Genomic DNA, 144,179 nt, shown 5'->3' with positions numbered 1-144,179 from the left:
TTGCAGTGAGCCGAGATCTTGCCACAGCACTCCAGCCTGGGCGGCAGAGTGAGACTCCAGCTCAAAAAAAAAGGCCATAGGTATCTCAAGATTATCTGTACTTTATTTTTAAGACTCACCAAGTGATGCGTTAGTTTTTTTCTACAGAATATTTGCCACCCCAATATATGGACTATGATCCTTTTGTTTACCGTTTACCATTTCCCAATGTCACCCTTAAATCTCCTATGGTGCCTACACATTATCTTTGCACATAAGAGGTTCTCTGCAAATATTAGTTGCAGTGGAAGAATCCATTGTATCACTTTAGGTGAGAAAAGACAATTAAAAGGGCCAGGTGTGGAAGCTCACGCCTGTAATCCCAAGACTTTGGGAAGCTGAGGCAGGTGTATCACCTGAGGTCAGGAGTTTGAGACCAGCCTGAACAACATGGCCAAACCCCATCTCTACTAAAAGTACAGAATTAGCCGGGCATGGTGGCACATGCCTGTAATCCCAGCTACTCAGGAGGTTGAGGCGGGAGAATTGCTTGAATGCAGGAGGTGAAGGTTGCAGTTTGCTGAGATTATGCCATTGCACTCCAGCCCAGGCAACAAGAGCAAAACTCTATCTCAAAAAACAAAACAAAACAAAAACAAAAACAATTAAAGATAGCAACCATTGTGTATGATAGGGAAAAAAAGAAGTGTAATAGGAGGGCTTTGGATGGGAAGCCCAGGCCACAGGGCTCTCCTGACAGTCCTGGGTCAAGCCTCCTGGCTGTCGCTGGATTGTTTGCTTTCCTGTTTTAATGCTGATCTGCCAACTGCACAGAACTCTCACATTCTGAGGGTACCCCAGGTTTGGTCCTTCAAGCATGGGCTTCCCCTGTATGACATATTTCTGTTGCTGAATTTATATTATTCTTATGTTTTGGGTCTGGACCTAACAATAATAAATCAGACCCACATATATCGGGAGCCAGGATTCTCCCTCCAGTGAAAATCCTTCCAAAGGCTCTAGAAGTCAGTGGCTCTTCTCTGCCCTCAAGATCAGGCTGTTAGGACCTCAGTGCCTAGAGTCTGTTGAAAAACAGGCTATCTCCTGGGCCAAGTGCTGCCCGGAAGACTCTCCTCTTACTCAAAAACCTTTTCCTCTGGTTATTTCCTGCCTTTCACTGTAATTGTCTCCCTGGCAGAGAAACCACCTGCCCTAATTCTCTGGGGGCTGAACATAGCCAACTGACCTCAGGTTTTCCATTTAACTACTTCATGCCTACCCTATATGATTTGTGATAGAGAGAGGTTATGTAACTTGCCCAAGTTCTTACCCCTAACAAATAGCAAAGATCAAAATCCATACTCTAGTCCATTATGCTAGATAGACCGGGTAGTCTGTGTCTTCTGACTCTTACAAAGCATTGGCAACTGACTGTTGAATCAATTATAAATCACCTAACTTTACTATCCTGTGACCTATCTCTCTCTCGCTTTTTCTCAAGGAATTCATGAAATGCTATGCTAAATGTCATTAGTTCTTTATGAAATGTACAGTGACTCCATTAAAGAAAAAAGTATGTTTAATTTGTGGAGCAAGTATTTCTTGAATACCTACTTTGTCTACCATAATTTATTCCTAATAAAACCATGTGGGATCCTAGTAATAAATTCTTCCTCTTTTAGTAATTCAAAAACTATTCCCTCAACATGCTGTTCCAGAATTTAGCTCAAGATGTACATTGAAGTAACTAAGCTGTAGTTTGTAGATTCCAACATCTTCACCTTTTAGAGAATCAGACTATTTATGCATCCACAGGATGGCCTCCTTGATGCCTCAGAGTGATAACCAAAGTAGTTTACTCCCTCATTTTTTTTTTCTGTTCTTTTAGATATGGGGTCTCACTGTGTTGCCCGGACTGGAATACAGTGGCTATTCATGGAGGTAATCGTGATGCACTACAGCTTTAAACTCTGGATTCAAGCCATCCTCCTGCCTCAGCCTCTTGAGTAACGGGGGCTATAAGCACACTCAATCATGCCCAGCTGTTCACTTTTTTTTTTTTTTTTTTTTTTGAGACGGAGTTTTACTCTGTTGCCCAGGCTGGAGTGCTGTGGCACAATCTTGGCTCACTGCAATCTCCGCCTCCCAGGTTCAAGCGATTCTCCTGCCTCAGCCTCCCAAGTAGCTGGGACCACAGGCATACGCCACCAAGCCTGGGTAATTTTTTTTGTATTTTTAGTAGAGATGGGTTTTCACCATGTCGCCCAGGCTGGTCTCGAACTCCTGACCTTAGGTGATCTGCCTGCCTCAGCCTCCCAAAGTGCTGGGGTTACAGGCGTGAACCACTGCGCCTGGCGCACTCCCACTTTTATTTATTTATTTATTTTTATTTATTTATTTATTTATTTATTTATTTTTTGAGCTAGAATTTTGCACTTTCACCCAGGCTGGAGTGAAGTGGTGCAATCTCAGCTCACTGCAACCTCCACCCGCTGGGTTCAAGTGATTCTCCTGCCTCAGCCTCCCGAGTAGCTGGGATTATAGGCACCTGATACCACGCCTGGCTAATTTTTGTATTTTTAGTAGAAACAGGGTTTCGCCATGTTGGCCAAGCTAGTCTTGAACTCCTGACCCCAGGCCTCCCAAAGTGCTGGGGTTACAGGCATGAGCCACCATGCCAGGCGCGCTCCCACATTTTTAACTTCTTTCTATTGCACCAGAAAATCTAATGCAGAGTACAACTTTATTCATACTCTGACTTTTATTTTTATTTTTATTTATTTTTATTTTTTATTTATTTATTTTTTTTTGAGACGGAGTCTCGCTCTGTTGCCCAGGCTGGAGTGCAGTGGCCGGATCTCAGCTCACTGCAAGCTCTGCCTCCTGGGTTTACGCCATTCTCCTGCCTCAGCCTCCCGAGTAGCTGGGACCACAGACGCCCGCCACCTCGCCCGGCTAGTTTTTTTTGTATTTTTTAGTAGAAACGGGGTTTCACCATGTTAGCCAGGATGGTCTCGATCTCCTGACCTCGTGATCCGCCTGTCTCGGCCTCCCAAAGTGCTGGGATTACAGACTTGAGCCACCGCGCCCTGCCTCTTGACTTTTATTTTTAATGGTAATGTCTCATCTGTAGCTGTTTCTGAGGAAGGTATACAGCGTGCCTTCTTCTCCTAGGGTCTGCCCAAATGGGAATCTCCCTGATGCCAGGAAGGTCTTACTTCTAGATCTGGGATTTATGTGTTTCATTGTGTAAAATCAACCTCATTGTATGTATCTGAGCAGAGGGTCCTTCATAGACTCACTGCCTTTAGCATTTTTCTGGTTAGGACTACATGCATCTGTCTTGTAGCAATGTTGTGATTATCTATTGCGGCGTAACAAATCACCCCAAAACTTATTGTATTAAAATAACAGTTTATAATTGTCTCTCATGGTTCCATAGGTTGACCGGGAAGTTCTTTTTATTTTTTCTTTTTATTTATTTATTTTGAGACGGAGTCTTGCTCTGTCACCCGTTCTGGAGTGCATTGGCACGATCTCGGCTCACTGCAACCTCCGCCTCCCAGATTCAAGCGATTCTCCTGCCTCAGCCTCCTGAGTAGCTGGGATTACAGGCACCTGCCACCAGGCCCAGCTAATTTTTGTACTTTTAGTAGAGATGGGGTTTCACCTGGTTGCTTTCAAACTCCTGACCTCAGGTGATTCCCCCTGCCTCGGCCTCCCAAAGTGCTGGGATTTATAGGCGTGAGCCACAGAGCAAGGCCCAGAAGTTCTTATTTAGGGTCTTTGGACTTGTTGCAGTCAACGTCTACACAAAGAGCCAGGGTTGCTTTGTGACATGTAACCTGTGCAGTCACATAAGGCCCCTTGCTTAGAAGGGGCCTCATGCTTGGTTTAATGCTGTGCTGCTGCTGTCTTGAATCCTTAATACTTTTAGTTATTTGGTTGTTGTTGCTTGGTTTTGTTTTTAATTTAAATGTTTAAAAATAATTATTACCTGGGAGCAGGGACATGGGCATGGCCTGCAGTGGCCTCACCCACTCCCATCCAATCTTATTTTTTGAACATGGAGCCCCAAATTTTTTTGTTTTGCACTGGGCCCTGCAAGTTATGGAGCTAGTTCTTGCTGAGGCTGCAGTCATCTGAAGGCTTGGCTGGACTGTACATCCAAGATACCTCACTCACAGGCTGGCAGCACGTGATGCTGGCTGTCGATGCAGAGTTACACTAAGGCTGTCACCTGCAGTCCCCACACCTAACTTCTCTGTTTGGCCTGAGCTTCTCAAAGCGAGTATCTCAAAAGCAAGTGTCCCAAGAGATCCAAGCATGAACATACTTCCTATTACTCTACTTCAAGAGACCCAGAGCATCCCTTGCAACACATTCTATTGGTCAAGCAAGAGATTAAGAGCAGCATAGATTCAAGCAAGAGATTAAGAGCAGCAGAGACTTCACCTCTTTTATTTATTTATTTATTTATTTATTTATTTATTTATTTTTAATTTTTTTGAGGCGGAGTCTTGCTCTGTTGCCCAGGCTGGAGTGCTATGGCATGATCTCAGCTCACTACAACCTCCACTTTGCAGGTTCAAGTGATTCTTCTGCCTCAGCCTCCTGAGCAGCTGGGATTATAGGTGCCTTCCACCACGCCTGGCTAATTTTTGCATTTTTAGTAGAGACAGGGTTTCACCATGTTGGCCAGGCTGGTCTCAAACTCCTGACCTCAGGTGATCCACCCACCCTGGCCTCCCAAAGTGCTGGGATTACAGGCGTGAGTCACTGCACAGGGCCTCTTTTTTTTTTAATTGACAAATAAAAACTATATGTTTTAATCACATACAAACATGTTGTTTTGAAATAGGTATACACAGAGGTAAGGTTAAATTGAGCTAATTAATATATGTATTGCCTCACATACTTATAGACTCCACCTCTGAATGGGGGAGTTGCAAGATCACATTGCAGAAGAGCATGTGGGCTGAGACATATCTGTGTTCATCTTTGGAAAATACATTCTGCTGCAGGGATATTTGGAGCACATCATTGCTTTGATTGGGTGCTCTGCCTCTTTCAGGTTTCCCTGCAAGCCCTACCCTATTGGTAGGCGTTCATTACCATGTGTGAATGAATAAGACAGCTTCAGTGTATCAGCCCTATCTTTTGACTTATTTCTAGTAGGATTAAAGATAGGTCTTCAAATCAAGTATGTGCCTATGAGAAGTGTGCTTAAGGAGGACTCTGATCTCAATGTAGTGTCAGGGGGTACTAAAACAAATGGCTCTTTGAGCCCTTGTTACAGGTTCATGTTCAGTAAAAATATTGAGCTTTTCTAGATTACACTGCTAAATCTTCAAGATTTCAGCTCTGAGACCTTATAGTGGAGATAAAAGAAAAGAAAGTTTGGAGTTTGATAATCCTAGAGATAAATCTCAGTTTTACCATTTACTAGGTAGGTAAGAGCCTCTGAGAGCCTCCATTTCCTTATTTATAAAGTAGGATTAATGATACTCCCATATGGGCCATTGTGATGATTAAGTAGGAATAGTGGGCTGGACGTGGTGTCTCATGCCTGTAATCCCAGCACTTTGGGAGGCTGAGGCAGACGGATCACTTGAGGTCAGGAGTTTGAGACCAGTCTGGCCAATGTGGTAAAACCCCATCCCTATTAAAAACACAAAAATTAGCCAGGTGTGATGGCACATGCCTGTAATCCCAGCTACTCGGGAGGCAGACGCAGGAAAATCCCTTGAACCCAGTAGGCGGAGGTTACAGTGAGCCGAGATCGTGTCATTTCACTCCAGCCTGGGCAACAAGAGCAAAACTCAGTCTCAAAAAAAAAAAAAAAAAAAAGTAGAATAATGTATCAGGTGCTCAAAAGATAATAGGTGCTATGATATTAATAAGTATACCACTTGTTCTTGATTCTTGATTTCTAGGGCAAAAGAAACCTAAAAGGGACTGTACACGGGAAATACAAGTGAAGGCAAGGAAAGAGAACTGTACAAGGTAAGTACAGTTCGTTTTAGGTTTATTTTGCCCTGGAAATTCATGGTCAAGTTATCAAACACATCCAGATTCTCTGGGGAGACTTATGAGCATAGACATAATGAAAATAAACTCACACCGACATAGTCTAGAAGCCTCTATACTAGGAGCTATAATATGAGGCATTGATTTCCACCCATAAATGTTGAGAGTTGGCAAAGCTAGTAGTAGTGGTAACTAACACATGCTGAGCGGGGTATTTAAATGTGTTAGTAACTTTTGACTTGATTCTCACCACAACTCTGTGAGGTGGGTACTGTTTTATTCTTAATTTTAAAGCTGAAGAAATAGTAGTTTGGTGAGAATAAGCAATTTGTACAAAATCGCCAAGGTGGTTTAAGTAGCGGGCCAGGATCCAAACTGAGGTCTCTCTGGCCCCTGGGCCTGTGCTTTCTCCATCCTCAGATACGGCTTTCCAAAATCTGAAGGCCTCTCCATCCTGAGATATGGCCTTCAGATTTTTGAATCCTCTGCATGTAACCTGAAATCCCAGGTTCTTGCTTAGTGACTGATTTGGGTGCTTAAGGCCCTAATATTTTACCATTAACTCTGGCTGTAGGACCTCATTGGCACAAAGTTCCTGAAACTATCCAATTTTCAGGCTGTTGGTGCGAATTTCCCTGGAGAGTTACCTAGTGGTGAGTCAGTCCCTCCAGCCTATGTCTGGGTAGCTTTCAGCAAAGCCTCTGACATTTGGCATTTTTCCTGGCAGGCAGCCAAGTGACTGAGTTTTTTTTTTTTTTTTTTTTTTTTTTCTGTTTCACTTTCACCCTTAACCGTTTTCCTCTCAAACAAAAAGGAACTCAAGGATTTTACCAGTGCATTTTAAAAAGTTGTTTGTGAGGGAAAGTTTGTAGCTGGAGGGAAAGGAGGGAAAAAGATGATTGAGAGAAAGGTGGAAACAGGCTCTTGAAATTGTTCACAGAATTTAGAACGCTCTTGAGCTAGAAAGGTTCTGTCTAATTTAGAAAGCTACTTAGATTCCTCAAAAGAGAGGTGTTCTCTAAGTATAAATATATGATCAGACACTCTGCAGGAGCTGTGGAGAATCCCTAAAGTTATTGTTTGCGTTGTCCCCAACATTTCCTTTTAGCAAACATTTACAATGGCCTTGTCTTTCCTAATGTTGAATTCCCAACCTTGTGGAAAAGTAGCAGAAGTGGTTTAAATTTGGATACTTTCTCTTCCTGCTTCTACTCATTTGGAAAAGGTGCTGGCAGCTATTCATAAACCACTGACATGATCATTTGGATCTGGTGCCGCTTCCCAAGGGGAAAAACTTTTTCCTCCTTATTTTTTGAGCACTTAACTGCATGCCCTGCCCTGTTTTAAGTGTTGTGCATGTGTTAACTCATTGAATCCTCAGTCCTAAGAGATCCCTAATAACTATATTCCCATTCAACAGTTAAGAAAACTGAGGCTTATAGAGGCTAAGAAATGTGCCCTAGGTCCCATGGCTATGAAGTAGGGTGATGGTTTGATGGGAGAGCCTTTATTCTATAGCAACACATAGAAACAGGTTCATACAGCCCCCAGATCAAAGCCAGGCTCTGCCACCTCCCAGAATGATCAGCCAACTCACATTTTCAACCATTGCCAAGAATATCCATGACATTACTCCTATGAGAAATGAAGTGCATTCCAGTTCCTAATACATCTTGTTTCCTCCTTCCATAAATGGTCTCAGGACTTCTACTTCTGTCAAAGTAGGAAAGGATTCTATTTATTCATTTCTTCATTTGACAAGCACTTACAGACACACAGGCAATAGGGCATAATGTTAGGAGAGCAGACACTGGAACCAGACTGCTTCCTTTGAATCGTGGTTTTGCCAATTACTTGCTCAAGTTCATACAGCTTGTTGTTTAACCTTTCTGTGCCTCAGATCCCATGCATAACATGGATTAATGATGACACTAACCTCACATAGGTATTATTGTTTTAAATGAGTTAATCCATAGGAAACACTTAAAACACTGCCTAGCACATAGTAAATGTTCAATAAGCATGAGGTATCATCAAACAGATATTTAGGAAATAAAAGTATACTAAGCATGGGGAAACAAAAGGACTCATAATCCAGTAGGAAGTACTGGATATTCATTCCTTCAATAGATACTTTTATATGCTAAGAACTAGGCCCTAGGAGTATAACAGCTAAACAAAACACCCCACTACAAATATGTACAAACTACTAGAAGAGGTAAATAGAGGAACAAACAATGACAACGTAGTGTGATAAATTCTGCAACTAGGATGGAAGTGGGTTATGTCAGAGTATTTGTGGGCTGTGAGGTTTAGGAATCAGGAGACATCTCAGAGGAAGGGAGCCCAAGGTAAGACCTGATGGATGAGAAGAAATTTGCCACATGAATTACTAGAACAGAATGTGAATTATAATGTATGTAAAGGGCATGGAGCATTTGCTTGTGCACGGGGCACATGCAGAAGCAGGAAGAGGTAGAGCAAGTAGTCCTGTATGGCTTGAGGGTTAGGGTGCATGGGGCAAGGGTAGGAAGAGAATGAGGAGGCTGGAAAGAAAGTGGCACCAGCTTGTCAAAGGCCTGCGGTGCTTTGTAGAGGATTTTGGACTTGATCCTTATGTAATGGGAGCCATGGAATGCTTCACCTCTAGCAAAGATGTGATCAGATAATCCAGACCAGAGGAATGCTGGAGTCAGAGCTCCAGTTACAGTAACCCCTGGTGAGAAATAAAGGCCTGCAGTGGTTTGCTGGCCATTGGAATGGAGAAGTTTAAGAGATAAGAGAAAGAAGAATTATTAGAATGTGATGACTGATTAGACCAGAGTGGAAGCACAGTAGTATCTTACACTGCTTTCACAGGTTGTATCCTTCTAGCCACTATGGGTACTTTGTTGGAAAAGTTTGAGAAGTACTGATAGCATAATGGAAAACACATGAGTTTTTGGAGCTCCTTGCAATTGAATTCAAATCCAGTCTCTACTATTTGTTGGTTTCAGGATTAGTATGGCTAATAAACTTTCATCATAGTTTGTTAGGATTAGTAATATATTAATAACACGTGTAGACTGCCTAGTATAGTGCCTAGCACATAGTAAACAATTAGTACGTGATAGTTGTAAGTGTTGTGGGATTAGAAAATAGAAAATGGACCAGGCGTGGTGGCTCACGCCTCTAATCCTAGTATTTCAGGAGGCTGAGGCGGGTGGATTACTTAAGGCCAGGAGTTCAAGAGCCACCTGGCCAACATGGCAAAACCCTGTCTCTACTAAAAATACTAAAATTAGCCAGGCATGGTGACGGGTGCCTGTAATCCCAGCTACTTGGGAGGCTGAGGCATGAGAATCGCTTGAACCTGGGAGGCGTAGGTTGCAGTGAGCCAAGATCGTGCCACTGCACTCCAGCCTGGGGGAAAGGGCGAGATTCTGTCTCCAAAAAAAAAAAAAAAAGAAAAGAAAATAGAACATGGTTAGAGGTTAATACTATACAGCAGTGGTTCTTAGTCTTTTGAATGTCTTACACGCTTTTATTTAAGAAAAAAAACCTTTGAGATATAATTCACATACCATATAATTTACCCACTTAAACTTTACAATTCAACACTTTTTAATATATTCACAATGTTGTGCAACCATCACTACAATATAATTTTAGAACATTTTCATCAACCCTAAAAGAAACCATTAGCAATCACTAGCTGTTCTTCCTCATGGTCCCTCCACAGCCCTAGATAACCCCTATCTACTTTCTGTCTCTGTTGATTTGCTCTTAGATCCTTTTCATGATGAAAGTAACTTCTACTCTGGAAATATGCACAAATTTTTCATGCAATTTCTAGGAAGTCAGAGATCCCACATTAAAATATACCAAGGAATATCCTTCATAAACTCAAACCCATTCTCTACAAAGCTGGCACTAAAGGGAGAAACTCCTAGTGGTGGTACTGGACAGCAGGATCTTGTGACCCTCACTCCTGTATCTCTGTTCGACCTGGGATCTCTGCGTACACACACAATTTACTCCAAAATTTCTACAGATAATCTTCACTGTGAATACCAGTCCTGGAGACTCCATCTCTGTTAAGCTTACCATTTGTTTCCTCTGGAAGCAGTAAAAACCTGAGATTCAAGCCAGCAATCAAGAGCAATATCTCTGGGGATTAGTCAAAGCTACTGAGATAATGGCTACCATTTATTAGGTGCTTAGTATGGCTGAGTATTGTGCTTAGAATTATCTCTTTCAATTTTTTCAGTTCTAGGGACACCACCTGGACATGTTTTGTCTCAGCTCTGTGGTAGCTCCTACTAAATAATGTCATCACCATGAAGAAGGCTTCTGTCAACACTATTTGTTATTCCTTCTAATCCACTTCACAGAAGCCAAAAAACAGTATGGAGAGGAAACTATTTTCTTAGTAAAAAAAGCAATGTTTGAAGTCAGAAGAAGGCTGAGGCAGAAGGATCACTTAAGCCCAGGACTTCGAGACCAGCCTGGGCAATGTAGCAAGACGTTTTCTCTATGAAAAAAGAAAAAAAGCAATGTTCGAGCTCCCATTGGATCAAACAGAAATGCCTTTGCCCTCTCAGTACCTAAGGTATCAGGTTAGAGCTTCAAGAATGGGTTGATCTGGCCTCTCACAATAACATGAGAATTTTGCTTACAGAATAGTTCATTGGTTGAAATGAAATTTGAAACTTTATTACCGTGTTAGTTGAAGGATTCTTCTTTATTATTTATTTATTTATTGAGACGGAGTTTCACTCTTGTTGCCCAGGCTGGAGTGCAATGGCACGATCTTGGCTAACCACAACCTCTGCCTCCCGGGTTCAAGCAATTCTCCTGCCTCAGCCTCCCGAGTAGCTGGGATTACAGGTGCCCTCCACCACGCTTTGCTAATTTTTTTTGTATTTAGTAGAGATGGGGTTTTATCGCATTAGTCGGGGTGGTCTCGAACTCCTGACCTCAGGTGATCCACCCACCTCAGCCTCCCAAAGTGCTGGGATTACAAGCGTGCGCCACCGTGCCCGGCCAGGATCCTTCTTTAAAAGGAAAACTAGAAGCAACTCGAAAGCACACACAGACTTAACTACTTTTGCATTCACCACAGGTTCTGTTTTATAGCCCACTCCCCTACTTCATGCTCATTTGGCTATGGACATACAGAGTTCTTTGGGTTTGGTTTTGTTTTCAGTCTTGGAACCTGTAAGCTATTTCCTATCATGCTCTCTTGCTTACTGTTTCTTCAAATCTTCGCAAGGCTGGTTTCTTGTCATCATTCAGGCCTCACTCACCTCTAATGGTTTCTGACCATACAATCCAAAAAAGTTGTTCCCTCTTCACAGCACATTCTCTAGTACTTATGACTCTGAAAATGATCTTGTTTACTTATATTTATTTACTTCCTTACTCTTTGCTTCTCTCTGCCAGCTTGTAAACTCCATGAAAACAGAGGGGTTGCTTGTTTTGTTTACCACAGAATCCTCAGGGCTCAGAACAGTGCTCAACACACTGGTGGATGTTCAATAAATAGATATTGAATTACATGTTTATTATCAAGGTGGATAAATAGTAGTAAGTGTGAAATATATTTTCTACATTCAGAATGTCATTGGATGTATTTAAATTTAAAAACTTGAGCTCTGTTGTAATGTGTAAAATAAAATGTTTTAAAAAGAGGCATAAGATGAATAACTATCTCTTTTATTTCTTTTGAAGTTTTTCTTTTTGGTTTTACTATTAAAAATTAATTTAAATTAAAAAGAAGAGGAATATACTGAACACAAAATGTTTTTCTTTTTTTTTCTTTTGAGACGAAGTCTCCCTCTGTCGCCCAGGCTGCAGTGCAGTGGCACGCGCCATCTTGGCTCACTGCAAGCTCCGCTTCCTGGGTTCACGCCATTCTCCTGCCTCAGCCTCCCAAGTAGCTGGGACTACAGGCGCCTGCCACCATGCCCGGCTAATTTTTTTGTATTTTTAGTAGAGACGAGGTCTCATCGTGTTAGCCAGGATGGTCTCGATCTCCTGACCTTGTGATCCGCCTGCTTCGGCCTCCCAAAGTGCTGGGATTACAGGCGTGAGCCACCATGCCCGGCCCACAAAATTAATTTTGAATAGATTAAGGCCTAGCTGTAAGGCCTAAAACTATTTTTAATTTTTATTTTTTTCTAAAACTATTTTATAAAAAACCTATACAACTTTTAGAAGAAAACATAGAAGTAAGTCTTTGTGACCTTAGATTAGGAAAAAGCTTGTTAGATATGACAATAGAGGACTGGGTGCAGTGGCTCACACCTGTAATCCCAACACTTTGGGAGGCTGAGGTGGACGAATCGCTTGAGCTCAGGAGTTTGAAACCAGCCTGGGCAACATGGTGAAACCCCGTCTCTACAAAAAACACAAAAAAATTAGGCGGATGTGCTGGCGTGCACCTGTAGTCCTAGCTACTCGGGAGGCTGAGGAGGGAGGGTCACTTGATCCCAGAAGTTCAAGGCTACAGTGAGCCTTCATCAGCCACTGCACTCCAGCCTGGGTGACAGAGTGAGACTCTATCTCAAAAACAAACAAACACAAAAAACAAAACAAAAAAAGATAATAGAAGCAAAAATGACCAAAAAAAAAAAAGATAAATTGGATTTTATCATAAAGATCACATCAAATTAAAAACTTTCATGCCCCAAAGGATATTATCAATAAAGTAAAAAGTCTTATGATGTTGGCTATGGGGGAAAAACAAAAGAAAAAAAGAATTAAAAAGAGAAAAACAAAAAAAAAGAAAGTGAAAAGTCAATCCCCAGAATGGGAAAAAAAAATTTGCAAATCATATATCTGATAAGAAACTTGCATCTAGAATATATGCAGAACTCTTAAAATGTGATGATAAAATAGAGAAGTATACCAGTTTTTAAAAAGGTAAAGGATCTGAACAGACACTTCGCCAAAGAAGATACAAAAATGGCTACTAAACATGTAAAAAGATGCCCAACATCATTAGCCATTAGGGGAACGCAATAAAAAAAACACAAGGAGAACCACTTCACACCTGGTAGAATGGTTATAATAAAAAAGACAGACAATAACAAACATTAGTGAGGATTTGGAGAACTTGGAACTCACATAATTGTCGGTGGGACTGTTAAATTGTGCAGCCTTTTTGGAAAATAGTTTGGCAGTTCCTCAAAATGTTAAACATAGAGTTACCATATGACCCCAACAATTCCATTCCAAGAGAATCGAAAACATATGTCCACCCAAACCCTGCAAACAAATATTCATAACAGTATTATCCATGACAGACAAAAGGTGGAAACCACCCAAATTTCCATCAACTGATGAATGGATAAATAAAATTTAGTCTATTTATACAGTAGAATATTATTCAGTTACAAAAAAAAAAATGAAGTAGTGATATATGGTACAATATGCATGAACCTTGAAAACATTGTGATAAATGAAAGAAGCCAGTTATAAAAGATCACACATTGTAAGATTCCACTTATATGAAATGTCCAGAATAGGCAAATCTATGAGACAGAAAGTAAATTAGTGGTTGCCTAGGGCTGGGGATAGAAGGAATAAGGAATGACTGCTAATGGGTAGTTTTCTTTCAGGGGTGATAAAAATGCTCTAAAACTAGATAGCGGTAATGGCTGCACAACTCTGTGAATATACTAAAAACCAATAACTGGTATCCTTTAGGTGGCTGAATTATATAGCACATGAATTATATCTCAATATAACTATTTTTCTCCTTATGTTTTTGTTTTGTTCTTTTTTTGGTAACACAGAAAAAAAAAAAAGGAAGTTTAAACTCAAGAAGTTCAACCTTCAAAGTGAGTTTGAGGTAGCAAAAGAAGGAGTATAATATTTCTATTTTTAGCTCTGATAGTCTAACTTTAGCACAAGCCTAGACTAGCAATATTATACTTAGCATTCCAGTTTCAGTCATAGGGGATTTGTCCTTTTCTTCACAAGAACCACCTTTACTGGTTTTGTTTTAAAAATACATTATATATTGAATACACTAAAAATTAGTCTATTTACATTGATGTGATACCTATATCCAGTGTCCCCAAACTGTTAGAATAGTTTGATTTTGCTACACGTGGTAGCAATTTAAAGATGAAGGACTTTTTCCTCTTCCTTGTTACCACCGGGTGCCCAGGCTGTAAGATCAGACTGCCAGACTCTTTCAGTCAATGTGAATTTGGGAGGGGCACTTAACCTCAGGTTCCCTATCTATAAAAAGGGGATAGAGGTAATACTACTTTTTACTTCATAATGTTATTCTGAAAATTAAATGAAATAATGCATGTAAGCTATTTAATATTTAATACTTAGCAGTGTCTACTGCGTAATAAATGTGCAAATGGTAGTAAGTAGACCCGGTGCAGTGGCTCATGCCTGTAATTCCAACACTTTGGGAGGCCAAGACGGGTGGATCACTTCAGGTCGGGAGTTCAAGACCAGCCTGGCCAACATGGTGAAACCCTGTCTCCACTAAAAATACAAAAAGTTAGCCGGGCGTGGTGGCACACGCCTGTAATCCCAGCTAATCCGGATGCTGAGGCAGGAGAATCACCTGAACATGGGTAGAAAAAAATGTAGTACAGCAATTGTTAATTATTACTATTATTTATAGCAACAATAACAGGGGGTTGAGATTATGAAGAAATGGATGAAAGCAAGTTGTAATGTGGCTGAGAACTGAATATTGCATTAGGATCCTGAAAGTAAATGAAGGCAGGAAGGAAGGAGATATATAATATTGTTTCTCCATTTCGTTAACATCAGGCAACTACATTGGATATTTAATCATGGTTTTCAGCATTTATTGCTAGAAAACCCTTCAGAGAGGCTTGTTGTAGATAAGACTGTTAAGTTTCATGAGTATTTTTCAGAGAAGAAGATGTGATTCAAATATTGCTACAGAGAGATGACATTTTAGGCCACATGTCTAATCAGTGATACCGCCTGACACTTGTCGCTTTTATAAATCATGCCTTTAATTTGAATACTAGTGTCTGCCGGGAAATTTCTCTTCCCTTGAGGATTATTTGGCTGATGTTTTCCTAGTGAGAGTAGCAAGAACTTTTAGAATTTTAATATTTAATATTAAGAAATTAATATTTCAACTTTGTAGAATAAAGGAAACTGAAAATAACTAGTTATAAAATAACGATTGAGAGATGTAAAAGACCATCTTGAGCTTTATTTGTATACTTTAAAAATGGACTTTAAAACTTTTCAGAAATATAAAAGATTCTCCCCTTTTCTTCAAATGCTTATTCATAACATTTTTATGTAATCTTAATAGGTAAATTCTCTGAGGAGCATAAATGAACCTCATAAATTCATAGCCGAAAATTTCTCTAAGTGTAGCTTATTTTCAAATATTCTTATTATAATAATGCTTGGTGGTCACGAAGATCTTTCTGAGCAAACCAGAAATCTGTAATGGAGGAAAAAAATGACTAACAACAGGCCTGCTCCAGCCCCTGATTGTGGCAGGAGTAGTTAACTTACTTAAGCTCTTTGTTTTCATTTTCTTCATCTTAAAACAGAAGTAATAACCTTTTTTGGGGGGGGTATGGAGTAATAACTTTCTTATAGAGCTGATGTAAGGTTTAAAGGAGATCACATACGTAAAGTGCACCAAGCACATACTAAAACATCACATTTTGGCTATGAATATCGTTACTGTGGCCGTGGCCAGAAAGAGGTAAGAAGAGGAGCTTTCACAGATGTCTCAAAGATGCAGATAGTCTCAAAGATGCAACAGCCCGTGAAGAGAGAGGATCTGTCAAAATGTGGAGATCTTCTACATTGCACTTGAGCTATTTCGAAAAGGTGGGAAGAGTATGGTCAAAAGCTCCTTGTCTTGGTAGGTGCCACAGAGCCAGAGCCTGTGAAAGAGAGGATGAGATAGGGGGTGTGTTTGAGGTTGGGGTGGGTAGGACTGAGGCAGCAGGGAAGTAAGTGGCTCTGAAGAGTAGGGGAGGATTGAGAAATAAGAAAACCAGGAGGTTTGCTGCCACATGTATGTAATATGACTCGTGTCTTCTATTTTCCCTGCTAAGGAATTGATTTAAAATCTGCTCGGAAATTGATGATTACATTCCGCCATGTTACATACCCTGACACACAACCATGTTTAAATCATATCGGAAACTTAAACATTGGACAGCTTTCTATCAGTGCAGAGTCTGAATTAAAGAGCTGATGTCCGGTCTCCTAGTGGAGGTAGAAGGCTGGGCTAATACCTGTCACTAGCACTTACAGAGGTGTGAATTTGGTAAATCATTTCATCTCTGAAGTGGTTTCAGCATTTGTGAAAAGAGGCAACTATTTGCCTAACACAATGTTGAGTTCAAGGTTATTCATAGCTCCTGCCAAATAAGAGATGCATTTGCTATTTTGTGTTAATGGAAAAGGATTTAAAAATTATGATATATTTAAACACGGTGCTACCAAATGTGCTTAAAATGCATTCAAACTGTATTCTTTTAATGAACTTTAATATTCTCAACTAGTATCAATGCTTTGTTATTATTAAGTATTGACTTCAATATTTCCCACCCCTCACCGCAACTCCTAGCACACACGCACTCGAAATGCTCTAAAATGGTATTTATTGAGGGCATGTGACTAACACCACAGCCACCTAAGCCCTGACTTGCCGGACACGAACGGACAATTAATTGGAATGACTGTAACAGCGTTTCTGTAAACAGTGCTTCCTAGCGGCTTGCCCAGTGTCTAGCGCTGCACAGTCAGGAGTTAACCACTCCTACGACACCGGCCGCCACACGGTGAGAAGCCCGGGAAAGACGCGCCACACTCCCATGTGATAGTTTCACTTGTCTTTTTGGTTAGTTCTGCTACCCTAGTTCACGTCCCCGCGAGAGGAAACGTATTCCACCTCACATTAGACAGAAGAGCCTCGATTCACCGTGGAGCCTGACAAAAGGGCACTCCAGCGACTGAGCTGCTCGGACTTGGCACAGGCAGGGTCCAGCCTACTCGCTGCCGGCGCGGCGTCTCAGCAACACCCCCTCCCCCGGAAGTTTGTGCGTCTCAGATGTAAGGTCTGGGAGTCACCTTGACCCTTCCCGGAGCGGTGGGGAAAGTTAGCCTGAGCCCGAGGGAGCGTGAGTGAAACCAAAGAGCACTTTCGCGAGTCAGCTACGCCGTCACGTTTTTCTGGTTTCAGGGTAGCTGAAGACCTACAGAGTTTAAGGGCGACCAGAGCAGGTGGCAGGACTCCGCCCACCACCACGCTTCCCCTCCTTCAGCTCGCACGCTTCACTCCCTTCTTGGGGTCCCGCCTCTCGGGCGCGCGCGAAGAGTTGTCGCGCGGTGCATCCTGGGAATTGTAGTCCCAACGCAGGGAGTCGCCTCAGGAGAAACTACTCTGGCCTACACACCCCACAGTGCCTTGCGGCGCTGGCCGCTCCCGGATGTGTGCCTGGCGCCGGAAGAGAAGACGGCCCCCCTCTCTCGGCCCGGCCATCTTGTGGGAAGAGCTGAAGCAGGCGCTCTTGGCTCGGCGCGGCCCGCTGCAATCCGTGGAGGAACGCGCCGCCGAGCCACCATCATGCCTGGGCACTTACAGGAAGGCTTCGGCTGCGTGGTCACCAACCGATTCGACCAGTTATTTGACGACGAATCGGACCCCTTCGAGGTGCTGAAGGCAGCGGAGAACAAGAAAAAAGAAGCCGGCGGGGGCGGCGTTGGGGGCCCCGGGGCCAAGAGCGCAGCTCAGGCCGCGGCCCAGACCAACTCCAACGCGGCAGGCAAACAGCTGCGCAAGGAGTCCCAGAAAGACCGCAAGAACCCGCTGCCCCCCAGCGTTGGCGTGGTTGACAAGAAAGAGGAGACGCAGCCGCCCGTGGCGCTTAAGAAAGAAGGTAAAGCAGGGGCAGAATGTGGGGGAGACTGGGATGGAGGGAAGGAGCGAGAGGGCTGCCGGCTGCCACTTGTTTCTGGAGCTCCGAGGGTCCGCGGGAGACTTTGCCGCCTATTTCCTCACGTTTCTTCACGCGACAAAAGCCAGGTCCTGCGAAGGTGCCAGGAGCGTGGTAGCCCCAAGTTCAAGCCACCGCCGGCGAGGCTCTCGGAGCCACCCCCTTCCCGCCTTAGGTTGTGAGCGGAGGAGCGTGGTCGGAGATGAGCTGCTCCTCGAGCGCGCTCGGGGTCCTGGGAGGCTGTTGCCTTCCCGCCGGATTCCTTGGCGGGCGAGCGCATGGACTGAGGTGCGGGGAAGCCGGCCGCTCACCGACGCTTGCCGTAGTTACGGAGGGGCTCGGGGTCCATCGCTGCTTACTGCGCAGAGCTGCTCCTTTGAGGTGCTGTTGTTTCAGGCTCCTGTCCTGCCATCTTGTCCCACGACGGCGCGGAGTATCCCCGCCGAAAAGCAGGGGGTCGTTCCAGGCCATCGGACGTGTGGAGTCAGCCGCAGGTTGGGGTGCCGCGTGTGCTTTATTGTTTCTCCTCCACCTCTCAACTGTTAGGACTTTCTCAGAACTTGCTGGGGTGAGTTGAGCTGTTGGGAAATGGAGGAGTTTGGCCACACTCGACTAAGCAGAAGCGGGAATTATGAATGAAGACTGGTGATCGCAGGACGTCCCGAGGAAAGTCCTCGAGTCACGATCCTCTCTCTCTCGACTCCCCAAACTGAGTCTTTCACATGGTGGAGTCTGGGCCTCGTGGGTAAAGTGAGTGCAGAGGCTGTCACAGCGTTAGTCGCAGCAGAGCTCTTTAGAGTCTGCAGCTTTTTTTTCCCCCTCCACATGTGCGTGAAGCATGGTCAGAGTTTCACTGGCGGTTAATAGTTGCTTCCAGGGCACTGTGAGTTTCACAGGATTGTCTTGATTTTTGCATTCTCATTACCAGTTTGTTACGGATGAAAAAGAGCAAGTAGTTCGAAGATAAGAACGTGCATGATCAATAGCAAGCAGGTGTCGGACCTAAGGTCTGAATCTTTAAAGCTGTATTTATATGTTGAAAGTTGAAATTACCCCTTCCTGCCACGTGCTTCTCTGAAAGGAGTTCTCATTAGCTTTTGTTGACTTCTGTGACATTCAACTAATTTTGAAAATCAAAACAATTTCCTCGTGGTGGGATTTGTTTTAGGAGGTTTATTGTTTTTTGTGGTTTTTTTTTTTTTTTTTTTTTTGAGGACTTTTATGAGGCTTAGAATGAAGAACCTCGGTCCTAGGTGGTGAATGAAAGAAAATAATTCTTGTGGTAAAATTATAGGTTGAGGAGAAACACAGTTGGAGTATTAGAAAGCATGTACATCACTTAGGCCAAGTATCTCTTCAGCCAATTAAGCTTTATGGCAATCTAACACACCTAAATAAATCATTTAATTCGTGTGTTAAGTAACGCTGACTTGTGTAATTATTTAAACTATGCTTAAGCTTAAGAAAGTAAACAAAAAAGTTGAGTCTGACGAATAGTGTGTACCAGGTAGATGTGTTCACTCATTTTGAATGTTCAAAACATGAAGCATGTTTAAATGCCTGAGTTATTTTGATCATGAAGCCCATCTAAGAAATAAGCTCTTACCTGAAAAGTATTTTAAGTGACAAATGTGGGGAATGATTTCATGAAGTTAGAACTAAGACTTAAGTTCACCATTCAATAAGTCTTTCCATGGGAAAACTATTCCATATTAGCAATCAACATTTTCCTTAGGTCAGTATTTCAGAGCACTCTTATTAAGTTGCATAAAATACAAGCATGTAAATACAGGAAAAGTGTTGAATGGACAATACCCGTTTTGAGATTCTACTGTCCTATTTACTGGGAATATATCTGTAAACAAAATCCCTGCAGATAGTAGGAAGGTTAACCTGATTGTGTTCTGTGGTTTTGACAACACATTGTGACATAATGCTTGACATACTTTAGACAGATATTTAATGTTTATGTTTTATGAATTAATTTTGTAGCTTCTCTTGCCCATTTGAAGAACTTGAGAATTGATAGCAGAATGTCATTGAGAGTGTAGACCAGGAATTTTCTAAAACAGAATGGATGCCTGAAACTAGTGCAGTTAATGAGCTTGCAGGTTATACATAAGTATATCAAAAGGAGCTTGCATTTTTAAATGTCAGTCTTTTTCATTAGGTGAGTTTAATCTAAGTTTCTAAGATTCTGTAAGCTTAATATTGATATTGGGTGGGGACGCCAACTATTGTTCACTTGGGTGTGTGTGGCTTGGATATTATTGCAAGGACTGGCTCCTTAACTCCACCCCAGTACACTTTATTACTGATGACATTTATTTAAATACCTTGGTGTAAGGTCTAACATTTGTGGTCTGTCTTGTATTTGCTGGGAATGAACTTCAAAATTCTATTGAAGAGACTGATAGTTACTGTTTGGCTCCAGTTACAGGCAATTGAACAATTGGGTGTGTCCTGATGGTGTTCTACTTTCTTAGAACCAAAGTGAAGCAGCTTAAAATCTTGTAAAACCAATTCCTCAGCTGCTTTATGACTTTGTCAGAAATTGGGAATTAGAGCATACCAACAATCTTAAAGTCATAAATTTAATCATCCATCTATTGATCCTTAAGGGCACTAGTAATTTACATTGGTTGCCTTTGTGGGGTTTCAAACATTACAGGAAAAGCAGTAAAGGGGGAAATTAGTAAATGCTTCAGCTATCACTTAGTGTCACAAGTTTCTTATTTCTTACATACTGCTTAAAAGGGGTCTTATGTGTGTGGATTTGGTTTTTAAAGATTATTTGACAATAAAGATAGTTGTTAGGGCAAATTTTTTAGAGGACTGTCTCCATGCATAATAAGTAACTGTTTCCTAACTTGGAAGTACTTAGAGATGTGGGAGTGTGTACAAACATATATACACTTACATGCTATAAATTTTTAAACTGTTTAATAGGGGAAGATGGCCCTTTTTGTGTGCCTGCAGTTGAGACTAAAAGATGACACTTTCTGGTTAAATGGCTGTTTTAAACTGAGGTGATGTTCTCTAATAATCCTAAATGCCATATTTTCCTTTCAGATTTGTGATTCCATAGAATTATGAGTCTTAATTGCTTTTTTGTTTTTTCAGATTAGATAGGATAACAAAGTGTGGCCCTCACTTTTGTGAGGGGCCATATCTAGTGAGTGTGTTGATTTGCTTGGTTATTATGAATGGCTGCTGGTATTTTCTTTGGTATTTTAAAAGCCAAAATGTATCACTTGCCTAACATTTTTTAAATTTAAAACTTTTTATTAAGAGACTGATATCTTGAAAAGTGACGGGAATAATGGTTGCCCAAATGATTTCCAAGTCAGTTATAGAAAATGCTTATGAGGGGGAGAATAACTTGGCAAACTAAATAGAAGTTTAAAACAAGTTTATTGTCTGTATTTTATTTATTTATGTATTTGGTCCGTGGTATGGATTGGAAGGTTTATTGTCTTTAAATGGCAGTTTCCCTAAGGTACTTTGTTACACATTAGAGTTACCCAGTGTTTACTTTTTTCCAACAGGAAATGGTAGTGGATTGGAAGAGAAGCAGCTTTTTGACAGTCCAGGCCTAAACTTTTTGTATTGCGAAAATAGTTTGCTTATGCAGGTTATCTATCCTTTTAGGAATAAGACGAGTTGGAAGAAGACCTGATCAACAACTTCAGGGTGAAGGGAAAATAATTGATAGAAGACCAGAAAGGCGACCACCTCGTGAACGAAGATTCGAAAAGCCAATTGAAGAAAAGGGTGAAGGAGGCGAATTTTCAGTTGATCGGTAAGTTGTTTTTTTTGTTTTTGAGCCAGGATCTTGGTCTAACTCCTAGGCTTGGAGTGCAGTGATGCAAGCGTAGCTCACTACAGTCTCTGCTTCCTGGGCTCAAGCAGTCCTCTCATTTCAACCTCCTCCTGAGTAGCTCGGACTACAAGATCACACCACCACACTCTGCTAATTTTTTTGTAGAGCTGAGGTCTCACTATCTATATTGCATGGGTGGGTCTTGAGCTCCTCTGCTCAAGCTATCCTCCTGCAATATTGGGATTACAGGCGTGAACCAAAAAAGTCTTCATATTTTGTTACTTTATAGAGTCACCGCTTAATGTTAAGCTATAAATTGGGAATAATTGCCAGGTAGCAGTCTGGCTAATTGTTTCTATTAGTTTTTGACAGAAACATCTGTATGTGTGCATTGTTATGTTTTAGACCTTTGGGTGATGGTTCAAACTTAGGTCTCTTGTAATGGAAGCACTTTATTGAATTGATAACCACTTTTTTTTTCTTGCTGTCTCCCGATACAGAGTTAGAAGGAAAATACTGTTGGTTTATTAAATGTGTTTAATTTTAAAGTGTATTGGTAAATAGTGATGGACTGGATTATATGTGCAATGAATAACAGTGGAAAAGTATATGCATTGGTAGTAATGTTTTAGAGTGCTAAAATAGTTTTCTTGTTCTGGGAGGCTTTCTTGTTCTGGCTTCCTTTATGTTTAGAAATAGACTATTTTGAATTTTCTGAAGCATGTGTATTTATTGGTTTTTGAGCTGGTAAACATGTTCTGTATTTTTGGGTTTTTGGATGGATTTTCCTCATTCTGGAAACCATGGAAGTATAATTTGTTTATATTATAGACCGATTATTGACCGACCTATTCGAGGTCGTGGTGGTCTTGGAAGAGGTCGAGGGGGCCGTGGACGTGGAATGGGCCGAGGAGATGGATTTGATTCTCGTGGCAAACGTGAATTTGATAGGCATAGTGGAAGTGATAGATCGTAAGTCTTACTGGTTTTTAGTTTATTTTAATATTTTATCTAATAAACAAACTTTGAATTTCTAGAACTAAAGAGTATTATGTTAACTCAGTTTTGTTAGTTCTTTTTCACATTACAGTGGCCTGAAGCACGAGGACAAACGTGGAGGTAGCGGATCTCACAACTGGGGAACTGTCAAAGATGAATTAACGTTGGTATTCTGATTTTTTTAAAAATTCTGTACCTAACTAGGGGTTAATCCATACCTCTGTCAAATTTTACTTGTCTCTGAGATAATGAATGCTCTCCTCTGAGAGCTACTGTAAGATAATGTCCTATGGGATGAATTTGGGTTGTAGTGTATTGAATGACTGGTTTTTCTGTACTTCAATATATTTGTTACTCATTTTTCCCCCATATATATTTGTAGCTTTTCCTGAAACCCCACAATAAGGTTATTTGGGTATTCTGATTATCTTAGTGTCCTTAATAGTTCCTATTCTAGTTTTTGACTTTGTTGTCATTACAAAATTTGTTAAACTAGTAAAGCTTGGTTTTATAATTAGCTGCCTTGTTCTGTTACTTTTTAAGTATGAAGTATATGAACTAAATAGTTTATATTATTTGCTTTTCAAGGTCTTCTGGGGAGTATATTTAGTAGGAAAGGAGTTAGAGAATGTGAGGGCTTACGGTATTTTTGTATGAAGAACTCTTCAGCTACATGTAAATGGACCTAGATGCCTTTCTTTTTCTTTCTTTCCTTAGAGAGTCCCCCAAATACATTCAGAAACAAATATCTTATAATTACAGTGACTTGGATCAATCAAATGTGACTGAGGAAACACCTGAAGGTGAAGAACATCATCCAGTGGCAGACACTGAAAATAAGTAAGTGGTTTTGCGTGTAATAGTAATGACCCAGAATTGAAAGCACTGGATTTTGACCAATGAGATAACCCATAGATTTAATGCTGTTGCTTGATGGCTTTTCGTTTTTGACAAGGGAGACGTATTGTACCCTCATCCCTCAAAGAGTATTTAAAAGAATGCTTTTTTTTTTTTTTTTCTTTTTTTGGTAAGAGACAGGGTCTCACTATATTGCCTAGGCAGGTCTGGAATTCCTGGGCTCGAGCGTTCCTCCTGCCTTGGCCTTCCAAAGTGCTGGGATTACAGGCATGAGCCGCTGCACCCAGCCCTTAAAAGAGTGCTTTATGTGTATATATTTTGACTATGCTTTGAAAAATAGAATATTTTAATGTGGTTATTTCTGTTTGATTAGTCATTTTACCATTGTCATACAACCGTACAAATTTTACTTTGAGATAGTTAAAAGTAGAAAATGTGGCCATTTTAAGATTAGTTCTGTCTTGAAGTTACTTCCAACGTAGAATTTGGAACATAGCATTACTGGCCTGTTTTTAAATGTGTGAAGAGAGCAAAGATCAGAGTATGTTATTCACGAGCATTTTTTTCTTTTTTGAGACCAGGTCTCATTCTGTTGCCCAGGCTGGAATGCAGTGGAGTGATCTTGGCTCACTGCAGCCTCCGCTTCCTGGGCTCAAACAATCCTTCCACCTCAGCCACCTGAGTAGCTGGGACTACAGGTGCCTGCCACCAGGCCTGGCTAATTTTTGTATTTTTAGTAGAGGAGAGTTTCACCATTTTGCCCAGGCTGGTCTTCAACTCGTGAGTTCAGGCAAGCCACCCACCTTGGCCTGCCAAAGTGCTGGGATTACAGGCGTGAGCCACCTTGCCCAGCCCTTCACTAACTTTTTTTTTTTTAATGCCTGGCTAATATTCTATATTTTTTAGTAGAGAGGGGTTTCACTGTCTTGGCCAACTGGACAGGCTGGTCTTGAACTCTTGACCTCAGGTGATCTGCCCTCCTCGGCCTCCCAGAGTGCTGGGATTACAGGAGTGAGCCACCACGTCTGGCCCGTCACTAGCTTTTAAAATTACGTGTTTTTGTTTTGTTTTGTTTTTTTCTTTTTCGAGACAGTCTCGCTCTGTCACCCAGGCTGAAGTGCAGTGGCGTTATCTCGGCTCACTGCAACCTCTGCCTCCTGGGTTCAAGCGATTCTTCTACCTCAGTCTTCTGAGTAACTAGGATTACAGGCGTGCATCACCACACCTGGCTAATTTTTTATATTTCTAGTAGAGACGGTTTCACCATAATGGCCAGGTTGGTCTCGAATTCCTGATCAGAGTGCTGGGATTATGGGCGTGCGCCACGGCGCCTGGCCTAAAATTATGTTTATTTTGTCAGTTATTTGTTATTGTGGTTTAAAGTCTTGGATTACAGGTTGTTTAGGACAGTGATTCCTAACCAGAAGCATATTCAAGTTAGTTTGGGGGTGGGAGGGGCAGATGCTTTCTAAACTTGCTCTTTTTTTTTTTTTTTTTTTTTTTTTTTGAGACGGAGTTTCACTTGTTGCCCAGGCTGGAGTGCAATGGCGTGATCTCGGCTCACTGCATCCTCTGCCTCCTGGGTTCAAGTGATTCTCCTGCCTCAGCTCCTGAGTAGCTGGGATTACAGGCATGTGCCACTATGCCCAGCTAAGTTTGTATTTTTAGTAGAGATGGGATTTCTCCATGTTGGTCAGGCTGATCTCCAACTCCCGACCTCAGGTGATCCGCACACCTCAGCATCCCAAAGTGCTGGGATTACAGGCGTGAGTCACTGCGCCTGGCCTTGAATTTTTTCTTTTCTTCAGGAAGAATTGCTCTTATGGTGAAACACTGTTAATGATGGGAGTATCATATTCCATGGATTTGTTGGGATAAGGAAAAATGATATACTATTGGAGGGAGTAGATAAAAGTACCTAGTACTGGGTGATGTTTTGAACTTGGTAGTAAAAATTTATGCAAAACTATAATGGAATCATACTTTTGCCTGATAAACAATGAAATTGTGATTGGTGCCTTAACAAATGAACCCTATGCAACATTAAGTTTCTCACAGTGGTCAACATTTTTGTTTGTTTGTTTCTTTGAGACACAGTCTCTTGTCTCCCATGCTAGAGTGCAGTGGTGCGATTTTGGCTATTCTGAGGTTCAGAGCTATTCCCCTGCCTCAGTCTCCCGATTACCTGGGACAATAGGTATGCTCCAGCATGCCCGGCTAATTTTTGTATTTTCAATAGAGACACGGTTACACCATGTTGGCCAGGCTGGTCTTGAACTCCTGGCCTCAAGTGATCCTCCCGCCTTGGCCTCCCAAAATGCTGGGATTACAGGTGTGAGCCACGGCGTCCAACCACAACTGTTTAATAGAGCCCATGTTGAATCACTCAGAGTGATCTGCAAATATTATAACTTTACCAAAAGGTACTAATGTGCTGATAGCGTATCGGTAGCAAATCCTTAGCTGAGTACCCAGGAATGAAATTGAAGGTGTTTGGTTTAAAGAAAATAATTATCCATCACATTAGAACTGTCTCTAATCTTACTCCAGAGTAGGGAAGAATCTGGGCATAGCATATGGAAGTATAAATTTAAGAAACACAACATTGGCTGACTGATTAACTAGCTTATATATAGCTTCCAGAGCTTCTGTTTGGTTTTTATTTAATCTTTGCAGTAATTCCTGAAAGGTGGGTGTCATGCCTCCATGATATGATAAAAGGTATGCTAAGTTACATTCCTGGCTGTGTTATAACATGGGTAACCAGGACTTTTTTTATATTCTTGGATTTCTCATCTGTAAAATGACTGGGTGGACTCAGTACCCAATTCAGTGTAAACTTGCTCTAGAGTTGTTTTTTGTTTTTTGCAGCATAGATATAACTGGAGGAAGTTTTAAGATAGGATTTGTCAAATGGTAAAGGGCAGCATCCAGGGAGATATTTGAGCTCTAAAGCTAACTGAATCACCTGCTATCTTTGGAAAGAAGGGCTCCCCAAATAGCAAATGACTTGTTTGATGACAATTGCAAATTGAGATTATACTAAAATAATGGATCCTTAGGCCAGTGCTTTGTTTCTGTAAAAAGAGGAAAGGATCGTATTCAATAGTTATAGACTGGAAAATTATATTTAGAAATAAATGGTTTAGTGTTAAATAATGAAACCAGTGTGTGTTTGTGGATAGTTCTATTAGCAGTGAATCCTTGGCCTCCTTTCCATATACAGGTTGGTTTGAAAATTGGAGTATAAGGATTTTAGGATTTGTAGAAACATGGCTATTGTTTTTATTTGCTATAAGTGCTAGTTGCCGAAATAAAGCATAGAGGAACAGTTCTTTTATGTTCCAAAATTTGAACCCTGGTTGCTAACAGACATTCTTCTGTCAAGAGGATAACCTTCTTGTGTGTTATTAAGAATTAACGTATTTTGGGAATTATGGAAATTAAAAATGTGGTTTAAAAGAAGATAGGCTGAGGATTTTACCTAAGAAGGTAGTTTTTAAACAAGGTACTGTTTGGTTTTTTATTTTTTGAGACGGAGTCTCGCTCGTAGCCCAGGATGGAGTGCAGTGGTGTGATCTTGGCTCGCGAGCTCCGCCTCCCGGGTTCGCGCCATTCTCCTGCCTCAGCCTCTGGAGTAGCTGGGACTATAGGTGCCCGCCACCACGCCTGGCTAATTTTTTGTATTTTTGGTAGAGACGGGGTTTCACTGTGTTAGCCAGGATGGTCTCGATCTCCTGATCTCGTGATCTGCCCGCCTCGGCCTCCCAAAGTGCTGGGATTTCGGGCATGAGCCACCGTGCCCAGCCGGTACTGTTTTTAAGAAATGTATATTTTAGTATTGGTAAAGCCTGTTCTAGGTTGTATTACTGATAAATGATCATTTAAGAGTTCATGAGGATGAATTCTATATCCCTTACTTGTATATAGTCAGCAAACACTGAATTCCTGGTCTCTACCAAGTTGCTTAGTTACACAGGAAACTAGGATACCTCATCCTTGGATAATCTTTCTCTAAAAGATTACAAGGTTCACTTTCTTAATTAAAATCATAAATTTGAAATATTTTGATGTAAATTATATCAGCTCTCTACCAGGTATAAAACTTGAAAACCTTTTCACAGGGAGAATGAAGTTGAAGAGGTAAAAGAGGAGGGTCCAAAAGAGATGACTTTGGATGAGTGGAAGGCTATTCAAAATAAGGACCGGGCAAAAGTAGAATTTAATATCCGAAAACCAAATGAAGGTGCTGATGGGCAGTGGAAGAAGGGATTTGTTCTTCATAAATCAAAGAGTGAAGAGGTAAAATTAAGTTTTGTCGTGTTTGAAAATGTTCAGATGTGACTTGAATTGTATTTATAATTTTTGTTTTAAAATTTCACATGGGTGATTTGTCTATAAAAAAAGCTTTACATAGGATCATTTGGGGCAGATAATTTGCTTTATAAGGAAAATAAACTGTATTACATATTCTAAGAAAGTCCTTCGATCAGTTCATAATTATGTTTTATGTGGTAGAGATGCTTTTTCCTAAAAAGCTGTTAGTGGTGTATTGTGTAATTATTAGTGTTCAGAAATATGATAGTTCTTTTCAAAGTTGTGATTGTATTTTTGAAATCTTGCCAAACTGGAGATCATTAAAGGACTTTGGTATTATGGTGTTAGGTTGAAATCTTGACATTTTCATATAACCTAAAATGTAAGTGACTTCATTTGGAATTCAACTTTTGAAACTGTCTGCCTATATCATATGTAATGGCCAGGACACTCAGTAAATGGTAATATGCATCTTGTCTAAGGAATGATGGCTTTAAAAACCAAAGAATATGTGGGTTTTACTTAAGAAACATGGAAACTAGTGAAAATACAGTTGACTTATTGAACAATGTGAGGTTGCTAGGGGCACTGACCCTGCAGATCAGTGCACATGTAACCTTTGACTCTGCCGAAACTTAACTACTAATAACCTGTTGACTGAAAGTCTTATTGATAACATAACCAGTTAACGCATTTTGTATGTTGCATATTATATACTGTATTTTTATAGTAAAGTAAGTTAAAATGTTGAGAAAATATATTTACTGTTCATTAAGTGGAACTGGATTGTCACAAAGGTCTTTATTTTGGATAGGAAGAAGAGGTGTTGGGCTTGTTTCAAGGCTGACAGAGGCAGAATGTTCAAACCCAAGTTGTTCAAGGGTCAGCTGTATTGGAAAAAGTCACATTGATGGCTTTTGAATTGGTAGCTTCCGTTTAAGCTTTGGGGTGTGTTCTTAGAGGAATATTTCAGTGCCGCTCCCTGTTAGGGCTTGTATGAGTTTTTAAAGCCAAACTGTATTATTTCTTCTCCTAAATTTTTTTTCTCTATCAGCTTCCTTTAACCTTTTGACATTTGTGTTTGATTTATTCATATCATAAATTGGGCTGTGCCAGAAATCCAGACTGCAAGTTTTATCATCCTAAGGTAAAGTTAAATTAAAATATTGTGAGGGCAAACCCATTTAATAAGGTTATTAGTTATTTTTATTTTTTTTGAGACACAGTCTGACTCTTTCGCCCAGGCTGGAATGCAGTGGTACCGTCTCTGCTCACCACAACCTCCCGCCTCTCGAATTCAAACAATTCTTGTGTCTCAACCTCCCCAGTAGCTGGGATTATGGACATTCGCCACCACGCCCGGGTAATGTTTGTATTTTTAGTAGAGATGAGGTTTCACCATGCTGGCCAGGCTGGTTTCAAACTCCTGGCCTCAAGTGATCCACCTGTCTCAGCCTCCCAAAGTGCTGGGATTATAGGCGTGTGCCACCATGCCCAGCCGATACGCTTAATTTTTTAAACTGCAAAATGGCTATAAGACAAACTTGGAAACATTGTAAAATAAAATGGAGGTTAAAAAGATTTTAAAGTTTTTTTTAGGTTTAGAGATGATTTTTAACATTTACTCCATATGAATGGTAAATGAGGAAATTATCTTTTTTTAAGTCCTGTAGAAAAAAAACTGCATTAGAACACTTGGTTTTGGCCAGGCTCAGTGACTCACACCTGTAATCCCAGCACTTTGGGAGACTGAGGTGGGCGGATCACCTGAGGTCAGGATTTCAAGACCAGTCTGACCAACATGGAGAAACCCCATCTCTACTAAAGATACAAAATTAGCCAGGTGTGGTGGCGCATGCCTGTAATCCCAGCTACTCAGGAGGCTGAGGCAAGAGAATCACTTGAACACAGGAGGCGGAGGTTGCAGTGAGCTGAGGTTACACCACTGCACTCCAGCCTGGGCAACAGAGCAAGACTCTTTCTCAAAAAAATTTTTTTAAAAAGCTCTTTAACTTGTACATATCTTCATTCTCATGACAAATGTGAGGTAGTTACGAGGAAGGAAGAAACTTTACAAATGGAGAACTGTGTTACCATGTTATTGACAGAGCTTAGTGTTTCTGTTTTCTGCTGCTCATTCTCTGAGCTCTCTAGAAAGAAGGAGGCTGGGCACAGTGGCTTACACCTGTAATCCCAGCACTTTGGGAGGCTGAGGCAAGCAGATATTTGAGTTGAAAGTTTGAGACCAGCCTGGGCAGCATGGCAAAACCCTGTTTCTACAAAAACTATAAAAATAATCTGGATGTGGTTGCATGCACCTGTGGTCTCAGCTACCTAGGAGGCTGAGGCAGGAGAGGATCACTTGAGCCCAGGAAGCAGAGGTTGGGGTGAGCCAAGATTGCATCACTGCATTCCAGTCTAGTTGACAGAGCAAGACTGTCTCAAAAGAAAATAAAAGGTTCCCCCCAACCCCCTGCCCCAAATTTATCCCAGTACAGTTTCTTGGTATCTGCAGGGGATTCGTTCCAGGACCCAGACATACTAAAATTTTCAGATGCTCAAGTCCATTATATAAAATGGCATGGTATCTGCATATAGCCTAAACACATTTTCCCAAATACTTTATTTTTTATTGTTTCTATTTTTTAAGTTAAAAAAAGAACAATTTACAGTTTTGCTTGTCATCCTTGTGGGGATCATGCTAATAATCTTTGCATCATTCCACTTTTAGTATGTGTGCTGCCAAAGTGAGCACTCCCCATACACTTTATTTTGAGACAAGGTCTTGGTCTGTCATGTAGGCTGGAATGCAGTAGCATGGTCACAGCTTACTGCAGCCTCAACCTCCATGTGCTCAAGCGATCCTTCTAGCTCAGCCTCCTGAGTAGCTGGAACTACATGCCTGTGCCAGCTCCTGGACTCAGGCAGCCCTCCTGCCTATGCCTTCCAGAGTGTGGGATTACAAGTTTCAGCCACTGCCCTTGGCCTTACTTTTTATTGTTATATGGTTGGTTGGTTTTATTTTTTTCTGAATATTTTTGATAGGTGGTTTGCAATTAATTGAAAGCATTGGTTTGAAAGAGCAAACATTTAAAAATCACACAATTAGTATATATAATTCACCTTAATTTGCTGGTGTTTTTGTGAATTTGTTTTTATGTTTCTAGGCTCCTTTAAAATTCGTATTAGAGCCTTCTATTGCCTTACATTGTGTTAGTGTGGGTACAAAGGATTGACCTTTAATGCTAGTATGAGTTGATGTAAGGGATGAAAACACAAAAATTTATTTGTACTTTAAAGGCTAGTTATTAACAGTTGTAATATTTTAAGTTGAATCTAATGGAATTGTAATAGTACAAGTTCTAATGAAAGAAGAAAATGTTCTTTATTCCTGTAGAAAAGAGGATTTCTTACACGTATTTAGAAAAAGAAAGCTGTACTTTAAAGTCCCATAGGCACAGTTTTCAACTAGAAGATTAAAACCCATTCCAAGCATGGAAGAAGACATCAGGCATGGAGCAGTGTAGAACTGTCTGGCTTTTTGCTTTTTTCCTCCCAGACTGGGTCATGTATCTTAAACACAAATAGAGAGGATCTGGATTTCACAAACATGACTTCATTTTTAAGAAGTTTCTAGCTGGGCGTGGTGGCTCATGCCGGTAGTCCCAGCACTTTGGAGGGCCAACACCAGCGGATCGCTTGAGCCCAGGAGTTTGAGACCAACCTGAGCAACACTGCGAAAACCTGTCTATAAAAAAATACAAAAAAATTAGCCAGACATCGTGGCATGTGCCTGTAGTCCCAGCTACTTGGGAGGCTGAGGTGGGAGGATCACTTGAGCCTGGGAGGTGGAGGTTGCAATGAACCCAGATTGCGCCACTGCACTCCAGCCTGGTGACAGAGTGAGACCCTGTCTCAAAAAAAAAAAAAAAAAGATTCCTGTGACACATTTAAGCTGTGGATTTATTTGTGCATAGCTTTACAAGATTCCCCTTATGTAAAGTGTGTAGTGTTTCACTTGAATTTGTAGCTCTCCATATTTGTGTGGAAAAACATAATGGTTGTATATTAACAGAAGATGCTTCTGAAAAGTTTGTATGGAATAAGGTCATTACCCTAGTTATAGTTGAAAGAGTGTAGAACAGAGGTTTTCTTTTTAACTTGCGTGTTCTTTTTAACTTCAATGATAGTAGTAGCCTTATATGTCACCTCTCCAGAGGTCTTCATCAAGGATTCACATTGGAGTCCTGATCTGAAGGGCGTATTTAAAATGTACTTGTCCAGATTTCACTGCTAAAGATTATGATTCAGTAGGTCTGGGATGGGCCACAATCATTTGGGTTGATTGTGATAGCATATATGTCTTTAGTTGAGGACCGCTGATATTACCTGCAATTTTGAGATAGAGAAAAGTGAAGGAAATTATTCCTCCAAGATCACTATAGCTGAGCCCTAGCTTGTTACCTGTGGAGACATTCAGACATTTGTTCACAGAAAGTACAGTTTGGATTTTTCGTCTTTTTAGAAGAAAGCTCATTATTTAGAAATTTTGCGACGTTACTTTTCTACTAATAACCCAGTCATCTTCACTTATGTTTTTAGGCTCATGCTGAAGATTCGGTTATGGACCATCATTTCCGGAAGCCAGCAAATGATATAACGTCTCAGCTGGAGATCAATTTTGGAGACCTTGGCCGCCCAGGACGTGGTGGCAGGGGAGGACGAGGTGGACGTGGGCGTGGTGGGCGCCCAAACCGTGGCAGCAGGACTGACAAGGTAATTTAAGACTTTGTTTTCCTTTTATGTAATTTAAGGACCTCTTAGAAGTCACTGGCTGGGTCTTTCTGGGAACATAAGAAGTAGAAGTAGTAGCAGTGTCTTTAAGAAACCACGTGTTGGCCGGGCGCGGTGGCTCAAGCCTGTAATCCCAGCACTTTGGGAGGCCGAGACGGGCGGATCACGAGGTCAGGAGATTGAGACCATCCTGGCTAACACGGTGAAACCCTGTCTCTACTGAAAAATACAAAAAACTAGTCGGGCGAGGTGGCGGGCGCCTGTAGTCCCAGCTACTCGGGGAGGCTGAGGCAGGAGAATGGCGTAAACCCGGGAGGCGGAGCTTGCAGTGAGCTGAGATCTGGCCACTGCATTCCAGCCTGGGCGACAGCACGAGACTCCGTCTCAAAAAAAAAAAAAAAAAAAAAAAAAAGAAACCACGTGTTAGGTTATATTTTTGTTTAAAGCACTTAAATGTCTTTTTTGGAGTGCTGTAAGTAGTGTTAAGTTACCACCTTTTGAATTAGGTGCTGGTCATGGTGCTGGGCTAGGCATTTTATGTACTTAATGTCATTTAATTCTTGTTAACTATGATGACATTCTCATTTTCCAGACAAGAAAATCTGGTGTAGTGAATCAGGTTAACTCTTGACTTTTGCTAAGGCTTACCTGAAAAGCAATCTGTTCGCTTTGATAATTCCTAACTGCTTTTTAAGTCTCCGCTTAATAACCATCGTGTTCCTTGTATAATTCCTCTTGTGACACTCATGATTGTTGATGCTTTTTTCTTTTACTAGACTCTTCTGAGAGAGCTGGGATTCATTTTTGTCTTACTTTACTTTCTGTAATCCCTCCGATGCCTTGAACAGTATATGGAACAAAACAAGTTCTTAGAGAAATATTTTGATGAATCCCAAGTAATTGATAGATATGAACTCAGATCTGATGCTTGGAAGCAACCATAATGTCCTCCTAAATTCTCAACATCTTACAAATTTGGGGACCCACCTGCTTGATTGAGTCTATTTTTGATTATTATAAGGGTAACTTATCACTGCCAGTGTAATGATACTTTGTTCCTCCAAGACCAATCTTTTTTTTTTTTTTTTTAAGGCGGCGGTTGTGTTTATGAGCTTTTCCCATACTTTTTTTTTTAGTTCTGTTATTTATACTTTAGGCTATAAAGAGCAATTTGGACTCCTTTTTTTGGACTTTTTTTTTTTGAGATGGAGTCGCTCTGTCGCCCAGGCTGGATTGCAGTGGCGGAATCTCAGCTCACTGCAAGCTCCGCCTCCCGGGTTCACGGCATTCTCCTGCCTCAGCCTCCCGAGTAGCTGGAACTACAGGCGCCCGCCACCTCGCCCGGCTAGTTTTTTTTTGTATTTTTTAGTAGAGACGGGGTTTCACCGTGTTAGCCAGGATGGTCTCGATCTCCTGACCTCGTGATCCACCCGTCTCGGCCTCCCAAAGTGCTGGGATTACAGGCTTGAGCCACCACGCCTGGCCCTGTTTTTGGACTTTTAACCTTGTTGATTATTGCTACTTAAATATTCGTTTCTTAGCATGCTTTCACATTGATGCCATTCTTATTTAGCAAGTGGAAAAAGTATAAGAATTCTGAACAACAATGCAAATTCACATACATAATTGCTTGTGAATCTATTCGTATGGTTTACTGGAAAAAACAAAACAACTGGGCTGGGCACATTGGCTCATGCCTGTAATCCCAGTACTTTGGGAGGCCTGGGTGAACAGATCACCTGAGGTTGGGAATTTGAGACCAGCCTGGCCAACATTGTGAAACCCTGTCTCATTAGCCAGGTATGGTGGCACAGCCCTGTAACCAGCTACTTGGGAGGCTGAGGCACAAGAATCCCCTGAACCCAGGAGGCGGAGGTTGCAGTGAACTGAGATCATGCTACTGCACTCCAGCTTGGGCAACAGAATGTAAGACTGTCTCCAAAAAAAAAAAGAGAAAAAGAAAACAACCCATACTATTACTCTGGAATAAAAGTAGGTCTTGATAGAAATTTAGGACAGGGCTCATTGCAAATATATGTAGTTTTTTTCTGATCCATAATTTTGTCTTGATACATTTTACCTAGAGTTTTAACAGTAGGGTTTTTTGTGGGTTGTTTTTTTGTTTGTTTGTTTGTTTTGTTTTGTTTTGTTTTGTTTTGAGATGGGAGTCTCACTCTGTTGCCCAGGCTGGAGTGCAGTGGCCGGATCTCAGCTCACTGCAACCCTCGCCTCCCAGATTCAAGCTATTCTCCTGCCTCAGCCTCCCGAGTAGCTGGGATCACAGGTGCCTGCCACCACGCCCAGCTAATATTTTGTATTTTTAGTAGAGACAGCATTTCACCATGTTGGCCAAGCTGGTCTCAAACTCCTGACCTCAGGTCATCCACCCGCCTTGGCCTCCCAAAGTACTAGGATTACAGGTTTGAGCCACCGTGCCTGGCCAACAGTAAAATTTTTTAGAGTTCTATCTTAATGTAGACACTAGCTAACAATGTAATTTTGAAGAATTGAGAACTGTGGTTAATTTTGGTTTTTCTTTTTCAGTCAAGTGCTTCTGCTCCTGATGTGGATGACCCAGAGGCATTCCCAGCTCTGGCTTAACTGGATGCCATAAGACAACCCTGGTTCCTTTGTGAACCCTTCTGTTCAAAGCTTTTGCATGCTTAAGGATTCCAAACGACTAAGAAATTTAAAAAAAAAAAAAAGACTGTCATTCATACCATTCACACCTAAAGACTGAATTTTATCTGTTTTAAAAATGAACTTCTCTCGCTACACAGAAGTAACAAATATGGTAGTCAGTTTTGTATTTAGAAATGTATTGGTAGCAGGGATGTTTTCATAATTTTCAGAGATTATGCATTCTTCATGAATACTTTTGTATTGCTGCTTGCAAATATGCATTTCCAAACTTGAAATATAGGTGTGAACAGTGTGTACCAGTTTAAAGCTTTCACTTCATTTGTGTTTTTTAATTAAGGATTTAGAAGTTCCCCCAATTACAAACTGGTTTTAAATATTGGACATATTGGTTTTAATACCTGCTTTGCATATTCACACATGGTCAACTGGGACATGTTAAACTTTGATTTGTCAAATTTTATGCTGTGTGGAATACTAACTATATGTATTTTAACTTAGTTTTAATATTTTCATTTTTGGGGAAAAATCTTTTTTCACTTCTCATGATAGCTGTTATATATATATGCTAAATCTTTATATACAGAAATATCAGTACTTGAACAAATTCAAAGCACATTGGTTTATTAACCCTTGCTCCTTGCATGGTTCATTAGGTTCAGATTATAACTGATTTACATTTTCAACTATATTTACTTTTTAAATGTGTGACTTTCCCATTTTAAAATCTAAACTAGACATCTTAATTGGTGAAAGTTGTTTAAGCTACTTATTGTTGGTAGACACATCCTGTCAAGTGAAGTAGTTTTATAGGTATGGGTTTTTTCTCCCCCTCCACCAGGGTGGGTGGAATAAGTTGATTTGGCCAATGTGTAATATTTAAACTGTTCTGTAAAATAAGTGTCTGGCCATTTGGTATGATTTCTGTGTGTGAAAGGTCACAAAATCAAAATGGTGCATCCATGATCAGCAACCATTTAACCCTTCCTTGTTCTAAAACAAAAACCAAAGGGCACTGGTTGGTAGGGTGAGGTGGGGAGTATTTTAATTTTTGGAATTTGGGAAGCAGACCAGCTTTACTTTATAAGGCTGGAACAGCAGCACTATCCATGAAATATAAACCAAAAATCTTTACTATTTCCTAGATTGCTATTATTTGGTCCTAAGTTGAGTATTCCACAGAAAGTGGTAATTATCTTTTCTCTCTTCCTCCATTAGAAAATTAGGTTAATAATGGATTCCTATAATGGGAGCATCACTACTTATTAAAACACACATAGAATGATGAATAAAGTTTTCTAGGATTGTCTTTTATTCTGCCACATTTATTGATAAACTGAAGGAATTTTTTAAAAAGTTTTAAGAATCATTTGTCACGTCATTTTTAGAAATGTTCTACCTGTATATGGTAATGTCCAATTTTAAAAGTATTGGACATCTTCAGTCTTAAACAGTTATATTTAGCTGATTGGTTCTCACATATACTTCTAAAAGAGAAATTTTATGTTATAAGAGTTACTTGTTTGGATTAGATTTATTAATCTCAGTTACCTACTATTCTGACATTTTAGGAAGGAGGTAATTGTTTTTAATGATGGATAAACTTGTGCTGGTGTTTTGGATCTTATGATGCTGAGCATGTTCTGCACTGGTGCTATTGTCTAATATAATTTTATATTTACAAACATACGTGCTACCCTGAGATTAATTTAGTCCATATGAACTGTTGACCCCTTTTGAGACGGCAACATACGCACTCATAAATCAGTGTGTTTAGACTTCTCAAGTATCTAACTCATTTCCAAACATGTACCATGTTTATAAATCTTGATTTCTAGCAACATGCTATAGAAAACACCTGCTATTCAAAACACAACTTCTACTCAGTGTCATCCATTGCTGTCGTGAGAGACGACATAGCAATATCTGGTATGTTGCAAGCTTTCAAGATAGCCTGAACTTAAAAAGTTGGTCCATTAGTTGTATCTGATGGATATAAATTTGCCTCCTAGTTCACTTTGTGTCAAGAGCTAAAACTGTGAACCTAACTTTCTCTTACTGGTGGGTAATAACTGAAAATAAAGATTTATTTTCATGCTCACTTCTTAAAAGTCATAAAAACAATCAAATAGGATCATGTTTATTGTCATGTGTTTCCTGGTTTCTGACCTGTGTGCACACCCCTTTGTGCTTACAATTTTTAAATTGAATTTCATATGGGGTTTTTATTTGCTAAAAACCAGGCTGTTGAATCACATTTGGGAAGGGTACTTATCTTAATGACTAGTGACTTAATTGGGAAAGTTGAATTCTTGTAAGATACAAAATCCAAGGACTTCTTGGATTTAATCTAATTGTTACTTCTTAGCAGATCATTTTTTTGATAATGAAAGTTAAGCATACTGAATGCTACTTTTTATTGATAAACTGGCTATAATAGTCTAGGGGAAAAATTCCTAAACAGATACAGATTCCTAAAGTAATAGTGGCAGCTGATGTTTCAGTGAACTTCTATCTTGATGCGTTTAAATGGAAGTAATACCAGAGCTGACATTTTAAAGGTATTTTTACAGCTTGAAATGAAATGATTTATTAGCTATTTTGAGACCTGTGGAGTTATGCAAGAATTTTAAAAAGTGACACCATATACATCTAGTCAGTTCCTTTACTCTTATTTTTTGGATGGAAGTAGGACACTTCATTTCCAGGATTGTAAATATATTTGGGGCTTGTTTTTGGTGTGGGTTTAAAAGGAAGATACTAAGTATTCATTCTAATTTTGTTATTTTTCTAGTTGCCAGAGATGGTTGCACTGAAATAGAAAAATAGGGGGTTGCATACAAAGCCTCAGTGTGTATTGGATTTTGAAAATACTACATTGGTGCAATTACTTTTGTACCAACTTAACATGTCTAGGAAAGTACCATCATATGGAAGGAAACAGCAGGTATTAGAAGGTTCAAAGGAATGAGAACTAGGAAGTTGATAGAACCTAATCGATGTTGACTCAAGGTAAGATTGTTCAGGTATGTTAGTGGACATCTAGTCCAATGGTATAGCAAATTCCAGAGGTCTCAGGTGCATGTAATTCTACTTAAGAAAGTAAACACTTAGAAAATAGATTATAACCCAGATGTTTGGATTACACTGAGATAAATATGTAAAGTTTTAGCAAGTCTGAACATGTACAAGCCAGATCTTCAGATTGACTAAGAAAAGCCCAGAAAGTTCATTATTTACTGTGCTTTCTATGGCATAACTGGTGACAAGGCAGTAAAATGATACATATTTGAACTGGATCATAGTAATTAAATGATTGATCAATGCAAGATAATTGTCAGGTTGAGATTAATAGTAAGTGGCAGCTTCCCAGAAATTTGGGTTGTTATTTGGCCCAAGCTGTGCCCTGGGATTACCACTTAATCTTGCTTGACTTTTAAGTTCAAATTTGGGGGTTATGTGAAGTGATTGAAATAAATCAGGCTGAGGAAGTCGGTAATTTCAAGAATATAGAGAGAGCATGGTTGTAATCTAAACATGAGAAGCTTAAGTTTAGGAAATGGTTAGACTATAACTTGCTAAAACCATGAAGATTTTGGTCACAGATGAAAATAATGAACATTGGAAATGAATGCCATTTAAATAAAATGCTATATGTAAGCCAGGGGTCAGCAAAGTTCAGCCTGTGACCTGTTTGGTTTGGTTTGGTGCATCCCTGGGTTAAAAATGGTTTTTTAGGCTTGTATAGGATTAAAAAAAAAAAAACTCACAAAAAAATGTAGGCAGCCCAGCATAAGATACTACCCTTCACAGAAATGTTTGCTGACCCCAGAACTGTCACTTTCAGGTTACTAGAGTTTGTTTTTTTGAAATAGTCTGGCTCTGTCACCCAGGCTGGGGTGCAGTGGCATGGTCTCAGGTCACTGCAGCCTCCACCTCCTGGGTTCAAGCAATTCTGCTTCAGCCTCCCAAGTAGCTGGGATAACAGGTGTGCACCACCACACCCAAGAATCACTTGAACCCAGGAGGTAGAGGTTGCATTGAGCCAAGATTGTAGCACTGCACTCCAGCCTGGGTGATACGCTGTGTCTCAAAAATAGAAGTTTAGTTCTAGGTTCAAATTAAGTGGTCTACCTGACAGGAAGCTCTGAAATTAGAAGTAATTTTAAAGCATACTTTACATCTCTAGTCAAAGTAAGGGCAAGATAAAACTTGTTAGTAAAACATGTTTTGTTATTTTCTGAATATGTAGCCAGCAACATAAAATATATTCTGAAAGCTGTTAAGGGGTGTATAATGTGTTACAGAAATACCATGATTATAGTTTAGTATTTCACATTTAGTGACATTTTCAGATCCCTTTGTGTAAGTCCTTTGTGTTGTGCAAAGAGATTTTTCCATAAGATGAGAATTATGAACATTTTATATAGGTAAACTCCATAGGTTGGACTGGGGCAGAACTTAATGGCTCCTGGAAAGTGCCCCCCCCCTTTTTTTAAGAGGTTAGAATGCCCATTTGGACAGAATTTAGCTTTTGTGCTATTTATTACTTCTGTACTAAACTGGTAGCCAGTTGTTCACTTCTAAATGGAAGGGAAAAAATTACCCACACAAGTTAGAAAATGATTTGCCAAATTATTTTTTTGAGTTAGTATGTATGTACTGTTTTAAATCAGTAATGTTTGTTCATTTTGCTGCCCATTTGGGAGTATGTGGCAATTCCTAGTGCTCTTGTATGACATTACTCTTCCTGAGACTTGTATATGCAAGAAAGTATATATATAAAAGATAAATGGTGGTAACTTATCTGAGTTCTGATTCATTATGGACTTTTAGAAATCTAGATAATTGGTTCATACTAGGTGCTCAATTACTCTGACCTTGTGTGGCTTTATTCCTTAAATAGTTGCTTTAGGCGTTACTGGGTAGATGCATGGAAATTGAAGGGCTAATATTAAGGATTTTAATAATGCGTTACTGAGTAGGGAAAATGGGAAGTAGCTTATCTTTGGACAGTTGTATTGCTTTGCACTAATCACCTTGTTTGCAGTTGTAGCTGATTCAGTTCTAGATTTTAGGACCAAAAAGATCTCTAATTTAAAGAAACGGTTTTCATATACCTAGAATGAAGATTCTGTTTAAAGTGGTCTTGGTTAACTTGGTTCTTGACATTTTCCTAGATTTTTTTTGGATTGGGACTAAAATGTTCTATTAGCCAATGAATAACGTCCAAGTAAATTTTTGTTTTATTTTGGGAACTTTGCATATTGAATTCTTTGTGTTACACGTAACCCACAAAGAAATGTTGCTTCACATGGCAGCTGCACTCTGAGAGTACTAAGGTAAGCACGTGTTTAGACATTGTCAGAGTGCTCCGACTGCTGGGGTTCTTTTGGAAATAAATGGGCTGAAAATGTGTGGATTTTGTATTTTTCCCATTACATGACAACATGTTTAGGCCTTCATGATTGGTGAGCTAAACACATCTTTGTTTAGAGATAAGACGATTGATTTGTGTACTTACCTGAAAATTCAGAATTTTGTGTTTGTTTTTGAGACAAATCTCACTGTGTTGCCCAGGCTGGAGTGCAGTGGTGCTATCTCGGCTCACTGCATCCTCCGCCTCCCGGGTTCAAGCCATTCTCCTGACTCAGCCTTCTGAGTAGCTAGGATTACAGGCGCCCACCACCACGCCCGGCTAATTTTTTGTATTTTTAGTAGAGACGGGGTTTCACTATGTTGGCCAGGCTGGTCTCGAACTCCTGACCTCAGGTGATCCACCTGCCTCGACCTCCCAAAGTGCTGGGATTACAGGCATGAGCCACCGTGCCTGGCTGTTTTGTTTTTTGAGACAAGGTCTCGCTCTGTTGCCCAGGCTAGAGTGCAGTGGCATGATCTTGGCTCATTGCAACCTCTGCCTCCTGCGTTCAAGCAGTTCTCATCCTTCAGCCTCCCAAGTAGCTGGGACTAAAGGCGTGCACTACCATGCCCAGATAATTTTTGTATTTTTGGTAGAGCGGGGGTTTCAGCATGTTAGCCAGGCTGCTCTGGAATTCCTGGCTTTAGGTGATCCACCCATTTCAACCTCCCAAAGTGCTGGGATTACAGGCATTAGCCACCAAACCTGATCAATATTCAGAATTTCTAATGAAACTTCCACTTTTTTAATAAAAAGAACTTTTCATTAACAACTACACATAATTTGGTTTTAATTTGATTTTGTGTTCTAAGCTTTGTAGTATATTTCTTGCATATTTGCCAAGCCTTTACTTAGGTGCTAAAGCCTAAATCAGGATCTTCTGAAAAATGTATGGGAAGCCTGGATTGGATAAAGCTTTTCTTAAGGCAGATGTTCATTGGTCACTATTCACAGGCAAATCAATACATGTGGCAGGGATATTGTGTGTGCTTCAGACCTCTGTATTTTGTTCATAACAGTATACGTTGAAGATGGAGCGGCACTTAGTCACAGTATATCAACAAAATTCAGTAGATTTTGTTGATACACAATCCAGTATTAACAATTGGACTGACCTCTCTAGCATTCCAGTCAAATGCTAGAGCTGGAAGTCATGTTGAATTAAATACTTTGTATGCTGAGTACTTCTAAGTGAAAATACAAACAACAGGAGAGGTTCTCTTCAGGAGGAAATTGACAGTTTATTAAGAGAAAACTTCCAATAAATCGTTTATTGAAGAATTTAACCCGCACTTCTCAGTTACGGGAGAGCATGGATGTTTCCTTTTTTCAAAGTCGTCAATCTCTTGCTACTTAGGGTTATTAAACCTTAAAAATAACTGCAGATTTTTAGATGAAAAATTTTGACTTGAAGATTGCAGCTGTAGCTGATGAAATGACTTACTGATTATCCTTGCAAATTATTTTAATCTCACAAGCAGGTTAAAAGTGGGTGTAATTCTTTTTAAGCCATCTCTACAGCTACTCTGAAAGCTACTCTGCCAAAGACAGATTAGAGTCTGTAAACTAAAGAGACTGAAGTGTTTACAGGAAGGCAAAGGAATCCAGTCAATTTAAGTATGAGAGTTGGGAAAAAAAAAAAAAAAACTTCGGAAACGTGTTGTAAAAAGAAGGAAATGCTCTGTGTTACTAATTTTCATCCAATTTTGTAAGTGTTTTTACAGTTTTTCTAACTAGTGAAAATGCCCTGAGGGTGAGTGGGTGTTCTGCCCTTACTTGAAGTGTTTCTTTGGGTCCTATTACCTATAGGTGGTAAAACACCTAAAATTGGAAGGTATCTTGAACCTCACCTGTCATAGTCTTGCATAGGCACTGCCAAAGTCTCTTGATGGAAGAATTCCTTAAAGTTGTGGAACTTGAAAAGAGGCCTGAATTGACCTAAAGGGACCCTTTGGCAGCATATGATAGGTTTGTATCTTAGTGAGGTGATGGAAGTCTCAGAGGAGCCAACTTTAGAATAGTTTTGACACTTGCAAAGAAGTGACCACTAGCAAAGTATGGAGCCAATTACCACAGAATGAAGGAAAGGCACTTATTTGTGTTTCAACAGCTCAGCAACAAAATTGAGTTAAATACAGCCTTAGTTCCTTTTTGTTTAAGAAATAGCCTTTATTTTTAGAAAAAGTCAAGTAAATTGGGTGGAGTTCTAGATATTTCAGTTAAAGAAGAGGGAAGAGCATATTTTCTGGTTACTTCCTGTTCAAAAGAGAATGTTTTTATTAATGACTTAAAATACTCCATTTACCAGTTTACTTCAAATAGTTCTTTTCAAGGAGTGGTACTTCCTTTTTCGTGGCCTACCTGTGCCTTATAGGATTTAGATTAGTTGGGTAGGTAAGTTAGCAAATTCAAGAGTGCCAGATTTGTCCTAGTGTTAATTTGTTTTTAAATTTATCTGGTTTTTTAGGTTGATTTCTGAAGAAACAAGAATGAACTAGAACTTCAGAAGTATGGAAACACCAGTTTTGGGTTGCCTCATAAAAATAACTTTTTTTGGTCTGAGTTTATTTCAAAGGTTTTTTGGAGACTTCAAAGATTTGTACAGAATCACAGTTACAGTCAACTACAGTGAGAATCCCAATTGATGTAAACTTGTACAGTATTTGCATAGAATGGAATTCGAGAGTATTTAAAAGTTATGCTTTGAAACTAGACTGGTGTAAGGTATTCGTTGTGTGAATTCCATTGTTATTTAACCTTTGTATCTGTTTCCTCATCTGTGAGGTGGTAAGAACTGATTTACAGTCCTTAAAAACTCTGTGCACTAAGTAGTGTTATTGATTATAATTAACAATTCCTATTAGAATAGGAATTGGCGAAAATTGGCTTATTATATATTTTTTTTTATTTCGAGACAGAGTCTCATTCTGTCATCCAGGCTGGAGTGCAGTGGCACGTTCGTGGCTCACTGCAACCTCTGCCTCCCGGGTTCAAGTGATTCTCCTGTCTCAGCCTCCTGAGTAGTTGGGATTACAGGCATGTGCCACTACACGCAGCTAATTTATTATTATTATTATTTGTAATAGAGATGGGGTTTCACTGTGTTGGCCAAGCTAGTCTCGAACTCCTGACCTCAAGTGATCCACCTGCCTCGGCCTCCCAAAGTGGTGGGATTACAGGTGTGAGCCACCACGCCTGGCCTATACATAAATTGGATTTCAAAGACATTACCTTAACTACTACCTTAACGCTCCCATCCCCACATCACTTGATTGTATCATGTGCTTTGCCTTTTGGTCTGACAGAAGCACTAAGGGTCAATGCGAGTGCCAAACACAGAAGGCAGAGGGCAAAAGAAACATGGGCCAGGGCCACAAAGAAAGTAGTCAGCAGTATCTGTTTCTAGACCCAGTGTCCTAGGTCTTTGAAAAGAAATTGGTAATATTTTATTGAGTATCCAATTACAAGAGTAGTGAATAGGTGTGATTAAAAGAATGCAAAACTTGAATTAAACTATGGCTAGAGATAACCATGGTTAGCATTTTGATGTATAGTCTTTACTATTTTTTGCATTGATTTACAAAAGTGAAATGATTCTATTCAGGCTTTCTTTCCTTTTTATTTTTTTCCAGATGTCATTACAAATATTCAGCCTTTTGTAAATCACCATTTCCATGTCAAATATTGATATGCCTTTTTTTTTTTTTTTTTTTTTTTTTTTTTAAAGAGACAGGGTGTTCCGGGCATAGTGGCTCACTCCTTTAATCCCAGCACTTTGAGAGGCCGAGGCGGGTGAATCACGAGGTCAGAAGTTTGAGGCCAGCCTGGCCAACATGGTGAAACCCCGTCTCTACTAAAAATACAAAAATTAGCCGGGCATGGTCGCGGGCACCTGTAATCCCAGTTACTCGGGAGGCTGAGTTAGGAGAATCGCTTGAACCCGGGAAGTGGAGGTTGCAGTAAGCCAAGATCATGCCACTGTACTCTAGCCTGGGCGACGGAGCAAGGTTATGTCTCAAAAAAAAAATAAGACGGTCTCACTCTTGCCCAAGTGATCCTCCTGCCTCCGCCTCCCAGGTAGCTGGGACTACAGGCATAAGGCACCATACCCAGCTAAAAAAAAAAAAAAAAAAATTACAAAAATGGGGTCTTGCTATGTTGTTGCCTAGGCTGATCTTGAACTGGCTTTAAGTGATCCTCCGGCCCTGGCCACCTGAAGAGCTGGGAATATAGGCATGAGCCACTGCACCCAGTCTTTCTTATACTAAAAACAAAACAAAAACTGCACAGAATGCTTTTTATAAATTCTAAGATACATCCCAAATTTCAGGCATATTAATATGTTAAAAAAATTGTGCATCATAGATATCAGTGGCATATTATAGTTTTATTGGCATTTTTTTCTACTTAGAACATAAACTAATGAGATGTCTTAAAACTGGTGGAGTCTTAGATTCCTTGAAATTCAGTGTTTCATTGTACAGATATGTCATGATTTAACCAGGTCTCTACCAAAGGGAATTTAAGGCTTTTCCCCCTCACTTCCTGCCCCTCACCATTTTATAAAATCAAATGCTGTTGAGGAATCCTATATTCAATTTAATATAATTATACTGTTCCTTGCGCTATAGTGTAGGAGTGGAGTTGCTTATTCAGATTTTATTGAATATTGCCCATCTGCCCTCCACAAAGGGGCCAACTTACACTCCTGATTTTTATTTATTTTTATTTTCATTTCTATTTTATTTTATTTAATTTTTTTGAGATAGAGTCTTACTCTATTGCCCAGGATGGAGTGCAGTGGTACAATCTTGGCTCACTGCAACCTCCACCTCCCAGGTTCAAGTGATTCTTATGCCTCAGCCTCCTGAGTAGCTGGGATTACAGGCGCTCACCACTATGCCCAGCTAATTTTTTTTTTTTTTTTTTTAAGTAGAGACAGGGTTTCTCCATGTTGGCCAGACTGGTCTCGAACTCCTGATCTCAAGTGATCCGCCCATCTCGGCCTCCCAAAGTCCTGGGATTACAGTCATGAGCCACCATGCCTGACCTGTTGCAAGTATTTGCGTGTGTGTGTGTGAGAGAGCGAGAGAGAAAGAGAGAGAGTTTTGCAAGACTTTAATTTTAATCTATTTTGGAAATTCATTCTAATTAGGCTGTAATGTAATGATCCAATTTGTTTCCATCAGCCAGCAGATTGATTGAATTGCTTATCTTTTTCTAGGGTGGGAGGAAGACTCTCCTATCTCTTGAGAGGTGCTTTACTCATGAGGGTTGACCTAACAGCCTAAAGGTAGATAATGTGAACTTCCATGAGTCCTGCAAGTTAGGAAGAGGAAAACATGCCTCCTTTGGAGGGCTTGAGTGGTGCTATTGGGACAGGTGACAACTGCATTAGATGACTAAAAAGAGTAGAACCTGGTGGAGAAAAACCAAGAATCGTACACGGGGAGCTGACTATAATAGAATGTGTCTAGTTTGGCATTGCTTTCACAGGTCTCAGGGGATTGGTGAATTCATGCTGAAGCTGAAAGGCTATTAATGGAAGCTGAAAAATTGGGACAATGTGAAGAGAAGAAGGAAGATAAAAAAACTAACACTAGTTTAATTTTCCTCTTGCCTATAAGGTAGATAGAAACTCAGAAAATAAAATCTCTGGCTTCAGGGAAAGAGGGGTCCTTCAAAGATATTCATGGTGAAGATCTCACAGTTGATGGTGACGATTTCCATGAATTCATTAAGAATGAACTGAAGGGCTAGGCATGGTGGCTCACACCTGGAATCCCAGGACTTGAGGAGGCCAAGGCAGGCAAATCACTTGAGTTTAGGAGTTTGAGACCAGCCTGAACAACACTCCGAAACCGTATCTCTACAAAAAATACAAAAATTAGCTGGGCTTTACTCTCAAACCACAACTAAATACAGAAGCAACGTCTGTGACCAGATAGTGGACGTCGGGAGGTGTTTCCCCACATACCAAGCAGTGGACGTCATCTTATTGTCCTCTAATTCAGTGCCAACACTATTCTGGGTATTGGGAATCCAGAGATAGTGTCAGATCCCACAAGTTCCAGGCTCAGTCCCCGACTGCTCCATCCCTACCAGTTGTAAGTCCAGCCCCTGGAACTTCTGACCGATCAGCTTCAAGTTGAGGTTCCCACAGCCCCCTCTTTGGGTTTAATTTACTGGAGCAGCTCACAGAACTCAGGGAAACAACCTTTATTGGTTTATTCCAAAGGATACAGATAAAGAGATACATAGTGCAAGGAATGGGGGAAGGGGCATGGAACTTCCATGCACCGCCTTTCAGGAATCTCCACATGTTCAGCTATCTGGATTCTCTCTGAATCCAGTCCTCTTGGATTTTGCTTTTTGTTGTTGTTTTTTAAGACAGTCTTGCCCTGTCGCCCAGGCTGGAGTGCAGTGGCATGATCTTGGCTCACTGCAACCTCTGCCTCCTGAGTTCAAGCGACTCTCTTGCCCCAGCCTTCCAAGTAACCGAGATTATAGGCATGTGCCACCATGCTTGGTTAATTTTTGTATTTTTAGTGGAAATGGGATTTTCGCCATATTAGCCAGGCTGGTCTCAAACTCCTGGCCTGGAGTCATCCACCTACCTCGGCCTCCCAAAGTGCTGGGATTACAGGTGTGAGCCAACCGTGCCTGGCCCTCTTGGGTTTTTATGGAAGCTTCATGACATCAGCATTCCTTCTCCCAGAGTATGGGTAGGACTGTCTCATGGGAGGGTCTTAAGACCCACAATTGGAAACGCAGGGAAATGTTAGAGTGAAAGGAGGGTAGGAAAAGGTCAGAGGCCAGCCCCTGAGGCCTGACACACCCAACATAGCAAAAAACTAAGGAGGGCTATGGGAGTTACTGTTATGGGACAGGAGTCCCCATCCAGACACCAAGAGGGGATTCTTGGATTTTGAGCAAGAAAGAATTTGAGGTGAATCCATAAAGTAAAGTGAAAGTTAAATTTATTAAGAAAGTAAAGAAATAAAAGAATGGCTACTCCATAGAGCAGCGGCATGGGCTGCTCAATTGAGTATACTTACAGTTTTTGTTGTTGTTTTGAAACAGAGTCTCACTCTGTTGACCAGGCTGGAGTGCAATGGTGCAATCTCGGCTCACTGCAACCTCCGCCTCCCGGTTCTAAGTGATTCTCGTGTCTACAGGCACATGCCACTATGCCTGGCTAATTTTGAATTTTTAGTAGTGATGGGGTTTCACCATGTTAGCCAGGCTGATGTGGAACTCCTGACACCTCAGGTGATCCACCCACCTCTGCCTCCCAAAATGCGTGAGTCACCATGCATGACCTGAGTTATTTCTTGATTATATGCTAAATAAGAGGTGAATTATTCATGAGTTTTCCAGGAAAGGGGTGGGCAATTCCCAGAGCTGTGAGTTTCTCCTCCTTTTAAAACCTATAGGGTAACTTTCTGATGTTGCCATGGCATTTGTAAACTGTTGTGGAGGGAGCGTCTGTTAGCATGCTAATGCATTATAATTAGCATATAATGAGCAGTGAGGATGACCAGAGGTCACTTTCGTCACCATCTTGGTTTTGGTGGGTTTTGTCTGGCTTATTTACCACAACCTCTTTTATCAGCAGGGCCTTTGTGACTTTTACCTTATGCCAACCTATCTCATCCTGTGACTAAGAATGCCTAATCTCCTGGGAATGCAGCCCAGTAGGTCTCAGCCTTATTTTACCCAGCCTCTATTCAAGATGGAGTCACTGTGGTTCAAACACCTCTGACATCATGAGCCAGCAACCGTGGATGGAAACCAATATATATCATTATAAGACCACAAAATTACTGACAATTTTCCTGAGGAATGAAAGCCTGGCTGTATGTTGGTGAGTATCACCTAGACCTGGTGAACCCAGCAACTTGGTTTGGGGTTTTTACTAGTGGTGGGAGGCAGCGGGGAGAAGGGCAGATTGTGAAAACCACTTGGGGCAATGGCAGAACAGAGTTACCCATCCTCTGTCATTCATGGAAAGAGGACACCGTATCTGGCAGACTGAGCTGCCAAAGACATGCTCAAATACGTCTTTAAAACCAGAAACACCCCTCCATGCATCACAGTGGTGCTGTCAACAAATGGGAGAGAATGGGGTTTGGGAAGGAAAATGAATGAATGCAAACAATTGTTCCAATAAGGAGGAAATGGGCACAGATGAGCTGGCTTCTGGAATAGAAAGAATAAGACAAAGCAGTGGCAGGTGATGCTGCTGCGAAAAGAAAATCAGTCTAAGCCAAAGGGAAAAGCCAAGCTGGGAACTGCATCAGGCAAACCTGCCTCCCATTTTATTCCCCTCCTCCCCCCAAAAAACTGCATACTTTCCTCACAATTTGCCTACGAGGACTTCAAGATCTTTACTCTAAAACAGTTCTGTTGAATTTCACCATAGCTGATCTTCACAGGCGTGGGACAAAGAATAGACAGAACTCAGAGTCATCCCTCTGTTCACCTGAGCTACCTCCTTCTCACATGTAAATTATGTTTTTAGTAAAAGGTTGATCAAAACCCCAAAAGAATGCAACCTTTTGTCTCTTATTTACCTATGACCTGGAAACCCCCACTTTGAGTTATCCTGCCTTTCCAGACCCAACCAATGTACATCTCACATATGTTGATTGATGTCTTATGTCTCCCTAAAATGTGTAAAACCAAGCTGTGCCTTAACCACTTTGGGCACATGTCCTCCGGACCTTCTGAGGCTGTGTCATGTGTTATTTGGCAAAACAAAAACTTTTTAAATTAATTGAGACCTTTCTCAGATACTTTTGGGTTTACGATGCTTACTTTTTTATTGGTAGCTACTATGGACCAGGCATGATGCTGGTGCTGGGAAACATTGCCAAAGTTCCTGCTTTCAAGTTGTCTGTAGTCCAACAGAGAAAGTAAGTATATGGAAATCATGCTGAGGAGGCCTCAGCATCCCTAGGAGTCTTTAAGAGTCAAGGAAGGATTCTTTAAAAAAAAAATTTTTTTTTTTTTTGGGGGAAGACAAATGAAGACTGCAGTATCATATGAGACTTTAAGGGAAAGAAAAGGATGGGGAGGTTAAATGGGAGACTTGGTAAAATGGGGTATTGTAGACACAAGGGAGGGGAGGAGAAGAGTGACTGAGATGGATGAGAGGTAATCAAAAAGAAACCAAAGATAGGAAAAACCGGGTATTGTAAGAAAACAGTGAAGTTAGCTCCCATTGCCAAAAGATAATAGGTTGTTCTGCTTCTGAGGAGGTGGCCTTATCTGTCACGGTTTGTGCCAGTCAAGGGCATGTCCTGGGTGCAGCAAGCTACAGTGATGCTGAGAGGAAAGGAACCACTGGGGGTGCCACACAATAATAGCTAAATAGAGTGGAATAGAAATAGAAAGGAAGGAACTTTTCAAAAAAAGCCTGAGAAAACTATAGGTGTTAAGTTTGGAATTGCAGGAAACAAGGACATATCAAGAGTTTCAACCCGAAGAAGCAGAGCAACTGTCCATCACTCAATTTCTAGAGCTCTGAGGGAAATCTGGAAAACCTAAAGCCCAAGAACAGTTATTTCTACAGGACTGGGGTATGTATGGACAAGTTTCTAGTTCCGCACATTAGGGAAGAAGTACACATTTGCAACAAGTACTTTGTTAAATGAAAATCCAGAGGATGATGGAGAAACCATCTCAGTTCCAATGTTCATGTGGGAAGGGGTAGGGGGTAGACCCCAGGCTTGACAAGAATTTAAGGAAAAGTTTTTTGGATCTTTTATCTTGTTCTTTAGGGAAGAGCACTATTAGCAGTTTAGACCGAGACTTTTCTCCACTAGTTAGGCAAAACTGCCTAAGGTGAAGAGACAGAGGCAGCAATGGGCCAGGGAGGGTGGCAAGCCAGGGGCCACAGTTTTAAAGAGCAAAACTTGGATCATGTTCCAAGTCCATGCTGTGGAAAAGAGAGTTATCTTCCAGGCTGAACTTGAGCTGGCAGAGGACCAGCTCAAAATCTTCTCGGGAATTGAAAGCTGTGCCTTTGGGAACAGGGGACAGACAACTTCTGAGGACAACCTTGGAGTCTGGGGTCTTAGACCCTGAGACAGCCCTGGTCCTAAAGGCAGGGCCTGCTGCAACAAAAAGAGGAAACAAGGGGTCAGAGAGCCTTTGGACCAGCCCTTTACAAGACACCCGACCTTCAGAGGGGGAGGCTGGGTTGCCCAAGGTACTATGGTACTATGGTGAGTTTACGGTAGGTCTTCACTATCCAGATGCCCTTGATTTGCTGGAAGAGGATGAAGCCAAAATAAAACAATAATCCAGCAAAACTATGAAAAAGGCACATTCTTTTTTTTTTTTTTTTTTTAAAAACAAAAACAGAGTCTTGCTCTGTTGCTCAGGCTGGAGTGCAGTGGCGGGATCTCGGCTCACTGCAAGCCCCACCTCCCGGGTTCATGCCATTCTCCTGCCTCAGCCTCCTGAGTAGCTGGGACTACAGGTACCTGCCATCATGCCCTAATTTTTTTTTTTTTTTTTTTTTTTGTATTTTTAGTAGAGACAGGGTTTCACCATGTTAACCAGGATGGTCTTGATCTCCTGACCTTGTGATCCGCCTGCCTCGGCTGGGATTACAGGCGTGAGCCACCGCACCCAGCTGGAAAAAGGTACATTCTTAGACTTCTACAAATAAGACCAGTCATGATCACCTTGGGGGCCCTTTTACATTGGTGTTTACCAGTGTCTTTTATGTCTTCATCTGTAGAACTACGTTGATTTGTTTTGAAGGCTCTTAATAATCTAGGAGCCATCTAGAGCTGTGCTCTCCAATACAGTAGCCAGTAGCCATGTGTGGTGATTTAAATTTACAATCAAAATTTAATTCCTCAGTCAGGCTAAACACATTCCAAGTGATTAACAGCCAATGTGCCTAGTGTCTAATGTATTGGACAGTGAGTGCAGAGGTAGAACATTTCCATCATCTCAGGAAGTTCTGTCGAACAGTACTGATCTGTTGTGTACAGCCTGCTGTGTAGCGGGTGCTTTAGAAATAGTCATTGCATGAATGGTCCTCTAGACTGTATGCCACTACTAAGAGCTGTGGTTTCTACTCTCCTCCTCATTTCCCTTTCTGGCCAGCATACCAAGAAATTTACTAGGAATTCACATTGGAGTCTAGGTCCACACAGTGAAGGATGTCATCTTAAGGCCCTGGGAAAGGCAAGATGAGGCATCTGGGTGAAGACCAACTCCCAGTTCCTAAGACTCCCCCAGAGCTGGCTTGACTGTCCTCTAGCTGCAGCCAGACTGATGGCGGTACCCAGAGATGACAGCCGCTGGAGCAGGGGCCGGGGGAATTGGGACAGGCTGTGCTGGTTGGGGGCACACTGACTTTAAAGCTCCAAGCCTCACCACTCAGAGCATGAGGGAGTCACACCTCATCTTTAACTGATCCAGAGTCAGCTTATCACCATAGGAGAAGGTGAGTGGGTGAAGAGAACTTGAGGGGAAAACAGAAAGGGAGATGTGCTGAGGCTCCAGTTCTTCCAGAGAGTCAGTGAGAGGCACCTCATGTGAGGGGAGGTCATCTATGTTGGAGGGTAAGTAGCCATCGTGGGTGGGAAGGTTGCCCGCTGGGAGCACCGTCCAGGGACTGGCTGGGTTTTCTGGCTTTGGGTAGGAACCCCTGCTCTCCAGCACCTTGTACAGATCCACCAGTTGTCTGCTCTCAGCTGGGAGAGCTCTTGGAGGTGGTGGGCTTGAGGCACTGTGCATCATGTCTTTCTCTGAGGCCTGGTGACCTTGGATTCCTTTTCCCCTTTGTGGCCAGTTGGAGCAGTGGGGACGTCTGACAATTGGGGTCACTTGATGAAGGACTTCACTGATGACCAGGGGTTCAGGATCTTCAGGCATGGACCAGTCTATCAGGAGCCTGTCCAAGGGCAGCTGTGTCTTCTCCTGAGCAAAAGGAGGAGGAAGAGGCTCACACTGCTGTAGAAGCGACCTTAACAACCTATTTCTCCAGGGTTCCCAAAGGCCTCACAACCTGCACTGTCGCCTCAGCCCCGGCTGCAACATGGTGGGCACTGGAGTTTGCGAGGTAAGAGAAATAGTTAACATTGTTGGGGAGGCAGAGAGGCAGGAGCTGGAGACTCCTCTCAACCCCCAGCCAGTGAGTGATTCACTACCCTGCTCAACCTTCAACCTGTCTCTCTCTTTTCTCTTCTTTTCTTTTCTTTCTTTCTCTGTCTCTCTTTCTCTCTCTCTCTTTTCTTTTTGTCTTCTTTTTTTTTTTTTTTTTTTTTGAGACCAAGTCTCCTTCTGTCACCCAGGCTCGAGCTCAGTGGCCCAATCTTGGCTCCCTGTAACCTCCACCTCCCAGGTTCAAGCAATTCTCTTGCCTCAGCCTCCCGAGTGGCTGGGATTATAGGTGTGTGCCACCACGCCTGGCTAATTGTATATTTTTGGTAGAGACAGGGTTTCACCATGTTGGCCAGGCTGGTCTCAAACTCCTGACCTCAAGTGATCTGCCCACCTCGGCCTCCCAAAGTGCTGGGATTACAGGCATGAGCTACCACGCCTAGCCCCATTTCTAATGTGAACCAAGCTGTACTCTCTGCTTTTCCTCAAGGACAGAGGTCACTGGATATGCAAAGGAAAGGCTGAGACTGCTTCTGTCTTGGGGAAGAGGCAATGAAGCCTTTAGGGTCACACTAAACAGGTGATGAAGGGACACAAGAGCTGAGTCCTGAGAGACGTGTGGTATTTTCCAGGTAGGGAGGTGCTGGCAAGGAGGACTGGTGTATTTTGGAACCTGCTAGTTATTTCTTATGACTGGTAACCCGAGACTTCAGAAATAGGAGGCGGTCACATCACACAGGGCCTTTTAAGTGACACAAGGGTGTTTGTGCCTTGAGAGAACTACTGAAAGGTTTCAGGCAAGGTAGTATTCCTTGTCAGATCTGCTTTTAAGAAAGACAACTTTGGAGTAACATTTTTAGAAGAAATTTTCATCTTTTTTTTGCCTTTAGCTAATTGTGTTTGTAACAGACAAAATTAGCTTATACTTTTTAAAATTAATTAATTATCTCACTTATTTTCTCTTAGCATTCTGCCAGTGACCAGCTCTTCAATGTCCTATCTCTTTCCTTTCCGAACTTGCTGCCAATTCCTGAGTCCAAGTCCTTGGCACTTTCCTATTAACACTTTTTAAAAACTGGGCTTTAATTGGGGTCTCTTTGCCTCCTAGAAACAATCCTACACACTGGTTGTCTGATCTTTCCCAAGCAGAGGTCCAGAGCCCCTACTGACTTGGCTTCCATGTACAGTCAAGATTCCAGCATTGGCCTGGCAATTGGTTCCTGCCCTTCCTCCACCTCCCTGTCTTTCTCTTCAGAAGCTGCTCTTTCAGCCACTGTCTCAGTCTTACTAATCACGCCCTTCTCTCAGTGCCCCACACACTTTTGCTTCCACCACCAGCCTTCACCCTGCTTGTGTGTGCCTCCCACTGTCCCATGCTTGGTGCCTTCTCCTTCCATGAGGCCCCTGGTGACTGTTCCTTCCCCTGGATGCCTATTCAATGAAGAAACCACCGTTAGGTTCTTGGCATGTGATGTTTTGTGCTGTCACTTTTTTTAAATGTCTGTAAGCTATGTGTGCACAGGGACCATGTCTTACAGGAGGAGTAGGATGACAAAAAATAGCCGTGGGACAAGGCACACCCTGGGGACTAGTCCCAACTCTGACACCATATCCTGGGGAAAACCAGTCTACAGTGGTCTACTGAGGCCTCTCTAGGGCCTCAGTTCTCCGATTTGTCCAATGACAAGTTGTGCAAGAGGGGTTTGGTCTGGATCTTCTTCTGACATCCCCTCCCTTGCCTTGGACATGGCAAGTGTCAGGAAAGTGAACAATGGCAGTGTCTCAGAACAGATTTCCACAAAGGGCCCTGCCAAGCTAGAGGATGTGTGTATGTGTTTCACTTTAGGGAAGCTGCTCTTTTCTGATCACTACCCAAACTGGCCCTGGCATGTTGGTCTGGCTCAGAACACAGCTGGCAGCTCTGGGAAGCTGAGCTGCCAAAGTGCTGCTACCACAGATGTGGGAGAGAGTACACCCTGTGTGGAAATGGCTTGTCGTTTTCACAAGGTGAGGTGTTTGCTCTGCTGTCAGGAGAGCAACAGCAACACTGAGAGGCCGCTTCTCACGGCTTTTACAAAGCGGGCCCTCTGGCTGCCAAGTCCTCGGGGGCAGGCCTCTTAAACCACTATCAGTTCAGGAACCTCATGGACACTATTTTAAGCTTTTACAAGTTGGATAACACTCCAGCAATCCCCTTTATGATTTGGCCTTTTCCTTCAGAGCTTTAGGGCACATGGTTTTGTAGCCATATCTTAAGAAACAGTAGGGGAGGGAAGGCCTGAGAGCTCAAAGCACATTTGCTAGAAGGGGAGGACACACTATTGTGTTTCTGTTGTCTGCCTCTGCCTAGCACCCAGAGAGCAGTTTGCTTTCTAAAAACAGTCCACCTCCTTCAAGGGTCAAGCCACATGGGGTTCTAAGGCCATCTCAAGGCCTTCATCCTGGAGGCCATATTTAAGCTGCTTAATTTAAAAAATTTTCTAATTCACTGGTTATTTTTGCAAAAAAATTATATGCACATAGTGTTCTTAAGACATTCTAGGCCAGGTGTGGTGGCTCATGCCTGTAATCCCAACACTTTGGGAGACTGAGGCGGGTGGATCACTTGAGGTCAGCAGTTCAAGACCAGCCTGGCCAACATGGTGAAACCCCATCTCTACTAAAAATACAAAAATTGGCTGGGCGTGGTGGCAGGTGCCTGTAATCTCAGCTACTTGGGAGGCTGAGGCAGGAGAATCGCTTGGACCTGGGAGGCGTAGGTTGCACTGAGCCGAGATCATACCATTGCATTTCAGCTTGGGCAACAGAGCAAGACTCTGTGTCAAAAAAGAAAAAAAAGATATCTAAAAGTTCAAAGGGACTATGTAATGAAAATTAAGTGGCTCTCATACTCTCCACCCTCTCCCTGGAGGCAACCACCATTCTCTGTTTCATATGTATCATAGTGGGCTTCCAGAAATATCCTGTGCCCATGCTGCAGATGTATGACTGTATATAAAATCGCCCTCATTTTTATATAAATGAACCCACTTTAGACAATTGTGATAAATATTGCTCTTTTTACTTTTAAGTATCTTGGAGATCTTTAGGCACATATAGATCTATCTCATTTTTTAAGTATTTGCCTAATACCCTATTGTACAGATGTACCCAAAATGTTTAATTTGTCCCCGGTGCACTTTTACATTCTGCCCAAGTTTTTGCTTCTATTTATAATGCTTCAATGAACGCGCTTATGCTACACAACTTTGGGCATATGTATACCAATTTCTATCACCTTCCTTCTGTCTTACTTTCTCTAATAAATCTCTTCAGCTCAGAGGTGTAGACTGCTAGAAACACTCTCCTCATCCCGTGTTTAAAGATCCTTTAAAATGTATAATGCAATGATGAGCAGCACACCCTACTTGGATATGAGTCCAGGATCCACCATTTACTCGCTGACTAACATTGGGCAAGTTAGTCCTCTGTGCCTCAGTTTCCTCATGTGGAAAATGAAGATAATAATCATACAACCTCATGCCAGGCATGGTGGCTCACGCCTATAATCCCAGCACTTTGGGAGGCCGAGGCGGGCGGATCACGAGGTCAGGAGATCGAGACCATCCTGTCTAACATGGTGAAAACCCATCTCTACTAAAAATACAAAAAAAAAATTTAGCCAGGCGTGGTGGCGGGCGCCTGTAGTCCCAGCTACTCGGGAAGCTGAGGCAGGAGAATGTCGTGAACCCGGAAGGCGGAGCTTGCAGTGAGCCGAGATTGCACCACTGCACTCTGTTGCTCTGGGCAACAGAGCAAGACTCTGTCTCAAAAAAAAAAAAAATCATATGACCTCATAAAGATGTTTATGGGTTAAATGTTAACATATGAAAATGTTTTCAAAAGTTCCTGGTACATATAAGGTAATATATCTAAATTATAATAATGTGTAATATAATTATATAATTATTATATGACAGAATATATAAAATATATAAATATATAACCTGTACATTATATATCTAAAATAGTGATAACAGCAGTTTGTGTATATATATATATAAAAATATATATATATGTGTGTATATATATGTATATACACACACACAAACTGCTGTTACTGTCACTATTTTTGCTGTTGTAACTTAATAGGGATGAAATCCCTCAGAAGAGACTTAAATTATGGGTCTTCTTGGGAAGAAAGTGAATGATCTTTGTCTTATATGACCCATGTGCTTTACATGGCATCTTATTTAATCCTCACGGTGGTAAGTAAGAATGACATTGTTTTATGAAGACTGAAACTTGGGCTCAGATAGCTGGGCAAGTTGCCCAAGAGTCACACACATAGTAAGTGGCAGAGGCAGGGGTGGCCTCCGGGCTTGATTTCAAAGGCACTAAACTGTAGTGACTTAAATTCCTGAGGAAGCTGTGGCTGGGATCCACTCTTTTTTTTTTTTTTTTTTTTTTTTTTGAGCAGAGGCTGGGACTGTGGACCACTGGCTTCTGGCCTGAGGAAGGGTGTGGATGACAGAACATACTTGGTAGTTGGAGAGAAGCATCTTGCCCGAGAAATGTTGTAAAGTCTTGGAAAGGAAGCCTGGAGCTGTCAAAGCCCCAGGCGATGGGAGGAATATTGGCTTGCCACTTCTCTCTCCTATTTCTCCCCTTAAATGTAGTCTTCATATTCAGATGCTTTCAACTTCCAGACCCTCCACCAGGGATGGCCCATCTTGCCCACTGTGAGCTTTCTCACCTCTTTTCCTGGGCTGCAGCAGTTCCCTTCACTCTCTTTATTCTCCCCTCTCTCATCTGTCAGCTGATCAACCTCTCCTTTAAAACCTTTTCTTTGCACAATGGAATGATGTACTGGCTTCTTACCCAAACCAAAATAGTATGGGTTCTATTTATCTTTTCTATGCTTAGACAGGAAAAATCAAAATCTTCAATTCTCTTGAATTTTGGATGACTCAATGCTCAGGCTAGTACTCAACAAATGGCCAAAAAACAAAACAAAACAAAAAAAGCTTGCTTTCTTCTTTTGAAATAAGTTAGGTGAGAACAGGAGAGCAGTTTGGTGAGAAGGGGAATGTGAGGCATACTGAGGAATAAAAAGCTAGGGGGTTTTCATCTTATGATCATAAACTTCAGAAGATTCCTGTACATGATTTCTCTTAAGTTCAGGAAGAAAAGTGAGAGTGATGACTCAGTGGTAGCTTAGCATGAATAACTTAAGCTCAATCATAGGATCTCAGCACCTAGGCTTCCTCATAACTACAATGGAAAACTTAGATGTGGTGATCACTAGAACCCCACTGACTGACCACAGAGGAATTATACCTTACCTCTGCAATGGGATATTTCTTAGCGCAAGTGCTATTTGCTGGATCTGGAATTTCTCTGCTACACCACTGAGGTCTGAGGGCCGCTAGGAAAACAGATAACCTATAGATAAAGAAAACAGTGACATTTTCTTAGGTGTGCACACAGTGGCATGGAAACACAGGTTCTCAGTGCAGTACCTTCAGTGTAAGGCTGCTTTTGTATGCAAATAAAATATAAACACTGAAAGACAAAGATGATTTATTTATCGTCCAAGGCTACAATAGTTTTCTGTGAAATTACAACACAGTCACTTGGGGTTTGCTAAATAAACCATGGAACTTTTGATCAACCTAATATTTAGCAATCTATCACTATCCAGCTATGCATTCATTCAACAAATATTCATTGAACCCCTAATATGTGACCAGCACAATGCTACCTGCCGAGCATTGAAGATGACATGTTCCCTACCCTTACTATTTAGCTAATTACAATATTTACAAAGAGTTTGTAGTGACAGGTTAATTATGTGAACAGTTGAAAAAAAGACAGGATTCAAAAATGGTATAAATAGCTTGAACATAACCATGTTAAAAATGCCAAGAAAAAAGTATTTTAGGGAAATATCTGAAATATCTATTAACAATGGTTGTATTTGGCAATAAGAGGAAATATAGGTCTTTTATGATGTAGAAGGAAAAATCCTAAAAAATTTCTTATAAATGTATGTGACTTATTTTTTTTTTTTAAGTTCATGAACAATATGAAACATTTTGAAAGACTTGGCTTTGATAAGCTTTGATTTTTTTTTTTTTAAAGTATGCTTTACAATTTGTCTAACCTTTTGAAGTAAGAGATGTGGCCATGTGACTAGGTTTTCTCCAGAGAAATATGAGCAGAAGTGTCTGTGATCTCATAGAGATCATGCAGATGAGGACAATGCCTAAGGGATGGTATGCCAAAAAGATGGAAGAAAACTGTGTCGCCAAATAACTATGGAGCACAGCTGCCCACCAATCTGGATACCTTACCTCAGGGCCATTATATGGAAGATAAATAAAGTATTATTTAAGCCACTGTACTTTGGGTCCTCTTTTTTTTTTTTTTTTAAGGCAGTTTAGCCTGCACTGTAACTGATCTTCACAATTTCCATGAAGAGGATGCATGTGATCCTAGTTGACTCCTTTTGAATTAAACTTTTTCAAAGTCTACCCAAAGAGAGCTTTGCTTTGAAGTATCTATCACACATTAGATCTTCAATAAATGTACAGCCTGTTAGACAAGTTCAATGGCTGGTAAAATGACTTTGAGTTAGTTTTATTTTGACCTTTTCTCTAACTTTACACAGCATTTGAAGAAAACTTTGTATTGAAAAACCAACTCATTAAAAATATTTTCTTTGAAAAATAATACATGTTTACTAAGGAAATTCTAGAAAATATAGTTAAACAAGAAAAACTAAAGTCACCTACAATTTTATCCCCAGATATAAACACCATTAATATTGTGGTTTAGGCTGGGCACAGTGGCTCACACCTGTAATCCCAGCACTTTGGGAGGCCGAGGTGGGTGGATCACGAGTTCAGGAGTTTGAGACCAGCCTGGCCAACATGGCGAAACCCTGTCTCTACCAAAAATACAAAAATTAGCTGGGCATGGTGGTGTGCACCTGTAGTCCCAGCTACTCGGGAGGCTGAGGCAGGAGTATATCTTGAACCCAGGAAGCAGAGGCTGCAGTGAGCCAAGATCATGCCACTGCACTCCAGCCTGGGTGACAGAGCAAGACTCCGTCTGAAAACAAAACAAAACAAAAATATTATGGTTTATATCCTTGAGGCAGACAGTAATTGCCACCCAATATTCATTTTCCCCTCCTTCTGAAGAAGAGGACCCAGATTTATTAGGACGACAATGCACTCGGCTAAAGGACCATAGCTTTGTTTTCTTTTCTTGCAGCTCTACCTCAAAGGAAAGACCACGGTGTTTTTTGTTTGTTTGTTTGTTTTTGTTTGTTTGTTTTTGTGGTTGGTATTGCTGTTTTAGGCTGGAGTGCAGTGGCACAATCTTAACTTACTACCACCTCTGCCTCCCAGGTTCAAGCGATTCTTATGCCTCAGCCACCTGAATACCAGGGACTACAGTTGTGCACCACCAGACCTGGCTAATTTTTTTATTTTCAGTAGAGAGAGTTTCACCATGTTGTCCAGACTGGTCTCGAACTCCTGACCTGAGGTGATCTGACCGCCTCAGCCTCCTGAAGTGCTGAAATTACAGGCATGAGCCACTGCACCCAGCCTCAGTCATGTTATTTTGACTTTTATATTATATATAACCAAATTTAATGCTAACTGATATATCTTACATTTGCATCTGTGTGTATGCACTATTTTTAAGAAATGAAAGTACATATTGTTTGGCAGGCTGCCTTTTAAATGGAACATGGTAAATATTGTTCATACCATTTAATTTTTTTTTTTAGAGACAGTCTTGCTCTGTTGCCAGGGTGGAGTGCAGTGGCGCGATCTCGGTTCACTGCAATCTCTGCCTCCCGGGTTCAAGTGATTCTCCTGCCTTAGCCTCCCGAGTCTCAGCTGGGACTACAGGCGCGTGCCACCACACCCAGCTAATTTTTGTATTTTTAGTAGAGCCGGGGTTTCACCGTGTTGGCCAAGATGGTCTCGATCTCCTGACCTTATGATCCGCCTGCCTTGGCCTCCCAAAGTGTTGGGATTACAGGCGTGAGCCACTGCGCCCGGCCTGCCATATCATTTAATTTCTACATCATCTTTCATGGACACATAATATGTTATAGTACAAGATATATCATGATTTAGTTACCCAATCCCTTATCATTGGGCATTTAGGTTATCTCAAATATTTTTCTTTTCTGAAAATTATTTCAGTGAACATATTTTCCACTAAATATCTGCAGACATCTATAATAGAATAGGCTTGGCACAGTGGCTCATGCCTGTAATCCCAGTACTTTGGGAGGCTGAGGCAGGCAGATCACTTGAGGTCAGGAGTTCGGGAACAGCCTGGCCAACATGATGAAACCCTGTCTCTAATAAAAAATATAAAAATTAGCTGGGTGTGGTGGTGGGCACCTGTAATCCCAGCTACTCGGGAGGCTGAGGCAGGACAATTGCTTGAACCTGGGAGGCGGAGGTTGCAGTGAGCCAAAATCACACCACAGGACTTCAGCCTAGGTGACTCTGTCTCAAAAAATTTTTTTTGAAAAATAAAGTGTATATATATATATATATATATATATATATATATATATATATATATACATTTCTGGTTAGAGATTATTAGATCAAAAGGTATATTTTTAAGGATTTGACACATACTGTCACCCAAAGTGGTGAAATAAGTTTAGTCTCTCACTAGGAATGTGTGAGAGTGTCCATTTCCCTGACCCATGGCAGCAACAGCTATTATCATTTTTTTAAAAGCCTCATTTACCCAATTGGTAGGTGTAACCAACTCACTTTTGCTGGAAGTAATGCGTTGAGAAAATGCCCACCATGATGATAGCAATGCAAATGCTTGGTGCCACAAACGCCATCCAATTGGCTTTACCTGAAAAGTTAGGAAATCCTGTGACTGAGTGAGTTACCATCAATGAACATTTCAAAATCTTGATTGGTATATGAGCCCTCTGGGCCTTACCCACAGCTCCGGGACAGCTGTGCTCAGGAACAAGGTAAATTCGTTTTTGTCTACGTGGTGTGGGAAATGGGACCCTAAGGGGACCAATTCTATGGTTCTAAGAGGAGCTCTGGCCCTACAGGGCTCCTCCCACTCACAGGGGCAGAAAGAAAGGAGGCACGGAATGCAAAGCACAGTTGTGAATTGGGAGCCCTGTCTTAGTCCTGGCTGTGCTGCTAGCAGATGTGTAATCTGTGGACTTCAGTTTCTTTTTTTTTTTTGAGATGGAGTCTCACTGTGTCTCCCAGGCTGGAGTGCAATGGTGCAATATTGGCTCACTGCAACCTCTGCCTCCCGGGTTCAAGTGATTCTCCTGTGTCAGCTTCCCAAGTAGCCGGAACTACAGGCGCATGCCACCACCCCCGGATAATTTTTGTATTTTTAGTAGAGACGGGGTTTCACCATATTGGCCAGGCAGGTCTTGAACTCCTGACCTCATGATCTGCCCACCTCAGCCTCCCAAAGTGCTGGGATTACAGGCGTGAGCCACCATGCCCGGCCTGGACTTCAGTTTCTTGATCTATAAAATGTGAATGGTGACATGTACCTTGCTGGTTGTTATGAAGATCAGAGATGGTATATTTAAAGCACATGGCAGTGTGTCTGAATATAGAAGGTCCTCAAGAAACAGTAGCTATTAATTTTAGCAAAGTATGGCATAAGCCTTTATCTAGCTAGGGTGATTGTGAAATTTTTGAAATATTTGAAATTGTGCCTATTCCTTCCTATGAAAAGAACTACGGCATTTTACTACTTACTGGAATTGTCCATTAATTCATCCAGCACTTGCTGAGTAGTAACCATGTAACAGGCTCTGTTAGGTGCTGGGATACAAAGATAAATAGGACATGGCTCTGCTGTCTAAAGAAGTCATGAATATAGTATAGGATACAGATGTGTGAACATGTAAACAATAAGCCATGATGCCATGGTGATATGGTTTGGCTGTGTGCCCACCCAAATCTCATCTTGAATTGTAATTCCCATCATCCCCACATGTGGTGGGAGGGACCCACTGGGAGGTAATTGAATCATGGGGGCAGTTACCCCATGCTACTGTTCTCATGCTATGAGGGAGTTCTTGCAAGAATCTGATGGTTTCATAAGGGGCTTTACCCCTGCTTTGCTCTCATTCTTCTCTCTCCTGCTGGCTTATGAAGAAGGATGTGTTTGCTTTCCCTTCAACCATGATGTAAGTTTCCTGAGGCCTCCCGAGTCATGCTGAATTATGAGTCAATTAAACCTCTTTCCTTTATAAATTACCCAGTCTCAGGTATGTCCTTATAGCAGCATGAGAACAGACTAATATAGTAAGTAAATTGGTACCATAGAGAGTGGGGCACTGCTGTAAAGATACCTGAGGATGTGGAAGCAGCTTTGGAAATGAATGAAGGCAGAGGTTGGAACAGTTTGGAGGGCTCCAAAGAAGACAGGAAAATGTGGGAAAGTTTGGAATTTCCTAGAGACTTGGAGGGCTCAGAAGACAGGAAGATGTGGGAAAGTTTGGAACTTCCTAGAGACTTGTCGAATGGCTTTGACCAAAATGCTGGTAGTGATATGAACAATGAAATTGAGGCTGAGGTGGTCTCAGATGGAGATGAGGAACTTGTTGGGAACTGGAGTAAAGGCTACTCTTGCTATGCAAACAGACTGGTGGCATTTTGTACCTGCCCCAGAGATCTTTGGAACTTTGAACTTGAGAGAGATGATCTAGGATATCTGGCAGAAGAAATTTCTAAGCAGCAAAACATTCAAGAGGAAGCAGAACATAAAAGTTTGAAAAATTTGCAGCCTGATGATGCAATAGAAAAGAAAACCCTGTTTTCTGAGGAGAAAGTCAAGCTGGCAGCAGAAATTTGCATAGGTAATGAGGAACCAAATGTTAATTACCAAGACAATGGGGAAAATGTCTTCCGAGCATGTCAGGAACCTTCATGACAGCCCCTCCCATCACAGGCCTGGAGGCCTAGGAGGGAAAAATGGTTTTCAGGGCTGGGTCCAGGGCCCCCACTTCTATGTGCAGCCTTGGGACTTGGTGCTCTGCATCCCAGCCACTCCAGCTGTGGCTAACAGGGGCCAACATACAGCTCAGGCTGTTGCTTCATAGGGTGCAAGCCCCAGGTCTTGGCAGCTTCCATATGGTGTTGGGCCTGTGGGTGCACAGAGGTCAAGAATTCAGGCTTGGAGAACTTTGCCTAGAATTCACAGGATGTATGGAAGTGCCTGGATGCCCAGGCAGAAGTTTGCTGCAGGAGCAGAGCCCTTATGGAGAACCTCTGCTACAGCAGTGTGGAAGAGAAATGTGGGGTGCAAGCCCCTACACAGAGTCCCCACTGGGCACTGCCTAGTGGAGCTGTGAAAAGAGGGCCACTGTCCTCCAGACCCTAGAATGGTAGATCCACTGACAGCTTGCACCATACACCTGGAAAAGCTGCAGACACTCAATGCCAGCCATGAAGGCAGTCAGAAGGGGGCTGTACTCTGCAAAGCCATAGTGGCAGAGGTGCCCAAGGCTGTGGGAGCCCACCTCTTGCATCAGCATAACCTGATGTGAGACATGGGGTTAAGCTATTTATTATGCCTGAAGTTGCAATTTTTTGAATTATTGCATGAGTGAAAAATCTGACCTTGGTGATGACCTTGAGCAGTAGGATATAAATAACTCCCACATGCTTAGCATTCCAATAATGGAACACTAGTCATAAGTGGGTCTGGGCAGGAGATCATTTTGGAGCTTTAAGATTTAATGATTGCCCTATTGGCTTTTGGACTTGCATGGGGCCCTGTAGCCCCTTTGTTTTGGCCAATTTCTCCCATTTGGAAGGGGTGTATTTTCCCAATGCCTGTACCCCCTTTATATCTAGGAAGTAACTAGCTTGTGTTTGATTTTATAGGCTCATAGGTGGAAGAGACTTGCTTTGTCTCAGATGAGACTTTGGACTTGGACTTTTGGACTATTACTGGAATGACCTAAGACTTCAGGGGACTGTTGGAAAGGCGTGATTGTGTTTTGAAATGTGAGGAAATGAGATTTGGGAGGGGTCAGGGGTGGAATGATATGGTTTGGCTGTGTCCCCACCCAAATCTTATCTTGAACTGTAGTTCCCATGATCCCTACGTGTGGTGGGAGGGACTTTCTGGGAGGTAATTCAATCGTGGGGGCAGTTATCTCCATGCTGTTCTCGTGATAGTGAGTGAGTTCTCACAAGAATCTGACAGTTTTCTAAGGGGCTTTCCCCTACTTGGCTCTCATTCTTCTCTCTACTGGCACCTTGTGAAGAAGGACATATTTGCTTTCCCTTCTGCCATGATTATAAGTTTCCTGAGGCTTCCCCAGCCCTGTGGAGCTGTGAATTAAACCTCTTTCCTCTATAAATTATCCAGTCTCGGGTATGTCCTTATAGCAGTGTGAGAACGGACTAATTCACATGGGATATGTATGAAAACAGGGGTGTATGCAATGTCCAGAGAGGTATAGCAGAGAACAGCATGGAAAACTGGTTCACAAGTAGCAGAGGAAGGTTTTGCAAAAGGCATAATGTCAAAAGTTTAGAGTTGATTAGCTGGGCATGGTGGCAGAAGCCCACAGTCTCAACTACTTGTGAGGCTGAGGCATGAGAATCACTTGAGCCCAGGATTTCGAGGCTGCAGTGAGCTATGATCATGCCACTATACTCCAACCTGGACAATAGAGTGAGACACTGTCTCAAAAAAAATTAAAAATGTAGAGTTGGAGGATGAATAGGAGTCAGCTAAATGGATAAGCTAACAAAGGAAGACCAGACCAGAAAAAAACAAAAACAAACAAAAAAAAACTGTGCAAAGTCATGGAAGGAGGGAACAGCCAGTGCTTTCAGGCAACTACAGGAAGTCTGGTCTTGCTCCATAATGAATGCTGAAGTGTGTGGCAAAGGATCAAACTAGATGGGTAAACAGGACCATGTGAACCTGGCAAGTATGGAGTCTGAGTTCTAGCTGGAAGGGGCCCTTGGGGAACCACTGATGAGTTACAACGAGAGAAGTAATGCCAGCATCTGGAGTCTTGCAGAAAGACTTCTCTTCTGATTGAATGACAAACAGGCTGGGAGGGAGAGTGAGCAGGAAGAGCTAGAGGCCAGAGACCTGTTAGGGCCCATGAGAAGTGTCAACAGGGCTGAATAGGGAAGTTAATGGAGGCAACCTTTTTTCTACCCCATACAATCAGGAGGATCTGGCCTTCCTTTCTTTTTTAATTGAGATGGGTCTTGTTATGTTGCCCAGGCTGGTGTGGAACTCCTGTGTTCAATCAATCCTCCCACCTTGGCCTCCCAACGTGCTAGGATTATAGGTGGGAGCCACGACACTTGGTCAAATCTCACATTTCTTCAGCATCTGCTTTCCTTTCTGGGCAGATGGAGCAAGTTTGGAGTAAAACCAGTAGCAAGATGCTGAGTCCTTTTTTTTATTATTTTATTTTATTTTTGAGACAGAGTCTCGCTCTGTCACCCAGACTGGAGTGCAGTGGTGCGATCTTAGCTCCCTGCAACCTCTGCCTCCTGGGTTCAAGCGATTCTCTTGCCTCAGCCTCCCGAGTAGCTGGGATTACAGGAGTGCACCACTGCTCCCAGCTAATTTTTGTCTGAGTCCTTAATCTACATTAATCGAGCAAGTTAACTTTCTTTTGATCTTTTTTTTTTTTTTGAGACATAGTCTCACTCTGTCGCCCAGGCTGGAGTGCAGTGGTGCGATCTCAGCTCCCTGCAACCTCTGCCTCCTGGGTTCAAGCGATTCTCTTGCCTCAGCCTCCCGAGTAGCTGGGATTACAGGAGTGCACCACCGCTCCCAGCTAATATTTGTCTGAGTCCTTAATCTACATTAATCGAGCAAGTTAACTTTCTTTTGATCTTTTTTTTTTTTTGAGACATAGTCTCACTCTGTCACCCAGGCTGGAGTGCAGTGGCTGCCATCTCAGCTCACTGCAAGCTCCGCCTCCTGGGTTCACGCCATTCTCCTGCCTCCCAAGTAGCTGGGACTACAGGCACCCGCCACCACGCCCGGCTAATTTTTTTGTATTTTTTTTCGTAGAGATGGGGTTTCACTGTGTTAGCCAGGATGGTCTGGATCTCCTGACCTTGTGATCCGCCCACGTCGGCCTCCCAAAGTGCTGGGATTACAGGCACGAGTCACCATGCCCGGCTGCAAGTTAACTTTCATGGGAGTGCTCAGGATATGAGAAGAAGTCTTGTCAATTTCCCAGTGGAGAGTTTCCTGGCATAGAACAAGAAAGTCTCTTGAATGATCAACTTGATGCTTCATGTCACAAAGCAAGATGCTTAGAGCAGATGCAAATGAGCATTGCTAGAGAGAACAGTGTAACTTAGCTAGTGGAGGGAAGCCCATGCTAGCTGGGTCACTTACTCATCAGACTCAAATTTAACTTAATTTAAGCAACTCAAATCTGAGTTTGATTTGTAGTTCTGCCACTGACCACTTCCGTGACCTTGGGTAATCTTTTTGTACCTTAGTCCCCTCACTTAAAAAAAGGCATGATAATCCTTCAGTTTTAAAAATTCATTTCATATTGAGTGTCTGGTAGGATGAAGTAGGTATAACCATGTAATTTTGGTAAGGAAATATTAGCAAAAGTATGTGTTATAGGTTGAACTGTGTGATCCTCAAATTTATATGTTGAAGTCCTAAACCCCCAGCCTGAGAATGTGACCTCATTTGAAATTAGGATCATTGCATATATGATTAGTTAAGATGAGGTCATACTGGAGTAGAGTGGGCCCCTAATCCAATATGACTGGTGTCCTTATAAGAAGGAGATAATTTGGACACATGGAGAATGCCAGATGAAAGCAGAGACCTACAAGCCAAGTAATATTAATGACTGCCTGCAAATTACTGGAAAAGAGGAGAGAGGCCTGGAATAGATTCTCTCTCATAGTCCTCCGAAGGAATCAACCCTGCTGACACCTTGATCTTGGACTTCTAGACTCTAAAACTGTGAGACAATAGATTTCTGTTGATTAGGCAACTCAGTTTGTGGTGATTCGTTGCAGCAGCCCTAGCAAATTAATGTAGTATGCAAAGTGCTTAACAGAATGACTGTTGTATATGCAATAGCTGCTATTATTATTGTTGATGTAATTCTCATCATTTGTGGAACAGATACTTAGTAAGCAAGTACTGTGTGCTGGGCACCATGCTAGGCCTTGAAGACAGAGGTAAACAGATATCAGTCCTTGCCTAGTGGATTCAGAGTTTTGAGTAGGAATTAAATGTAAGTGCATTATGTAAGGAGCATTTGGGAAGGCTTCCTGAAGGAGGAAGCATTCCTGATGAATTTTGAAACATGAGTAGACACTGTCTCCAAGAAGATAGTAGAGTGGTAAAGCATTCTATTTAGGAGAAACAACAAGTGTAAAGTGACAGCAAGAAAGTTATTGGTGAATTAAAGAAAATCTGGTTATCTCTATACCAAATGTAATAGAAGTGCGTGCCTGTGCAAGAATCCAGGGTGGATTCATTATCCTTAACATTGTCTCTCACCTTGCAGACAAAATTCCCTCTCATTTCCTTGGGAACTTTCGCCAGCAGCTGTCAAAGCTGTCATCCACAGGACATATGTCACTCGGGGCTGCAGGCTGTTTATTGGATGTGAATTTTGGGAGACTCTGTAGGGAATTTCTGAAAGGAAGATAAAGATGAAGAAAGGCACGTATTAAAGGATATGGCTTTTAATGTAGGCTTCTACTCATTTTTACTCTTTACTGCTTCATTTAATTTGGAAGGAAAAAGCATTTTGCTATTTTAAAATAGTCCAAATTCCTCAGTACTTAATACCTTAAGAGGCCCTAGACATTGTCATTTATGGATATCTCACTCCACAGCATATCAAACAAATTAGTTTTTTTGTAGTAAAATTTTTATTTTTACTTTCTTTTTCTGATTTTCTTTTATCTTTTTTGTGTTTTGTGGTAAAATCTTTTGAATAAATTTTTGTTGTTTTGCTTTTGAAAATATTTAGCTGTAGTTAACTCCCTTTATTTCCAATGATGATAATATTTCTAGTATTTATCAGGCTTATTTGGGAGTTCTGGAGGTGAAATGTTAAATGTACAAATTGTTTTCAAGGCTATGGAACCTTTTTTTTTTTTTTTTTTTTTTTTTTTTTTTTTTTTTTTTTTGAGACAGGGTCACTCTCTGTTGCCAGGCTGGAGAGCAGTGACACGATCTCAGCTCACTGCAACCTCCGCCTCCTGGGTTCAAGCAATTCTCCTGCCTCAGCTCCCCAAGTAGCTCGGACAACAGGTGTGTGCCACCATATCCAGCTAATTTTTGTATTTTTAGTAGTGATGGGGTTTCACCATGTTGGCCAGGCTGGTCTCAAACTCCTGGCCTCAAGTAATCTGCCTGCCTCAGTCTCCCAAAATGCTGGATTACAAGTGTGAGCCACTGCGTCCGGCCAGTTATGAAATTTTGTATTTTGTATTTTTTTGAGATGGAGTCTTGCTCTGTCACCCAGGCTAGAGTGCAGTGGCATGATCTCGGCTCACTGTAACCTCTGCCTCCTAGGTTCAAGCAATTCTCCTGCCTCAGTCTCCCGAGTAGTTGGGACTACAGGTGTGTGCCAACATGCCTGGCTAATTTTTGTATTTTTAGTAGAGATGGGGTTTCACCATGTTGGCCAGGCTGATCTTAAAATCCTGGCCTCAAGTGATCTGCCCACCTCAGCCTCCCAAAGTGCTGGGATTACAGGCATGAGCCCACACACCTGGCCTATGTAAGTTTAACAATTAATGAAACAGACATTCACTTAACATTTTTTTTTTTTGAGACAGAATCTCGCTCTGCCACCCAGGCTAGAGTACAGTGACACAATCATGGCTCACTGCAACCTCCACCTCCTGGGTTCAAGCAATTCTTCAGCCTCAGCCTCCTGAGTAACTGGGATTATAGGCATGTGCCACCATGCCTGGCTAAGTTTTGTATTTTTAGTAGGGATGGGGTTTCACCATGCTGGTCAGGCTGGTCTCAAACTCCTGACCTCGTGATCTGCCCACCTCAGCCTCCCAAAGTGCTGGAATTATAGGCATGAGCCACAGCACCTGGCCTCACTTAACACTTTTAAACTTTGATTTTGCACTTTTCCATTTGTAGGCTCTGGGCCCTGAGCTTATAGGGTATAATATGAGGATCTTCTTCAGTATGACATAAAATCATTAAAAACTAGAGCAACAATACTTAGATTAGATTTATTTGGCAACTGTAAACCTAGATTACCAGTGCCTTGATGTTCTCAACACCCCTGCAGTTTTCTCTGTAGGGAAGATTTTGTGTTTTGAGTAAACACATTGAGTAAACAAGCACTGATGTTGTTTTTTTAATCTAAGAAACATGAGTGTGGGTAGCCTTTAGTAAACAGACAATCTTCTCCAGTGGCCTGTTGGGTGTGGATTTTGGAGTGACTTTTCAAAAGCTGGGGAGGATGGCAGAGTCAAGGCCAGCACTTTGGTAGAAGTAGCCTGTGTCAACTAAAAAAAAAAAAAAAAAAAAAAAATACTGAGACAAATTTTAATAGTTTTTTTTTTTTTTTTTTTTTAAGACAGAGTCTCGCTCTGTCACCCAGGCTGGAGTGCAATGGCACAATCTCGGCTCACTGCAACCTCAACATATACTGGCTCACAAACTCCAGGGCAAGTCAGAGATGTCTTGCATGCTGGATTTATTTCAACAGTCATAAATATGAGTGCCTACACTGGAGAAGGCACTGACAATACAAAAGCATAGAATCTGCCTCAAAGAGTCCACTATCTAATGGGGAAAAGAGACCCCTTCCATTATCCCATCCCTGCTTACTATGGGTAATCAGCAAGATGAAGTCCTATAATATTACCTCTACTCCACCCAAAGGGGTTGAAGCCCATGCAGATAATTTATTCACCATGACTATCAGAGAATTTGTATATTTTACATCCTGTTGAGAAAAGTCCTTGTGGAAAATGCTCAAGTCTCCTCTAGCCTGGTGAAATTGTTTGCATAGACTTAAGCTATATGAATGAGCTCAAAAAGCCCTTTCTCTAGTCCTGAAGTAGGGGATTAAAAAATTAATTTTAGAGGGACCTTCTGTTCCTCCTGTTGTAGCAAAACATCAGCAAGCGTCAGGGAATCAACTGTCCAACTGTGTGAGGGCATCCTTAACTCTGGGAGTGAAATGAGACATTGGAACAGAAGGGAAGGGATTTGTATGGGTTGCTGGGCCAATAAAGTTTATCCGCACACACACACACATATGCACACATATTAGAAGAACAAAAATAGAAACTCCATGGGAAGAGGCAGTGAGGAGGATGATAGTGTCAGCAGTTTGGTTGGCAAAATAGGCTGAGTGGTATAATAGGAGAAAGAAGTTGAGAAGTCAAGCAGGAAATACTGGTCCTGCTCCCTCTGGGCTGTGATCTCTGGCAGAGATAAAAGAGGCCATTCAATCCTTGGTGGTCTGAAAACTTAGACTCAGGGTGGTTCAATGATAAAGGCACCAGTGTAGGAAGATGTGATAGTTGCCAGTCATTGGAAAGGCTTTAGATAGGAAGGTCAAGTGGTACTAGACAAAACAGCTGCACTGCTACTGGAAACAAGTTTTTGTCTAACGATCTACATTGGATTTAACAAAGGGTAGAGTGGTATTCAGCTGTTTATTTTTATGAAGCACCTACCATGTGTCTGGCTATATTCTAGGCATGAGGAGATAATGCTGAGCAAATTGCCATGGCTTCTTCCCTTAAGATGCTTAGAGACTGTTGGCAAAGACTACTAGGTAGTAGCAAAGTATAATGTGTTCTCTAGTAGAAAAATGTGTTGGCCATGGCTCTACTGGTGCACATGGCAATATGGACAAGCTTCCAGAGAAGTGGCTGTGCACAGAGCCACCCATATAACTCACTACAATCCAGATACCTGGGCGCCTCCCTGGCTCTACACCTTACCTCCTCTGCCAAGGCAGGTCCCTCATTTTTTGCCCTTACTGTGCTCCACATGTGCCGTTAATACTGCTGCCTGGTCAATGGTGCTGAAACACCCGTAAGATGGGGCCCTCAAAGCAGAACACCTTCCTGCTTTGCCTTTCTCCCTTCTCCCTCCTCCTTAACCTACTACCTCCTACCACTCTCTAGAAAGTGCCCTTGTGAATTCACCAATGATTTCTGGTTGCCAAATGCAATAGGTAGTTGTCAGTCCTTGATTGTGACAGTTACATCTCTTTTGTGTACTTTTCCTTTTTTTTTTTTTTCACTCTTTGAGACAGAGTCCAGCTCTGTCGCCCAGGCTGGAATGCAGTGGTGCGATTTCAGCTTACTGCAACCTCTGCCGCTCAGTGATCCTCACACCTCAGCCTCCCGAGTAGCTGGGACTGCAAGTGCACACCATCATGCCTGGCTAATTTTTTGTAATTTTGGTAGAGACAGGGTTTCACCCTGTTGCCCAGGCTGGTCTTGACCTATTGGGCTCAAACGATCTGCCCACCTGGGCCTCCCAAAGTGCTGTGATTACAGGCGTGAGCCACCATGCCCAGCCTCCTTCTGTGTACTTTTCTATCTCCCTTATAGACTGTGAGCTTGTCGAAGATAGGGACTAGGTCTTATCCATCAACAGATACTTACTGAATTAAATGGAAATTTAACCTAAACTAGTATAAAATAGGACTGTGAATCTGCACTCTCCCTCCCCTTTTAGCTTATTTTTAAATACCCTTATGCAGGCTTTAGAGTCATCAGATTTATGACAAAATAAGGAAGGCATTTTCTTCAACATCCACAAGAGCAGTGTTAAGAATTAACAGACTCAAGAGACTTTTACTATTAAAGTAGATGGCTTACTGTTAAAAAAAAAAAAAAAGAGGTTGGGCTCAGTGGCTTACACCTGTAATCTCAGCACTGTGGGAGGCCAAGGCAGGTGGATCACCAGAGGTTAGGCGTTCAAGACCAGCCTGGCCAACATGGTGAAACCCCTCCTCTACTAAAAATACAAAAATTAGCAGGGCATGGTGGTGCATGTCTGTAATCCCAGCTACTCAGGAGGCTGAGGCAGGAGAATCACTTGAACCCGGGAGGTAGAGGTTGCAGTGAGCTGAGATCATGCCATTGCACTCTAGCCTAGGCAACAGAGCAAGACTCTGTATCAAAAAAAATAATAATAATAAATAATAATAATAATAAAAGAATCAACAGACCATGTTGATCTTCGTGGTTGCAAACAGGTATCTCAGTTTAAACTCTGCCAAAAGGAAAGTTATTTGGGGGGCAAATTTCACATGAGGAATTCCAGATGCCTCCAGAAGAGATCAATTGATTCCTTACCTCTTGGGGTGCATTTCAGAATGGACTTACTCTGGGACAAGTCCGGGGGAAGAAGTTCTGATCAGTGATATGTTCTGTTTATCAATGGTGAATTCATTCAACAAATGACCATAAGCCCTTATGATGGCACACTACAGAGCTGATAAAAAAGAATGACGTAAGTTCACATAGACAGATGTAGAAGGGTCTCTAGCATGTATTTTTGAGAGGTAAAAGCAAGGTGTAGATCAGAATACTGAAAAAGATCTCAACTATTTTCTTGTATATGCATCAATTGTTTTTTTTCTGGAGGAATACACAAGGGACTGTTAACAGCCTAAGTGTGAAGGGAAGATGAATTTTCTTTTTATGTCTTTCTATTTTTATGTTTTAGTATTATTTATATAATAAAAATTAACCAGCTTTTAAAGTCACACTGTGGACCTCTTAAAGTCAAGAGAGAAGAACAACTCCTCAAGCTTCCCAGGTGAAAATCACCCCTGCAGGCAGCTCTCTGGCAGCTGCATCTCAGGGTGGCTTTGTTGCATTCTTCTTGGACCTACTAACTCTCATAAAGAAATACAAATGTTCCTTCTTTATGATAAATGTTCCTGAAAGCTAGCTTCTTACAAAATAGAGAGAAGGTCAAGTCAAGAAAAACAAAAACTCCGAATAAATCAAAGATTGGAACATCAAGTGTGGCAAGTGACTTGGAACTATACATGAATGAGTGATCCATGACATCATTTGAGACAACACTCTAGCTAGAGTTTATTTTAATTGCTTTAGCTTTATACTTATAGAATAATTTTGGGCCATAAAGTGTTACTTAAACTGCATCATATTTTATCCATTTTAAGAAGAAAATAATATGCTATAATAGTAATTGCAAATGTTGGGATTTAAAAGTTCTCCAAATGCATTTCTTGTGAACCTCAAAGCCTATACAGGATTGGCAGGGCGCTATGGCCCACGCCTGTAATCCCAGCACTTTGGGAGGCCGAGGTAGGCAAATTGCTTGAGCCCAGGAGTTGGTAGACCAGCCTGGACAACACAGGGAGGCTCTGTCTCTACAAAAAAAAATTAAAAATTAGCTGGACATGGTGGCATGTACCTGTAGTTCCCACTACTTAGGAGGCTGAGGCAGAAGGATTGCTTGAGCCCAGGGAGGTCAAGGCTGCAGTGAGCTGTGATTGCACCACTGCACTCAGCCTGGGCAATGGAGTGAGGCATTGTCTCAAAAAAAAACAAATAAGTCAATAGTCCATTTACTTCATTTCTGTATCCTTAGCAATTTGCTTGGCACATAACGCATATTCAATAACTTTCTGTTTGTGTGTTTACATGTCTTTTCTAATTATTCATTCAGTTAACTTTACAAGTATTTATGGAGTACTTACTATGTGCCAGGCATTGTGCTAGCACATGTGTGTAGATATGCACGCATACCTCCTTGTGTTTTCCTGACATCCAAACAAGAAGGCCCCACTCACTGCATTTGGTTCTCACACATACCACAGAGCTGAGGCTGGGAGTTGGAGTCCCGTTCCTTCCAGTATATCCTGTAATGGAGGAGGCAGCCCATTTGCTCCTGGACTGGAATGCTGTTCCATGAAATTAAAATGCTCCCCTTTTCCTCTGTGATGGCATTAATATGGGGACCACTCAGTGGTGCTGTAAAGTAGGGCACAGGAGGCTTTTGTCACCCTCCAAATCCAAATCATTAAAGCAAAATTTGGCAAAAGGTTCCAAGACTCACCTTTGTGCTTAGAGTTACCCAGGATGGAGCTACATCCTCCTTGATCCTCTGAGAGTGCATACACACGGATTTCATAACAGGTGTAGGGTTTTATGTTCTCTGCAAGGAAAAGGGAATTCCCTTAACAGCCGTGCCATTACTGGTGAGTCACTAAAGGCAGCCTTTTTATTATCTGATACAAATGCTTTCAAGGTGTTTCTTGCCTTTTCCTAGTTTAAAGATGGTTCAAGCACAGTCTGGACTGATGACCTATGTTACAAATTCTCAGCATCTGATTTGCCATGACGTTGGCTTCTGGAAGTGACTGCTCCCAACTTCAAAGGATGAGATCAACCAACTAACCAACGAACCTGAGTTTCTTTCCATATAAACAAACGATATCACCATGATTAAGAAGGAGACAAAAGCTATTTGAGTTCCAACACAGATTTAAATATAACCCCCCACACACACATACACACACACACACACACACCCCCGACTGCTTTTGAAACAAACCAAACAACTTACCTTCAAGAAAAAAAAACCTTTTGATTTCTACAAATAAAACATTTGCAGTTTACAGGAAAGTGAGGCTGGAATTTTGCAGGCATAGAACCTGAATGGCTTTTCTAATTCCGTAATGCTTACCAAGATCTGACAGGGCAGATGATACACTGAGGCATAACTAACCAGGGTGCTCTGGGTGCAATCCAACCCCTTGTTACCCCATCTCCTCTCCCTCTATGTTCCAGTTAGATTTCAGTTGCTTCCCAGCCTGGAAGATTTAAAAGGTACTTGGGAATTGTTAATGCTCCTTCCTGGCTTTTAAACCACCACACTTTCAATTTTCTGTCAGTCATGAAGCCTATTGGCAAGTCTTTCTTCCCCGCCAGAATTCCTTGTTTCCATGAATCTCAGATTTCTACTGCTTGTGAACGAAGGCCCCTTTCATAGATACCTCTCCTGATATACTTTTATATTTCAAATGAACATTTAAAGGCAAAAGAGATAACTCCTACTAGGTAACTATAGTATCAGGGAGGCAAAGTAAGGACCCTCTCCAGTATTGATTAATGCCCAGCCGATAGGTAGCCAGGGTCCCCTACGCTGACAGTTGATTAGGGTTTAACTTTTTTTTTTTTCAGGAAGAATAATTTTATATCATAGAATAGTTTATTAAATTATGTGTGTTTTATATGAAAATCCATTGCCCATTAAATATTCCAGCAAATAGCACATAAAACTCAGTTGCACAACCAGTGCTGTCAGAAGAGACCATGACAAGATCAGAACACATGCCATGGTTAAATTCCAATTTGAGTTCATGAACTAAGTGAAGTGGAGAAAAGGACACAGTCAGCTTAGTATGGTAATCCAAAGACTCCTCATGGGTGGGATTGACACCAAGAAGCCCAAAGGGCAACATGGAATATGAAATCATATTTCATGTGGGAGGGGCCAGTGAGTAGCTTTCAGGCCCCAGTGCCTAGCTGTTCTGCCCCTAGTCATGAAAGGGGCCAACCAACCACTGCCTTATGGAGGCATGGGAGTTCCAGATAAGCTCATTAGGCAGACAGTTCCCTTGTATTTTGCCATCCAAAATGTGAATTCAGGACAGAGGCCTTGAAAACTGCTGCATTAGAAGCTGTAGTTTATTTTTGTGAATGGCTCACCTTTAGTGGAGGAGAGAAGACAGTGGCTCCGGAACTCAGCTGACATTTCCCTTTCCACCAAGAGTAGAGCCCTCGTAGCAAGCTTGTTCCCCAGTTCTGGCCTCAAGAACTCCTATTTTACTGGCTGATTCTTGTATGAATACTCCCTAACAATATCTGCTCCCCACCTCAAAACCTTCAGTGGATGAAGCCCATACTCCTAAGACTTATTTCCTTTCTAGAGTCTGGCTGCAATTTCCAGACTCATTTCCCCCCACTCACATACATACATACATACCTAGTACCCTTCAGCAAAGTCCCTGCCCCCATGTTTATAAACCATCACTTCGGTGGTTTTTCTGCAGAAAGCTAATTTCACCTCGTAAGTGTGGGAGAAGGCAAACATTAAATGAGTGGTAACGAGGAAGAAGGCAAAAGAGGGTGGAAGAGGGCCCCCAACAACTCTAGGCGCAGGGAAGGTTTTCTAGACACCATGATGTTATGTATTTGTAAAAGGAGTGGCTCTATATGGTCAGAAGCATTTTCACCCAGACAGGACAGCACTAGTCTCTAGCCTAGCCTCCACCAACCTATAAATCAAGAGCTGGGCTGTATTCTGGCCCACTCCAAAATGCCCAAATCTGCCCCAGCCAGATGCTGGGAAAAGGCTGGTGAAAATCAGTAACAGTGAGTGATTTTACTGACTGGGGGGGCCATTTTGAATTAATAATAACCATGAATTGTTAAAATAATATTTAAGTGTTTATTTCCAGACTGTAACATCAACACAAATTAATACCTAACCAAGTGTTTCCAAGCAGGAGAACAACTTTAATAAAGTCATTTTATTCATTAGTATATGGATTTTTTTTTTTTGATGGAGTCTCACTCTGTCACCTAGGCTGGAGTGCAATGGCATAATCTCGGCTCACTGCAATCTCCATTTCCCGGGTTCAAGCAATTATTCTGCCTTAACCTCCTGAGTAGCTGGGATTCCAGGCGCCCACCACCACGCCCAACTAATTTTTGTATTTGTAGTAGAGATGGGGTTTCGCCATGTTGGCCAGGCTGGTCTCGAACTCCTGACCTGAGGGGATCTGCCCACCTCCGCTTCCCAAAGTGTTGGAATTACAAGCGTGAGCCACCGTGCCCAGCCTAGTATATTGATTTTATTCAAATGAATATTATTTCTAAAGTGCATAAAGACACTTATTTCACTAAGTATGGAAAACATCTCTCTTGCCATATAGTTCAAACTATCCCACAGGGATAAGTCCTAATACAGCTTATAATAATGTTTACAATTTCATAGCAGCTTCAAGTTTGGTAAATGCTTTTTCTGTTCACTTTCACCTGATTTGATGGGCATAACAGCCCTGAAAGAAAACTGGTTCTACTGCAACAACTCTAGGGACAGGGAACATACTACCTTGAGAGGTAATCGATTGTCCCATTAGAGACCATCAAAGGCAGGAAACTTCTTTTTCAAAATTGAGCTGATAGCTACTTCTTTTATAATTTCCACACAGGACTTTAGTTTTTCTCCCCAGAGCAACAAAGGAAAACATACTCTTGTGTGTGTAAAGTCAAAACCAGCAACAGCCATCAAGCCGTCCCATTCCCATGCCCATCTAGAATTCTCTTTTCCAGGCTAAATGGTTTCCAGATTAGAAGTTCCAAGCTCCTAATAACTCGGTCATCTTCCTTTGGATGCTTACTGGGTTATGTAGGCAGCATTCTATTTAAGGGTAGTGATGAAAAATTAACCTGTTAGAACTCTGAGCAGCAAGACTGTTAAAGAGTATGCAGTTAAGGATGGACTCATGTATAATCATGCAGTGTGATATTTATTTCATTTGTATAAATCTTGTCACCTTAAGCAGGGTGTGTATATCCTCCTAGACAGGTGTAATGATTGTTATAGAGACATTATAGGATTTAGAGCTTGAAAACCTTAAAATATTCGCTCTGTCTCATGTAATAATAGTAATATTGATGAGAGCTAAATTACTGAGCCCTTAAAATGTATTAGGCACTGTTCAAAACGTTTTCCATGAAGTAATTCAGCTAGTCTTCACAATAACCCAACGAGGTAGGTAATATTATTATCCTAATTTTTCAGATGAGGAAACTGAGGCACAAAGGGGTTAAGGAACTTGCCCTAGATCACACAGACAGAGCCAAGACTCAAACCCAGGTAGTATGGCTGCAGAGCCAGAACTTTAAACCACTGATTCAATTCAGTGCTGAATTTATGCTTAACAATGACATTAACTAAGTTCTGCCCAATCATTTTAATGTATTTTCAAATGCGTCCTCTCACTTGATTCTACCACTGACAGATTAGGAAACTGAGGATTAGAAATACCAATTGTCATATAGATAATTCTGAATTTATTACTACACAGTAAGTAGCAAAATTGGGAATGAAGGATTTCCTGGTTTCCTCATTTATACAAGGACCATACCGACTCTTACTGAAAATGATTGCTTTGAGAGTTATTAAATAAATGAATTCCCCACACAGTTAAGGATGGCATCATGTATTATCATGCAGTGTGCTATGATAAACAAAGGTGTCTATTACACTGGCCAGTTAACTTAGCTCTCAGCCATACTTGTTTGGTTCAATTATTCATTCATCTTCTTCGGCATTGTGCTAGGGATATGGATTTTCCATAAATAATAGAGTTTTTAGTCAACCAGTTGGTCATTTATGTCTACAGTGGAGTATTCTGAAGTGCTGCTGGATGGACTCTAGGTCATCGGTCTCTCTTATCATCTAGCCACCTGTAATTGAAGGCAGGGTTCTGGCTGTTCCCTGCAGTTTCCCCAAACAAATGTGAACTTAGTAACCTTCCGGAAGGAAGGTGAACAATTAGGTACCTGAAATCAGAGCAGACACATTGTAGGGGGGACTCCGCAGCCAGTTTAGAGGGATCTGTGTGTCATCCCCTGGATGGAGCTGTCTCCATTCCACCACGTACTCCTGAACAGCAGAGAGATCTTTCCTGGGAGGCTGCCAAGTCACCAGAATGCTGTCCATGCTCTCTGAGTTTGCAGAGACCTGGTGAGGAGCCAGCAACCCTTTATCGGGCAGAAAGAGGAGAAACAAAATTAAAAAAGAGGAGGGATAAAGGTTTAAACAACAACAAAAAAAGCCAGTTGATCCCAACGAAGTTTTTGGAAGAATATCTACTTACTTTTAAAGACTTTGGAGTCACAGATTTAAGTTCATTCCATTTCTCAGTTCATGGAGGACTAACATCAGCTTGTTCAAACATTATATAAAATGTCATGTGCACAATTATTTTCCCCTTCATCTTCCATTCCTTTCTCTCTCTTTTCTTTTTTCTTTTCCTCCCCTTCCTCCCTTTCCTCCCCTCCCTCCCTCCCTCCCTCCCTCCCTCCCTCTCTCTCTTCCTTCCTTCCTTCCTTCCTTCCTTCCTTCCTTCTTTTTTTTTCTCTCTCTCTCTTTTTCTTCTTTTTTTTTTTTTCTTGAGACAGGGTCTTGCTCTGTCACCCAGGCTGGAGTGCAGTGGCATAAGCACAGATCACTGCAGCCTTGACTTCCCAGATTCAAGTGATCCTCCCACCTTAGCCTTCTGAGTAGCTGGGATCACAAGTGCATGTCACTACACACAGCTAATTTTTAATTTTTTTTGTTAGAGAGAGACAAGGTTTTGCTACATTGCCCAGGCTGATCTCAAACTCCTGGGCTCAAGTGATCCTCCTGCCTCAACCTCTCAAAGTGCTTGGATTACAGGCATGAGCCAACATGCCTGGCTCCATTCCTTTTTCTATTTCTATAGCCTCAAAGGTGCCTAATCTTTGTGAATATATTAGGCATCTTTCTAATCCATCTTTCATATATTTCTTTAGACAAATTCCTATCCTTGAAATTTAGTGTTATTTTGTGCATATGTGTTGAATTTTCATGAAATGTATTGGGAGATAAATCTAATGCTTTTTCTTTTTTTCACTCAACATTATGTTTCTGCGACATAAACATCCTGCTTGCTATTATGTAAATCCGACTCATTTTTTCAGACTGCTACCTAAACCCTTTACTTGTCCAATATTTGAGTGACAAGCAGGAAGTTCTTTTGGAGTGTTTGCAAACACAAACAAGGATGCAATGAATATTCTCTTGCATATTCTCTTGTGTGCCTGTGCAAGAATGTTTCTGTGTTTCTGGATATATATGCATAGAATTGCTTGATTATAGAGCAAATTCACATATTGTTTTACAAAATACTGCCAGATTTATCTCTAAAATAGCCAGTTGACATTCCAGCAAGAAAAGCATGAAAGCTCTCATTTCTCCACCAATATTTTCTGATTTTCTAATTTTTATCAATCTGGTATATATAACGTGGTATTTAATTGTGGTTTTATTTTCATTTTTCTGAATTTTTTTTTTTTTTTTGAGATGGAGTCTTGCTCTATCTTGCCCAGGCTGGAGTGCAGTGGCACCATCTCAGCTCACTGTGGCCTCCGCCTCCCAGGTTCAAGCAATTCTCCTGTCTCAGCCTCCCGAGTAGCTGGGACTACAGGTGTGTGCCACCACACCCGACTAATTTTGTATTTTTAGTAGAGATGGGGTTTCACCATATTGGCCAGGCTGGTCTCAAACTCCTGACCTCAGGTGATCCACCTGCCTCGGGCTCCCAAAGTGCTGGGATTACAGGTGTGGGCCTTCGCACCCCGCCATTTTTCTGATTTCTTATGAAGCTGAGTTTCTTTTCATATATTACTAGTTATTTGACTTTCTCCTTCTGTGAACTGCCAATTCATATACTTCACTCATTTCCATTGGGTTTCCTTCATTCTCTCTGATTTGTAGACAGCTTTTTGTATTCTAGATTTTAGTCTTAACTTACCAGTTTTCAACAGTATCTTACCCTAGCCTGTCAACTCTCTGATAACTTAATGACACATATATAGCTACTTTGATCTTGGTAAATTTATCCATGGCTTGTGTACTTTACATCTTATTTATGAAATCCTTCTATTCTAGGGTCATGAAGATACTCAACTACATTTTCTCCTATTGGTTTTGTTTTACCTTTCACATTTAGGTTTTTAAATTCAAATCCAACAAAAGGGGTTTTTTTTTATGGGGGAGAATAAATTTTACTACTTTTCCACCTGGTGAGTCAATTTTTCCCTATGTCATCACATTTGGCATCTCATCCCTGTCATATACCAAGTTTCACATAATCATGGGTCTGTGTCTGGGTTGACCACTTTACCAGAAAATAGTGTTCATGTTACCAGGCTTTGTAATGTCTGACTATTTAGTCAGCGAAGTCCTTTCCTTTTTGCTCTTCTTTATTTTGTTTATTTATTTATTTTGAGACAGAGTCTCCCTCTGTTGCCTAGGTTGGCATGCAGTGGTGCAATCTTGGCTCACTGCAACCTCTGCCTCTGGGGTTCAAGCGATTCTCCTGCCTCAGCCTCCCAAGTAGCTGGGATTACAAGCGTGTGCCACCATGCCTGGCTAATTGTTTGTATTTTTAGTAGAGATGGGGTTTCACCATGTTGGCCAGGCTGGTCTCCAACTCCTGACTCAAGTGATTCATCTGCCTCAGCCTTTCAAAGTGCTGGGAATACAGGTGTGAGTCACCATGCCCGGCGCTCTTCTTTTTTTCAAAATGGTCTTAGATATTCATGAAACTTTATACTTCCGTATAGCTTTTAGCATCTGTTTGTCAGAGTCATCTTCTATATCATTTAATGGAGTTTTAAAAATTTCACCTTAAAGTTTCTATGTGTTCTTTGTTAGGTTAATTCCTAGACCCTTTATACTTTTTTTTGTTTTTTTTGAGATGGAGTCTCGCTCAGCTGTCCAGGCTGGAGTGCAGTGGCGTGATCTCGGCTTACTGGAACTAGTGTCTCCTGGGTTCAAGCGATTCTCCTGCCTCAGCCTCCTGAGTAGCTGGGATTACAGGCACCTGCCATCATGCCCGTCTAATTTTTGTATTTTAGTAGAGACGAGGTTTCACCATGTTGGCCAAGCTGGTCTTGAACTCCTGACCTCAGGTGATCCACCTGCCCCGGCCTCCCAAAATGCTAGGATTACAGCCATGAGCCACTGTGCCTGGCCTTTTTTTTTTTTTTTTTTTTTTTGAGACCATCTCACTCTGTCACCCAGGCTGGAGTGCAGTGGTGTGATCTTGGCTCACTGCAACCTCTGCCTCCTGGATTCCAGCGATTGTCCTGCCTCAGCCTCCCCTGTAGCTGGGATTATAGGCATTCACCACCACGCCTGGCTGAGTTTTGTATTTTCAGTGAGACGGGGTTTCACCATGTTGGCCAGGCTGGTCTTGAACTCCCGACCTCAAGTGATCCATCCACCTTGGCTCCCAAAGTGCTGGGATTACAGGTATGAGCCACCACACCTGGCCAATACTTTTGGTTTGCTCTTTAAATGGCATTTTATTTTCCACTACTTTTTCTACTGCTAATCTGTGTGCGTTATTCTGGCAAACCTACTAAACTAATAAATTGTCTGCTACCCTTGCTGAATGTTTCATGTAAATAATTTTATTAGCAACACACTTAAAACATATCCTCTTTACAATCTTTGAATTAAATTCCTTATTTCCTTTTTTGGTTCCTATCTTATTGCAAGTTTTCAAGAGAACGTGCCTATATCGTTTTCTTGAGATCATGTATGCTGCATGTTTTTGGTAGAAAGTCTTTAAAATGCTAAAAAGTTTTCTTTTATTCATAGTTTTCAGAGTTTTTATTTTTATGAAATACTTTTATTTATTAAAGTTTTTTTAACTTTTTTTTTTTTTTTTTACATCTGGTAAAAACATACCCTTTTTTTTTTTCTCTCTTTCAGTTCTAATGTGATAAATTACATGGATACATTTTTCTGATATTGACCCATCCTTGTATTCTTGGGATCAACCCTACTTGATCATTCTGTAGTTTTCTTTTTTGACTGAGACTTTTGAAAAATAGACTTTATTTTTTAGAAACAGTTTTAGGTTCTAAACAGAATTGAGCAGAAGGTATAGAGATATCCCATATACCTCTGTCCCTACATATGCACAGCCTCTCCTAATATCAAAATCCTGTATCAAAGTGGAACATTTGTTACAATCGATGAACCTACATTGACACATCATTATCACCAAAGTCCATCATTTACATTAGGGTTTATTCTTGATGTTGTACATTCTATGGGTTTAGGCAAATGTATAATAACATGTATTCACTATTATAGTATCATACAGAGTGGTTTCACTGCCCTAAAAGTCCTCTATGCTTCATTTATTCATCTCTCCCTTCCTCCACCCTTGGCAACCACTAAATCCTTTATCTATAGTTCTGCCTTTTCCACAACATCATATATCTGGAATCATACAGTATGTAGCCTCTTTTTTTTTTTTTTTTTTTTTTTTTTTTTTTTTTTTTTTGCGGGGGGACGGAGTCTCGCTCTGTCCCCCAGACTGGAGTGCAGTGGGGAGATCTCAGCTCACTGCAAGCTCCGCCTCCCGGGTTCATGCCGTTCTCCTGCCTCAGCCTCCCGAGTAGCTGGGACTATAGGCGCCCACCACCACGCCCGGTTAATTTTTTGTAGAGATGGGATTTCACCATGTTAGCCAGGATGGTCTCGATCTCCTGACCTCATGATCCGCCCATCTCAGCCTCCCAAAGTGCTGGGATTACAGGCGTGAGCCACCGCGGACAGCCGGTATGTAGCCTTTTCAGATTGGCTTCTTTCACTTTGTTACATGCATTTAGGGGTACTCCAAATCTTTTTGTGGTTTGAGAACTCATTTGTTTTTACCACCAAGTAATATTTAATTATCTACAAGGACCACCATTTATTTATCTATTCACCTACTGAATAATATCTTGGTTTTTTTTCCCCCAAGTTTTGGCAATTGTAGACAAAACCATGTAAACATTCATGTGCAGGTTTTTGTGTGGATATACATTTTGAGCTCTTTTGGGTAAGTACCAAAGAGTGTGATTGCTAGATCATATGGTAAGAGTATGTTCAGTTTTGTAAGAAACTGCCAATTTCTCCAAAGTGGCTCTTCCATTGGCATGCCCATTAGCATTGAATGAGAGTTTTTGTTACTCCACATCCTTGCCAGCATTTTGTGTTCTCAGTGTTTTAGATTTTAGCCATTCTAGTAGGTGTATAGTGATACCTCATTGTTGCTTTAATTTGCAATTGTCTAATAACATATGATGTTGGTCATCATTTTACATGCTTATTTGCCATCTTCTTTGGCGAGGTATCAATTGCATCTTTTGCTCATTTTTGATTGGTTGTCCCTTTTCTTATTGTTAAATTTTAAGTGTTCTTTGTATATTTTGGATAACAGTGCTTTATAAAGTATGTCTTCTGCAAATATTTTCTGTAGTCTGTGTCTTCTCACTCTCTCGATAGTGTCTATCACAGAGCAGACATTTTTAATTCTAATGAAGTTCAGCATACCAATTCTTTCTTTCATAGATCATGTCTTTGGTCTTGTATCTAAAAAGTCATTGCCATACCCAATGTCATCTACATTTCCTCCTATGTTATCTTCTGAAAGTTATATAGTTTTTCATTTTATAGTTAAGTCTATGATGCACTTTGAGTTAATTTATTGTGAAGAGTTAAGGTCTACGATTCACTTATTTTTGCATATATATATCCAGTTGTTCCAGCACCATTTGCTGAAAAGACTGTCTTTGCTCCATTGTATTACCATTGTTCATTTGTAAAGATCACTTGAATATAATTATGTGGGCCTATTTCTTGATTATCTATTCTATATCATTGATTTATTTGTCTATTGTTTCACCAATACAGTGGGTGAGAGGGTATATCCTTGGTTTGTTCCTTATCTTAGTGGAAAAACTTCCAGTTTCTCATCATTAAATATGATATTAACTGTAGGGCTTTTGCAGATTTTTTTTTATCAAGTAGATGAAATTCCCTTCTCTTCCTAGTTTGCCAAAAGTTTTTAATCATGAATGCATGTTGGCTTTTGTCAAATGCCTTTTCTGCATCTATTGATATGATCATCTGATTTTCTTCTTTAGCCTGTTATATAATGAATTGCATTATTTGATTTTTTCTTTTTTTTTAATTTAAAAAAAAGTAGTGACAAGGTCTTGCTATGTTGCCCAGACTGGTCTCAAACTCCTGGGCTCACGCGATCCTCCCATCTCGGCCCCCTAAGGTGCTGGGATTATAGGCATGAGCCACCATGCTCAGTCACATTAACTGATTTTTAAATATTGAACCAGATTTGCATACCTGGAGTAAATCCCACTACACTGGTCATGGAGGATAATTTTTTTTCATATATTGTTGGATTTGATTTGCTAATATTTTGTTGAGGATTTTTGCATCTGTGTTCATGTGAGATACTGGCCTGCCATTTTTTTTTTCTTGTAATATTTTTGGTTTTGGTATTTGGCCTAATAGAATGAGTTTGGAAGTGTTTTCTCTGGCTTTATCTCCTGGAAGAGATTGTAGATAATTAGTATGATTTCTTTTCCTTAAACATATGGTAGAATTCACCAGTGAACTCATCTGAGGCTAGTTCCTTCTGCTTTGGAAGGTTATTCATTATTGATTCAATTTCATTAATAGGTATAGACCTATTCAAATTGTCTATTTCCTCTTGTGTTAGTTTTGGCAGATTGTGTCTTTCAATGAATTGGTCCATTTCATCTAGATTATCAAATTTGTGGGCACAGAGTTGTTCAAAGTATTTGATTATTATCCTTTTGATAACATGGGATCAGTGATGAGAGCCCCTTTTTATTTATGATATTGGTAATTTTCATCCTCTTTCTCTCTTTTTCTTAGTTAACCTGGCTAGAAATTTTATAAATTTTATTGATCTTTTTAAAGAATCAGCTTTTGGTTTCATTAATTTATCTCTTTATTCCAGTTTTGAATTTCATTTATTTCTGCTCTGATTTTTATTATTATTACTACTTGCTTACTTTGCGGTTATTTGATCCATTATTTTTTTAGTTTCCTAAGGCAAAAGCTTCGATTATTGATTTTAGACCTCTCTTCTTTTCTAATGTATTCATTCAATGTTATAAATTTTCCTCTAAGCACTGATTTTGCTGCATTCCATAAATTTTGATGTTTTATTTTTATTTTCAATTAGTTCAAACTATTTCAAAATTTCTCTTGAGATATTGATCTCTTATTCTTCGACCAATGTTTTATTTAGAAGTTGTTGTTTAATCTCTATTTTGGGATTTTCCAGCTATCTTTCTGTTACGATTTCTAGTTTATTTCCCCTGTGGTCTGGGAGCAGACAGTGCATGATATCTATTTTTTTAAATTTGTTAAAGAGTATTTTATGGCCCAGAATATGGTCTATCTTGGTGAATGTTCCATATAAGCATGAGAAGAATGTGTATTATGCTGTTGTTAGATGAATTTGGCTACAGATGTCAATTATGTTTAGTTGATTGAGGATGCTGTTGAGTTCAACTATGTCTTTAATGATTTTCTGTCTGCAGTCTTTGTCCTGTCTGCAGCATCTGTCCATTTCTGACACAGTGGTCTTGAAGTCTGACTATGATAGTGGATTCATCCATTTCTCCTTGCAGTGCTATCAGTTTTTGGCTCATGCATTTTGATTGTTGTTAAGTCCATACACATTAAAGATTGTTATGTTTTCTTTGAGAATAGACTCCTTTATCATTAAGTAATGCTCCCAGTTGCCACTGATAACTTTCTCTGCTTCGAAGTCCATTCTGTCTGAAATTAATACAGCTACTCCAGCTTTTTGGCTAATGTTAACATGGCATATCTTTCTCTATCTGTTTACATTTGCTCTATATGTGTCTATTTTAAAATTTATTTATTTATTATGAGACGGAGTCTCCTTGTGTCTCACAGGCTGGAGTGCAGTGGTGTGATCTCGGCTCACTGCAGCCTCCACCCCCTGGGTTCAAGCGATTCTCCTGCTTCATCCTCCCAAGTAACTGAGATGATAGGCGTGCACCACCACGCCCGGCTAATTTTTGTATTTTTAGGAGAGACAGAGTTTCACTATGTTGGCCAGGCTGGTCTTGAACTCCTGACCTCAAGTGATCCGCCTGCCTCAGCCTTCCAAAGTGCTGGGATTACAGGCGTGAGCTACTGTGACAGTCTATATGTCTATATATTTAAAGTTGGTTTCTTATCGACAACTATAGTTGAGTCTTGTTTTTTATCCACTTTGACTGTTTTGTAATTGCTGTTTTTAGTCCAGTGATGTTCAAAATAACTTGATGGAGTTGGAGTAATATGTACTACATGTGTTACTATTTTCTATTTGTTGCCTTTGTCATCTATCCCTTGTTTTGTCATTCTTTTTCTGCCATTTGTGGTTTTAATTGATCAGTTTATATGATTTCATTTTCTGCCCCTTTTTAGCATATCAGTTACATTTCTTTTAAAATGGTTTTTAGTGTTTGCTCTACTGTTTGCAATATACATTTACAACTAATTTAAGTCCCCTTTCAAATAACAATATACTGCTTCATGAGTAGCAGAAATACCTTAAATAGCAAAATAATCCAAAGTCCTCCCTGTTATCCCTTGCTGGGATTCATTGCTATCATTCATTTCACTTATATATAAGCATGCATAAGCATTTATAATACACAAACATATGTAATCAAATACATTGTTACTATTGTTGTTTTGAATAAACTGCTGTTAAGTCGATTAAGAATAAGAATAACTGGCCAAGCACCGTGGCTCATGGATGTAATCCCAGCACTTTGGGAGGCTGAGGCAGGTGAATCACCTGAAGTTGGGAGTTCGAGACCAGCCTGACCAACATGGAGAAACCCCGTCTCTACTAAAAATACAAAAATAGGTGGGCGTGGTGGCACATGCCTGTAATCCCAGCTACTAGAGAGGCTGAGGCAGGAGAATCACTTGAACCTGGAAGGCAGAGGTTGTGGTGAGCCGAGATCACCACTGAACTCCAGCCTGGGCAACAAGAAGGAAATTCTGTCTCAAAAAAAAAAAAAAAAAAAAAAAAGAATAAGAATAATCGGCTGGGCGCAGTGGCTCACGCCTGTAATCCCAGCACTTTGGGAGGCCGAGGCGGGTAGATCACGAGGTCAGGAGATCGAAACCATCCTCGCCAACATAGTGAAACCCCGTTTCTACTAAAGATACAAAAATTAGCTGGGTGTGGTGGCACGTACCTGTAATCCCAGCTACTTGGGAGGCTGAGGCAGGAGAATTGCTTGAACCAGGGAGTTGGAAGTTGCAGTGAGCCAAGATCATGCCATTGCACTCCAGCATGGTGACAGAGCGAGACTCTGTCACAAGAAAAAAAAAAAAAAAAAACCAGAGTAATTAAAGTTTGTGTTTTACCTTCACTTATTTCTTCTTTGATGTTCTTCCTTTTTCTATATAGTTCCAAGTTTCTGACCTATCTCATTTTCCTTCTCTTTGAAAAACTTCATTTCACATTTTTTGCTAGGCAGGTCTACTGGCAACAAATTTATTCAATCTTTATCTGGGAAGTCCTTATTTCTCCTTCACTTTTGAAGGATAATTTCACAGGGTATAGACTGCTAGGTTGGTGGGCTTTTTTTCTCTCAATACTTTAAATATTTTACTCTACTCTCTTCTTGCTTGCATGGTTTCTTTCTTTTTTTTTTTTTTTTTTTTTTCCTTTTCTTTTTTGAGATGGAGTCTAACCAGGCGGAGTACAGTGTTACCCAGGCGGGAGTACAGTGGCGTGATTTCGGCTCACTGCAACCTCTGCCTCCCAGGTTCAAGCGATTCTCTTGCATCAGCCTCCCAAGTAGCTGGGATTACAGGCACATGCCACCATGCCCAGCTGATTTTTGTATTTTTAGTAGAGACAGGGTTTCACCATGTTGGCCAGGCTGGTCTTGAACTCCTAACCTCAGGTGATCCACCCACCTCGGCCTCCTAAAGTGCTGGGATTACACGTGTCAGCCACCGCGCCTGGCCTGCATGTTTTCTTTGAAGAAGTTAGATGTAATTCTTATCTTTGGTCTTATATACATAAGTTTTCTTTTTCCTGTGGCTTCTTTCAAGAGTTTTTTCTTTATCTTTGATTTTCTGCAGTTTGAATGATGTATGTAGGTATAGTATTTGTTGTGGGTGGAGGGTGCCATTTACCCTGTTTGGTGTCCTTTAAGGTTCCTGGGTCTGTGGTTTGGTGTCTGACATTAATTTGAGAAATTGTCATTCATTATTGTTTCAAGTATTTCTTTTATTCTTTTCTTTTTTTTTTTTACCTTCTGGTATTTCCATTATGTGTATGTTACATCTTTTGTAGTTGTTCCACAGATTTTGTATATGCTGTTATGTTTTTTTAGTCTTTGTTCTCTTTGCTTTTCAGTTTTAGCGGTTTCTATTGACGTATCTTGAAGCTCAAAAACTCCTCTCCCAGATATGTCTATTTTACAAATTACCCATCAAAGACATTCTTCATTTGTTACACTGTTTTTGATCTCTAGCATTTCTTTTTTGATTCTCTCTTAGAATTCTAATCTCTCTGATTACCCTGCCCATCGGTTTTTGCAGGTTTTCTACTTTAACTGTTAGAACCCTTAGCATATTAATCATAGTTGTTTTAAATTCCTGGTCTGATAATTCCAACATCCCTGCCATATGCAAGTATGGTTCTGATGCTTGCTGTGTCTCAACAAACTGCTATTTTGTTGTTGTTTGTTTGTTTTTTGCCTTTTAGTATGCCTTATAATTTTTTGTTGAAAAGTGGATACGATTTACTGAGTAAAAGAATATGCAGTAAATGGGCTTTTAGTAATGTGGTAGAAAGGTGTCGGGGGAGAGGAAGCATTCTATAACCCTGTGATTACATCCCTGTCTTTTTGTGAGCCTGTGCTTCTGGACTGGGAACTTGCCAGTGCTTATCAGTATTCCCCCCTTAAGTGGGATAGGATGGCTACAGTGGGCTGGAGTTGGGTATTTTCCTTCTCCCACCTAGAAGAATAGAGGGGATTGGAGTTGGGTATTTCCTTTCCCTCCAGATAGAAGGCCAGACTAGGATGGAATTAGATATGTTCCTCCCACCAGGTTGGTTAGGTTCTGATAAAACTCCAATAGTTCAGCCCTGTTAAAACAGTTTCCTTGGAGGGCAGGGCTTGTTAAGAACAGAATACTCTGGTGTATTTTTTTTTTTTTTGAGGTGGAGTTTCACTCTGTCACCCAGGCTGGAGTGCAGTAGAGTGATCTTGGTTCACTGCAACCTCCGCCTCCTGGATTCAAGTGATTCTCCTGCCTTAGCCTTCCAAGTAGCTGGGATTACAGGCACGCACCACCACGCCTGGCTAATTTTATTTTTAGTAGAGACAGGGTTTTGTCGTGTTGGCCAGGCTGGTCTCAAAACTCCTGACCTCAAGTGATCTGCCCGCCTTGGCCTCCCAAAGTGCTGGAATTGCAAGGCATGAGCCACTGCACCTGGCCAACTCTGATGTATTTTATAACGATTCCTTTTTCCCTCCCACTGAGAGAAACATGGGAGATATTTCTGATATTCACTGCAAGAACCTGGTCAAGCTCCATTTATTTATTTATTTATTTATTTATTTATTTATTTATTTATTTATTTTTGCTCCTGAGACAGTCTCGCTCTGTCACCCAGGCTGGAGTTCAGTGGCACCATCTCAGCTCACTGCAACCTCTGCCTCCCAGGTTCAAGTGATTATCCTGCCTTAGCCTTAGCTGGGATCACAGGCATGCACTACCACGCTGGCTAATTTGCATTTTTAGTAGAGATGGGGTTTCACCATGTTGGCCAGGCTGGTTTCGAACTCCTGACCTCTAGTGATCCACCTGCCTCAGCCTCCCAAAGTGTTGGGATTACGGGTATGAGCCACCGCACCCAGCCCCTGGTCAAGCTCCTTAAGGTAAAACTCACAAAACTGTGAGGACCTCCTATGACTGATCCCCAGTGGAGATTTTAACTCTCAGATTTGTCCGTTCTGAGCCTCCAGCAATTTGTGAGTTACATACAGTTCAGGTTTTCCTACCTCAGCACTGGTTCCCATGAAGTTTTCTGCTTGGGGATTTTTGCTATGGTAATTTGTGATTCTCTGTATTTACCTGTCTATCTCTTCAATTTTCAGGGCAGTGGCTTGCCACATAGCCTCGCTTCTCTCATAGGTCAAAGAAGAAGTATTGATTTTCCAGTTTGTTGAGTTTTTACTTGTTATTATGACAGAATGATGACCTCCAAAGTGCCTTAGATGCTAGACTGGAAACTGAAAGTATCACCACTAGGTTTTTTTTTTGTGTTTTGTTTTTTTTTTTGAGATGTTCTGTTGCCCAGGCTGGAGTGCAATCACACGATCTCGGCTCACTGCAACTGCCACCTCCCAGATTCAAGTGATTCGCCTGTCTCAGCCTCCAGAGTAGCTGGGATTACAGGCACATGCCACGATGCCCAGCTAATTTTTCTATTTTTAGTAGATACAGGGTTTCACTATGTCGGCCAGGCTGGTGTTGAACTCCTAACCGCAAGTCATCCACCCAACTCAGTCTCCCAAAATGCTGGGATTACAGGTGTGAGCCACTGTGTATGCGGCCTCCACTAATTTTTAATAAATGTGTTGAATCCACATCTCTCATTCATCAAGTTATATGTCAATGTTCATAAGTGATTTAGGCAATAACTTTCCTTGTGTTACCTTTATCTGGTTTTAATACCAAAGTTAAATTAGTCTTAGGAAACAGGTTAGACAGCTTTCTTTATTTTATATTTTCCATAGCCACTTGAAGTAACATTGAATTCAGAATTCAGTTGTAAAACAATTTGGGGCTGGGGCTTTTTTGGAGGGCATGTTGTATGTAAATGAGTTTTTTATTCTTTTTTTTTTTTCTTTTTGAGACAGAGTCTTGCTTTGTCACCTAGGCTGGAGTTCAGTGGCATAATCTCGGCTCACTGCAACATCTGCCTCCTGGGCTCAAGCCATTTTCGTGCCTCAGCCTCCCAAGTAACTGGAACTACAGGTGTGCACCACCATGCCTAGCTAATTTTTGTATTTTTGTAGAGACGGGGTTTCACGATGTTGGCCAGGCTGGTCTGGAACTCCTGGCTTCAAGTGATCTGCCTGCCTTGGCCTCCCAAAGTGCTGGGATTATGGGCATGAGCCACTGCATCTGGGCTAAGTTTTTTATTCTTATTTCAACCTCTTTAATAGTTATTACTTAAAATTAAAAAAAAATTTTTGTGCCAATTTTTTAGCTTTTACAATATTTAACGATAAGTTTATTTTACCTAGGTTTGAAAGTTTACTTTTACTAGGGGAAAATATTCTTTCCCTCTTGTTTTGCTTGGTGTTTTATTTGCATCTTCTCTCTCTCTCTTTTATCCTTATATCTTGTTCCTCTGAATTTATTACTTAAGTTCTCTCTCTTTTTAATTTTTTAAACTTTAATTTCAATTAATTTTTTTTTTTTTGAGATGGAATTTCGCTCTTGTTGCCCAGGCTGGAGTGCAGTGGTGCAATCTCGGCTCACTGCAACCTCTGTCTCCTGGCTTCAAGTGATTCTCCTGCCTCAGCCTCCCAAGTAGCTGGGATTACAGGCCCCCACCACCATCCCCAGCTAATTTTTGTATTTTTAGTAGAGACAGGGTTTCACCAGGTTGGCCAAGCTGGTCTCGAACTCCTGACCTCAGGTGATCCACCCGCCTTGACCTCCCAAAGTGCTGGGATTACAGGTGTGAGCCGCTGTGCCCAGCCAGTTCTCTCTCATTTTTAAATGATAGTTTAGCTGGAGAAACATTTCTGGATTTAAAGTTCTTTCCTTTCTTCCATTTGAAGATATCATATTATTGTATTTTTATATGTATTTTATATTTAGACACTGACATACCTAGTGTCCTTTTGATTCTTGTTCCTTAGGTGATTTGCTTTTTCTCCCTAAATATTGTTATACTTTTTTCTTTGGCTTTAAAGTCCTCACACTTTATGATAAAATGAAAAAAAAAATTATGTTGGGTTTAGCACTCTGAGTTCTTTCCACTTGAGATCTTATGTCTTTCTTTCACTCTGTAATATTCTTGATCACTAGTCTTTAAATATTTGTTCCCCTCTATTTTTTCCCTCTACTCTGACTCCTTTTAGATGGTTGATATAATATCTATTTCTGCTCTTTCAGTGTTTTAATTTTTCTAATCTTTCAATTGCGTTACACATTTTTTTACACCTTCTGGAAGAATTTCACCCCTACTCTTCATCTCGCTAATTTAATCTTCAGATCAATCCTCTCTGTTATTCATCCCATCAGCTGAGTTAGTTGTTTCAATAACTAAACTTTTCTTGCATTCTCTTAAATATATTGGAGTTTGTATGCTGGAAAAGAGATAGATGTAATTGACCACTCAGACAAAAGTAGAATACTATTCTAGCAAAATGTTCAAACCACATTAAGCCCTAATATAAAAAGATGTTTGAAGAATGCAATGCAACTGAAGTTTAAGAGATGGAAACAACTAAATGTGTTTGTTTTCTAAATAGACAAAGTATATTAGAAACTTCAAAGGTTTAAAAAAAAAACACTTTTGCTAGATTCTATTATTTGTTGCTATACAATACTGAAATCATTTTATTTAATGGCCCTTTGAGGTTATTCTAATAAAACGTGCTTTTTATTTTTTTCTTTTCTTTTTTTTTTTTTTTTTTGAGACGGAATCTCACTCTGTCACCCAAGCTGGAGTGAAGTGGCATGGTCTCAGCTCACTGCAACCTCCACTTCCCAGTTTCAAGCAATTCCTGTGCCTCAGCCTCCCGAGCAGCTGGGATTACAGGTGTGTGCCATCACATCCAGCTAATTTTTCTTTTTTTTCTTTTTCTTTTTTTTTTTTTTTTTTAAGTAGAGACAGGGGTTTTGCCATGTTGGCCAGGCTGGTCTTAAATTCCTGACTTCAAGTGATCTCCCTGTTTCGGCCTCCCAAAGTGCCACAGGCATGAGCCACCATGCTTGGCCTAAAACATGCTGTATTTAAGAGTGAATAAGCAATCTGTTTAATATCCCTTTAAAAAACCCTAAACATTCCATACTGTCTCTGTTTGGGTTTTCTTCATAACTACCTGTTTCTGATCCATGTTTTGGTATTCTCTCTTATCTTTCTAAGGATGCTTTTCACATTTATTCTAATCTTTTCTACTATCTGTTGCATTAGTTCTGTTTCCTATGATACTGCTTTGTTGCCTGTCATTCCCAGGGCTTGTGGTCTTCACATTTGTCTTGATTTTTTCTTTTGGGATCGTGTTTTATTTTCTTTGATTGGTCAACAACCTTGGATTTTCTTTTTTTATGGGGAGAGGAGTCAAAGTACAGCTGTAGCTCATGGTCCTCCATGTATGTTTAGGGTAGGGAGGAGAGGTTTTTCAGCTTGGAAAGCTCCAGGTCAGAGACCCTGCAGTGATACAACCTGAGCTCTTTGTTCCCAGGCACCCCTTAAGCATACATGTACCTCCAGAATCAAACTAGTACCTCTGTGGTAGGCACTGCTTTTCATGAGGGAATTGGGCTATTATTCTTGTTTGAAACTGCCAGGCCTATGGGATGGGTGGCAGGAAAAAAATTGCTGAAGGGTCAGCCAGCTCACAGGCACTCTTTGCTCCCAGAGCTCCTCCCCAGTGAAGTTCCAGGGCTTCCTTGACGGTGACTCTGCCACGCTCTCCAGAATTTCCTACCCCATCATAGAGATGCCTGGGCAGCGATCACAACAGGGTAACAAGGGAAAGAAATCAAGAGAACAAGTAGAAAGCTCCCTTGGTCCTCCCTGCTTCATCACTATTCCCCACTAGGGGGAACTCAGCTATTCATATCCTATCTCCCTGCAGCAGCTTCAGGGCCAGGTTTAGTGGTAGAGGCTGTAGACAGTGTACTGGCTATCTTGTCAGGAACTGGAATTCCCAGCAATGGTTCCTTGTCTTCCCTTGCCTTGGTATTTGATATCCTGGTTACGCTATGGGCTTTTTGTTTTGTTTCATTTTTTGAGAATAAAATTTACTCATTCAGCAAGTATTTATTGAACACTATGGTTTGTAAGATCCCTTGCCGAGTATTGAGGTAAAAAAGCCAAAAAGCCTTTCTAACCACTGCTTTCTCTGGAATTAGCTAAACAAATCACCTTGGCATTGCCTAGGGTTCTTCGGTCTCTGAGTCACCACACCTGCCAGGAACCAACCTAGAATTTCCTCTCTCATGATGTGTGCTGGGGCATGTTCTTTCCTTCAAAAGTCTGCTAACAACTCACCTTCTGCCTGTCACCTTTCCTTTAGCCTCAATCGTTCTTCCCATCTCCATTTTCACTGAGAGCTTCTGTATGAAGTTATAATGTTCAGAAGGCATTTGGAAAAAGTGCTCACCCAAGGGTGGTCTGGTTTTCCATGTAGCTCTGCCACTATTAGATGTATGATCTTGGTTGTTACTTCACCTCCTAGGGCCCCAGTCTCTGCCATCTCTGTGAGCCTGTGTTTATGACTGTACTGGCTTCTGACTCTTCCTGTAGTTTCAAGAGGTCTTGAGTGGAAGGGCTAGGTCTTTGAAATATTTAATACATTTTACTCGTCGACTGGTAGGTTTAGCACACATTCCTTTTATTTTTTTTTCTTTTTGAGACAGGGTCTCTCACTCTATTGCCCAGGCTGGAGTACAGTGGCATAATCTTGGCTCACTGCAACCTCCGCCTCCCGGATTCAAACAATTCTCCTGCCTCAGTCTCCTAAGTAGCTGGGACTACAGGCGCATACTACCGCACTTGGCTAGTTTTGTATTTTTTGGTAGAGACGGGGTTTCACTGTATTGGTCAGGCTGGTTTTGAACTCCTGGCCTCAAGTGATCTACCTGCCTCGGCCTCCCAAAGTCCTGGGATTACAGGTGTGAGCCACTGCGCCTGGCCCTGGCTTTTTTTTTTTTTTTTTTTTTTCAGATAATGTCTTGCTCTGTTGCCCAGGCTGAAGTACAGTGACACAATCATGGCTCATGGCAGCCTCCAACTCCTGGGCCCAAGCATTCCTCCTGCCTCAGCCTCCCAAGTAGCTCAGAAAACAGTCATGTGCCACCATGCCTGGCTAGCATGTAACTTTTATCATAAGCTAACAAAATCACTCTTGTGCCTCTTTATATACAATGCTGTGGCAGGTGCTTTTTACAACAGATTTGTCTCTGGTCTCTCAAAATCAGCATAAATCAGCCTAACTAATGTTGTGGCATTATTTTATCCTTTTCTTGAAGGAAAGATACATATGTAAATGATATGAATGTATACTGAAAGAGGAGAAGGCACAGAGTCATGTTCTACCTCTACAGATCATTCAGGGTATGTGTGAGACAAAGTCCTCAAAGACAGGACCATGCAGTTCTCCAGGTCCTTCTGGGACACAGAACTACTTGTATGAATGGCTCGGGTGTGATCTTAGGAGAGGCAAGAGGCCCTTGAGATTCCAGCACTTCTAAGACCCTCTTAACTATAGCTCGGCTCTCAAGAATTGCCTCATGTCCTTCTTTCCCTCCCAAAATGATCTCTGCATCAACCCCATTCTTATCATTCTGTGATCAATGGTCCTCTGTCCACTCTCAGAGGATGAAGTGTTCCTCTTCCTCTTTTGGTCACTGGCTCCTCATCATCTCCCATCTCCCCAGGGACTTTATTATTCCCCCCCTCTCCTTTGTCTTCAACTTCTTCCTTATCCCTGGTTCTTCTTTTCAAGTCCTATGCCTGCTCAGCTCTCACTTTAAAACAAACCCTCATGCCTGCACACCTGCTCTCCCTCACCTGACTAGCACCACTTTGTCTCTCCATACTTGGTACGCATGTCACCAGCTCTCCTGGCCTCCTCTACAAGCTCATGCTTTGGCTATTCTCTGTTCCTAGAGCCCCTATGCATACCTCTAACCTCATGCTTATTCTACTGTACTGCACTTTACTGGCTTATATGTCTGACCCTCCCCCTTGACTAAATATAAGTTGAGGACCTCAACTGTATCTTTTACCTATGCTGGATTCCAACTGCCTTATATAGTGTATGCTCAAAAATGACTGTTGAATGAATAAAGTGGAAATGAACTCTAACATGATGAATGTGGCATTTGAGAAGATGTCACCAAATCTAACTAAGGAACCTGGGATGGGACCACAGAATTCATAAGGTTTAAAACCTCAAGACCCATCTGCAGTGAGGTTTGAAGAAGTAAGTTATTCTGATATATTTCATTTTAAAAACAGCAGAATAGAACCACAGAGTTCACTTTAAAAATTACATACGCAGTACTTAGCCACTGAAGAACAAATTTTTAAATATAAAAAGCAAAAGGGAAGAAAAATAACTTGTAATTCCAGATGTAGAGATGATCTCTGTTAACATTTCCATCTATATTCAACTAGACATTTTTTTTTTATTTTACCCTTCAAAAAGTACATGCTGATGTAAATGTTTATTTATTTATTTACTTTTGAGACAGAGTCTCACTTTGTCACCCAGGCTGGAGTGCAGTGGCGCGATCACAGTTCACTGCAATCTCAATCTCCTAGCCTCAAGAGATCCTTCCACCTCATCCTCCCAAGTAGTGCAACCACTGGCGTGAGCCACCACAGCTGGCTCTTCTTTTTATTTTTTGTATCTTTTTCCTTATGTTGGCCAGGCTGCTCTCAAACTTCTGGGCTCAAGCAATCCTCCCACCTTGCCCTCCCAAAGTGCTGGGATTAGAGGTGCGAGTCACTGCACTGGGTGTGAATATATATTTAAAATGGCATCATCTCATATACACTTTTAAAATCTTACTTTTTCACTTCTAATGTGTATCTGTCCATGTCAATAAAAAACATAGCTGCAACATCCCTTTAATGTTGGTGTAGGATTAAGGCAGGTGAGGGTCATGATGAGTTTAACTAGTCCATTCTTTACTATTATACATTTAGGTTGTTTATGGTGTTTCACTATTTTGAACAATTTTTCAGCAGACATCTTTGTGCTTACATTTTTAAGCACTTACCCTATGAAATGCTGAGTATACATTTCTAAGGCTAAAATGTCCTGGTCAAAAGATACAAGTTTACATTTAAAGTTTGTTATGTATTGCCAAGTTGTTCCCCAGTAAGTTGTACCAATTTACACACTCACTAGCATGTACAAGAGTATCTTCCCCACACCCTCACCAACATGGATATGTTCATTCTACTTACTCTTTCTCAGTCTGATTTGGTTTTTCAGGTTTTCTCAAAATTTGTATCTCATTGATTGCTAGTTAGGCTAAACATATTTTCATATCTTTGTTGCTCCCTTTTATACTTCTTTTTGAGTTGCCTGTTCATATCCCCTAGTTTTATACTTGAAAAAGTTATATAAATATACACTTAAATATATAGATATATAGAAATCAACCCTCTCTCTGCTAAAAAGGTGACATACAGTTTTCTTAAATTGCTATTTGTATTTTAAAACTTTATTTATGGTGTGTTTTAAAAAATCTATTTTACTATGCATAAAGTTGAAGTGTTTTTTTCTATAGTTAATATTTTTTTTTTCCTTCAAGCTTCCTGCCTTAGGTGTCTTCCCCACATGAGACAGAGATTACCAGTTGCCTATAAACACCTTCTCCTCATCTTTTTAGCAAGGGAACATTGCTGCCTTAATATATTTTTGAGCCTCCTTTGCAGCTGGGTGTGACCAGGTGACCAGTGGGCTGATAAATGCAAGTGTTGTTGTGAGCCCTGGGGTAAAGCTCCTTAAAAGTAAGGGCTGAGCCCTTCTTTTCCTTTTCTGCTGTCTAGAAGGAAATAGCTAGAGCCTTGGCAGCCATCTTGGACTATTTCCATCATGAGGATGAAAGCCAAACTTGGCAGAGGGAACAGAAAGAAGGAGCCTACAGTCCTGATGGCATCATGAGGCTGTCACACCAGCCTTAGGCTGTCTACCTTTGGACTTCTCTTTTTTTGAGAGGATAAATAAGTTCCTACAGTCAGGCCTTTGGTAAGAACAACCCTAATCCCAAGAGAAATTCCTAACTCATACACCAACCCAAGGTTATATGTATATAATATATATATACTGGTTACATGTATATATACATTAATAGTTACCTGTATTTTCATCTAAGTATTGTATCTAATACTTTATTTCTATGGGTACAGATATATGACTGAAAAGATATATAACCAAGATTTAACAGTGTATATTAAATAATAGCATTTTGGTAGACTTTTTCAAAATGAAGATTGCTAAACCCACTGGTAGATAAAATTATTAAACTGAATTTTAGGAGAGGATCTAATTACAGAGTTTTACTCTATTAGGCATTATTTGAAGTTAGGCCAATGAACTTGACATGGAATTCTTTTATAATACAGATCTTGAGAAATAGGATTAATATCAATTTCCTTGCCTAATTGTGAGCTTTTATCCTGAGAATTTAATTTTCAGAGGATATGACTATAAAATGTGAGACTCTACATCTAGTTGGGAATTTTCTGATAAAGGTAATTGGATATGTATCTAAACTTGTGCAATAAAGGGCTATGGTAAAACAAAATTTTACTATAGTTTCATTAGAGTCAGAATTTCAATATTATTGGTTGTATTTATTTGTTTTTGATGAAAGGGGTCTCACTGTGAGGCTCAGACTGGTGTGGAACTCCTGGGCTTAAGCAATCCTCCCACTTCATACTCCTAAGTAGCTGGGACCATAGGTACACACCACCATCCCCAGCTTTGGTTTTAAAATAGGTGTAAAATGTTTTCTTAAACTTAACACATATTACTCCTGCTTCTATAAAAGCTAGTTAGATATTGGTGTTCAATTTAATGTAACTAGTATTTCCTTAACTACAACATATTAATTACCTGCTATGTATTAATATTTAGTTTCAAAATGACCTATGAGACAGGCAATATAATTCCTATTTTAGAGAGGAGGACATTGAAGCTCAGAGATGTTCATTCACTTGTCCGAGGCTACTCATAGGCTGACTGGAAAAAAAAAAAAAAAAAGCTTCTGAAAGCTGTTGACTCCAAAGCCTGAACTCCTGGCTACTCATTTTAGGCCCTGGGTTGGGCCTGCAGGAGATAAGAGATGAGTAAGACACAGTTTTCCACAGGCAATGTTAAAGAAAAATTAGAACTTACCTGCCTCACACAGGTTCATTATGTTAATACGAGTGGGCAGAGAATTGCCTTTTGAATTTGCTGCAGACACAGCCACAGCCCAATTTCCGGTTCTAGAAATGACTGTGGTCCAGGAGGTGTGTCCTGTGATGTTCTGTGTCATAACTTTCCCTCCTGTCAGCTCCTGCAAGGTCACCTGATAGTGGAGAATTTTTCCTCTTGCCTCTGAGACACTCAGATTCTGCAACAAGACACATTTATTCACTGTTTCCTCCCAGACAAGATCACTGAGGCTCTGTGCCTGGACCTCATGGGTACAGATGTACCAGGCAGCTACAGCTGAGGGACCTTTTTATTCATATCATCTCATGTTCCCCGCTACACACTTTCATGCAACACCCACCTTCCCCTCCCTGCCATTTAGTAAATAAAAAATCAGTTAACGTTTTTAAAGGATAATTCTTAAGAACACATTGATTTTCTTTTTTGCTTTAAAATGAAACTTACTAATAGCAGACAACTTGGTCACATCCATAGAACAAGTGTAGAATCTCAACTCAGAAGATCTGGATTTGAGTTCCAGCTCTACTGTTTACACAGCCCAAGGGCAAGGCACTCAGCCTCCCTGAGTCTCCATTTCTAAATCTGTAAATCTCACACACATATAACCTTTTCTACAGAAAGCGCACTGCTGCTGAAGACATCAAACAGAAGATTTTCAAGAGCTAAACTAGTAAAATCTTCATTTAGTGAATTGAATTAGCCATCTGTGCTAGGAAACTAAGACACTGTTCATAAACGTGTGACTAACAACATTTGGAACTGCAAAAATTCCAATTGAGATAATTTGGGAGCAATCCCAGAAAGTAAGCAGATAACTAATTATTTGTATTATAACCCTGTTTTGACAAGGACCATGAGAAACAGAAGCATAGAATACGGAGAGTTGTCAAGTCTAGCACTGGCGGTGCCCATCCATGCCTAATACAAGTAGAGGAAGGCTTGCTCCCCAGATTCAAGTGCTACAGTTTTCTTTGCAAGGCTGTCCCTTCCATGAGTGGGGGGCCTCCGGCTGCCTTTGCTGAAAGACACACTGTAGTCAGCAAATGCCCCTTGCTTGGGTTCCTGCTCACCAAGCACTCTTCTAATAATTTGGTTTCCTTTGTCGTTTATCTGTCAGGAAAGGCTGGGCTAACATGAACATCTGGTTCACTTATAATTTGTATTTTTCACTTTAAGTGAACAAATTGGCCTTCTGATTATAATTTGGCTTCTGAAACAATTAGCATACTGGGAGAGAATGTTCCAACCTGCTGACTCAAGCCTTCTGGTTGGCCCCACAGCTGCATTTCTTGCTGAAATTAGTCCATGAGCATCTACTTTTTATATTTCCATTTCTGGAAGCTTGGTTAATGCAGGTCCATTCTGGTGACCCTTCTGGATCCAAAAGGTCCAAAACTAAATCTTAAACCATGGTCAGTGTACCAGATGGATGTCATGTTGCTGTGGGCCCTTTTGTGTGGACATTCTGCTTTCCCTAAAATCAGCATTTCAAAATAGGCCTGTTGTGTGGATTAGAATAAGCAAATGCTTTTTAGAGTAGGATGTTCTAAACTATTATTATTAAATTTGCTGTTTGTCAGAGGAGAAAAACAATAAATTAAAGCAGACACTGGCCAGGGAAGACCATCCCCTCAGCTATCTCTCACTCCATCCTTCCCTATCTGTCTCTTCTGCAAGTCCAGAGATAGGACTGTTACCTCCATTCACACCCCAAGTTTTCCAACCCTAAGGTACTTCCCAAGAGTTAACTGAGCTCACAGAACTCTTCTTTTTGGTCAGGGACCCAAGAGGCTTCAGTCCCATCCTAACATTGCAAACCAGTCTTCTTATCTCCCTCCCACTGTCCTTCATAGACATCCCAGAAATCTCATTTAATATAATAGTAAAGTGCTGAAGGAAGGGGTGAAATGTTATCTTGGATCCAATGACTATGCATAGTGACTGCTGTGAAAATCTAGCTGATCACAGCAGTCTAGTAAATAGGGGTGTGGCTCTGACGGATCATGAAGATTTCCAGAGGGCATGGACCCAGACTCTTACATTTTCCCCTTCACATCCCGTATTTTAGAGTTGAAAGTATCAACGAAAAGGTGGGAGTGGGATGGAAGTAGTTGGACAAGTAAATATGGTATCCCATGGGTTAGGCTGATACAAGATGTCAAACTCAATTTTTGGAATAAAGATTATCCTTTCTTAGGTAATTGGTCTCCTTAATCAAAATGAAAAACAAGCCTAACTGGTCCAACAGGGTCCATGGAACAAAAAACGTCAATGAGCCAGTAAGAATTGAAGATATTTAGCCACTTAGTCTCCTGAAGCAACTGAAAACAGTATAATCAGTTCAGGGTTTTGTTGTTGTTGTTGTTGTTTGGGCAACATAAAGTTTACAAATGGTGTATGTAGTCCATCACTCCTGGATTATGCCTTGCCCTGATGGAAGGAAATATCAAGGAAACACCAAACTGGAAGTGAATCTACAGATTAACAATTAATTCAAGGATTCATTTTATAAGTGGGAAAGCAGGGGCCCAGGGACATGAAGTGACTTGCTTAAGGCCATTCAATGGACAGACGAAGAAGGTAGGTGCAGAATCCAGAGCTCTCGACGTCTAGGCCAGTGTTCCCTCTGTTATGACGTGCTGCTCCCTATTTAGACAAGCCTGAGACAATGAACTGGTAGGAGTTTCATAGTTGAAATCCGCAGCTACCCTTCCAGCCCAAAATTGCAAAGCAACTTCTCTAATTGTGATGTTTGATACATTCTGACATGCAGCACGAACAGGCAGCATGAGTTCATCAGTTTGGGGAGGGTGGAGACTGAGAATCCCTTTTTTCCCAGAGTTAGCAGGTTGTGAGTCACAGGAGACAAGCTGTGAGCTCAGAAGGACTGCAGACTAGAGGAGCCCGCCGACTCTTCTCAGATCGACTTATTTGTATGCTGGTGCTGCTGGTTTGGGTGAATGATAAAGGAAAGACCAACATTCACTGGGCTATACCATGAGCCAGGAGCTTTATGTCTAATGTCCCATTTGGTCCTTGTAACTCTCCATTCTGATTCTGAGGATGTTGAAGCTTGGGGAAGTTAAGGAACTGTTTCAAATAGCCCCACAGAAAAGTAATGTGAGATTTTTGAGTGCCCTCTGGTGGATGTGAGAGCGGTGTGCAGTATCCAGAACGTGTCTGGCATCCCTGGGAGTGTCTCCAAGACCTGCCACCTCTCGTACCTTCTCTGGCAGCGCTGAGAATGGTCTCAGGCTAGTGTTCCTACTGTCATTGTCACCTTCTCCTATTGGTAAGAGTATGCTATAAAGGAACCACAGTCCCATTGCCTCTCTCCTTCAGTTTTCTTTCTGCTCTGTCCGGTGGGAAATGATTTAAATTTATTATGGAAAGCCTTTCTGACTTGGCTTTGTCTGAGAACTGAAGAGTGAACAGCTCTCTCAGTAAACCTACTGTAAGAGTTCTGCTGCCTGAAAAAGCTTTCAGCATTAAAAGCATGGTAATTGTAATCCATGATGGGACAAAATCTGACACATTTCAGAATGCAATGCATCTGTTTTTATTTTAATTAAAGATCTATTGAAGGAGGGGTGTCTCCATGAATTGGTAAATCATTTCTTCCTAAGATTTAAAAAACTTACTGAACTTCTCATAAAGTAATGCTCTACTTCTGAACTTCCCCTGATGCAAATAATAAAGAAAAAAATCTGTTAGCGCTTAGCCTATATCAAAGAAGAGGGCCTATAGTCTAGACCATAGAAAGCTGGGGGAATCTGAACACTATTAATCACAGCTTTTCTTTCTTTTGATTCTGGCTTTGGAATACTGCTGACTTTGATTTTTTTCTTATTAGAGCAGATCTTGCTTTCTTGCTCTACCACATAGCAGCTGTATGACCTTGGGCAAATTATTTTCCCTCTTTGAGCCTCAATGCCCTTATTTATAAAATAAGGACACTGTCATGTGCAATGTAGGCTTATTGGAGCATTCAATGAGTTAAGGTAGGTAAACTGTTTTAAAGAGTGCTTGGCACATGTTAAGATTCTTGGCGACTTCCCTTCTCTCAGTTACTCTAAAGTAACATAAAAATATCATGATTGGCACTTTTGCTAACATACTTACATGACTCTTCTACCAGTCTCTGAAGAGCTAGGTCATCTTGACTCTTGGCTTACTCTTCAGTTCTATATGGAAGTCTCACCAATGCCATTCCGTTGGTTACAAAATACACGTAATTTGTAAGTTTTTGTGGGCATCTTGATTTTAAAACTCATGACTGCCTTCTGCAACCCCAGTCCAAATGAAGAAGTGATTCAAAAGACAACCCTCGGCCGTGTGCGGTGGCTCACACCTGTAATCCCAGCACTTTGGGAGGCCGAGGTGGGTAAATCACTTGAAGTCAGGAGTTCAAGACTAGCTCACCCACCATGGTAAAACCCTGTTTCTACTAAAAATACAAAAAATAGCTGAGCATAATGGTGCATGCCTATAATCACAGTCACTCGAGAGGCTGAGGTGGGAGAATTGCTTGAACCCAGGAGGCAGAGGTTGCAGTGAGCTAATATCGCACCACTGCACTCCAACCTGGGTGACAGAGTGAGAACCTGTCTCAAAAAAAGAAAAAAAAAAAAAAAAAAGACAACTTTCACCTGGACACTTAAAAAACACTCCATTGAAATTGTCTATCTAAGGATCTATTTCCCCACTAACACCCTCAATGTCATGCACAATGTTTGCCTCATAACAATAACTTAACACTTTTCACAATGATTTCATTAATCTTCACAACAACTTCACATGATCTGCACTTTACTCATGAGTAAAATAAGGAACAGAGAGTTTAAGCACTTTGCCCAAGAACACCCAGCCAATAAGTAGTGAAGCTGGAACTTAAACCCAGGTGACACAGCTCTACCAAGAGGTGAACTCTTAACTGCTAGACCATGCTAGCCCTTCCTAGATACTCCCCCGTGTTCTGCTATACTGAACTGACTTAACTGATAGTCCGACCTCTTGGTGGTGATCCTGGCATAATGATTTCTATCTTGTTTGGCAGCTAGAAAAACAGAAAAATAAGAGAAACTTTCATGAAAGCAAAACTTTAAAATGCCCTTCCCATCTCTTCTTTCTATCTTCTGTTAATTGTTGGCTACCTACTCTCTTATTTTTTGCACTGGCCACATTCTGCTATCCAATCAAAATTCCCTACTTTCAGCTGGCATAACATGTTTGACTAGTAAGCAAGGAAAAGCAGCCCTTTCTTTCCAAAAATATCTTTGGAAATGCTGTGCCTGCCTGTGACAGGCCAGGATTGGGAAGGGGGAGATAGAGTTGGATATTGCAACAAAACAATCTGAATTGTACCATCTGCTGCTTTTGTATTTAAATATTGATTCTGAGATTGGATAGCTCCTATAATTATTTAAATGCCCCAAGCTCCTGGCAGCCAATCCTCACTAGGGATTTACAATAGACCTTTGTCCTACATCAATATAAATCAGGTCCCAAATAATACTTTCCACTTTTAACAAGGCTTTTTCATATTAGGAGGCCAAAGAATTCATCACTTCAGTGCAATGTGATATAGGTTGGAATATTCTGCATATGAGAGAGAAATACAAGGAGAAAGAGTCAAAGCGAATGTACTATTAAGCTGTTCCTTGCACAACAGTGTCTCTAAGGCTGTGCCGTAAATTGGTATACGGGGCTTGCTTATCTTCGCTTTCTTTCCATATTCTGTGGTTTGAGGGTAGCTGTTTGTCAAAATGAATTACCTCGTATAACAAATAAAAAACACTGAATATTTTCCCCACTTTTGGAACCAAGAGTTTTCTTTCTTTCTTTTCTTTTTTTGAAATGGAGTCTCACACTGTCGTCCAGGCTGGAGTGCAGTGGCATGATCTCGGCTCACTGCAACTCTGCTTCCCGGGTTCAAGGGATTCTCCTGCCTCTCAGCCTCTTGAGTAGCTGGAATTATAACTGTATGCCACCATGCCTGGCTAATATTTTTGTATTTTTAGTAGAGACAGGGTTTGGCTGGTCTCAAACTCCTGAGCTCAGGTGATTCTCCCACCTCGGCCTCCCAAAGTGCTGAGATTACAGGCATGAGCCACCATGCCTGGCCTGAGTTTTCTTAACTCTCTCTGTATTGCTCTCAAAACACAGAAGCTGTGCTGTTGAATATGGGAGGGAGCCCCTAGCTGTAGCAAGTCATGGAGCCCTTGAAACATGGCTAGTCCGAGCCAAGATGTGCTACTGTCTGGAGAGTGGAGTCTTAACCAATGTGCCCATACTGGCACTTAGTAGACACACCAGTTTTTGAAGACTTGCTAGGATAAAAAGGTTACAAAATATCTAAATAATTTAAAAAACTGATTACGTGGTCAAATGACAATGTTCTGGATCTACTGGATTAGATAAAATGTATTATTAGGCCGAGAGCCGTTGCTTATGCCTGTAATCCCAGCACTTGGGGAGGCTGAGGAGGGAGGATCACTTGAGGCCAGGAGTTTGAGACCAGTCTAGTCAATATGACAAAATCTCATCTTTACTAAAAATATAAAAATTAGCCAGGCGTGGTGGCACACACCTGTAATCCGAGCTACCTGGGAGGCTGAGGCATGAGAATCACTTGAACTTAGGGGGTGGAGGTTGCAGTGAGCCAAGATCACGCCACTGCACTCCAGCCTGAGCAACAGAGGGAGACTCTATCTCAAAAATATATATATATCTTAAAATTAATTTCACCTGTTTCTTTTTACATTTTAAACTTTGGTTACATAAAATTTTTTAAATCATGCATGTGGCTCACATTTGTGGCTCGCTGATATTTCCACGGAACAGTGTTTCACTAAAGTAATCCTTTCCATGCCAAATCCATAGAGGCGTCCCTCTTTGATTGCTCACCACTCCCCGTCTCCACTAGGCGAGCTCAACCATCATCCCTCCAGCTGAACCTGGAACTGCTCCCTAATACCCAAGTGTCCTCAGCATCCTGCTCCTACTCCTGTCCTCTTGCTGGACTCTGAGCTCCAGGACATGAGGACTGGATTTGTCTTGTTCACTTTCATATCCCAGCTATGCAGTACAGTGTCTAATACTAAAGAGGAGCTTTCATATATTTCTTTGAGCGAAAGAATGAGTTTAACATGAGTATTTCTCTTCCAGACTCACGGCCTCAAACGAATTTCAAAAGTTTGTTTTGAAACAAGATATCAAGATAACGAGAGGACGCTAAAGAAATTAAGAGAGGAAACTAGAAAGGCTAATGTGGCTTTACCTGGTTCTCATATCTTTCATATATATATGAAGATCATATATATATCTTCATATATATATGAAAGGTGGTTTTCTTCTAAAAATATACATGCTGTTTTAACTAGAAAAGAATTATACGGGAATCATGGATTGAGATAATTAAGGAAAGGATACAATGTAAAACAGTACAGAAGGAGAGGAGAAAGGAAGTTTGAGGGAGAGGATTGCTAAAAGCCCCCTTTTGTAAAGGGGCCTAATCCAACCCTGGGGCTGTTTGTAATCAAGCAACATTTTTTACCTTTATTGCATTTATGGTTTTAACAATACCCAGGTGTTTTTGTTTCATTTCATAGATTAGGCTTTACTTTTTGGCTTCAACATTGAAAGTATTTTTCCTCTCAAAAATAGCTATGGGCCAGGTGTGGTGGCTCACGCCTGTAGTCCCAGCATTTTGGGAGGTTGAGGTGGGCAGATTACTTGAACCCAGGAGTTCATGACCAGCCTGGGCAACACGGTGAAACCCTGTCTCTGTGACAAACAAAAATTAGCTGGGCGTGGTGATGCATGCCTGTAGTCTCAGCTACTTGGGAGGCTGAGGTGGGAGGATCACTTGAGCACAGGAGGTGAAGGCTGTAGTGAGCCGAGACTGTGCCACCGCACTTCAGCCTGGGGCACAGAATGAGACTCTGTCTCAAAAAACAAAACAAAACAAAAAAAAACTATGATTTTAAAAAGTAGCACAAGATATTTTTGAGGAAATGGTACTTTCGGGAGAAACTAAGGCATGGGCAAAGAAGTGACAAACCATAACAAAGCAAAGGTCTCCTTCACCAGCATCCTCACACACTGACACATGCTCCCATTCATACACACATACTCACATACCTACACATTCACACCCTACTCACATATGCCCACACTCCCACGCCTTCCACACACTCACACACATCCTTACACTCACATGCATTCACACCCACACTCACACACATACTCCCACCCCAACCCCCAGGGGCTGCACCCGACCAGCACGGAGTTGTTCTCCTCTAATGTAAACATCCTACAAAAGTGAAAGGCCATCTCACATTTCTTCATATGCAAGAGAAATGTGCTCTCACTTTATTCACAGACAAATGGGGTTTTACTTGGGGCTTCCTTTGATGCCAATGCATGAAATTTCCTTCTTTGCAGTGGTGGGTGTTTCTTGCATTTGGTTTCCCAGAGTTGCTCAAAGGAAAAAAAAAAAAAAAAAAAAAAACCACCACACACGCCCTTGCTCCCTTTCCCCAGTGAGGTATGACTTGGGCCCTGTCACAAAGCGATCTGGCTGCAGAGTTTTCCTTCCAGCCTGACACTTAGATGAGTCCCTTGTACCAATGGCATTCCCTTGAATTCCCAAGCCTGCCTGAGAGTGGCATGAGGAATCCCTGTTAGAGGCTGGGATAAGAGCGAACTCAAATCACCTGAAATCCCCTCACTGGAAATCACCTCTTGAAACCTCAGTTTCCATGTTTTAAACTGTGGGGTGAGACTATATGACAGATAAATCCCTTTGGCTCTAGAGGTCTATAACTCTGTGGTTCTGTGGTCCTAAGCAGGGCTGCTCAGTAACTCTGGTCAGTGTTTCCATTCCCACCCCTAGTTGAGTCGCCTGTTCGGGGCCATTAAAGAAGCCCAGGTTTGACAGAAAAGGACTTAATCCTGTGACAATTTAGGACTGGATCCAACTTTCCTTGGGGAGCCTCTTAGAATAGAGAGTCACTGAAGGTTTTGAGGTTGGCTTGTGATGACCACCATCTGACATCAAGTTATAGAAGCTTCTAGTGCTTACCTTTTTGCCCTTTCTCTTTCTTTCCTTCTTTCCTTCTTTCCTTCCTTCCTTCCTTCTTTCTTTCTTTCCCTTCTTTCTTCTTTCTTTCTTCTTTCTCCCCTCCCTCCCTCCCTCCCTCCCTTCCTTCCTTCCTTCTTTCCTTCCTTCCTTCCTTCCTTCCTTCCTTCCTTCCTTCCTTCCTTCCTTCCTTCCTTCCTTCCTTCCTTCCTTCCTTCCTTTTTTGTCTTGCTCTGTCACCCAGGCTGGAGTACTGTGGCATGATCTCAGCTCACTGCAACCTCTGCCTCTCAGGTTCAAGGGATTCTCCTGCTTCATTCTCCCAAGTAACTGAGATTACAGGTGGGCATCACCACGCCCAGCTAATTTTTTTGTATTTTGGTAGAAACAGGGTCTCACCATGTTGGCCAGGATGGTCTCAAACTCCTGGACTTAAGTGATCTGCCCACCTCGACCTCCCAAAGTGCTGGGGTTATGGGTGTGAGCCACTGCGCCTAGCCCTTTTTGGTTTCTTATTATAAGCCAGTTACAACCCCAAGCATCCTTCTTGGGCCCACAGTTCTGTCTACACAAAAGGAAACATTTTCTAAACAATAAGAGATGTTCAACCATGGCATGGGCAGACTACAAAGTGAGATTCTTCCTGTCCCAGAATGTCCCCACTGAGACATCTGCCTGTCCTGGCAGGAGTAGGAACCATGTTTATAATGAAAGGAAGGCTGAACTAGAAGAGCTTTGAAGTCCCTCGAAATTCTAAGACCTCATTATAGAACCTAAACCTTGTGAAGATAGAAATAAAATCAAGGCAGCAGAGAAGAAATCACATACTCACATTTACTGAGCATCACTCGTGGCCAACCCATACTTATTTTGACTTCACTCTGGTGCTGTTTTCAGAGAACCATGATGATGTCCGCTATAAACTCTGTTACAGTGAGAAGCACGCAGGCATGGAGCTTTCACCATTAGGATAAACAAGCATCATGCAGCACCGTTGAATTTTACACTGGTGGCCCTCATGATTTTTACATTTGTGTCCTCTCATTTGCTGATCCCCACAATGGTCTTGTCAGCTTTGCATATACTGGTATCATTACCCTCATTCTACTGAGAGAAACCCTTGAGTTGAGAGGCGTGGAATAGATTAACATGTAGCATATCTTTCCAGATCACTGTTGAGGACATTTTTGGAGGAGAAACCTTTACATGAGAGGAGGAATTTTGGTTTTAACCAGTCACTTGCTCATGAAAAGGAAATAAATTAGGCTGGGTTCTTCTATAATATTCACAAATTATGACTGTTCTAAATGTCCTGCTTTGAGAATTGTCTTGCTATTAAAAGTAGATTCATTTCAAAATAAATTTTGAGCTGCAGTGTTGGTTTCAAAGTGAAGAGCTTGATCATGATTCACCAGGCTATTTATAGTAGTCTCCTCTTATACCAGACATTTTACGTATGTATGAGAGAGACCGGGAGGAGAAAGAAGAAGAAATAACTCATTTCTTAAAGCCGAAGAAGAGTGCAGTGATCAAAACCCATCGTGTGAGCCCCATCAGAGGACTTTATAATTGTTATTCTTACTCTTCTGGTTTTGTGATCATTCAGATTCATAATTCCAAAACTTCCTATCCTTAGTTGGAAGAGCTGTAGTGAAGAGGATGTGAGTTCTGAGAAATAAAGAGTGTAGTTCACCTGGAAACCTCTTATGAGTATGCCAATCAGTAGCTCAATTCGAATCGCACAGCATTTCCCTTCAACAAAGATGAGTAATGATGCAGCAGTTCTGGATAAGGTTTCAGTCTCGGGTCTGTGCTTAGTAGCTGGGTGACTTTGGGCAAGAACTTCCTCTCTTTCCTCTCTCTGATACTCATTTTTTCATTCATTCATTCATTTGTTTTCTCATTTACTGGTAAGTGGGTATACCAGTACTTACCTCAGGGGGTTTTTGTGAGGATTAAATAAAATGGCAATGCCAGCTTTCAGTGCTTTGTGAAACTTTCACATTCTATGATAATGTCAGGCTTCACTGTTTTCTGGAAAGTTGTCTAATTTACTACTGTTTTACTACCATTCCTGAGGAAGGGCTGCTTTCTATTCCTGTTTGTATGATTTTCTTTTTTTTTTTTTTTGAAATGGAGTCTTGCTCTGTCACCCAGGCTCGAGTGCAGTGACATGATCTTGGCTCACTGCAACCCCTGCCTCCCGGGTTCAAGGGATTCTTATGCCTCAGCCTCCCCAGCAACTGGGATTACAGGTGCATGCCACCATGCCCGGCTAATTTTTGTATTTTCAGTAGAGACACGGTTTCGCCATGCTGGCCAGACTGGTCTCTAACCGCTGACTTCAAGTGACCTGCCTGCCTTGGCCTCCCAAAGTGCTGGGATTACAGGCGTGAGCCAGTGCACCTGGCCTGTTTGTATTATTTTCTACCACTATTACTATTCCTAAAGTAGGACAGCTTTCTTTCCTCCTTTTCCCTCTTCAATGACCTAAAAAACATTATTAAATATCCACATCCATAGCTTTTTCATCTTTTGTTTCCCAAAGAGTGAATCAGTGAAGTGACATGGTCACTGCTGGACATATTTATGTAGGAGAGACAGGGGTGGGCAGAAAGGGGACAACAGTCAGAAGAGATGATGCAGTTAGGGTCAGAGGGTGGAAATGCCAGGGATGGAAAGAGACCTTGATCTCATAGGAAGCGGGATTGAAATGATGTGACTGTGTGGAAGAAGGAACTCAGCTCTCACCCCTATCCACCAAAGGCACATGACACTGTGGTGTGTCATGAATATGTCTGGGAAAATGAGCTCTAGCAAAGTCATTGAAGCCTCACATAAAAGCCACTATGCAAATAGGTCTTTTTCTGCCTTGAAACTAATATTATTCCCTTGAGTTTTCAGTTGACACTTAAAACTTACCTTCCAGAAAAGAGAAATCTGTTGTCTACTGTAGTCAATGTGTCGTTTCATGTACCAGACATCTAACATCCCAGTAGGCTCTGTTTCAAAGGAGAAAAAAAGACGTATTTTCATATATTTACTCAGTAGAAAAGCTTTGAAAGTTAGCTGGTCATTCAGCAAACGATTCTGGAAGAGTAGAATTAGAGGATAACTGCAATTATTTGTGTGTGTCCCAGTATTTTTTTTTTTTCTTGTTTAACAATGAACATATGTATCTTTGGCCAAAAAGTTAGAAAAACAAGGTTATCTTAAAAACAAATTTAAAAAAAAATGGTGAGTAATTTGTTTCTTAATTTACTCTTTTTTTTTCTTTTTCTTTTTTTTTTTTTTTAGACAGGATCTCACTCTGTTGCCCAGGCTGGAATGCAGTGGCACGATCTCAGCTCACTGCAACCTCCACCTCCTAGGCTCAAGCAATCTTCCTGCCTCAGCCTCTTGTGTAGCTGGGATTACAGATGGCGCCACCAGGCCTGGCTAATTTCTGTATTTTTTGTACAGACAGGATTTCATCATTTTGCCTAGGCTGGTCTCGAACTCCTGAGCTCAAGCAATCCACCCACCTTGGCCTCCCAAAGTACTAGGATTACATAGGCAGGAGCCACCGCACCCGGCCTTAACTTACTCTTAAAATGTGTTATTAAAATAACCCAAGGAAAGTACATGTGGCTTTAGCAACATAAGACAGAGCAAAAAAATAAAAATAAAAATAAAGTATATGTGGTTCTTTTTTTTTTTTTTTTTTTTTTTTTTTTTTACTAGAATGCAGAAAGAATTCTCAACAGAGAAGATATAACTCATATAGAAAAACACTTTTTGGTTTGTAAAAATACACTAATATAAATGACAAACCTTGTGTTCATCTCCATTCCTAGACTTATCACGTTATAGTATAATTATTTGGTTTGTGATCATTAGACAATGATCTACTTAAAGGGAAGTCGTATCTCATTTAATATGCCACATATCCAGCACAGCACTTAGAATATAATAGGCTCCTAATAATTGTTAAATAACGAATGAACAAATCATGTGATATTATCTATTTAATGCCAAAACACAGGCTGAACTGATTAAATAAATAACCACCAATCTGTAAGACAATGGTCAAATATGGCCCAACTTAATTTCGACCAAACATATTGCAAAGAGACTAAATAATCAACTCCTGTGTGTATGTGTGAGTGTGAGTGTGTGTGTGCATGAGTTCATGCTCACGTGAGTGTGTGAAGTCATTTTGTTTTCCCTACCATCAAGTCACTTAGATTTGTTTTGATTTACAGCCAGGAGTGGAACCAATAGAAACAATAACTCCTGAAAACAGGCTTCAGCTGCACCAAGCTAATTTCCTCAACAGTGAAACTTAGAGTGTATTTGAGGGGAGGCTGCACTGGGGTTTTTTCTAGGTTAGAAAGTTCCATCTAACTAGACGGAAATTTCTAGAAAATTAAGTCCCACCACCTGGATAACAGGAGATAAGAGAAGAGCAAAAAAGAAAGGCAGCGTAAGTACCCGCACATAGAGGGCAGGTGCTGTGTGGGTCCATCCACAGCTCCATCTCCCGTCCTCCTCAAACCCATGATGCAGCTTCAGTGCAGTAGTCAGCGTGAGCTTCAGAGCCAGGTCTGCAGGGTAAGCCCAGCTCTGTGACTTTGAACAAATGCTAACCGCATCCTTCGCTAGCTCCCTCATCTGTCAGATGAGGGTGATAATTCCACACATCACACGGGGCAGAGGGGGAATTTCAGTGGAGCGTGCTGACACGTGGTGAGCGCTCAGCAAGAGTAGCTCTTGTGGTTTCCCGCATTTGAAAATGGAAGTGCTGAAAGGTTAAGGAACTTGCTTAAGGTCCCAGAACTAATCATCAGAGATGCCAGGCTTTAAACACAAATCTGTTTTATCCCAAAGCCTTGGCTCTGCAATGTGCAGGTGCCTGGCTCTGAGAAAGCTGATGGTTTCTCTGTGGTACTTCCATCCCCGGTCAGGTGGGCCTTCTTTTTGTTCTATCCTCTTCCTTTGTCACTTCCTTTTCCTGCCTCTCTTGCTCTACTTTCTTTTTTGCTTTTTCTAAACATTCACTTCTTTTCTTTCCTCTCCTTTCCAGTAGTGGTAGTATTTGCCTTTGCAGTGAGGACTTAGAGGTAAGAAATGCTTATGTAAAACATTTTGAAAATGCTCTTAATTCTCCAGGAATATGAAAAGTGGCCCAGGAATCAAACCTGGGACTTCTATCTGCTAGCTTACATGCAAAAAGAAAAAAAGCACAGGCAACAAAGGAAAGGGGATGTGACATTCACTAACCACCTACTGTCAGGTGGTGTCTGGACACTTTCTATACATCATCTCATTTAACCCTCACACAATGCAAGGGTGCATATGATTAAACCTGCTTTATACTTGAGGACAAGGAGGCTGGCAAAAGTGAAATGATTTACAAAAGACTTGGGTCTAGTAAATGGCAAAGCTGAGGACTGAAGACAGGTCTCGCTTTCCCTGAATACTCTGCTTTTCCCATTACAGTTCACTACATTGACCAAGATCTGAATACTCCACAAACTAGATAATCTGGATATTTGCAGAATCAGGGTTTGGAAACCTGGGTGTGCTCAGTGTCAAAGCCAGTTGACTTGTACCACAGCAGTATATGTCTTCAGTTAATTACATATTGGTAAGAAATCTAAAGGCGACACTCACTGACTCGTTAAAAATCCACAACCTAACAGATTATTACAGAGCTAAGAATCAAATTCTAGAATTCTACTCTTTTCACAAGGTAAATTGCAAGTAAACTGAAACGTTAATGTTGCCCACCTGCAGTGTATACCTCCATAGAAGAGAAATCATTAGTTGAATCTGCATGAGTCTCAAAGTGTAACATTTCATGACCCGGGTGTAAATCATGCTGCTTAAAGCAACACAAGGGCTAATAGTGAGGAGAATCTTTGACATTCAACTGTCACAGAATCACTGAAAGTTCTAACCTCAATGTTATCTAGCGAAATACAGATAAAACTATTACAGGCACATGAAAAAAAAAAAAGACAAAGGCCAATATGTTCAAGTGATTTCAAAAGAAATGGGTACAAATGACTAAACATACAAATATGAGAAGTGGAAGTCAGATGAAACTACTTTGTCTGTAAAGGAAAAAACTGTAGGGTTAAAGTGGAAGAAGCTACCAATATGAAAAAGAGATTATCTTGCCTCAGACTTCACCAAGCAAAAGGAAGAAATCAGATGGAAATTCCCTCCTCTTTGCACCATGAAAATGTTCAAACTCCCCCAATAAATTCCCTAACACAGCGCTGCTACTGACGTCCTGGTGGATGAATCATCCCCACTTCCATCACGGTCCAACTCCTTAGCTAGAGTTCTGGACCCCACTCCCTCTTGCTTTATCAAAGACATCTCTCCAGCCATCATCCCCACCTTCCCTGTGTCATTAATTTCTCCTTCCCTGCGGGACCCTTTTCATCCCCTTGCAAATACACTGTATTATCTCAGATCCTAAAAACAAAAGCAACAAAGGATTGTTTGATATCTCTGCTCTTCTTCATATAACTTCTTGAAAAGAGTTCTGAATTGTTATTCCTTCCTACCAAGATAGGTGTTGAACTTAGAGGAGAACAAGTGAAGGAGAGAAGGGTTTAGGGACTGTTACTGAATCTCAAACATAACACTTTCCTGTTAGTGAAAGTGTCTGATATAAATCTCTTTAGAGAGAAAATAATCATTCATTCTCAAGTGTCAGGCAAAAAGACACAAATATGATGCTTTCAAGTATGGCTAGCTTAGGGATCAGCAAACTATGGCCCATGGGGCCAAATCTGGCCCTCTGCCTGTTTTAATACATCCTGTAAGCAAATGGTTTTGATATTGGTTGAAAAGATATCAAAAAAAGAATCCTTTTTAGTGCCATGTGAAGATTACACAAAATTCCAATTTCAGCATACATAAATAAAGTTTATTTGGAACACAGCCATGCCTGTTTGTTTAGGTATTGTCAGTGGCTGCTTGCATGTGACAATAGCACATTTAATAATTGTGACAGATCGTATGATCCGCAAAGCTGAAAATATTTACTGTCTGAATCTGTAGAGAAAATTGCCAATCCTCCACGCTTGACTGTTATCAAATGTTTGCTATCTAAAATCGCCTCTAGTATTTCATTGTTCACACCTATCTTATCTTGGCAATATTTTAAAATTACAAATGAGTGCATGAATTTCCTAGCTTCTCAATGTGGGAAGAGGTGGCTGCAGCTGGTAACTCTTCATTTTCTCCCCCTTCAGGGATTCTTCACTCCTCACCCCTGCTGTCACCATGATGGGGGAAGGTTTCTCCTTTACCACTCTGCTCCCCGCCCCAAGTATGAATAGATATGCAACGCTTCTTTTGTTGGCTGTAAGGAGTTGAGCAAGATCACAAACTGCAAATAAGACTTTTTTAAATGGTGAATGAACACACAGAGACACATATCGGTAAGAGAGCATTAAGGAACAGCTGATTCATCAGTATTTTGGCATCTCTTCCTGGGTGTTCTAAGTGGTGAGAGATCACCTTACCTCAATACCTGTGCATATTCTCAGGCATGTCTCGGCACCTTGAGCCCAAATTCAAGAATGTTTTCCCACTAGAAGGAAAATGTGGCTACTTTCTTCCCAGTGTCACTATCAGGCTTGCTTTTGATGGATGCTGATTTCAAGACTATTCTCTTAAACACAGCGAAGTAGTTTCTTTCCTCCTACCCCTTATTTTGCGGTCATTTAAAAAGTGTTTTTCAGTGATAGGATCTGAATTTAATGACATAGGAAAGGGCCCTATGGAGTAAAGGAAGCCCTCACCCACTGTTCAAATGATATAAACAACTGCACCCAATCCACCCGCAGACATTACATTCCTCTCAATTTTGAGAAGCAAAGGCTGCAAAAAAAAGAGCTCTGTTACAGAATCATTCACACTTTTAGAGAGTACCTAAAAAAAAAAAAAAAGCTTACTAGTAATTTTTTTTAAATGTCAAGCTACATATGAGTACACATTGAAAGGGTTAAAAGGAAGACGTGTTAAAAAAAATTCACACCTTTTAGGTTTACATCAGTTGGTGTTTCATAAAGAAACTGATGACAGAAACAGCGGGTAAGGGGTGAAAACCAAGCAGCCTAGAGAAAGAGAAAAAAGACCTACAACAACCCACAGAAAAATCAAACATAGAAAAGGGAGATTCAGAGATAGAAAGGAAGCCAACAGAGCTTGGTAAAGGCGGTGTATCTCAGAGTATGGGTTTCTCTCCTTATGAATACCTTCAGTGACTGCATAAGCCAGCTTCCTAGGTTCAATTCATAATCATCCATGAGTTCATAACCATAACGAGTTGCTATACTCACTGTTATGATGGTGGTTTATTTTATAGGAAATGAGAGCCACTGTGCTGCCTTGAAGGAATTTTAATTCAAAAGACAAACACTTTTTTAAAAAGAAAAGAAAAACCTTTTCACACATCTCTAACAAGGTCATTATCATATGTGAATAAGAATGGCAAGAATTCACAAGCCCAGTGTTTCCCTAGTTTATAGTTTAGCTTAATGTGATGTGACTTAAATATTTCCCAGACTACTTACTACCTTGAACTGGGACATAAAATATAGCCCATTTTCAAAAATTTTTTCTTTACCACATATATAAACAAAATCTAATTCATGAGATAGTCTTTAAAAAAATTATTTTGACTATGTATAATAAAAGGATATTATAAGTAAGTTCTGTATTATAAAAGTGACAACCAGAGGGCAAGTGTTTCAACATTAATTTAAGAGATTTTATTATAAAATGAGTGCTAATAAATTATCATTTGTTGGATACATTCACTTTTAGACAACTTTTAAAATATGTTCTGTAATCCCAGCCCACTTTGGGAGACCGAGGCAGGTGGATCACCTGAGGTCAAAAGTTAGAGACCAGCCTGGCCAACATGGTGAAACCCGTCTCTACTGAAAATAACAAAAATTAGCCGGGCGTGGTGGCACACACATGTAATCCCAGCTCCTTGGGAGGCTGAGGCAGGAGAATCACTGGAACACAGGAGGCAGAGGTTGCGGTGAGCCGAGATTGTGCCACTGCACTCTAGCCTGGGCGACAGAGCAAGACTCTGTCTCAAAAAAAAAAAAAAAAAAAAAAAAAGGCCGGGCGTGGTGGCTCAAGCCTGTAATCCCAGCACTTTGGGAGGCCGAGACGGGCGGATCACAAGGTCAGGAGATCGAGACCATCCTGGCTAACACGGTGAAACCCCGTCTCTACTAAAAAATACAAAAAACTAGCCGGGCGAGGTGGTGGGCGCCTGTAGTCCCAGCTACTCTGGAGGCTGAGGCAGGAGAATGGCGTAAACCCGGGAGGCGGAGCTTGCAGTGAGCTGAGATCCGGCCACTGCACTCCAGCCTGGGCGACAGAGCGAGACTCCGTCTCAAAAAAAAAAAAAAAAAAAAAAAAAAAAAATGAAATTAATACAAGAAATAAGGAAGATATAAGATTATTCCACGAATCACATATTAGGTATTACATTCTGCTAAAGATCCTTCAGTTCCTTGAATGTCATTGATGTATGATTGCTAAGGATCATCAGTTATCAAAAGCCATTAGTAGCTCACAGAAAATAAATGCAACTTAATTACGAGGCTAGTTTACATGCATCCATAAATTTCCCAAGTAAGAATTTAGATTTTGCACATTAATGTTACAAAAGTTCCAGATAATGAACAATGGATTATATGCCAAAAAGTTTTCCTCTGAGTCATATTTATATAAATTATGAAAGGCTCTCTACTATATCATTAAATGAGGGCATTTATTTATTTATTTATTTATGAGATGGAGTCTTTATCCGTTGCCCAGGCTGGATTGCCGTGGTACAATCTTGGCTTATTGCAACCTTTGCCTCCCAGGTTTAAGTGATTCTCCTGCCTTAGCCTCCTGAGTAGGTGGGATTACAGGCATGTGCCACGATGCTGGGCTAATTTTTTGTATTTTTAGTACAGATGGGATTTCACCGTGATGGCCAGGCTGGTCTCGAACTCCTGACCTCATGATCCACCCACCTCAGCCTCCCAAAGTGCTGGGATTACAGGCGTGAGCCACGGTGCCCAACATAAATGAGTGCTTTTAAAAACTAATATTCAGGCCGGGCGTGGTGGCTCAAGCCTGTAATCCCAGCACTTTGGGAGGCCGAGGCGGGTGGATCACGAGGTCAGGAGATGGAGACTATCCTGGCTAACATGGTGAAACCCCGTCTCTACTAAAAATACAAAAAACTAGCCGGGCGTGGTGGCGGGCACCTGTAGTCTCAGCTACTTGGGAGGCTGAGGCGGGAGAATGGCGTGAACCCGGGAGGCGGAGCTTGCAGTGAGCCGAGATCACGCCACTGCACTCCAGCCTGGGAGACACAGCGAGACTCCGTCTCAAAAAAAAAAAAAAAAAAAAAAAAAAAAAAAAAAACTAATATTCAGACGGCTATTTCTTGTCTCTCCAAAGATTTAATATTGGTATAAAGTTTACATAGGCATTTTTGCTTCAATAAAATATTTTCTTATACTTCAATAACATTCCCTTCCCAATAATTACTAAAAAATAAAAATTCATCAGACTGAAAAACACATTTGATATCCTTTTCATAGCTATGGGTGGCCAGGTGGTGCTCATCTGTGCAGTAAATACCAAAGGCTTGAAGTACAGTATTATAATATTTGGACAAAGAGAGGATTGCTGGATGCTAAATTTTATTTTGCAATATGTGTCTCCAGAGCCTACTTTCTTTCAAGTTTTCATATAGTTTATTGAGCCACATTACTTTTCATCGAATCAAAAATATAAAATATATGAAGCTTTAACAAGAAATGAGATTAATTACTGGTTATAGCTCTGTGAAATAAGTTACTGAGATAGTAAGAGAGATAAGAGTTACAACCAAGCATTATAACCAACATGACTGATAGCAAACAGGAGTAGAACTCACCCAATGTTAAAAATGTCCTAGCGATAAAAACATATTTCCTTGAACAGTCTCAGCACTTAAGTTAATATAAAAATTAAGTTGTTAACTAATGTAGTCATACTTTTTGATTCAGCACCAGTACTTTAAAGATTCTATTCCAAGGACATCGTTACATCTTCCCCCTCTCTCCCCTTTATTCCTCCCCGATATGTATGTATATTTTGGACACATACCTTCTTCTGGTGTTTGTGCTCTCAATGTTTCACTCCAATCACTCCAACTTCCCTTATAAAGATGTAGCTTAGAGGAAATCTGAAATTCATATTCTGTAAATGGTTTCAGATCCAGCAAATCATGTCTTCCTCTGGCCTCTGTAACATTAACCTTGAAACAGACATTTTTTTAAAGTGCCTATTAATACTAGATTGCTAATTTAAAGAATTTTAACACAAAATGAGAAAAAAACCCCAGGCTGTTTGATCCTACTTGTTTTTCAGACCTACCGTTAAATGAGAAGAAATATCAATGACTGTCTTACCGAATAGATATGATATTAATCTGAAATATAGCTTCTTATTAAAAATAAAATAAAATCTCCCGGGACTAAGAACCCATCTATGTAGGTTCTCGAGGGGGATCCTGAAACCGGCTGAAAAACAAGTAAAGATTGAAAACTATGAAGTTTCAAAACACCTTGGAGAAGTTTCTACACTAGAGATTATTTTTTATTTGATTACAATTAGAATGTGATGAATGTTTTAACACAAACATAGAACTGGCTTTTTTTAAAAAAACGCTTTAATTAGTTATACTCTCTTGAATATCAGCTATCTGTGGAACTGATCCTTTTTTATTATAAGCCATTGAATTTTACAACAATCCTGGAAAGAATCATAATCCCATACATTTTATTTTAAAACATGTAATGCCTAATATTATATCAAATTGTAGACCTTTTCTTTGGAATATTAAATTCTATATAAATCTCTGTGGACATTTCTTAATATTTCTCTTTTCAATATCTTTTTTAAATGCTAAAAAGTAATAACAGGATGGGGGTAAATAATAAGGAGAAACGAATCCTCTGTTAGAAACAAACTATAGAAAATTAATATTGGTTTACAAAAACTTTAAAAATTTCAGAATCAGAGATCAAAATTCAAGATATTTCTTAATCAACAGAGGCGTACGTGACTTTCTGATAGTTCTCAAGTGTGTACTTTGGGATAAATATTCTTAAACTCTATATTTTGCTGTATGAAAAGACAGAGGTCTGTGCAGCAATATTAAGAACCCTTCAATGTTTTTTCCTTCACTCTAAAGATCATTACCATATTCCAGTGCCTGCTGTTACTGGGCCGATATCTGAGTCGATTAAGCAGTACCAGTCCCTCATCTCTCCAATAAAGGGTGCATCTGCTCACGGAGGAAGCCTTTTGAAATTTGATTCTAATGTCCCACGGAGGAAGAGGCCTCACTAGTAACCAGGACAAACAAAAAAGTGTGGTTCAGGATCCGTGATCAGCAATTGTCTTATGTACTGGCATGAGATATAAAGAGTTTGACAAAACTCAGTTCTGAGATGCACAACCATCAAATTTGGTAAAATATACAAAGGAAAAGTTCCAGGCTTTAAGAAAGAATTTTTTTAAAAGCTGGATTCACTTCTGAATCTTTAAAATAATCCCCCTTAATCAAATCTCATTTTCACCAAATAACTACTACCAACATTAGTGATAAGTTTCAACTCCACTTAATCCAATGGTTTTTTAAAAACCAATGTGCCAAACTCAAGAATTCCAATGACTGAGAAGCAGAGGTGGCTAGTGATGATTGCCTCAGGAAGAGAAGAAATGTTGGTAGGAACATTCATAGCAAAGGGACAGAGGAAAAGAACAGGTGGCAAGAAGGTAGCCTAGAGATCAATGATGTATGAAAAAAAAATGGGAGGAAGCCTGAGAAGAAATGTGGTGGAAAAGTGTATAGTAAATGCCAATGATCAGACTCATCGTTAGCAGTACGTATGCAAAGAAGTGCCATGAAAAGAGAGGCGAGAAGCACATAGTGTGAGGTTGGAACTTCAGGCAGCCCAATTCTGCCTGGATGGTCAGAACTTGGAATGCCTGAGATTGGCCTCTGATTCAACTGGACCAATTACATTTGCTCAGGAATGTACTGGCTCACTCCAGGGTTGGAGGTAAATATTCTCAGAGCAAGACGCACCTGTGGCTTGAGAAATTTTATTCATAGTTTGTACCTCGGTGCTCTAACCTAGCAGGCCCACATGTAGCCTATCTCACAACAATGGGAGTAGCCACGGGGGGGAAAGTACACCTCCTTCAAGAAGGGCTTGCACTGAGCATCTTGAATGACCCCACAGGACCCTCTCCTCAGTGAGGTGGTATCATTAGTAGCTGATTCTTTCATGGGATTTGAATCCAGGGACTAATTTCTCCAACAGAGAGAATAATGTTGAACATCCCACTTTGTATAGCCATCTTTATACAGCTCTAGAATCATGCACCCTTTGACTTGCATCAAAGTAATTTCTATCTTTTGCCTATGCCTGTTGGCCAGTTTCCATCAATCTCTGTCTTTCTTGAAACAACCATAAAAAAAATTTGAATGATTTTAAAAATAATTATAAAGAACCAGTGAAATAGTGAAATAAAATGTACCTATGTCCAAGAATGTGAATGTGGATGGAAATGAAGAGGAGCTTCCAAGACTATTGACAGCAGTAACCTTGGCTGTGAAATTGGATTCAGGTGACTCAGGGGTGAGGTTGATTCCAAAGTCCAAATAGTCACAATAATGATCTTTACATTGCTTCTGCCAGGTTAAATTTTTTGGTCCACTTAACCTGTAAACAAAACACAACCACGTGTAGCAAGATGTTTTATGTACTACTTTCTACTTACAGTAGAAAAGAACAAAATGTTTAAATATTTAGAATTCTAGACAATTTTTAAAGGTCAATCTTATGACTTGGTAATATACACCAGGAATATTTGTATTATATGGTCATATAAGACTATACTTCACCCAACTCCCTTTTTTAGTAGAACTGAGATGTTCTTTCATGTTCGTGTAGATAGATAGGTAACCACACCTACGCTGCTGTAATTCCCCAAACCCTGCTGTCATCTTGGCTCCCTGGGGCAGTTCCAAACATTATCCTAAGGACCGTGGCCACTTTGACATCCGAGGCACAGAACTGTCAGTTCCTAGTACAGCAGTGGCCAGAGTAGAATCCTGGGCTATTTTACCCTAATACTGAGACCTGCATGTCAATAGATATTTCTTGTAGGTTAGAAAAAGTAAATGTACTACAGAACCCCCTCCTTTCCTCCATCTCCTCCTCACTCAGGAATAGCACAAATCAGCTGGATCTTTAATGGGATCACGAAATCTACTCCAAGGAACAGAATCTCCCAGACTCTCTCTTCTCATGGACTCTTAGGTCAGCCAATGGTGCTTTAAAAAGAAACTTCTCCAAGCGAATGGAAAGCACAAGGAAGAGTTTATTTATGTATCATGACCCCAAGAGTCTGCAGCTGCAAAAAAGAGAAGCGATCTTATGCAACCAGTTTAACCCTACTAGAGTGGGAAAGAACAGCCATAACTTGGATCTTGGATGCACTGAAGAGAACGCTGAGTTAGAACTCAGACCCAAGATATTAGGTCTCTCATACTGTAGATGAATGAAGCAGTTTTAACTATAAACAGAAACTTTTAAAAAGGTATCTAATTGTCTAGAAGTATCTATTGCTTCTTCTCTCTGGTAAAAATAAAACAGACAGGCCAGGCGCCGTGGCTCATGCCTGTAATCCCAGCACTTTGGGAGGCCGAGGAGGGCGGATCATGAGGTCAAGAAATCGAGACCATCCTGGCCAACATGGTGAAACGCCGTCTCTGCTAAAAATACAAAAATTAGCTGGGCGTGGTGGCGGATTCCTGTAATCCCAGCTACTCAGGAGGCTGAGGCAGGAGAATCACTTGAACCTGGGAGACAGAAGTTGCAGTGAGCTGAGATTGTGCCACTGCACTGTAGCCTGGCAACAGAGTGAGACTCCGTCTAAATAAATAAATAAATAATAGATATTTCTAAATGTCATTTAAGAGAAGATCTACAAAACAGCTGCAAGAATACAGCCTCTCACTCACTGTAGAGTATACTCAGTGTATAGGTGGGTGTCTTGTCCTCTTTGCCAGGTGCAGGCCACAGTCCCTTGTTCTCCCTTCTGTATGCAGGATAGATTTTGAGGCTGTTCTGGAGCAACTTTAAAAAGAAAAGACAAAAACCTTATATATCACACAGGTGATATTTCAACCAAATTGTTATTATCTGCCAACAACATGACAATATGTCCCCCACATGCCGTAAACCCAGGTAAACTAGAAGCCATTTTCAGATTTCATCCAAGTCCCAGTTTGCCAATAAGGCAAAAATTTCTCCTAGAAACAGTAATAATACTAGTAAATATGGATCAAATACTTACTATATGCCTAGTCTAGTGCTATGTGCAGTTTTTCTGAATTAGACAGCATAGCACCCCATGAGGTAGATACCATTATTATCTTTATTTTTGAGAGAGGTGAAATATCTGACCCAAGATTATAAAATTATGAAGTGGCAGATTCAAGGCTCCAGCTCAGCTGTGGGTAGCTCAAGTCCAAGCCTTTTCTCCATATTCTACCATTTTCCCTGACACGTGAACATCCAGTGCTAGTTCCATTACCCCTGGTAATAATCAATTAACTTCCTTTGGAGTGATGCCCATTCAAATATTAGAAACCTTTAAAAATGAGAGACTTACTTGCTTTCTTCACCAGACATTTGCTGTCAAGAAACGTATACCCACTCGCCTCACTCATGTCTTCCTGGGCTATACCATCTAAATCTAATTTCTGCAGTGTCCCTTGGAGCACTTTGTAGGCATTTATAAATTAATTCTTTTATGTATGTAGACATTGAGTACCTCCCACAAGCCAAGCACAGTGCTAGCTGTGGAAACACAAAGATGTACAAAGCAAGCATGGTCCCTTCTATTGTAAGGTGTGTATTTTTAAATAAAGCTATTTTATAGTGAAAGACAGGACCCAAACTAGGAATTTCTTGGACAAAATGGAGGTCAGAGAAATACTTAGATATTCAGGCATCCCATTTTACCCTAATACCCAGACCCACACGTAGATACATATTTCCTTTAGGTTAGATAAAATGAGCATACTACAGAAGTCCTAGCTATTGTCTACACTAAAAAAAATCTGTAATTGATTAAATAAATGTCTTTTTTGTCCTTAGCATCCACCACAGACATAGGCACAGGAATGCCCACTGTGTGACCTTGGACAAGTCAGAGCTTCAGTTGAATCTATAAAATGGGTATAATGATATCTAGCTTATATAGTTTCAATAGAATAATAAACTTTTCCTTTAAAAAAGTCTCTTCTCACTGAATGCAGTGGCTCATGCCTGTAATCCCAAGACTTTGGGAGGCTGAGGTGGACAGATCACTTGAGGTTAGGAGTTTGAGACCAGCTTGGCCAACATGGTGCAACCCCTTCTTTACTTAAAATACAAAAATTAGCTGGGCATGGTGGCACATGCTGTAATTCCAGCTACTGAGGAGGCTGAGGCATGAGAATCACTTGAACTCAAAAGGTAGAGGTTGCGCAGAGCTGAGATTGTTCCACTGCACTCCAGCCTGGGTGACAGAGTGAGACTCCGTCTCAAAAGAAAACAAACAAACAAACAAACAAACAAACAAAAAACACTGGAGGCTCTTGCTGGAAGTAGAATAAGGAATGTTGCCAATAAATTCCAACAACAAACCTTTGAGCTCTTACTAGGTGCCACACTCTGTGCTAAGCACACTATGTGCATGACGCCATCTAATCTGTATAAATGACTCAAGAGGGATGCTTTCAGATTAACCTCATAGAATGGATGAAGAAGCTGAGGCTCAGAGACGTTAGGTAACATGTTCAAGGTCACATAGCTAGTAATTGGTACAGCTGTTTGAGCCAGTTCTCTCTGATTCAACATCTATTCTTGTTCCATTTTATGAAGCTGCCTGGGGCATCAGCTTCCTCTAAGGCATACAGACTGGAAACATCAGAGTCTTTCTCAACATTTCCTTTTCATTTTCTACAGCCAGTTAGTCATCAAATTCAGTGGATCCTACTTCCACCAGGTTTTGAGTTATCTGTTCCCATATTTGGTTCCCATTGCCACTGCCCTAGATAAGGACTTGATCACTTCTTCCTGGACTATTACAATAGTTTACTTTTTTCTCAGGGACTCCACACAGGTGGTCTGAGAGTCATTTTAACTTATAAGTTCATATTTAAAAGTTAGAGTCCTGGGCCAGGCACAGTGGCTCATGCCTGTAATTCCAGCACTTTGGGAGGCCGAGGTGGGCAGACAGCTTGAGCCCAGGAGTTTGAGCCTGGGTAACATGGTGAAACCCTGTCTCTACTAAAAGTACAAAAATTAGCCAGACATGGTGATGCATGTCTATAATCCCAGCAACTTGGGAGGCTGAGAGGGGAGGATCACTGAGATTAGGAATTGGAGACCAGTCTGGCCAACATGGTGAAACCCCCCTCTCTAATAAAATATAAAAATTAGCTGGGCATGGTGGTGCATGCCTATAATCCCAGCTACTTGGGAGACTGAGGCAGAAGTATTGCTTGAGCCCAGGTGGCAGAGGTTGCAGTGAGAAGAGATCATGCCACTGCACTCCAGCTTGGGCGAGAGCGCGAGACTCCATCTCAAAAAAAAAAAAAAAAAAAAAAAAAAACGAAAATCTCTTCCTTGTATACATATGTACCCATGTACACATATACATTTAGATATGTTTATATGTATTTATACAGTGTATACTTATGCATATACACACACTAGTCATGACTGAGTCATATAGAATACTATATTAACTTTTCATTTTCTGTATAACTTTTAATCTTAGAATTAGTAATTATCTTGTTTTTCCATTTGTTTAGTTTTCTTGTTAATAAAATTTCAAACTTGCAAGCCAATTATCTCAATCACTGTTCAATATACTGCAATGTATTGGCACTTCTATCCATTTCATCTGCTTAAGGACTTCTCTCTTGGAGCCTTGTGGATTTTCCAATATAAGACAGGTTGCCTCCATGCCTGGTACCTAGCTGTCATTCTGGGACTGCTCATCCTTAGTGTCTCCTAAGTTCCTTCTTTTTTTCCTTTGGCTCTCTTGTTTCTTAGATTTAATGTTTTCTTCTTTCTTGTCGAATGACTTGGGTTGGTGGAGCATAGCCTTCATTAGTTCCCTGGGAAAGGGTGCATGGGAGGAAATATCTTGAGCATAGTTTAAAATGTCTTTATTCTACCCTCACATTTGACTGACACTTTGAGGATAGAATTCTAAGTTGAAAAGAGTCTATAGTCAGGACTCTGTTGCCTTCCACATTCCAGGTTGCTGTTGAGAAGCCTAAAGCCATCACCTAAATGCCTCCCATGGGCCTTGCATGGGATTAAGCACTTTGCATATAAGAGGTCTTCTAATTACTACGACCATTTTATGAGGTAGATGTTATTATCTTCATAACACAGATGGAGAAACTGAGGCTCAGATAATTTAAGTTGTGTAAAGTACACTGCTACTGGCAGAGCTGAGATTCAAAGCCCATGCTACTTCTACTGTACCACAGGCTGTCAATGCTGAGTACACGACTCACAGTGGTATGAACAGGAGGCCCTGAGCTGGAAGGTGAGTATTTGGCCTAGTTTATACCTCCTTCCTACCAATGATCTGCTTGGTCATTTGCTTGGTCTTCGGCTCAATGCTTCTGGGGGCCCTCCAGGAAAACTGCCTGGTACCAACTGTACATCTATATATCCTTAATGGTCACAGAGAAGAGGTTTCCATCTTTCCTGGACAGAGTCTCATTGAGCTCTATATCACTACCTTTATGACAGAGACCATGTCTATGAGACTTGGTCAGCCAGCCTGCTAGAGCAATTCTTCCTAGTCTCTTCATGCCTCTTGTCTGCCACCCCAAAGCTTCCTTGGAACCACTGAGGCACAGGGTGCCATGGAATCCCTCAGGGCCCATGCTTGCTCACGGGCTTGCCTGGTTGGACCTGCAAGGCTGTGGGCCCACAGGTTGCGAACTGCAGGTAGGTGTGCTGCTGGCTGCTGGTTCATCCTGTGCCCTGTGGCTCATGCTGCAGGTGTCAACTCTGACAGGTTAGTTCTAATCCCCCAGCAGCTGCCTGAAGGGACCAGCAATGCAAGCCAGCAGTGTGGGAAACTGATCCCCTGTCAGGTGGACTTTGGCCAGTGGGACATAGTTAAGTTCTTCTTTCTTTCTCTTGTCATGAGATTTCTATATGCTCTTTCTGGGAATGTTCCAAAGAGTATAAACAACCAGCTGTATTTTCTGTTGAAGCTGTGGCCGGTTCAGTAATGTTACTACCTGGTATTTGCCTTTCTCCCTTTCCTGGCTCACTCCTTCCCTCTTGCCTCCCTGGGGCTGTGTAACTCCTCTGCCCCACACCCCCTTCTCATGAATTGTTAGCAGGTCAGGTTTTTTCTTTACTTTTTTTTATTTCGCTGGAGTCAGTTTTCTAGAGAACTGAGGAAAAGATAGTAAGTGTGATCAATGTTTTATTTTACATTCTGCTAAGTATGAGAACCAGTGGTCTAGGTGAGCATGGATGGAAGAACTATTTTGGGAGGCATTAAGTTAGGTAGGGCAAGAGGTGCTGCTCAACTCTGTGTAGTCATCCTGGGCTGCATAAGTTTAAAAAGACATCTCTTCTTTCTTTTTAGGAGGCTGTAGCTTTAAACATATTCTCGTAAGTCAAAAAGGCATAAAGACCCAACTGCAGAGATCCATTTTTTCTGCCACTGGAGTTAAGGACAACGATAAATGGTTCTGATGGAGAGAGAGAGACAGAGAGAGAGAGAGAGAGAGAGAGAGACTTGGCAAATAAGATTCCAATTTCTGAACTCACACTGAAGCTTTCATGTCAGTATCAAAATAAAATACTTCAATGTGGTGGGAAAAGAAAGAACATTGACCTGTATTTGGGTTTCTGCTTAACATCAAATACCAAAAGATCAAAAATACCAAAAGATCACCAGTTTTAAAAATTCAAAATGGAATGCTCACCACCAACTAAGATCTCTGCTCCACATATTTGAATTTCATCACTATTGATACAGGCCAGTTTGCAGACAAACAAGGTTGTACCGAGGGGAAGACCTGTGACTTGAGCATTGAGGGAGTGGCCATGGTGAAAATTGATTCTTCTGTCAAACTTGTACAGGATTAACTTGTTACGTCTGGAATAGGGTGAGCAGCCTTGTCTGGGCTTCAAAGAACATGAAATATTGACAGTGGATCCAAGTAAAATTACACGGGAAGGCTTCACAGTCACATCGCCTCTCTTGCACTCATCTGCAATAAGATACAAATGCAATATTTAGCTGGTGATAATAAACCCATTTCAAAATGAAGAGTTTATGTAATTCCCCAAAACAGGGTAAAATTAACCCCATCAGATCATGCAAATATAGTTAACCTACATGTCTCTGGTTATAATAGTGATGTACAATGAGAACAGAAGGTAAACATATTGAAGTCTAACTGTATTTGAATGAAAATATGCATCCTTCTCATAACAGTAATACTATAATCAGAACTATAACCAGGAAAGTGGTTAGACAGCAGGATTGGAAGAACATTCAGGAACACAGTTTTGGGAAAAACCAGCCTCTCTCATATGCAAATTATTTACCAGACTACTAAAGCCTTCACAGAAAAAAACACATTTGTTTCCATCACCATTTATGATTTATAATTTTTGTTTAAATACTTGTACCAAGAAAAAAAAGACAGTTTTAAAAGAGTATTTAAAAAGCATTGCAAACATTGTGCTACTGCACTCCAGCCTGGGCAACAGAGCCAGACCCTGTCTCAGAAAAAAAAAAAAAACTTGTGGAGGGTGGGAGGCAGGAAAAAAAAAGTACTAAACAAACCAACACAAGAACAGAAAACCAAACACCGCATGTTCTCACTCTTAAGTGGGAGTTGAACAAGGAGAAGACAAGGACACGGGGGTAGGGGTGGGCATCACAAGCCAGGGCCTGTCAGGGGGTGGGGGCTGGGGGAGGGATGGCATTAGGAGAAATACCTAATGTAGGTGACGGGTTGATGGGTGCAGCAAACCACCATGGCACGTGTATACCTATGTAACAAACCTGCACATTCTGCACATGTACCCCAGAACTTCAAGTATAATAAAAAGAAGAAAACAAAAAAAAAAAAAAAAAAAAATGTGCTGAAATGTAAAACATGTATTTGTGATGCCTAACTGGGTTACCAAGCCACTTTCTTAGGAAGAAATAAAATAATTGGACCCTTATATTAATCATTAGTAGAAATTAAATTAAATAACTACTATAGACAGAACCAGACTTATCCACTTAAATGACAGAGATTGACTACAAAAGACCAACTACCAGAACATTTACCATAAATACATACTTCATCTGTAACTGAGAATTTAAACCACAAATTCTTCCACGGAGTGACTTACAGAAATATCTTACCTATTTTTGCTTTAATCAACAGCCACATGGTTATAAAAATAAGTGCCAGTGAGCATCGTCTAAAAGTATGTGCCATCAACAATCGACTCTGGTATAGAACTTTGTATTCTTCCTTGCAAAAGAAGACAAATTCATTCATGTTAAATACATTCAGAAAATACCACAGCCAAAATAGCTCAGAAGAGCTTCAATTGCCACTTGATTTTTCTCCATCTTATTGAGATTTTGTTATTTTAAAAAATGACATATGCCTTTGAAATCAGTAAATCAAATTATCTTGGCCACCTTCCAAACCCCATCTCTGTGAAACTTCTTGGGGTCAGCAAAGGATTAGAGAAAGAATTTGGATGTCTTAGTCCATCTGGGCTGCTGTAACAAAATGCCATGAACTGGGTAGATTATAGACATCAGAAATTTATTTCTCACAGTTCTGGGGGCTGGCAAGTTCAAGATCAAGAGGTCAGCAGATTCAGCGCCTGGTGAGGGCCCACTTCATAGATGGTTCATAGACGGGGACTTCTTGCTGTGACCTCACATGGTGGAAGGGACAACAGAGCTCTCTGGGATCTCTTTTATAAGGTCACTAGTCCCATTTGTGAAAATTCTACCTTCATGACCCCATCACCTCCGAAAGACCCCACCTCCTAATATCATCACATTGACAGTTAGGATTTTAACATATAAATTCGAGGGGGGCATAAACATTCAGGCCACAGCAATGGGCTTTGGGGTCCTTTAGCACTGAGTTTAAATACTTGAGACCATATGCAAGTTGCTTAACCTATCTGAGACTTAGTCCCACAGAACACTTTTATTCTTCTTTTCCTTCTAAACAAGGCTTCATCATCAAACCACACAGAGTAGTTTGACTAATGAGAGTTTCTGATCCAGTTATGTGATTCTGGAATCAGTAGATTGAAAAATGGCTCATAACCCATCTGGAACTTAGTAAAAGATTGATCTCTTTGGCAGTAAAAAAGGAATTCCAAGGGTTGTTTGGGTTTTCTAGAGAAGCTCGTTTACTTATTTGTTTTTTAATTACTTATTTACAGAGTGATTTTATCTTGAATGGGTCAGAAAACATAAGCTGGCAATTCTGATCTGTTTCAAATTCAAACCTAAGGAATGGCTCTACTGGTCAGTAACAAATTCTTTAAATTCTATTAAAGATAGGCCAAAAAATCATAAAGTAGGCTGGGAAGTTCTGTGGTGTCAGTCCACTAAAAAGTAGCCAATGCAAAGCAAAAGTTTACCTCTTAACCCCATACCTAGACATATGCCAGAAAATATTGAAGAGTTTCAGAAAATTTCACTTACTCATTCAATATGGATGGCTGCCTTTCATGTGCTAGGTACACTAAGTGCTAGAGACACAGCACTTCTGTCCCTATGGGGTTCTTTGTTTCCTCTACCTCTAGCCTAGTCATCATTCAGGGAAACTCCAAATAATATTAGCATATTAGCATAAGTCTTTGCTGGCTACCCTTTGTTTTCCTCTTGATTTTTAACTCTTGGAGGACCTTAGCACACTCAAGGTTTTTTTTTTTTTTCTATTTCTACTTTCTTTGTAGGTGATCTCACCTGGTCCCCTGGCTCTAGATGTTATCTGCTAGCTAAAGATTTCAGAGTAGATCTTCAACTCACACATCCCCCTGAGCTCCAGTCTCATCCATCTGTCTCCTTTGCATCACCTCTTAGATGTCTAACAGATTCTCAGTATTAAGGTGTTCAGTCTAAATTCTTGTCACCCTTTCTCCAAATCGGTTCTTCCTTCAGCCTTTTCTATCTTAGTGAATGATATTCTCATCCCTAAGTGGCTAAAAACACCTAGAAGCTATCTTTGATTCCAATCTTTTTCTCATTTCCTACAGCTAAACCATCTCTAGTCCTGTCAACTTTACCTCCAAAATATTTTACAGATCAATGCACTTCTCTCCATTCCAACTGTCCCTTCACCCTAGTCCAAACCACTGTCATCTCTCCCCTAGTCTATGCTAGCCCTCAACGTGTCTTTCCAGTCCATCCTTGCCCTTTCTAAGCCATTTCATATAGCCAACTACCTTTGAAAAACATAAATCAGATCATGTTACCCGCTGCACACCACCACTATTTGAAACCCTTCAGCAGGTCCCTACTGCTGTTAGAAAAATATCCACAGCCCACACCACACACAGTCTCTCAGCCACTGCATGGCCTCACTTCTTCCCATCTTGCCATCATCACTTACATTTTTGCCTGGTTCACTCTTTTCCATTCACACTGGCCTTCAGACTGTTCCTTGAACAATGCCCTTTGCTGCCTAGAGAACTTCACGTTTTCCAAATCCTCTGCTAGAATCCTCTTCCCTAGCTTCTTCGTGTGGCTGACGTATTTACACCCTTTAGATTTCAGCTTATGTGTTACTTCCCCAGAAAGCCCCTCCCTGACCACTGTCTCTATCCCTCCCACGCCCTCCCTGACCAATGTGGTCTTCCCCAGTTGATTTTTTACGCATCACCTTATTATTGTCTTCATGGCACAATCTGTAACTACCTCATTTCTTTACTTAATTACCTGTTTGTCATCTGTCTTCTATACTAGAATATAAGCCCCATATGAGCAGGAACATTGACTACCTTGCTCACTGTTGAATACCAGCACTTAACACTGGGAAACAGTAAGTACTCAATAAATGTCTATTCAAAGAAAGATGCGAAGGAGGGAAAGGAATATGATCTTTAGAAAACTCCCTATAAACATCCCTGTGGTAGGCAGGAAAATGGCCCACCAAAGATGTCCATGCCCTAATTCCCAGAATCTGTGAACAGGTTACCCTACATGGCAAAGACACTTTGGAGACGTGATTAAAGTTAAGGACTTTGAGATGGGAAGATTATTCTGGATTAACCAAGTGAGTCCAATATAATCACAGGAGTCCTTAAAAGTGTACAAGAAAGGCAGGAGAGTGGGTCAGAGAGATATGATGTACCAAGGACTCGCTCTGCTGCTGCTGGCTTTGAAGTGGAGGAAGGAGCCAGGAGCCAACGAATGTGACAGCGTCTAAAAGCTGGGGATGGATCTCAGTTCACAGATACATAAAATCTATTTCTTGTGAGTCATTGTTAAAACATTTGAGAAGCACAGATTTAAGCCAAAATCTGCCGGTCTCCCCGTCTCTAAACCAAAAGTCCAAGGTCGTGGAATACAATGGCCTCTGTGAGCTAATTTCTGTGTTTATCACCAGCCACATCCACCACCGCTCTCTTCTGACACTACCATCTAGTGACACTGAGCTGCTTATAACCCTGCCCGTCTCATGCCTGTTCATGCCTCTGTGTCTTTTCTTCATGCTATTCTCTTTACTTTGCCACTATTTTTAGACTGGGTGAGTCTTATTCATCCATCTAAACTCAGTTCAGACACCTTTCATTCAGTTATTCATTCAATAAATATGTATTAAGCAGCTGCTAAGTGCCAAGGCCTTGGGATATGGTAGAGAACAAGACAGAAGGGATTTTAGCTTTCATGGAAACAACATCCTGGAGTAGAGAGGCAAAAAACAAAAATATAAGCAACAACCCGGTAATAATAAAAGAAGGACATAAAAGAGGAGAGACCCCGGGGAGGATAGAGACTTGTCAGCAAAGGCATTTGTAGGAGGCGAAGCTTGGGCTAAAATTGGTGCTGGCCAACCGAAGATGTGGGAACACTTTTCCTCACAGAGGAATGGTGAATGCACAGCCTGGAGGCAGAGGAACGAGCTTGCCAAGGGAGAGGCACAGAAATAAGGTCAGGGTGGTTGGAGAAAGTGACTGCAGGGAGAATGGTATGCGATGAAATTAGAGAAGATGTCAGGAACCAGATTTACTATGGACTTGTTTGCCAAAAAAGGGAGCCTAGATTTTACTCTCAAATATATGGGAAACCACTGGTGTTTAATTAGGAATTTTACTTATTTAATTGAGTTTTAATTGAGGGTGTAACAAGATACAAGTGACATTAACACACACACACACACACACACACACACACACAACTCTGGGGACGAGGGTGGATGCAGGCGACCAGTTGGGAAATGACTGCAGAGGCACAGGTAAAATGATGATGATGTGGTCATCAGGTGTAGTAGTGGCAATGGAAAGAAGTGGTCAGATTTCAGGAAGCCTTACTTATGTCTTCAGGTCAGAGTGAACCCTCCTACCAGTATCCTCAGAGCACCCTGGCATCTTCCCATCTTAGCACGTACCATAATTAAAAAGAACTAATTTATTTAGATACCTGTCTATCTCCTCCATTTCCTTGCAAGCTCCTCAGGGGCAGAGAACACAATTTGTGGCACATAGTAGGCATGTGCTGTCCTGGATAAAACTTAAATTGTGTGTGTGTTCATCTATTTTACTTCTAGTTTAGTTTAATGCAACTACATTAAAACTACTTACATTAAATCTTATTCTACTACATTGGGATTGGATTAAGTTTTTTGTTGTATTAGTAAAGGTGTTAAAATATACTCTTCTGACATATTGACGATTGGAGTTAAAGGCACTTGAAAAACAGCAGGTGCAAGAAGATCACTTTGACTTTTCTGCTGTTTCTTAAAATAAGAAGGTAAAATTCCCATATGAAAGACATTCCCTGTACTAGAAAGAAAGTCAACAACATCTTTATCTTCAAGGATGAGAAGTTGAGACCGAGAGAATTCTGTACAAACCTTAGCATCCCCACATAATTTAGTCACATTTTTATAGTTTACTATTCTTTGCCCAATCCAGTATTTAAGTAACTGACTCTCACTACTTCTTTAGGTCTTCGTTTCTTCATGTCTCCCATGTCCCATAATATTTGTTGAGTAAATTTGTATTATTTTTTTTCCTGTTAACCTAATGTCAACTTAATTCTCAGACTCAACCAAGACCCTAGGAGGGTGGAGGGGAGTTTTTCTACCCCTATAGTAGCTATGCTAGCTGCTGCATTAAAATTTGGAATATTCTGGTATAGATAAAATTATGGATTGAACTGGAAGATAACTAAATGAATGGCTACATAGGGATTAAGAAGGTTTCGGCTTCCTAACTGCAAAAGATATCTATGGCACCCCTTTGTAGAAATTTTCAACATGGATCACAATTTATGAAGCTATAACATTCTCCAAATAGTAAAATACTCAGATGATAATTATAAGGATTTTAAAAAATGGATATATATGAAATATGTTTTTTATATATTGTGTCTGATTATTAAATAGGTTAAAATATATGTGTATATTATATAAACATATATATGTATATGAAATGGGTAAAATGGAAGAAAAATTTGAGTTTATATAATGGTACATCGATCCAAACACAAACTTGCTGATTTTCTCTGACTACCAGGTAAAAATAGCTTCTCCATTTATGAGAAGTTCAGAATCCCCAAAGACCTTCAAGTAAATGAAGTATCTTCCAATAAAATGAAACCTCCTATAACTGTAAACATCCTTCACATACCCTGCCTAGGGGGTAAATATTAAAACAACAACTCTATCTTGAATCAGAAAATCAAAGAGTGTGCTATGTCATTGACTCATCACTCAAGTTGTGACAGTTTCCAGATGGTGAAAACAACGTCTCAGATCAGGAATGGGGGTGGGGTGGGCGGGAACAAGCCAGAAATACACCAACCGGCAGGAAGACAGAGACAATTACTCCCTGACCAGCCTCTTTCCCCATTGCTCTAGAGAGAAGCACAAAGCATGCAGCTACTTCAAAATTGTATTGTGCTAGGCTAGGAAAAAAGAAACTCTTAAGTTTCCTTTCACAGGTGATAATCTCATGCTGGCAGGAAAACTTTCTACTTCCAAATTCTTCTGTAGCACCGTATTAAGGTCAAGGGAAACAGTGGTATTAAGGAAAAGAAAAAGGTGAATGAATCTCAGTTCTGCTGTCTGCTATTGACTGTGAGAGCACCATTTCCTCATCCCTTACAATAGGTATAGTAATACCTAGCTCGACAAAGTTACAGTGACGATTAAGGCAAAGTTATTGTGAACAGTCCATGGTGTTGTGGATTCATGAGAATACTTAGCACAAAGTAGGAACCCCACTGAGACTGGTTCCTATTTCCCCTGCTGATTCCCTCATTTGTATTTCTTTGCTAAATCACATATGATTTTCAGTGTACTAGAGTTGTATGTTTTCTTAGGCCAGGTAAAAAAAATCTTAATTCCTAAGACTATCAAAGAACTTAAAAAGTCAGGGGAGGAAGGAGCCACACGAGTTACTAGTAACTACTGTGTGCTGCTGCTCCCTTCCCCTCCAACAGCTGACATTTCAGTCTGGGCTACCACAGACAACCAAATGACCAAGTACGCCTCAAGGCTGGTTGTCATATAAATGCATGTTGTTAATGATCAGGTGACTAAACGAGGCAAAGAACAAAATTTTTCCCTTCTGCCTGCAAAGCTACTTACAGAGATATGTTTTACTGGTAGCAGATCAATATACAGACAACACTTCAGAGGTCATTTATTCCCTACTTTACACATGGATCACCGTGGCTTAGAAAAAAGAGGGGACTTGTTCAAGTTCACATTAATAGCAAAATCCAGATCAGAACCTCTGTCTCTCTCTCTCTCTTTTTCTCTCTGATGCAGTCCCATTCTGTCGCCCAGGCTGGAGTGCAATGGTACCATCTTGGCTCACTGCAACCTCCACCTCCTGGGTTCAAGTGATTCTCTTGCCTCAGCTTCCTGAGCAGCTGGGACTACAGGCGTGCGCCACCACACATGGCTAGCTAATTTTTGTATTTTTAGTAGAGATGGGGTTTCACCATGTTGGTCAGGCTGGTGTTGAACTGACCTCAGGTGATCCGCCTGCCTTGGCCTCCCACAGTGCTGGGATTACAGGCATGAGCCACCGTGCCCGGGCAGTCTCCTGATTTCTAATCCAACATTACTTCTAGATGTGAGACTGCTTGTAATCAATAGCAACTGTAGCAGCATAATACTAAAAATAATGTTAATCTTAACACTATACTAATATTAATGCTGCAATTTTTTGATCTCTTACTATGTTTCAGGCATGATGCTAGGCACCTTACATACAATCTTTATGATACCTATCTAGTAAAGCATTTATAATGCCTAATGCTTTACTCTTCAGAAGGTTGACTCATTACTTCTGATGCCCACCTCCCTCAAAAGAGGATGAAACAACAAAACTCAGCGCACATACAATATGTAACTGTGTCTAATGCTATTCCACTATGGTGATGGAAAAGGATAATCAAATGAAGTTACCCATTAGCTAACCTTCTCTTCTTCATTAATTTTTTCTGAGTTATGGGCATGAAAATGAACTGGTTTTCATTCTAAGTCTACCCTTTGGTGAAAGAATGTAACAAGCCATTACATGGGCAAAAGTCCGTCTATCAGGCCCCATCATCAAGTCAGCCCCATTCATAACGTCATGTTAAATGGCTTGAAGGGGAAGAAAAGTAAAACGCGCAACCTTCTCTACTTTTTCTTCTTTCTATTCAATAGTCCAAGCACTGTTTACATGAGCCAAATTTAACACACACACCTGCTTTCCTTTTTGTGCAGCTGATGAAGCTCCCTGGAATTTTCTCTAATTTCACTGGTAAGCATTTGTAGTCCTATGGTTCCTCTTTAATTTCACCCAAGTACAGGAACTTTCTTTTCTTGCTCAAATTCAGGAGACTTCTGAATTTTTGTTCCTTTTTTTTTTTTTTTTCAAATTCAATGTGCTTTCTCTTTTCCCTCTTTATAGCTTATTTTTAAAAACTTCCTTTATGCTTTTCTCTCTTCTATTTTTTCTGGAATGTTGTTTCTGTCAATTCTGTTCGTCTTTATTTCCATTTTAGATATATCCCATTTGACATAATAGACTCCTGAAATGTTGTGTGTAAACAAATCACAGTTGAAATGAATTTATCCCACCCCAACCCCTGAATCGTCTGTACTGAGAACTATTTTATCCTATAGATTGAACAAGCATTTATCCAATATAACAGTAAAAAGAAAGAAAGAAACAAGACATGAATGGAGTCTTGGAGAAACAAGACACTTTCAAATAAACTACATGACATTTTTTCTTTCTTTGAATAGCTCCCATAAGCCTAAAACTTTCATGGCAAGTGTTCAATAAAGCTTCAAAAACTCCAGCCTTCTCTGATTCACTCTCTGTATCCTGCTAGACCTGTTGATAAAATCAGCTGTCTTCTACTGGGAAGGATGATGTGCTGGAAAGAGGCCCCGGGCGCCACGCCTGTTTCCTCCATTTCTGCCTCTGTCACCATGGCAGCTAACTTCATACTTCAAAGCTTCTTTTCCTTATTTTAAAAATAGCAATTGACCTTTATTGAGAAAATTAAACCTCTTTCACTAACTTTTCTTCCTTAGTTTATTGGAAAGGTTTTTTCTTTGACATCCTCAATCTGGAAGTCTCTGTTTATGGACAATGGCAGGAGGTTTATCCTTGGATCTCGGGTATCCAGGACTTGCAAAGTCCTGGCCAAGTTTTGCTTTACCTTGTAAGCAACCACTGAGTGTTTTCATAAAGTACTATAAGGCATTAACATATTAAAACAATTACATTGTTTTGAGAATTTTCTAAGAATTTCACAATTAAGATAATTGGAGGCACACTTGGGAGGGGAATTAAAGAACTAAGGGTAGTGATCAGCATCCCACCGTGTTTCCCCAGGTTTCTCATATAAATGAAGAATTCAGTCAAAGTCTCTACACTAACAACGCTCCATCTCAGTATCTCCTGATATTTTACTTAATATGTTGCTTTTCCTGCATATAACTGCAAAATAGAGGTTAAAAGATTCTAATTTTAATAATCTTTTGTAGACATTTACTTAGTAGTTTATCACTGTGCAAAGCACATAATTTAGTTGTTAATATTTGGTCAAGTACATAATGTAATGATTAGTATCCTATTTTACAGATAGAAAAATCTGTAAGTTGACCAAGATAACCCAGAAAAACCACACATAAATCCAGAATTGGATTCGAGTTACATTTTATGTTTCCCTTCTCGCTCCATGAGCACCTGAGAAATAAAAATCCAAGCTTGATGCTCTGTTAGTCGAACTGCTTTCCCTCTTCTACTGGTTTAAATTCTGCAGGAATAGGCTTACTCCCCTCATTTATTCTCAGCAAGCCTCAGGGCTCCCATGTTGAACCCACAAAGCTACTACCTCCAAGAGGAATTGAACCATGTTTACTCTCATCACCTCAGTCCAAGCTCCTAGAAGAGCCTCCTGAGCAAGTGGAGTAGTAATGAAATGAGCAGTGGATCTGCTCAGGACACCGAAGTCTAGGCTAGGATAACTCTAGCTGTATGGCCTGTATACAGCTCAATCAATGTTACCTCACTTGACCACTCAGCCTAAGTTTCTTCATCTGTAAAAAGGGAATAAGAACAGCACCTACCGGACGGGCACGGTGACTGAAGCCTGTAATCCCAGCACTTTGGGAGGCTGAGGCGGGCGGATCACGAGGTCAAGAGATTGAGATCATCCTAGCCAACACGGTGAAACCCCGTCTCTACTAAATATACAAAAATTAGCTGGGCGTAGTGCCGTGCACCTGTAATCTCAGCTACTCGGGAGGCTGAGGCAGGAGAATCACTTGAACCCAGGAGGCGGAGGTTGCAGTGAGCTGAGATCGCGCCACTGCACTCCAGCCTGGCGACAGAACAAGACTCTGTTTCAAAAACAAAAAACAAACAAAAAACCAGCACCTACCTCACAGGATTATTGTGAGGGTTAAATGACAAGCTGTTAGCAGAGTGCCTGGTATATAGCAAGAGCTCAATCAATGTCACCTGCTATTATTATTATGATAAGAAAAAAGGCAGTATAACTTCTTTTCAGTGACACTACGAGAATTAAGTTAGATGGCATTGCTTTTGACTCCTCTCTTTGCCCTCTCATCTGGTTTACCACTGAAAGACTGATTTGATTAAAACTAGATTCAGTAACTCCTAACTTCATGCCACCTATCATTTAAGACATATTAAGTATTCTCAAAATTTTCCCAAACAATTTTGACTTCATAGGTCATGAACTGGGCCTTACGTTTCTTTATATTCACTAAGTCTAAGTCCAGCAAATGCACTGACCATAATGTACATGTTCAATACTTATTTGGAAAACAAAAACAAACCACTGTTACACTAGTGAAGAGCACTAGAAACTTTCTAGAGCAAAGGAAATTGTATAAGACTTCTTTTGGGATTTGGCTTTGTTTTTTTTTGAGACGAAGTTTCATTCTTGTCAACCAGGCTGGAGTGCAGTGGCGCGATCTCTGCTCACTGCAACCTCTGCCTCCTGGGTTCAAGTGATTCTCCTGCCTCAGCCTCCCGAGCAGCTAGGATTACAGGCATGTGCCATGATGCCCTGCTAATTTTTGTATTTTCAGTAGAGATGGGGTTTCACTATGTTGGCCAGGCTCTCTCAAACTCCTGACCTCAGGTGATCCGCCCACCTTGGCCTCCCAAAGTGCTGAGATTACAGGCATGAGCCACCGCGTCTGGCCATTCTGCACACATTTATATGTAGGAGTTGACAGCAGTGCTGTGAGTATAATTACAAAGATGACAAATAATTTAGTAGAGAGCAAACCAGGTGAAGCAATACAAAAATAAGTCCACAATTGAGAAATGATGCCTCATACCTACTGTACTTGGAGGATTCTTCTACCTTAAAAATTATACATGTGCTTTAGAATTTTTTTTCACACTAAAACTCATTCTAACACAGGAAAAATTCTGTTTGTCAAAGTTTGGGAATTTATCAGCTTATATAACCATCATGACATTCAAGACGCATGACATATGGAAAACAGCATATTGCAAACTTCTGGAGCCTGTTGTGCCTAACAGATAGTGTAATGTATTGAGGATTTCACATTAAAATAGGGAAGAAAGTGCTAGCTCTTAGCCACTAAGGTCCTTTTAGTGGACCTGAGTGTTGGACTTTAGTGTTGGACAGAGAAATAGGGCACTGGACCATTCCTATTAATGGAAAATGAGAATCCAACATTTGTTTGCTCAAGTGGAGGTGGGTATAAGGTTCTGAGCCAGAGAGGTAGAAACAGAAGGAACACAGTTTTGAGCCAGAAACCTGTCACTCTAACTGTGTGAAACATGTAAGTTTCCACATCTGTAAAATGGGAATACTAATAACAGTTTCACTATGTTTTTAAGGAATTAGATAACGTATATTCAAGAACCAAATACCTAGTAGGTGCTCAACAAAGATGTTCATCTACACAGAGCACACACATAGTAGATGATAATTATCTAGAGTTTTAAAAATGGAGAAAAAAGGACTAATTTTGCCCTGTTCTTTATATATATGTGCATATATATTTAATATGTATATATTTAATATGTATATATTTATATATTTTTTAATATATGTATGTATGCATGTATTTTTAAGACAGAGTCTCGCTCTGTTGCTCCGTTGCCTAGGCTGGAGTGCAGAGGTCCCATCTTGGTTCACTGTAACCTCTGCCTGCCAGGTTCAAGCAATTCTCCTGCCTCAGCCTCCCAAGTAGCTGGGATTATGGCGTGAGCCACCCTGCCGGGCCCCTGTTCTTAAGCAAGATCTATTTGTATGCTTTTAGGTTACTATTTGTAAGACCTGAATCTAACGGTACCGATACATAATCACGTACAATGTTGACACTGATATTTAGTGTGTCCCAGGGAGGTGAGAAGGGCCTCATAGTTCACAAAGGAAGAGGCATTTCACAGAAGAGAAAACTGAGGCTGGCCAATTTGCTTGCACCAGAGCATTGCTAGTAACTGGACAGCAGGGTCAGTCCAGAGGTCACAGGAAAGCCTGCTGAGACAGGGATAGTTCACCCTCATCCGAGACTATGGAAGGCCCCCCCCAATATCTTACATTAGATACATTTTCAAGCAATGGGAGCCACGCCTGTGGGCCTGAACCAAGGCTGGACCCTCAGGGGTGCCCTCTGCCCTTTCCCAGTCGCCGTCCCCTCTCTTCCGTGTGAGCCCACCTCTCTGTGCCCGGCCCGGAGAGTACCTTGGAGGCTCAGTCAGCGCGCTCCCTCCCCTCCATCCAGCCAAACCACAACCCAGTACCTCCAAGTGAACATCTGTGCCCAGGGCGTTAGGACTGTGATGAAGAGAAGCCATCTGAAATCATATTGGAAGATTTAAAAAATAATATATATTTTTTCGTTTTCTTAAAGAGAGAAGACGTCCCCGAAGTCTCCTCGGGAAGACGGGAGGCACGGAATCCCGGGAACGCAGACACCCCGCTGGTCAGGGATCCTGGGGTTCTCTCTGTCCCCCACCCCGAGCCACTGGTCACTCACCGCGTGTCGCCTGCCCGCGGGCGCGGTCCCAGGCCGGCGGGGACCGGGTGGCTGCCGTGCTCTGGGCCGCACGTGTCGCGCTCTCCGCTGGTGCTCAGGCGTTGCCGGTGCCAGCGCCCGCCCTCCAGCCTCCGCGCCCGCCACCCCCGCGCCACCGACTCCGGGGCGGGCGCTGCAGCGCCGAGGTGCGGGGAGCTGGCGGCGAGTGGTGGTCGGGCCGGGGCTAGGGCCGGGGCTGGGCGGTGGCAGCCGGGCGGAGAGAGCTCGCTTCTCTGTGAGCGAGTTCGGCGCCGGACGCGCAGTGGGGCGGGCGCTGTGGTTTCCACCGCGCGGGTCGAAGCGGGCTCGGGTGGG

At 41.0% G+C, this 144,179-nt stretch overlaps 2 protein-coding genes and 1 non-coding gene across 6 annotated transcripts; 1 reads left to right on the top strand and 2 right to left on the bottom strand.

Annotated features, from left to right (window-relative positions):
- Positions 1-17,136: 17,136 nt before the first annotated feature.
- On the top strand, positions 17,137-37,501 carry SERBP1 (SERPINE1 mRNA binding protein 1). 4 transcript variants are annotated; one of them, XM_050764370.1, is made up of 8 exons: positions 17,137-17,912; positions 21,621-21,771; positions 22,624-22,764; positions 22,883-22,954; positions 23,554-23,631; positions 27,774-27,951; positions 32,569-32,742; positions 35,305-37,501. In XM_050764370.1, the coding sequence occupies exons 1-8, from the start codon at positions 17,600-17,602 to the stop codon at positions 35,359-35,361; spliced, it is 1,164 nt and encodes a 387-aa protein (XP_050620327.1). In that variant the 5' UTR covers positions 17,137-17,599; the 3' UTR covers positions 35,362-37,501. The 4 variants fall into 4 exon arrangements, with proteins under 4 accessions (XP_050620327.1, XP_050620135.1, XP_050620231.1 ...); XM_050764178.1 differs by having other exon boundaries at positions 23,509-23,631; XM_050764274.1 differs by having other exon boundaries at positions 22,865-22,954.
- LOC126944868 (U6 spliceosomal RNA) lies at positions 30,617-30,721 on the bottom strand. Its single transcript, XR_007722213.1, has one exon. It is a non-coding gene; the product is annotated as a U6 spliceosomal RNA (small nuclear RNA).
- A 13,653-nt stretch (positions 37,502-51,154) lies between the features above and the next one.
- IL12RB2 (interleukin 12 receptor subunit beta 2) lies at positions 51,155-143,867 on the bottom strand. Its single transcript, XM_050763965.1, has 16 exons — positions 143,826-143,867; positions 131,483-131,590; positions 130,041-130,328; positions 125,040-125,154; positions 123,551-123,735; positions 122,204-122,349; positions 121,106-121,256; positions 112,853-112,932; positions 100,807-101,026; positions 79,564-79,764; positions 75,044-75,142; positions 74,800-74,958; positions 68,501-68,638; positions 61,747-61,837; positions 58,273-58,372; positions 51,155-52,765 (listed from the first exon to the last, which is right to left on the bottom strand). Exons 2-16 carry the CDS (start codon positions 131,556-131,558, stop codon positions 52,223-52,225), a joined length of 2,592 nt encoding a protein of 863 aa, XP_050619922.1. The 5' UTR covers positions 131,559-131,590; positions 143,826-143,867; the 3' UTR covers positions 51,155-52,222.
- Positions 143,868-144,179: the final 312 nt, after the last annotated feature.

Source organism: Macaca thibetana, chromosome 1 (assembly GCF_024542745.1).
Source record: "Macaca thibetana thibetana isolate TM-01 chromosome 1, ASM2454274v1, whole genome shotgun sequence".
In the NCBI taxonomy this organism is placed as follows: domain Eukaryota; kingdom Metazoa; phylum Chordata; class Mammalia; order Primates; family Cercopithecidae; genus Macaca; species Macaca thibetana.
This window is presented reverse-complemented; position numbering and strand designations above follow the sequence as displayed.

Excerpts from the sequence above, each read along its gene's own strand:
- IL12RB2 (XM_050763965.1), bottom strand. The coding sequence starts at position 131,558 with ATGGCACATACTTTTAGACGATGCTCACTGGCACTTATTTTTATAACC. Across the intron at positions 101,027-112,852 it reads AGATTTCTCTTTTCTGGAAG|AATCTGAGTGTCTCAGAGGC; the intron begins GTAAGTTTTAAG and ends GTCTTGTTGCAG. Across the intron at positions 68,639-74,799 it reads CTCCCAGCCTCAGCTCTGTG|AAATTCCCTACAGAGTCTCC; the intron begins GTATGTGTGAGA and ends TCTTCCTTTCAG.
- SERBP1 (XM_050764085.1), top strand. The coding sequence starts at position 17,600 with ATGCCTGGGCACTTACAGGAAGGCTTCGGCTGCGTGGTCACCAACCGA. Across the intron at positions 22,765-22,864 it reads CATAGTGGAAGTGATAGATC|TTCTTTTTCACATTACAGTG; the intron begins GTAAGTCTTACT and ends CAGTTTTGTTAG. Across the intron at positions 27,952-32,568 it reads ATAAATCAAAGAGTGAAGAG|GCTCATGCTGAAGATTCGGT; the intron begins GTAAAATTAAGT and ends TTATGTTTTTAG.